This window comes from Gossypium hirsutum, chromosome D11, assembly GCF_007990345.1.
Source record: "Gossypium hirsutum isolate 1008001.06 chromosome D11, Gossypium_hirsutum_v2.1, whole genome shotgun sequence".
Classification (NCBI taxonomy): Eukaryota; Viridiplantae; Streptophyta; class Magnoliopsida; order Malvales; family Malvaceae; genus Gossypium; species Gossypium hirsutum.
Window position 1 is genome coordinate 8405834 of NC_053447.1, and position 144179 is coordinate 8550012.

A 144179-nucleotide genomic window follows, 5' to 3' on the forward strand; every position below is an offset into this window, starting at 1 on the left:
GAAAGGTAGAGAAAAAGAATATCCGACACTTAATATCTCAACAACTTCCTACTAACATTTACTTTATTTATCTATTTTAATGTTGGTAAGTAAATTATAGAAAATCTAATTATGCAACCGACAAGCAATGTCTCTCTTTCCAATTTTTGATTAGTGAGTAAACCCCGCTGTGACCCTAATCACTTCGATATTTAGAAATTTTCATAGTTTTTTAAATTTTCCATTCAGCTTCAAACATTAAAAAAAGCCATTAAAATTGAAGCCGCAGCTAATTTGACAAAACATAGCAACATTATGCTTAGTTGCTTCACAAATCCTAGCCACGTTCTATTTACAATAATATTACGTTATTATCCCCCCCCCCTTTTGTATTTGACAAGAACAACTAATAAAAACATTTTAAGAAAAACATAAAATACTCAAAACTTATTTTTGGGGGTTTTTTTCCTTACCTTGAAAATAGAGGCAAAATAAAAGGAGTGCAGTAAAAGGACGGAACATATTTAATCAAAGTTTCATTGCATTCGATGTTTCTCCGATCATTTGTCTAGTCTATTCTTCCCTCTTTTCTGCTTAGTTCCTTCCATTTTAACTAGCTTTCTGACTAATAAGTGTGCCTGAACTAGTGACATTTGACAACGTGAGGACGCCATGCAACTCAAATGCAGATCATCAAACAAAAATATTACAATGAAATGAAATAATTCAAACCCAGTTCTTAATATTATGACATCCCTATCACTCTTCCTTTTTGTCAGCTGCATCAATTGCCGCCAATCTTTCAACAAGAGGAGGATGAGAATAGTGATAAGCTGAGTACCACGGATCTGTATTCATAGCCGACAGATTTTCTTCCTGAAAAAATTGCACCAACAACTCCTCATTAACATGTAACTAGTATTTTATTTCAACTTCATTAACCTTTCTTTTTTTTCACTTAATATAAGCTACATGCAGATATTACCATTGGATGGACTTTGCATGAAGGTAACAACAATGAAGCAGACTTCATATTTGAAACGATATAGTAGATTCCGATTTAAACAACAAAGGAAAGCAAAATGACTAGAAATTCACCTGTAGCTTCACTAGACCGGCACGTAAAGCAGATCCATACCCAAGCTTCTTAGCAAAGGCATCAGCCTACATAAAACAATAAATACCATACATTATTAAATCCAAAGATTGATGAGAAGGAGATGGAAATGAGCAAGGATGTAAATTTTGTTAATTTAATGGTTAAGCTACATAGTAGGAAAGTGGTTATGAATCTAAATTCTTTTAATTAACAAATTTTCCATCCTCACTCATTTCTACCCTTCATGCCAGTCAAAGCCTATGAGAAAAGCACCAAAACTCAAAATCAGCATTTGCTGCAAAAAAGAAGTTACCTGAAATTCAAATGATCTGCTTACAAGATTGAGACCAAAGCTTACAAGGTGTTGGAGTGGTATTACAGTATGCTGCATATGATAAGGTCAGAGAATGGTTAGTATGGCAACTGATTCTCTTTCCATTCCATCATAATGAGCAATGATTCATAACCTTCAATCCTATCTATACGCAAACAAATTAAACAATGTCTCTGCTGCCCTGTTAAGAGCTTAGTTATGCTTATAGAGTACATCTCATTATTAGGCTAGGTATCTCAACTATGAGTACATTGTTTAGGTATTTTTGTACCTGAAATATAATAAGACCAATTAGTACCGGCTGTGTGTCAAACCCAAAGCTTCGGAAAAGATCAGTTGAGTTCCTGACCAGTGTATAACCTCCAAATTGCAAAAAAGTAAGAATCTGCATTTGGAAGGAAGGGAAAAACAAACAAACATCAAAACAAAGGAATGGAACTAGTTGCTGGAGCAAGAAATTATAGATATATCCACATACACCTTGACAAATCTAGCAAGCATAGTATAAAGACATAAACAGCTCATGTTCTAAATATTAAGCAGAAAAAATTGCTATTTTTTTACAGCATAGGCACTTGACTTGTGTGGCTCATTAACATGCTTTTGGTTTATCTAACTCATAATATTTTGTAGTGCCAGATGGAGGATATGGGATTATCTTGCTGCATGAACACTATCATAAGGTGTGACTGCCCTAAGAATTATATTGCTAAGCAGGCAAATCACCTCAATGAACAATTATTTTCTGATCATTTTTAACAGCATCACTGCTATTCCACCAAAACATAAATGAAGAGTCATGAACCATAATATAGTCATAACATGGTGCTCATTTATCCAAGGATAAAGAAAACGGGAGTGAGTTTTTTTTTCTTCAGAGAAAAAAAGAAGATTGCAAGAGAACAACCACAGCATACCTGCACAGCAATAAATGAGTACATGGTATGGTTTAGCTTCCAATGCCCCAGTTCATGAGCAATAACAGCAACAATTTCCTCGTCATTTTTGCACTGCAAAAAGAATCTAAATAAATAAGATCTTTCCCGACTGTTAAGGCAGCCTTCACTACACAGACAATGACGAGATCATTTAATCATTCTTTCCAACTTCTTCCATAAACTGGAAAAAGAAAAAATCATGTATTCGGCAATTTTCACTTTAAGTCAAAGTGCATCCTCAGAATCAAGATAAATTGAGTGGACTTACATATAAGTTCCTATATAAGAAATAAGATTGTTTGCTAGGAGAGAAATCTACTGGCATAAAATTAGACTATATTTGCCACAAACTCAAGTCTCCTGAGATTGGCAGACAATGTTCCCAGTTTTCAAGTAAATGTACTTAACAGCCAATATGCTGAACAGTAGGAAATAAGGTTGAAGGAAAAAAATATATTGAGTCTGAATTAAATATTAGAAGACTGGAATTTCCATTCACTTTATAATTACTCAGAATAGCTTCAACAAAAAATCATCATCACTAGGTTTAAAATGAAGACCTAAGACATTTTACTGGAAGGTCCTGTATGCCTCACAATGAAGGAAGATGATCCTAGCACACAAGTGATAATATTAACCCCTCTACTGAAGAACAACACAGGCATTTTGCACCTATCCTTTGCTCAATACAAAAATCTTAAGATACGAAAGGGCAGACATAAGAGGCAAAGAAACTTTTACTTAGTATTAGATCCATACCTGCTGAATCAATGTGTCATAAAGGACAATACGCTTGTTCTTAAAGAAACCATACATATAGGCCTGCATGACGTTGAAAACATTGAACCATAAGTGGGATGAAAAAGCACTTCTGCAATCAATCTCTTTGTGAATAAGGGACAAATATTTATCAAATTGAAATAGAATTAGTTTTCTGGCCAAAAGAAAAAGAAATAGACTTAGTTTGCTTTTCCTCAATGCCATCCACTGCATCACACAGTTCATGACAATAATGCCCCTAGAGTGTGTAAATAATATATTTAGCAGCCACAAGTCTATAAAGTAAGATGATTGAAGTAATCACTATTAGACTATCAGTTCAAACTTTTACATAAATGGTTTTACAAAAGAAAGACATAGTGTTGCCTTAAATGATAGAATATTAAAAAACTACAAATGATAATACTTACATTGCTATGACTTGATCTTGTGGATCCATCAACAACAAATAGTTTCTTCAAAGGAAATTTGAGGGAGGAAGCAAGTTTCTCAATCTTAAGTCTGAGCTCTCCTTCAGGAAGCTATTTCCCACAGTGCCATCCAAGGCAAAACAAAAGTAATTAGACTTAGGGGAAACGAGGAAGCTTGAATGAAACTATGACACAATGGTTAAGAAATACTCACAGGGGTGAACTTATTAAAAAGTGGAGCTATCAGAACAGGGTAAATTGTCATCATTACAAGAGAAAGGACAAACATAAATGCCCAAAGATAGATAGCCAGATATGGACCTCCATTCTGCAATCACAAAATTAAGATTCACCATAGTCAGAGAAGGATAACAATAATAGCAAAAAGACTACAGGGTAATTAAGACCATAAAATCTTGTTGTTAAGCTAACAATTGCCTGATTATAATAGAAAGGACTGAGACCAAATGCTAGAAATGTACACAATTTTACCTGTACTATGACAATAATAGCAGAAACAATTGGTGGACCAAGTACAATAGCAAGACATATTCCTTTGATAAGGTCCCTAAAGAATAACCATATTGTTTGCTGCCAAACATATGAGAAAATAATTAGGAACAGCAAGATAAGTGTGATCTTAAAATTAAAAAAAAAAGTTCCAAAAATAGCAGTAAACAAAGAAACAAGAAAGAGATTTAGCAATTAAGAATACGAACTTGATTGAAACCATGGCGGGCCTCGATTACAAAAGTTGAATAAAGAGAAAAGGATAGGTCAGTGATCTGCAATATAAAACCACAAATAAATGGTCTGTGTTACCTTACACAAAATGATAATTGTATTAAGGGATGCAGAAGACAAAGAAAAGATCATGAACTCACTTGTGACCATATCATAACACCAGCCAAAAATGAAAGGGTGTGCAATATTTCATTCTCTTCATTTAGACCAAGTAAAGGCAAGAAAGTTCCTGATTTCTGCAATAAATAACAATTAATTTACAAGATAGTGACAATCAACAAAAGGGAGGATCCATTTATTAAACAGCAATTAACTCTCACCTTCCAAAACCAAGGCAATATACCAAAGAACAAAATTGCAGAATCTATCAGGATCGTCACAAACTCATGAACAAAATGGAAGTGGCTGCGAATAAGAGAGATGCATCAAGGACTATGTCAAATCAAGTTAAAAGGAAGCTTGATTATTCCCTAATGTACCAATGTAATCTAATAAATGATCAATAGAAACAACAAACCAACCTCTTATCGAGGCTATAGGCTCGAGACTTTTCAAATTTCTCTTGGCTGATTACTCCTTCCAATGTTTTTGGAAGAGTTGGCAATTTGAGAGCAGCATGTTGCCGTAAGTCCAGATAAGTTTCAAATAAGTACATTAATATCATAAAACCTGTAAATAATAGAGGGTAAGTTGGGAGAGAAAAAGAACAGAGCACTTACAAACTCATAAACAACCATCAAAAACAAACTTCTTTAAGAACATAAGTAACCGAGTGATTAACAAGTCCCACAATCTGTGTCATGTACTTTGCACAACACATTCCTTAATAAACAGAAAAAAGCTAAAAGCCAAAGAGGTTGAAATGCAAAAGATAAAACCTATAAACAGGCTAAAATTATCTTACAAATCATTGGACCCCCAAAACCAATAAGGTATATTCAGTTCAATCAACAGTTTACAGCAACAAGGACTGTCTAAATATTTGGAATTGTCCTTTTACTTCTGTTCCCAGAGTTTTTTTAGCAACCAACAGGAAGATAAACCCCAAAGAACTAGATACAAACCATTTAAGCATGATGAAACATACTTATGCGATCATCTCTGAAAGTATCCACATGGGCAAAAACACAAAACATAAAACGTCTCAACGTGGCATAAATGCAAGTACATGTTTTGGTTCTTTCGAGTGAAAAGTTTCATTATCATGATTGCCCAATTTCCTGCAACTTGTAAGCTACTTAATTAGTAGATCAACCCCCGTCACCTTCCGACAATCACTAAACAGAACACTTGAAGAAACTACTAACATAATTTAGCTCATTTCCGCGTATTTCTTTATATTTCATTGATATAAGAAGGAAAAAAAAGACTCGAAATATGCTTGAAAGCTAACTCCAAAACCTAGAATTTCCAATCACTAGCAATCAAAGAAAATATATTCATATGCATGAATACAAATTGAAACTAGGGAAAAAAATATATTCCAACTAATCTACGAAAATTTAAAAAGGAAAGAAAAAAAAAAGAGAGAGAGAGAGAAGCGCTTCGTATTTCATTTCAGGAACCACAGTGGAAACTAATAAATAGGAACGGACAAGAAAATAAAAGGAACAAAAAAAGTCCCGATGAAAACGTAAAAAGATTTTAATAATTTCAATCCGAACCAGATTTAAAAATAAACAAATAAATAAAATCGTGAGAAATAGGGTGGAAAAATCAACATGTGTGAGCAAGGAAAGACAAGAATAAATCTGGAAAGTGAAGAGATTCAAGCTAAAACAATACGAAGAAATGAAAGAAGAGAAGAGCGTACCAACAACAGCTTCCATGTACGGAAACTCCATGTCGTATCGATGAAGGATTCAGAATCCAGACAGCGAAATCGAGAGAGAAAAAGATAGAAGGTGTTTCACTACGGCCCTAGTCTCTTCGATATTTAAATGGTCTTAGACGGGTACGGTTTTTAAAACCCGCGTTCGACCCGACTACGATTATCCGTTTTATGATCTCAAAAAATAAGTATACCCCAACCATGCTCCTTCAACTATCAATAAGTTACATTTAAGTCATCTAATTATATAAAATTACAATTTCATCACTCAACTCTTCAATTTGTTCATTTAAATCATCCCTCTTTTAACTTAATAACTTAATAATACAAAATACATCAAAAAGGGAAAAAAATGATGTCAATAATTTAGACTGTGAATTGATATTTACAAACAATTCTCAAACATGGATAAATTGCGGAGTAAATTGTAGCAGTTAATAAAATAATTCAAATTTTTAGACTTTTTTAAAATTTAGGCAATTTGGTTTTTTTATAATTTTACAAATATTTTTTTAGAAAATTTATATGATTATAATTTTTTATAATTCCAGAAAAATAAATTATGAATTTTTAGATTTTAAGTTTTTTTATTTGTTTTGATTTTAACATTGAAAAGATCTAAAAGCATCAAATTGATGTTTTAACTATAAGTTAAGGACTAAATTAGTTATTACACCTATGAGTTAATGTGCCACATATTGAGTCCATTATTGAAGTAACGGGCGACTAAAACATTATAAATCAATAATATCGGTAATCATTAATAACTTTTCATAGTTGTGTGGTCAAAACGAAAACTTATTAGTAGTGGATAACTAATGGTATATTCGAGGTCAATAAAAACTTAATTATCCACATTGGCATTCATTAGCAAATTAATAAAAAGAATGATTTAATTGATAAATATAGAATAATTAAATGATCAAATTATAATTTTTCATAATTGAGGGTGAATTCCAATTATATTTTCCCTGACAGAATTTATATAAAATAAATTATTAATGGATCAACATTTATATAAATCATTTTAAATATAATTGTAACATAAAATAATGAATCCATTCCTTGTTTTCTGGTTATGGGTCATAATCCAGTTTTTCCAATATTGGATTAAAATGGACCGAATCTACTCCGGCAGACATGCCTTTTAAGCATAACAGCACTAGCTGCCACCCAACCTTCTTAATCGTTGCATGTAGAGTAGATTCAAAGCTCGCACAATTATTGCAACAACATAAACCGATCATTAACGAACCCTAATGTTTGGACTTTTACCCCCCCCCCCAAAAAAACATAACAATCAACAATGTCAATATTGCATAATATGCATGCTCCAACCAGGCTTCTTGTCTTCTTTCCCTTGTCTTATTACACGAATGAAAGAAAAGGAAAAGTGCAATAATGGTCGAGTTACTTAGTTTGCCTGTCCAAATACCTTGAATATTATTAGTGTACAATAGCAGATTTTGCATATCAAGTCCAAAATAAGCTTTTTCTAGGGTATTTTATAAAAATAATACAAAATAATATCAAAATAATATATAAAAAAGTTTATTTACCAAAATGGTAAATACAACAGTTAAAAAAAACCTGAAAGAAGGGTCTGCCACAGGCGGCACCTTTGGTGCCTGTGGCAGAGGCGGCACCAATTGTTCGTATTTCGGCTCTTTATTCGTATTTTTTTCTCGAATTTTATTACTTTTAAAAAATATACTATTTTGTAATTTTATTATTTTACATTATTTTAGTACATTGTGTTTGAAATGTATTAATTTAGTGTGTTTTTTAAATAAATTAAAAAAAAATCTTATTTCAGCTCTTTGTTCGTATTTTTTTCCTAGGATTTTATTTCTTTTAAAAAATATACTATTTTCTAATTTTATTATTTTACATTATTTTAGTACATTATGTTTGAAATGTATTTATTTAGTGTGTCTTTTATTTAAATTTTTAAAAAAACTCTTATTTCGGCCATTTGTTCATTTTTTTCCGAATTTTATTACTTTTAATAAAAATATATTATTTTTGTATTTTATTATTTTACATTATTTTAGTACATTATGTTTGAAATGTATTAATTTACTGTGTTTTTTAAATAAATTTTTAAAAAACCCTTATTTCGGCCATTTGTTCGTATTTTTTTCCCAGATTTTATTACTTTCAATAAGAATATATTATTTTCTAATTTTATTATTTTACATTATTTTAGTACATTATGCTTGAAATGTATTAATTTACTGTGTTTTTTAAATAAATTTAGTAAAAAACCCTTATTTCGGCCCTTTGTTCATATTTTTTTTCCAGATTTTATTACTTTAAAAAATATAATATTTTCTAAATTTTATTATTTTACATTATTTTAGTACATTATATTTGAAATGTATTCATTTAGTGTGTTTTTTAAATAAATTTAAAAAAAAACTATTATTTCGGCCATTTGTTCGCATTTTTTTACCGGATTTTATTACTTTCAATAAAAAACACACTAAATGAATACATTTCAAACATAATGTACTAAAATAATGTAAAATAATAAATTAAAAAATAGTATGTTTTTAAAAGTAATAAAATCTGGGGAAAAAAATACGAACAAATGGCTGAAATAGGAACATGTTAGTGCTGCCTCTGCCACAGGCACCATTGGTGCCGCTGTGGCAGGCCCTTCATTCAGCTGTTTTTTTTGGTACCATCACTACACCAAAACAGGCTTTTAGCGGCGCTTTTTGTGGCGTTTGGATAAAAAACGCCGTTAAAAATCGAGCATTAGCGGCGCTTTACAAAAAACGCCGCCAAAGATCAAGCATTAGCGGCGCTACTAAAAATAAGAATTAGCGTCGTTTTTTGAGAAAACGCCGCAAAAAACCTAAGCGACCTTTCGGGGCTTTAGCGGCATTTTTAGAGAAGCGCCGCTAATGCTCTGGTCTTTAACGGTGTTTTTGGAGAAGCGCCGCTAATGCTTCGGGCTTTAGCGGCGTTTTTGGAGAAGCGCCGCTAGTGCTCAGGGATTTAGCGGCGTTTTTAAAAAAGCGCCGCAAAAGCATTTTATCTGTCTAATTACTATTTAAATTGTTTATTTATATTAATTAAAATTCAAATTATTTTTAATTGAATATTTGTTAAAAATGGATAAATTTGAAATAATGACACGTATATAAATAAATTGAAATAAAAAACATAGAAAATATTTGTTAAAAATGGAAAAATTAAAATATTATTATTTAAATAATTTTAAATTTGTTTTGGTACATGACTGATTGATTTTTAATTTATATATTAAATAATTTCATATATAATTGTAAATGATACGATAGTATTAATTTTAAAATATTTAATTAATTATCATTATAGTTTAGGGTTTAATATATATGGTTTAGGGTATATGGTTAATTTAGAATTTAAGGTCGGTTTAGGAGTTACAATTTTAAGGTTTATATATTATGGAATTGGGGATTATGGATTAGGGGTTCTGGTTTAAGGGTTGTGATTTAGGGGTTAGGGTTAGAGATTACGAGTTAGAGATTTAGGGTTTATGGATTCGGTGTTAGGTTATGATTTAGGGTTTAGATTAATTAGTGTGCTTTAATTTATATTAAATAAGGTTCAGGGTTAGGGGTAAGGATTTGAGTTAGGGTTTATGGTTTAGATTAATTAGTGTTTTTTAATTTATATATTAAATAAGGTTCAGGGGTTAGTAGTTAGGGGTTAGGGGTTTGTGGTTAGGGCTTAGGGCTTAGGGCTTAGAGGTTAAGAGTTAGTAATTTAGGGTTTAGAGATTCGAGGTTGGGTTAAGGTTTTGTTTAGATTAATTAGTATTTTTTAAATTATATATTAATTAAGTTCTTATATAATTGTAAAAGAGGGGTTAGGGGTTTTAGGGTTTATGTTGTATGACTTAGGGCTTAAAAGATAGGGGTTAAAGGTTTAGGGTTTAGATTAATCGGTATTTTTTAATTTATATATTAAATAATTTCTTATATAATTATAAAAAATAATATTAATTTTAATATATTAAAATTATGATTATAGTTTAAATTATTTAAGATATAATAGATCAATTATATATATTAAATGGTTTAGGATTTAAGGTTTACTTTAGATTTGTTAAATGATGAAATTTTATACAATTAATTAATGTTTTTATATTTAAAAATATTTAATCTAAATTTAGATTAAATGGTTTAAACCATTTGATATATTTAAATATTAGATTTAAAAAATTAATAAATAAATAAATTCATGTAACAGATTGATCATATGGATAGGTAAGTATCTATTTTGGATAGGACGAACTTATAACAAATAAAAATGAAATACAAAAACTAAATCATTCCACATTGAACATGTAGCAAAATAGCTATATTTTAGTTAGCAAAATAAAATATTTTTACTAGAGCAAAACAACGTTGTTTTGTTCAAAATAAAATAATTTTTTGTAGCGTTTTTATAAAAAAAATGCGCAAAAATCATTTTACTTTGAGAAATCGCGCCACTTTACAAAAAATTTCCCCCGTGAAATCCCTAATCTTCCCATGGCCAACAATGTTTTGAACTTCTTTTGATACCCGTTCCCTTTCCATTCACCAAGTCCTTTCTCCTATTACCCTTTCCCCTCTCATTTTCTCTCTTTCCTCTTCACCTGACCCTATCAAAGGAACTCAGCTTTCCATCTCGCTACCAGACGACGATGTTTTAAACTCCTTCTTCATCGTTTTCTCTACTTCCCCTTCTTCTTCTGCTCTCCAATGGCTAACCGACAAATACAAGTCCCCACCAATTCCACCAAACATGTTTATCTTGTCTTTCAGAACAAAAAAAACAACACCACCAGCCTAAGCCTAAACAGATCCAAGCTTTCTATTTTGGCTAAACCAAGACTATAGCTTGTTCTATACTGTTGGTGGGTCTGTTTGTTTCCAAAGATAACTTCACTGCATTTTCTTTGCTTTTTCCCAATGGATGTTTTCTAGCTTCTTTCTTTTGGAGGTTAGTTAGCTTCTTTTCTAGGTTTTTATTTCTATTTGGGGTTCTTTTCTTTTGGGGTTCTTTTCTGGGTTTAAATTTGAAACTTAGATTGCTTTTCTGGATCTGCTACTTCTTTTATTTCTTATTCCATTCTTCAGGCATATATGTTTGATTATGTGTTAAGGCATGATACATTGAGACCTGATATATGTATATGTATGTATTATTCACCTCATTACCTTTGCAAGGATTAAAGATTGTTGAAATTGATATTGGAAATATAAATTCTCTAAGTGGGAATTTGCAGTCAAATAGGTAGAACGAACACCTGACCAAGGTATTAAAGAATGATTTCTTACAAGTTTTTAATAACCTGGAAAGACAGGTGATAAACTGTGTGGTTTAGGACAACTTGCTGTCTGAAACTTGAAAGTTTTCGCCTTTTTTGTTGTTTAAAATATACTTTTGATTTCAATCATTTCATACAGAATTCCACCATACATGTTCAGTTTTTGATACTATCTTATATCGTTAATTCGTAGTTAACATAATAGTTAATACAGTACGGTGGAAGTGAGTGAGGCCCTTATAATCGATTTACAGAATGGAACTGTGCTTCGGTTGGTTCTTATTTGTGTCTTCGATTCCTGTGATTTTTGCTCAAGATATTAGTCATGGATCAATTGTAGTTGATGGAACTATGACTGTTGCTCAAGATGTTAGGCACATACATAATTTTTCATTCACTCTATGTCATATTCATGTTAGGCACATACATACAATCATCATTTTTGATGCAGTCAGTTGGTTCAAGGAAATCAAGGAAGTGTAACTGTAGCATTGCAACAAATTCAGGCATTGATTCTACTAACTTTTTTTTGCTAGTTGGAAAAAGTTCTTTCTGTATTTGCTGCAACATTTTGCAATCAATCTCTTTCTGTTTCTTGAACTAATATATATATAATCCTTGCAAGACATTAAAGGTGACGTGAATTTGGGCGGTCCACAGAGAGCCATGCCCATGGATCCCTCAATTTATGGACAGGGAATCATGCTCTAACAGCTCGTTTTTGGGTCAAGTTAGAATAGTGATTTTGAGACCACAAATCTAATGTTAAAATATTAATTTTATTATTATATTAAATTTTACAGCATGATAGAATTATTATGTGAAAGTTTCGTAAAGAAATTTTACTGTATGAATATTTAATTCGGTAAAAAGGACTAAATCACGTAAAGCGTAAAAGTTGTGTTCTATAAGCTAAAGGTGCCTAATACCTATAGAACATTAAAGTAAAGGTCCTTAAGTGGTAAATGGGCCATTTATGAGTTAGTGGATGATAGTGGAGTGGCATTTGGTGTAATTACTAATGTTTTTAAAGCATATTTTGGTAATTAGTTAATTAAAAAAAAGAAAAAAAAACAATTTTAAGCTTATTTTCTCATCTCTTCCACGGAAATAAAAAAAAAATTGTTGAGTTCTGCCTACTTTCTTGGCTGTTCGAATGGAGAGGGAAGAAGAGGGCTGCTGCATGTTTAATTTTTGAGCTCATTTAGGAGTTGGTTCCTTAAGAAACTGATCAATAGTAGGTTCAGCTGCTGTTCGGTAAGTCCCTGCAATGAAACTTTGAAAATGTTTCCATGTTTATTATGTGTTTAATACATGCAAGTAAAATGCAGATTTAAGGATTGTTAAGCAAAGTTATAGTAGTTAAAATACATGTTATTTGTTACCAAAATAATGATGTTAGAAGTGAAGAAGAGTAGATAAATAAATGTATAGTTGGTGTTGAAACCTACTGTTGAATGTTGATAGTTTCAACATGTAATTGCTGTATTTTATAGTGCAATAAATCTTGGTGTAATTGATCTGTTGCTGTTCTAATTAAAGTAAAATGGTGGTTGATAAATGTCCTGTTTTGTGGTAATAAACAAAATATAAAGATGGTTGAAATTGACATGCATTACTGTTCGATTTATGTTTGAAAAGTTATTAAATTTTGGAGCTTAAAACAGTTTAAATTAGGATTTACATTTCCAAATTTCAGTTTTAGTAATGTCCCATTATTATTGGTTGAAGCTAAGGAACCAAGCATTTGTTGAAAGGATGTAGGGAGCTAAATTGTCTGAAAATTATTTTTGTCAGCTAGTGAAAATTTAATGTTCAAATGTATTGATTTTTTTAGTGTCCGAATGCATGCTAGAATTCAATATGTCCAAATTCACGCTGAAAATTAAAACACTAGAGTGTTTTGTTTAGGTAGGTTGAATGTGTATGATGTTCAAACCCGTCTATACACTAGAGTCATTGTTGTACCGTTTCAAACCGGACAAGAAGCCATGTACGTAAAATTGAGCTATCGTGTTGCATGATCTTGTATGGTAAATTAAATGAAAATATATCAAATTTTAATACAAAATATAGGTAAGTATTGGGTATATGAAATGATAAAAATATTTAAATTATGATGCATGATTTATGTGTATAGAAATGAAATATTTTTCGTGAGAACTCGATTATGTTTATTTGTGAGCATGCCTTTCCCCTTGTTAAGATCCAAAAACGAAGCATGACGTTCAAGGCTCGTGTAGCCTCGAACATAATAAGTGCTTGTTGATACTTGCGCAAAATATAGTTGCCATTGATGAGCTTATGTATTCTTTGATGTTTAATGGTAAAATATGAATATTTGATGTTAGATTTTCATATTTTATGAAGTAATTTTTGATGAAAATGCAAATTAGAGATTAAATTGTGAAATATTGAAATTATGTGGTTAAAAGTGTAATTTTTGCCAAAATGTGTAAATTATGTTAAATTGAATGAATTAATGATTAAATAAGAAAATTTTATTATTATATAGATTGAGAAAAAAATGAGATTCGGATCTAGAACGGGGAAAGCAAATATCGGATTAGTCGACCTAATTGGTCGTTACAGCGAACGAGGTAAGTTCGTATGGTAATAACGTATTTAAATTTTTTTATAAATGCTTAATTATTATTAAATTGAATTGAATGATGAATGGTCATGAAAACGAACCGAAATTGGCAGAGTTACGACGTCCAAAAGTCCCGTATGAACCTAAAGAATAGAATAAGATACAAATGTCATAACATTAAGGTTACCAAGATTTGATAACATGTAAGACCATGTTTGGGACATTGGCATTGTACTGTGATTACGTATAAGACTATGTCTGGGACATTGGCATCGTTATATAATTTCGCATAAGACTCTGTCTGGGACAGTGGCATCGATATGTGATAACATGTAAGACCATGTTTGGGATATTGGCATTGTAATGTGATTACGTATAAGACCCTGTCTGGGACGGTGGCATCGATATGTGATAACATGTAAGATCATGTCTGGGACATTGGCATTGTACTGTGATTACGTATAAGACCATGTCTGAGACATTGGCATCGTTATTTGATTTCGTATAAGACCCTGTCTGGGACAGTGGCATCGATATGTGATAACATGTAAGACCATGTTTGGGACATTGGCATTGTACTGTGATTACGTATAAGACCATGTTTGGGACATTGACATCGTTATATGATTTCGTATAAGACCCTGTCTGGGACAGTGGCATCGATATGTAATAACATGTAAGAACATATTTGGGATATCACATTATACAAGCTATTATGATTTCTGAGTATCCTTAACGATTCTGAATGATTCAACGGGCAAAGTCAAGATGAGAATGAAAGTACAATTGAATTAAGTGATACAGATACGTATAGAACCTAAGTGAGAATCATATGAAGGTAATTTGGTAATTTCTTAGTGTATCATGCATATGAAATGAGAAAGATTATGTATAAATATGATTCATGCCAAAATGTGTTTATTTGACTATAATGAGGTATGAATTAAATGATATGTGAGATATGAGTTATAGTTGTGTTAACTAAATATACATATGGCACATGGTGTGCGAAATATTGTTATTTGATGATAATTTACTTGGCTAAAGAAAAGGTGATGATATTGAATAATAAAGTATATTTATATAATTATTTACGCATATGAAAATGTGAATGAAATGATGAGAAGTATTCAAACTATACGTGTTTTGAATGAATAAACTCATGAAAATTTGGATTAATTATGTGCATGAATTTGAAATAGAATGGTGCAATCATATGTATTATATCATATTTTGAATAATTCTTTTAAATACGGTTAGTTAATAACATGAGTTTATTTCTATACGAGCTTACTAAGTCTTAGAGTTTTTTTTTTATAGAGTTTCAGAGGCTTGCTCGGTTTGGAAGTCGTCGGAGATGTCATCACACTATCCAGTTATGGTTTGACATTTATAAGCTTTGTGATTTTGGTTATATTGCATGTATAGGCTTGAGTCTTTTTAATAAAGGTTTTTGGTGATGGTTCAAGATGACCATTTGATCATTTGGTATATGATGAGTATTTATTTATGAAAAGCATGTTTTAAATAGGTTTGAATGTGAAAATGTGTTGGTTTCCATATTGATTGTAAATTGTCCAATAGGTCCGGTAATGCTCCATAACCCTATTCCAGTAACGGATACGGGTTAGAGGTGTTACACATGCAGTCAAAACTTGGAATAGGAAATACAGGTACTCTTTGTAACTACTGGTTTTATATTCACTTTGCACCATTCACCTTGCTACATACTAATGAGTTTCATTTCCATAACCTAACTTCTAATTATCTTGTCATGGATTTATTGATTTACTATAACATTATGTCATTTCCATTCAGCCTCTACAAAAAAAAATTATATTTGGTTTCATCACAGTCCATCTTATCTTTCTTACCTTATTCAACTCACATGCTTCTAAATTTGGCCAATATGATCCCAAATATTTCAAAAGGAAAGCTAGTAGATTAGGTGTTTGCTTGTGGGCTACTGTAAAATATGCTTAGTGCGCTGTAACTTAAGAGAACTGGGTGATTCTCTAGTTTGGCACTGTCGTTTGCTAAATCTAGCTACTCTAAAAAAATACTGCATGAAGTTGTTGTTTTTATTTTGTTTGGTTCATTTCTCTTTTAAAATGAAGGCACCATATATAATAACCTTTGGTTCTGTAGTTTATTAAATCGAGGCATTCTTGTATATATTCTTATACTTCCATGCTTACTTTTCTTCTGAACCTTGGAGTTGGTAGCCTTCCGTTGAAGGGTTGGCCATTAACCGTAAGCTTTAAACTAGACTTGTGTCCTTAATTTTTATTTTCCATATCTGGGTTATTGTCCTTAACCGACTCTAGGTGATAAAAAATAAAACAATGGAAGAGGAGGAAATGTTTAACGTGTATGCCCATTTATGATTTTCTTAGTTTGGTTTGAAAATAAGGAATTTGGTTGGAAAATCATAAAGTTGATTTATTTCTTTATATGCATTTATATATATTAATAGGAATTCATTATATCCATATAAAATTGTCAGGTTTGTCTACATTATTCATCTTTTAAACTTTTTTTATTTTATATGTTAATATTTTTTTTGAGTTTTAATTTGTACTATTTTAATCAAATAAATATAATTTTGAATGTAAAAAAACATTAAAGAAAATAAAAATCACCATCGTTATTATGCTAATATTTTTAAAATAAAATCATGGTACAAAAGAGAAAAGATCAGCTGTTCTCAAGTTAATAATTTATATTATGTCTATTACTTTTGGTTCTTCGATTGTCAGTTCTCTATAAACTGTAGAGGAAATGTAATTTATTTTCTTGGTTACAGGTTGCTTTTTACCCCTGCTATGTCATAATGTTTTATAAATTGGATATAAGTAAGTGACTATTTAATCTTTGCATTTTAAGGAGGAACTTATCTGTTATTTATTTTAGAATTGTTTTTCTTCAGCTGAAATAACCCTTGACAAATGTGACATTGAATTCCTCACTTGTATTAGATTCGATGAACTGGAGACAGCATTGATGGAGATGGTTAAGCAGGACAATCGGCGCCAATTATGTGCTAGGGTAAACTGGAATATGTTATTCAATTTGCCAAAATCTACAGTCAATTTCTGACTTGTTTTTAAAGATAATTATAAAACTATGTAATTCCTGTCATGCAAATCATTTTGCTTGCTTTTACCTGGCACCTTAGGCTTCTTCATGAAATTTAATGTCAATATGCATTACCAAAACTTGCTAAAAAACCCGTGTTTCTGGTTTTCATGAATCATGAATTGGAAGTTGCTAGTTTTCTTAGCAGTTTGAATATTATTTTCTTCTATCGATATGTATGTCTTTATGATAATGATGTTTGTTAAATATTTCATAGATCTTAATGCGATTTGAGCAAGATCAAAAGGAAACAGAAGATGCTTGTAGATTTGCCGAACAAAATGTAGCTGCACAGAGATATTTTGTTGAAGTGCTTCAGGTACTCATCATGTTCAAGTTTCTTGTTTTTTTTTGTTTATAAAATTTCCCCTCAAACATACCTTATTGAGGCACTTGAATTCTCGAATCTGTTATTTATGCATACTTTTATGTCTGCAAGTAGAAGTATAGACATTTTGATAATACAGTGGTGTCATATGCCTTTTGTGTTAGAATTTGAATTGTTCCCCCTAAACAATTTTCTCTATGTACAGGTTTGATTGTGGCATGTTTATGTATTCTATATATCAACTTCTATAGCAGAGGCTTAAGTCTTTGTTTTGAGCAGGTAAGTCCATGGAACAATTTTTTATCCTTGTAGTTCATGTTTTATTTTGATTTTTCTGTAATTAAACTCTAGTACTCAGGGCAGTAGTTGTTGGGATGTAAAATCTATTGTCTATCTGCCTAAATATATGACAAAAGGCAGAAGTATATATTGGAGATACTCTCACATGCACATTCATTCGTTTGAAACACGATATCTAGTTATTTGTCTTTGAACTGAGTTGGATTTTTCCATGCTTATGTAGGAACACATGCCCTATGCCTTATTTTCGTTTAAGGACCGCCAAGGAAATTTTGAAACTGAAAGCTGATTGATCGGATGTGTATGCCGGCTTTCATCAACTACTTTCGAAGGCCTTACTAGGAATTGAAATGGTGTGCAAAGAGATTGCTTCTTCTGATCTGATTTTTCGATATAAATACTGGACAAAGTATGGATATTTTACTGCTGTTAGTAAAATAGGATTCTCTTCTTAGGATCTTAGTTTGTTCACTTGTATTAGACTCAACAATGGCTTGCATTGCATTGATATTGTTTTTACTTAAATTTCGAGGTTTACAATTTTTAATTTTTATTAATTATTTACGTTTTCTCACTTTTATTAATTATTATTATTTAAGCTTCCTTTATTTGCCTTATTTTATCATTTTCATAGAAAATTTAATTTAAATAATATTTTTTTATTTATCCTTAAAAGTATATTTAAAGTTCAAATTTTAAAAATAAAATAAAATATAATATTTATCATAAAAATAAATATTATTTGATTAAAATAATTTTTTTGCATGACATGTTTTTAGCGGCGTTTTTACGAGAAGCGTCGCTAAAGGTTTGTTCTATAGCGGCGTTTATGATAAAAAGCGCCGCTAAAGGTCATGTTCTTTAGCGGCGGCGTTTGTGACAAAAGTGCCGCTAAAAGTCATGGTCTATAGCGGCGTTTGTGGGAAAAGCGCCGCTAAAGGTCATGGTCTTTAGCGGCGTTTATGGAAAAAGCGCCGCTAAAAATCTTGGTCTATAGCGGCGTTTGTTTCTAAAAGCGCCGCAAAAGTTAGCGACACGTTCAACAACGGCGTTTTTTGCGGCGCTTGTCAAAACTAAATATCCACATCCAACTGGACAAATCTAGCAGAATAGTATGAAGACAAACAGATCATGTTCTAAATATTAAGCATAATAAATTGCTGTTTTTTTTACCGCATAAGCACTTTGACTTGTGTGGCTTGTTAAAGATGGAGGATATGGATTATCTTGCTGCATGAAAACTATTATAAGGTTTGACTGCTCTAAGAACTATACAACTAAACAGGCAAAACACTTCAGTGACTTCTCTTTCAGACTTAAAAAACCATAATTATTGTTTACCAACCATTTTATAATTTTTTATAGTTAGATGACAAAAAAAGAAAAGAAAAGTCAATGTAATTTACCCTTAAAAAATATATAAGCATGTGTAGTTTTTCTCTCTTCTTCTCCCCATTAAAGTTTTATCAAAAACTAATCAAAACACATTTGAGATGAAAAGATCACAAAACGTAACACAGCAAAACCATAGGTTATTAAAAAACATGTGCATGCATATTCATCATGTAATAAGCAATATACCTCTTGAAACTACATTGTATGGCCTAGATATGTAAGAAAGTAAGGACAAGGTAAATCTATCTTAAGATTCTTATAACTTTCCTTATTTTAAGATGTATTCATAACCAATCTAAAATCAATCAACCAAATCAAAAAAAAATTTGAGATTATCCCATATCATTAATCTTAATTTTCTCACTAATTAACTAAATATTAAATGCATTAACATATATTCAATTATATGTCTTCCTCATATATAGAGAAAACATTTTAAAACATAAATAAAGACTATTAAAGCTCAAAATAAAACAAAGTACTAATGGACATCGACAATTTATATTCAAGAAGATATATAGTTTAAAAGTTACCCATCATTTTTTAATTGTCTAAAGCATCCAAAGCAATGCATTTTACTTCTCAGTATTCTAATACACGACAATCACTTGAATTTTTGTACCTAAATTGAGTATTTGAAGACTAGTTGCAGCGTCTCTTGTTTCTTTAGAAACCCATACATTTTTAATTTTAAACGAAGTTCTTTTATTGGGATAAGTATATGTTGTGTGACCATGATAATAACAATGTGCGGGGGTGTAGTTAGGTCCAGCCACCTTAAAATGATTTTTTTTATTTAGGCTATTTAAATTTTTTTAAATTTTAAATTAATAAAAGTAAAATTACACTTTGATCCCTTAAAAATAACAAAAATTTAATTTAATACTTTAAAAATTATAAAGATATAGACTATTAAAATAATAAAATTATATTTTTATTATTGTAATTTCCTACCCTAAAAAAATTCAAATTAACTTTTTTGTTTAAAAAAAAGAAAAAAATGATCTCATTTTACTACCTTTAGAATTCATCATCTCAAAATTTTAAAACTAACACATCAAATGCATATTTTTCACTAAAGGTAGATGATACCTTAAAGTCTTCAAAAGCTAGGAAGCAAATGTTGTGAAAGGCTCCATTCCAAGCAATTATAGTAATTTTCTTCTTGACTTGTATACTTCATATTTGATATGATTTGGTTTTTTGCCAATGCGACATGCAATTTTTTTAACTTAACCCTTTAAAACTTGACGAGGCTATTGAATTTCTTGACAAATATGATGATATCAATGTCCTCCTCATTCTCATCATTATTACCATGCTTACTTAATAGCAACTCATTGTTATTTTTTAAAATATTTAATATTTTTATTAAAATTCTAAACATATTATTTAATATTTATATTGTACTCTGTTTTTCAAATTATCCCGTTCAACATTTTTATCCCAGCTTTCCCCAGAAATTGTTTCGGAGGCGAGATATTGTGTTATTACTGTTTCGCCAAATAAATTAGTTTCGTAATAATTATTATTATTATTTTGATAATATGGTAAAAAAACCAAAAAACACGCAAATTGCGTTCTCTAGTTCTTTTTCTATCCCATCGATCCATTGAAAATAAGAAAAACAGAAAGAAAGGAAGCTAAAAGAATAGTTCCAGATCGAAACCTTCTCTCTCTCTCACACACTTCCTTCGATCGAGGTAGCTCGTTTTCAATTTGATTTCTCCATGTCCAGAACAAAACCCTAGTTTTCTCCCTGAACTTCCCCAGCTTAGCACAAAACCCTAGAAATTCTCATTTCGATTTTAATTAGGATCTTTTATTTGGTTCAATATTCGGAACGATATATATTTACATATGCTGATTTTTGTGTAAATATCCTTTTGGTCCAGATCGAAAAAAAAAATGTTCGTGTTTGGTTTATGAGATTCCCGGAGAGAAGTTCTGGTGGCCGTAATATTTGGTTAGTCTTTTGGGTTTTATTGTAGATTTTATCTTGATTAAAGAATGGAGTAGCCTAATATCGGCTCTATCATCATTTAAGGATTTGTGAATTAGCTTTAGATTTGGGGTTAATCGATGATGGCGACACCTTGATTAGGGAGCATTTGGGAACTTGGATTGTGATAAGATACAAGTGAATTGGCTTAGCAGATTCAAAATTTTGAGTTCTTGAGTAGTGAATTTGGCGGGGAGCCAACTAGAGTTAAAACTGTTGAAGAGTATTTCGAATATTCTCAAATTTAAATTTGTGTAGAAATGAGCTTAGAAAATGAAGAACAGCATTCCTTAGATCAGCCTGATATCAGTAAGGAATCTCAAAAGTAAGCATTTCTTTCGGCTGAATAATTAATTTTTTTAATGGTTTGTATATGTTTTTGGCTGAGCAATGCTAATAACCGATTGTTTTTAAATGATTCAGGAAATCGAGAATTTCATACACCAGAGAATTTTTGCTGTCATTGAGTGAACTGGATATTTGCAAAAAGTTACCCGAGGGTTTTGATCAATCAATTTTCGGGTGAGATTATTTTTTATGGTCATGGAGTATTTACTTAGTAAAATTATGAAGAAGGCAAACTTAGATCTTTTTGTTAATCATTGGTATGTGGTTGGAGCAGTGAACTTGAGGATGCATCACAAGATCGTCAGAGAATTCCTGGCACCTTGTCAGGTTATAGGCGCAATGAATATAGTTCATCACCACCTACTAGAGGGGACTATTCGCGGGGCATTCATGGACGGTGGGACAGTCGTTCTAGTGGAAAGAGTGATAGAGACAGTGATTCCCAATCTGATTGGGACTCTGGTAATGTTTATAGTTCTTTGGTTCTATCAAATAGTATGATCTATGTTTAAAATTTTTATGGACTAATTAGTGTTAAATTAAATGATTCTAATGATACATAGATCATGGAAGACGCCATGGTAATCAATCTCGGCGGTCTTGGCAAGGTCCTGAGCATGATGGTCTTTTGGGGAGTGGTTCTTTTCCTCGACCATCTGGATATACAGCAGGAGCTTCTGCTTCAAAGCTTCGAGCTAATGAACAGTGCCATCTAAATAGAAGCAATGAGCCATACCATCCACCCCGTCCTTATAAGGTACTTGTTTGCTTTTAGTTGTCATTTGCAGATAATTTTGGGACCAGTATCACGATACCTGTCTGTTTAATTTAGCTTAAAAATATAAGTATTCTACTTAAATTGTATCTGCCTGGAATTGTAAGATTATCCAGTAGCAATTCTAGTACTCTTTTAATAGATGTTATTTTTTTCCAGGCTGTACCTCATTCAAGGAGGGAAACTAATGACTCATACAATGATGAAACGTTCGGTTCCACTGAGTGCACTAGTGACGATAGAGCGGAAGAGGAAAGAAAGAGAAGAGGTTGGTTCTCTTTTGTGGATAACTCTCTGCTGATTGTAGTTTATTTTGTACATGTTTTATCTTCTTTCTCTACTATGTCATAGTTTTCCAATAATAAAAACTGAAGCATGATGACTTTCCCTCTTAGCTTCCTTTGAGTCATGGAGGAAGGAACAACAGAAAGCATTCCAGGAGAAGAAGATTAATCCTGAAAGGCGTAAAGATAACTTCGATATTTCTGAATTGATAGAGGACTCTAAAGTTGACAAAGGACTTGCAAATAGAAACAAGGAATCAGATGAACCTATTCCAGCATCAAATATTGTTTCTGACAGAACTTCTCTTCCCTCACAAACTCCTGCATCTAGACCACTTGTACCTCCTGGTTTTGCGAGCACAGTTTTGGAGAGGAATGTTGGAACCAAAACTTCAATGCACTCCCATTCTTCACAGGTAAGTATCACATAGGTCTTCAGAATTTAGAACACCCATTATGATCTCTGTTGTACCTTTTGGTATCTAATTTTAATTGTAAGTGTCAGTAACCAGTTCGAGTATTATTCCTTTTTGCTATCACATGATCTTTAATCGCAACAAACTGTTCATGTATTGGTTGCTTTCAAATTTTGTTCTCTACCAACTTTGCTGTTAAAATTATGCTGCTTCTTAATATATAATACAACAGGAATGAAGTATGAATTAGTCAAAATGAGGCAATTTTGAATTTTCCATTATTTTGGTCGGAATGGGGAGAGGAGCAAGTTTATCACTTAAAACCAGTGTGTGAAATTGGTTATCCCTATATAACTGAAATGCAGTGGGAAGTTTTTAACCGAGGACTTCCTTTTTCCTCCTTAATTTGGATTTGACTGAAAAAAAATCCCTGTTGTTTTATAGTAGATGTCTGTATATGACACCAATAGTACACATGCAGAATTGAGACTCAACGAAGATGATATATTTTTGCAAGTGACTTAATGGAAGTATAGTTTTGACAAAGGTTACGTGGCGCTCTGCTCTAGCATGTTATTGCTCTGTTCCTTGTTTTGGCCAATATGCTATTCTTCTTATATTGTAACTTAGGAGATGATCCCATTAGGAAAAAGCGTGTTCCAATTATATAGAATGATGTTGTGTCTCATATTTTTCTCATAAATTGTTTGCTGTTACACCCAATTAGTAATTTATCTTCTGTTATGCTTCTATAGGTTGGTAATTCTGAAATTGACAGCAACCTTTCAGAGTCCAAAGGCAGCCTTCTTTCTAATGGGATTTCTGATGATCTTGCGGGCAAGCCTTCTAAACCGAACGAAGAGGAAACTTTGAGTGAGCGGAGGCTTGGAATTAAAAACATTCACCCTTTGGACAATAATAAGAGTGTGAAGGCTCCAACATTCTCATCAGCTTTAGATAAACTTAATGACACAATAAGCAAGGATTCTCAAATATACAATAGCTCCAGTCTTTCGGAAGCCTTTATGGCCCCAGGGAACAATGAAGTTACTGAACTTGATTCCAAAAAGCTGGTTGCTGATAAAATTGTGACTGAAACCAACCAGGATGGTTCAATTTCAATTCTAGACAAGCTTTTTGGAAATGCTTTAACAGCAAATGAAGGTGGCTCCACTAATTACACTGAGGTATTATTATGGTTATGAGACATTGCTTTCAAATTCAAAATCATATATTGAATACATCTGCACTAATTGACTTAGTTAAATGCTCCTTTTTAATTGCCCTGCTTAATGTAATTAAAACCTGGTTGATCATTGAACTATACATCTTATCTACGTGTAGTTTATTTAGGTATTTTATTTTAATCATTTTACTCCCTGTTTTCCTTGAAGTGATTAACAACCTTTAATATCTCTTGTTCTTCAGCCTAATGACAGCAATGCAGATGAGACATGGGCCCCTGACGCTTTCCATTCTTCTAAGTTTGCTCATTTGTTTCTTGATGAAGGTTTGTTGGTGCTTGTTACAAGTAATCTGGTTTTAAGTGAATCTGCTTAGTTTTTAAGTAAGAAGTATGATCTAATAATCTTCTTTTCATCTTGTCATCGCAGAGAAGAAAACTATAGATGATCTCTCCCTTGGCAGGCCAAAAGACTTGCTCTCATTTATTCAGGGTGGCGAGAAAGGTGGTTCCCATGATAGACTAGCTACTAAGCATGGGGAGTTGAACTTTCCATTTCTAAACTCTGAACTTGCGGACAAGCATGTTAGATCAAATTTGCTGTCTCCTAGAATTGAAAACTCTGAGCAATCATGGAATATTAAGGATGTTAATAAATCAGCTGCAGTTCCAACTGTCCTCACATGTGAGGATCTTGAAAAGTCAATTCTATCAGAAAGCACTGAAAATGATCCAAGGTTGCCTCCTGCTATTGAAGGATGTAAAATTCCTGATGCCAAATGTGAGAAGCAAGAAGTTATTGTCGACAATCATGCATCCCAGCACCTTCTTTCATTGTTACAAAATAAAACAAGTATGAAAAATATAGTATCATTGGCCAATCTTGACATCGGGTCTTCAGAAAGGGTACACACTATTGAAACAACAAGTGCTGATGCGGCTAGTTGTGATTCAATAGACACAAATGCAGAAAATGCTTCCAGTTCAGGGAAGAGTCTAACTCTTGAAGCACTTTTTGGAAGTGCTTTCATGAAGGAACTACAATCAGTTGGAGCACCAGCATCTGTTCAGAGGGGCTCAATAGAGTCTGCACGAGTTGATGTATTCAAATCTAACAGGCTTCCCCATCATGTTACAGATGATAGTCTTCTTCCTTCCTCAGGTCACGTTGGGTCAAACAGGACTAATTTTGAAAAAAATATTTCACCATTTACCCAGAGAGAGCAAATGAAATCCGATGGCATTGAAGAGCATTTGTTAGGCTATAATGATGCTCCATCCGCAGCAGATTCATCACATATCCGAGCTGGATTAGGATCTAAACTTGGTGGTTTTGATGGATCTGCTAAAATTGGGCTTCCTGAAGAGGATAGTTTGCTTGGTGTCAGTAATCCTTTGAAACTCCAGAATTTCATGGCTGGTGGTGTAAAAGCAGAGCTATCGCCCTCCCAAGAGACACCAATTGATGTTGCTGAGAAGCTAGCAGCTTTGAAGGCCGTTTTCCAGGATGAAAGACCTGTTGTAGGAGGGAAAGAAGTTCCAGTTTTTCTTCCCGGTCCCTATGACTTGAGGGAGCCAGATATTCCATTACATAACCAAAACGTCCAAGCATCTTCTCCTCAGCTTAATCCTCAATTGAATCATGGAGGTCCTTTGTTTCATTCGTTAGATTCTCATCATTCTAGTATCGGTTCTCAGGTGAAGTTCATGGGTCCAGAAGGCTTGGTCTATCATGATGCCCCACCAAATCATCAATTATCTGCAAATATGCTTCGTCCTCTCCATCATCCTAGCAGTGGACTAACTGGATTTGATTCTCCAATTCATCATCCTATGTTACAACAAATGCATATGCCTGGAAACTTTCCTTCACCCCACTTGCAACGACGGATTCCTGGTGTTGCACCGCCAGCACCTCATTCAAATAATCAGATGACTGGGTTACAGGAAATGAATCCAATGCATGGTTTTCAATTGGGGCATGGTCAACGGCAGCCTCAACCCAACTTTGCTGGTCTTGGAATGCCTCCAGGTAAAGTATTTAATACATGTCTTGTTTCTTTCTCATCCTTGCCAATTTCAACTTTGGAAAACCTGCCCGCCCATTTCATTCTTGGAAATGCCTACAGTTAGACTTAGTGTTACAGATTGTTTTAAGGCTTAAAGTGATTTAAGAAGAATGATAATTACCATGCCAAAACCTTATTGCATGTAACTGCAAACTGTTTACTTCATCCAGGACCCCCCAATTCTGCTGGAAAAATGAAAAGAAAATTTCCGGCAATCTGTTGTCGGTTGTCTTGTATGTGAACTGCTGTTACCATAATGATTACATTTCATGTTCTATTTGCGAATACCATGTACATTATTATTTGTTTTATGTTTCAGGTCATGACGTTGGCAGTGGGAGCCATCATCCAGAGGCATTGCAGAGGCTTATTGAGATGGAGCTCAGGTCAAAGTCGAAGCAGCTGAGCCCTTTCGGTGCACCCAGCCATGGTCAAGGCCAAGGGATGTATGGCCACGAGCTAGACATGGGTTTTCAGTATAGATAATGACATTTGGTTGTAGTTTTGCCCTATCCCTACTAGATTGTTTCTCTCCGAGAATTGAGGATAGGTTTGATGTTCTTAATTCACGAGGGATTATTGTGGCTCACTGTAACTAAAATGATCATTATCATACTTGCTATTGGCTGTTGGTTGCAATTTGCCCTTTTGTGCTTTGTGTAGTGTGTTTTTCTTTCCTTTAAGGGTTAAATCACATTTTAGGTTTGAACTCGGCAACTATTTTCATATTGGGGCCTGAATATCTTTTTGGTTCCAAGTTAGGTCCTGAATTTGATAATTGTTTTTACATTGGAGTCTGAATTTTTTTTTAGTTCAAGTTAGACCTTGAACTTGGCAAATGTTCTAACATTGGGATTTCAATTTTTTATTATCTAAATTTGTTTTTGAAAACTTTAAAGTTTAAGTCTCAACTTGGGAATAATTGTCAGTTTAAGCTTCAAAATGAGAATAATTATTAAGTTTAAGGTTTAACTTGGACAAAAACAAATTTAAAAGTTCAGATATCAATATGAGAAAAAGTATCAAGTTCAGGTTTAAAAAAGTAATTTAACTTTTTGGATATTATTTTAAGCGAAAAATTCTTAACGAACTGAAAAAGATTGATCCAACCTTACAATTTAAATCTTTATTATTCGCATATAGAACCTTCTAATGTAATTATCCAGCTGATCTCTTGCATATGAATTAAGCTAAGACATCCAAAATTCTCCTGTAATCAGATCTTTGATGAAAGAGATGAAACACGGCCATGGAATCAGGTTTTCTCATATGTCTATTTGTGCATGCATTCTGGATTCTTCTCTGCACTATGGATATCTTATCATCAAATACAAACAGCACCTGACCCACCTTAAAATTTTGGTGCTTCTTCACTTCAGCCCGCTTTTTGTCCTTTTCTTTCTCGGCCTTGCAGTTCAGTTCACTGATTTGTTGCCCAGTATCTGAGGTGATAAGCTTTGGGTGCATAGTTTTCTCAGCATCCGCTATGGGGTACATTTGAAATGAGAAAGATCTTACGAAAGAACGTTAGAGTTAACCGAGTCGTATCGAGGCTTACCTGTTCTGAAAGTCTGATTAAATCGCATATACAGATTCGTTCCACAACACTAACAATTAAATTCACATAAGAGGAAGTATAAATTCATTACAAATAAAAGGACCAAGTAGCTAGTATTTCACCAAGGATAACCTCAGCTCGACATCATTGCTTATATTCTTCAAAACACATTTGGCTACTACCAAAACATAGAAAAAAAGCAGAAATGAATGTACTCACATGTAATTGCAGGATCTTCGTGGTATGATCAACAAGCAGGGTATCAGAGTATTCTCTAATCTCAGCCAACTTTTTCTGCAAAGGAATTTTCAGTTGAATCCCTCTTTCTCCTTCATGCATAACCTTTCTAGATGTTTTTATTTGGAACTCGGCTCGACCAACAGCGGTGATGTTAGAGAAGGTACCTGATACCCTTTTCCTTTTACTGTAGGGAAGGGAACCCCAACCCCATTAAAACGTTTGAAAAATGATGTGCAAAATGGTTAATCCCAAAGTTGGATCAAATAGCCTCTAATCCCTGTTTTAGTAGACCATTGATGATCATGCTCAGGAGTCAGGATCTCATAAAACAACGAGAGTAATTGTTTAACCTTGCCAGAAGTAGTGATAATAACGTATAGTATCATTTAAGCCTCTAAAAAATGATAATATTGTAAAGGTTAAAAATATGTCAACACTCCCTGTAAATTTATACTTTAGTTTCTATACTTTTTACTTTTAAAAATTTAGTTCTTTTACTTTTCAAGATTCAAAATTCAAGTATAACTGTTAACAAAGTTAAAATTATTTTGTTAGATTCAAATTTATTACAAGATTATTTTTTCAATTATATTATATGGTTATAAAATTAATTTTTTTTAAATTTTAAAATATCATTTTAATAAATTAAAAAAATTTACAATATTAATCATTAAATCTGAATTTTAAAATTTTAAAATTTAAAAAATAAAAATTTAAATTCTAAATTTTTGGGATTTATTGCATATTTTAATCTGAAAATTAGAGGAGGCATTTGTTAATTTTTTTACGCTTGTAAATTTCAAGTTTTAGGTTTATGCACCCACGCGCGCGCAAGAGGAGTAAAGGAGCCAATGAAATTGGAGCGTGTAGAAAACGAGACGCAACTTCCACGTTAATTATTGTTTCTTTGTTTGTTTAGCGTAGGGAAAGGTGGAGAACGTCGTTCTGAAAGAGTAAATTGGCGCAGGCAGAGAGAGAGAGGCATTGCCAGTCGCTGTCTCTCTCAAAGGTCAAAACTTTCTCTCTCCAACCCCAAAAACACGCTACTTGCTTTCTCTCTCTATCCCATCGATTCAATTTCTTTGAAAAAAAAAAAGCTTACAGATCGAAACCTTAACTTTCGATCTCTCTCACACAATTCCTTCGATCGAGGTAGCTCGTTTTCAATTTGATTTCTCTATGTCAAGAACAAAACCCTAGTTTTCTCTCTGAATTTCCGCAGTTTAGCACAAAACCTTAGAAATTCTCATTTCGATTTAATTAGTGCTTTTATTTGATTCAATACTCGGAATGATATATATGTTTAGGAGATGCTGATTTTTCTTGTAAATATCCTTTTGGTTCAGATCGGGAAAAATTGATCGTGTTTGGTTTAGGGGATTCCCGGATAGAAGTTCTGGTGGCCGCAATAGTGTAATATTTTGTTAGTCATTTGGGTTTTATTGTAGATTTTATCTTGATAAAAGAATGGAGTAGCCTCATATCAGCTGTATCTTCATTTAGGGATCTTTGGATTTGGAGTTAATTGATGATGGCGACGCCTTAATCTGGGAGAATTTGGGAAATCTTATTGGAATAAGATATATGGGAATTGGCTTAGCAGATTCAAAAATTTGAGTTCTTGAGTAGTGAATTTTGCGGGGAGCTAAATAGAGTTAAAACTGTTAAAGAGTATTTAGTATATTCTCATCTTTGAATTTCTGTAGAAATGAGCTTAGAAAATGAAGGACAGCATTCCTTAGATCAGCCTGCGGATACCAGTAAGGAACCTCAAAAGTAATCACTTCGTACGGATGAATAATTAATTTTTCAATGTTTTGCATATGTTTTTTGTTGAGTGACGCTGATGCCAATTTGTTTTTAATGACTCAGGAAACCAAGAATTTCATACACCAGAGACTTTTTATTGTCATTGAGTGAACTGGATGTTTGCAAAAATTTACCCCTGGGTTTTGATCATTCAATTTTGAGGTGAGATTCTTTTTATGTTCTTGGAGTGTGTACTTAATAAAATTGTGAAGAAGGCAAACTTAGATCTTTTTGGTATTCATTGGTATGTGGTTGGAGCAGTGACTTTGAGGATACATCACAAGATCGGCAAAGAATTCCTGGCACCTTGTCAGGTTATAGACGTAATGAATATAGTTCTTCACCACCTACAAGAGGAGACTATTCCCGGGGCATTCATGGACGATGGGACAGCCGTTCTAGTGGAAAGAATGATAGAGACAGTGATACCCAATCTGATTGGGACTCTGGTAATGTTTATAGTTCTATTGTTCTATTCATGGTATGATTTATGTTTACTGTTTATACGGACTAGTATGTATTGTGCTTTTTGTTAACACGTGTGGTAATTCACTTCATTGCCTCAACCTCCATGATGCTTGCTAAAGCCATTCTTGTAGTTGGGGCTTTTGTCCACTTCATTTATGTGCTGCATACAGCATCTAAAAATTGTATTATGTTGGAAATTGAATGATTCTAATGCTACATAGATCATGGAAGACGCCATGGTAATCAATCCCGGCGGTCTTGGCAAGGTCCTGATCATGATGGGCTTTTGGGGAGTGGTTCTTTTCCTAGACCGTCTGGATATATGGCAGGAGCTTCTGGTCCAAAGGTTCGAGCTAATGACCAATACCATCTTAATAGAAGTAATGAGCCATACCATCCCCCTCGCCCTTATAAGGTACTCATTTGCTTTTAGTTGTCATTTGCAGACAATATTGGGACTAGCATCATGATAGCTGTTTTATCCATTTTAGCATAAAAGTATTAATTATTCTGCTTAAATTATATCTGTCTGGAATTGTAAGATGATCCAGTAGCAATTGAAATGCTGCTTTAATAGGTGTTATTCTTTTCAGGCTGTACCTCATTCAAGGAGGGAAACTAACGACTCATATAATGATGAAACATTTGGTTCCACTGAGTTCACTAGTGAAGATAGAGCAGAAGAGGAAAGAAAGAGAAGAGGTAGGTTCTCTTTTGTAGATAACTCTGCTGATTGTAGTTTATCTTGTATTTGTTCTATCTTCTTTTCTACTCTGGCTTTCTTTTCGAATAATAAAAACTGAAGCATGATCACTTTCCCTCTTAGCTTCCTTTGAGTCATGGAGGAAGGAACAACATAAAGCTTTCCAGGAGAAGAAGATTAATCCTGAACGGCGTAAAGATGACTTCGATTTTTCTGAATTGCTAAAGGACTCCAAAGGTGATAAAGGAGTTGCAAATAGAAACAAGGAATCGGATGAACCTATTCCAGCATCAAATATTTTTTCTGACAAAACTTCTCTTCACTCACAAACTCCTGCATCTAGGCCACTTGTACCACCTGGTTTTACGAGCACAGTTTTGGAAAGGAATGTTGGAACCAAAAGTTCAATGCACTCCCATTCTTCACAGGTAGGTACTAAAATAGTTTTCAGGATTTAAAACACTCATCATGTTTTCTCTTGTACCTTCTGGTATCTAATTTTGCCATCATAAGTTTGTAAGTTCTCATCCTTTTTGCCATTGTGATCTTAAATTGCAACCAACTGTTTACTCTTCATGTACCTGTTACTTCTAAGTTTTTTGTTCTCTAGCAACGTTTCCATTAAAATTGTGTTGCTTCCCAATTTATAAAGGTAATTTTGAATTTCCCATTATCTTTTTTGGAATAGGGAGGAGCAAGTTTATCATTTAAAATTAGTGTGTGAAAATGGCCATCTGTTATTGAAGATGATATATATATTTTAAGTTATTTAATGGAAGTACAGATTTGACAGAGGTTACATTGCACTGTGACGTGTGTTTTTTCCTGTTCCTTGTTTTAGCCAATCTGTTATTTTTCTGTTTGGAGAGCTGAAATATGGGGTATTGTTACCTGGTGGTTGTTGCTTGCATGTAGTTTTCATTCAGTGGTTGTACTTTTGTTATGTTGTAACTTAGAGCTGATGCCATTCAGACAAAGCATGTTTCAATTATATTGACAGATGTTGCTTCTCATATTTCACATACACTATTTGCCGTTACACTTTATTAGGTATTGATCTTCTGGTATGCTTCTATAGGTTGGGAGTTCTGAAATTGATGGCAACCCTTCAGAGTCCAAAGGCAGCCTTCTTTTAAATGGGATTTCTGATGATCTTTTGGGCAAACATTCTAAACAGTGTGAAGAGGAAACTTTGAGTGAGCAGAGGCTTGAAAGTAAAAACATTCACCTTTTAGACAATATTAGGAGTGTGAAGGCTCCAAATACCCCATCAGCTTTAGATAAATTTAATGACACAATAAGCAAGGATTCCCAAATATACAAGAGTTCTAGTCTTTCAGAAGCCTTTATAGCCCCTGGGAACGGTGAAGTTACTGAACTTGATTCCAAGAAGCTGGTTGCTGATAAAATTGTGACTGAAACCAACCAGGATGGTTCAATTTCAATTCTAGACAAGCTTTTTGGAACTGCTGTAACATCAAATGGAGGTGGCTCCACTAATATCACTGCGGTATTATTTTGGTTTCAAGACATTGCTTTCAAATTCAAAAACATATGTCAAATACATATGCTCCGTATGACTTAGATGTTCATTTTTAATTCCCCTGCTTAAAGAAATTAAAACCTGGTTGATCAATAAACCTTACATCTTATCTACGTATAGTTTATTTAAGTATTTTATATTTATCCTTTTACTCCCTGTTTTCCTTGAAGAAATGATTAACAGCCTTTAATATCTCTTTTTCTTCAGCCTAATGACAGCAACACAGATGAGACATGGGCCTCTGACACTTCGCATTCTTCTAAGTTTGCTCATTTGTTTCTTGATGAAGGTTTGTTGGCTCTTGTTCATCAAGTAATCTGGCTTTAAGTGAATCTGCTTCGTTCTCAAGTAAAAAGTATGATCTAATATTCTTTTCATCTTGTCATCGCAGAGAAGAAGCCTACAGATGATTTCTCCCTTGGCAGGCCAAAAGACTTGCTCTCTTTTATTCAGGGTGGTGAAAAAGGTGGTTCCCATGATAGGATAGCTAATAAGCATGTAGAGGCAAACTTTCCATTTGAAAACTCTGAACTTGTGGACAGGCATGCTATATCAAATTTGATGTCTCCTAGAATTGAAAACTCTGAGCAATCATGGAATATTAAGGATGTCAATAAATCAGCAGCAGTTCCAACTGTCCTCACATGCGAGGATCTTGAAAAGTCAATTCTGTCCGAAGGCACTGAAAATGATCCGAGGTTGCCTCCTGCTATTGAAGGACGGAAAATTACTCATGCCAAATGTGAAAAGCAAGAAGTTATTGACAATCATGCATCCCAGCACCTTCTTTCATTGTTACAAAATAAAACAAGTGTGAAAAACATAGTATTACCTTCCAATCTCGACGTCGGGTCTTCAGAAAGGGTACACACTGTTGAAACAGCAAGGGTTGATATGGAACCTTGTGATTCAATAGACACAGATGCAGAAAATGCTTCCAGTTCAGGGAAGAGTCTAACTCTTGAAACACTTTTTGGAAGTGCTTTCATGAAAGAACTACAATCAGTTGGAGCACCAGCTTCTGTTCAAAGGGGCTCAATGGATTCTGCAAGAGTCGATGTATCCAAATCTAACTGGCTTCCCCCACATGTTACAGATGACAGTCTTCTTCCTTCTGCAGGTCACATTGTGTCAAACAGGACTAATTTTGAAAAAAATATTTTACCTTTTACCCAGAGAGAGCGAATGAAATCTGATGGCATTGAAGAGCATTTGTTAGGCTATAATGATGCTCCATCCGTAGCGGATTCATCACATATACGAGCTGGATTAGGATCTAAACTTGGTGGTTTTGATGGATCTGCTGAAATTGGACTTCCTGAAGAGGATAGTTTGCTTGGTGTCAGTTATCCTGTGAAACTCCAGAATTTCATGGCTGGTAGTGCAAAATCAGAGTTACTGCCCTCCCAAGAGACACCGATTGATGTTGCTGAGAAGCTAGCAGGTTTAAAGGCCATCTTCCAGGATGAAAGACCTGTGGTAGGAGGGAAAGAAGGTCCCATTTTTCTTCCTGGTCCCTATGACATGAGGGATCCAGATATTCCATCACAAAATGTCCAACCATCTTCTCCACTGCTTCGTCCTCAATTGAATCATGGAGGTTCTATGTTTCATCCATTAGATTCTCATCATTCTAACATCGGTTCTCAGGTGAAGTTCATGGCTCCAGAAGGCATGATCCATCATGATGCACCACCAAATCATCATTTACCTGCAAATATGCTTCATCCTCTCCATCATCCTAGCAGTGGACTAACTGGATTTGATCCTCCGATTCATCATCCTATGTTACAACAAATGCATATACCCAGAAACTTTCCTCCTCCAATCATGCAATGTGGAATTCCCGGTGTTCCACTGCTGGCACCTCATTCAACTAATCAGATGGCTGGTTTGCTACCTGAATTGAATCCAATGCATGGTTTTCCATTGGGGCATGGTCACCGGCAGCCCCAACCCAACTTTGCTGGTCTTGGAATGCCTCCAGGTAAAGTATATAATACATGTCTTGTCTCTTTCTCATCTTTGCCAATTTCAAATTTGGAAAACCTACCCGCCCATTTCATTCTTGGAAATGCCTACAATTAATGTTATGGACTGTTTTTATGCTTAAGGTGATTTAAGAAGGATGATAATGACCATGCCAAAACTTTTTGCACATAATTGCAAAATGATTACTTCATCTGGGATCCCCCAATTCTGCTGGAAAAAATGAAAAGAAAATTTCCTGCAGTCTGTTGTGGGTTGTCTTGTATTTGAACTACTGTTACCATGATGATTACATTTCGCGTTCTATTTGCGAATATTATCCACATTAGTATTTGTTTGATATTTCAGGTAATGATGTCGGCAGTGGGAGCCATCATCCGGAGGCATTGCAGAGGCTTATTGAGATGGAACTCAGGTCAAAGTCGAAGCAGATGGGCCCTTTTGGTGCACCTGGCCATAGTCAAGGCCAAGGTATGTATGGTCTTGAGCCAGACATGGGTTTTCAGTATCGATAATGGCATTGGATGAGTTTTGCCCTATCCTCAATGGATTGTTTCTCCTAGAATTGAGGATAGGTTTGATGTTCTTAATTCAGGAGGGATTTCTCTGGCTCACTGTAATTAAAATGGTCATTATCATATTTGAAATTGGCATTTGGTTGCAATTGCCCCGTTGTTCCTTTTGTCGTTTCTGGTGTTATTCTGAGCTTTAAGTTTTTACCAGAGTGAAAATGATTGAACCTAACCTCACAATATCATTGGTTTTTTGCATATAGAACCTTCTAACGTAATTATCCAGCTGTAATATCAAATTCTGCAGATGAATTAAGCTAAGACAACAGAAATTCTCCTGTGATCAAGAACCCTGATTAAACACAAGTATAGTATAGCCTAAATCCCTAAACTTAAACCGCAGCCAGGGATTGAATTCTCTCGTACAGGCGATAAATCAGTTTTGTTCTATGCAATAGGGCTCCTTTTCCAGAACAGCAAATAGTTCGAGCTACTCTGGTTTGAGGGACGACCCCTTGGTCCTGACTGAATTTTCTAGTTGGGGAGTAAAAACTAAAAAAGCAATTGCCCCTTGGTTCTTGGTCCTGTTGAAACAATAGCAGAGTAGAAACTAAAAAAGCAATATATAGGGAGCAACATGTTGCATAGGGTAGGACTTGATATAATTAAGGGGAAGGGAACAGACCTCAGACCAGGAAAAATATCGTTATATTACAACATAAATAAGTTTGGGCAATTACAATGAGTGGATTCCTTTCGGAAAAATATTCGGAAAAATATAAGCGAGGTTCCATTCAGGCTCTTGATTGTCCTTTGTGCTTAATTTCATATGTTGAGGAAGACTTATGGTTCAAATCTTTACCTGCTTCAGAACTGGCTTTTTCATCCTTCCCCATTTCCCCACTCGCACATCTCTGCCAGGCTTGTTCGGCCGTTAGCTGCCGTTTTGATATATCATCTCCCTCAACAGTAGCACGTACAGCAGACGTCCTCTTTCATCCGGACTGTATCCAAGAATTAGTAACTTAATGTAAATACTTGGTAAAGGGATGGTGCTTAGCAAATTCCATGGCATGATTGCTGCCGTTTTGATATATCATCTCCCCCCATTTGGCCACTACCAACAACATATAGAAAGTAGATACCAATAAAAGGATCAACATAGCTTATATAAAAAAGGCAGAAATAAATGTACACATAGAGAAACTAGATATCATCAATAAAGGGGTCAACGTTAAAATAGAATGTCAAAATTTGGTGAAGTTCCCTATTTGGAAATCTGACCCTTATTTGAAATAAATAAATGAAATCTGCATGCGACAGAGGTGACCGTCAAATATCATTGAGTTGATAAATGCCAATGTCAGAGAAGGCCCCGAATACCATTTTCCTTCTACTGCGGGAATCCCGTTAAAATGTGTACAAAATGGTTAATCTTAAAGATGGACCGAATATCCTTTAGTTTCGGTTATAGTAGACCACTGACAATCATTCTCAGGATTTGTGATGAAGCAAGAGGTTCAAGTGGTTTCTTGTGGCCAACAGAAGGCTTTTGTGGAGGTCTCCTTGCATTGACATCAGCAGCTGGAGAGATAACTGATGGATTCTGTGAACTCAACTAATAAAAAATAAAAAGGAAAATTGTTTTACACCAGTTGTCTGATGGTTTCCCGTTTGAGAAACCTGACCGGCAATTTGGCCTGTCAATTGAGTTCCTCGGGAGCATTCGTTGGCTGCCGTTGCAGATATGAGAAATTTTAGATCTAAGGTTGCTAGTAAAGATACTTAAGCATAATCATCACACAATTGGAACAAGTTTAATAGAGCTTCAAATTCTTTGTAGTAATCATCCACAGTATTAGTGTGCTTCAAGCTAACAAACTCAAAAATAGGATCTGTGATTCATTCTTACAAAACCTAACTCATGTCTCAGAATCATATTGAGTCCAATGTACTCCAGGTGCATCATTCATGCGTACCTTGTCCATCTCCCAGCTTAGATAATTTTGTCTACAATCTTGGAGCTCCAGAGGTATTAGTGTCGCCAATAGTTTTGGGTAACAGCTCAGGAGTTTTACCCAACATTGATTTTGCTTTCAAATAAAATGAACCACCTTCACTCAACCCACTGCATTTGTTTGTTTGTTTTGTAACATCATTTTTTCAAACATGCCTGTAAGAATTTTCACGTAAAAATGAAAAATGTTGATGCTAACACCATTGTTGGGGATAGTTTTCCCGAGTTTACGTGGAAATTCTTTCAAACAGTTGAAAAATGTCGGAAGTTTCTATACATGGCCTTTGTGACCCGACCTGAAAAAGTATGTGCCGATAGTCTGAACCCTGATGAGCCTATTTTTATTTTCTTTAAAAAAATTGGTATATATGCACAGGAAATTTTTTCCAACTGAAACATTCAGTTATACTGGGTTTGGTTTCATGTTTTTTAAAGGAAGCTTTGCATGCGTGCATTTTCTAATTGATGCTAACATGAAATCAAAATAAGAGTATTAGACCATGTTTCATGGCTTCGAATTCACCAACACCATCCATGCTAAAGTTAATTGTCTGCAAAGAACATTATAAGGTCATAATTTAGTAACATTAGCACAGTTGACAATTGATATATATTTTTACAAATGGTGGATTTCAGCTATGTAAATGTAATCCAATTAGGTAATTTGAAGGAGTAAAAGAATTACACTGGGTATAGAAATTGTACCAGGTAAAAATTGATTCTAATAAGCACGGCACAGCACTGGGAAATGAGTCAATGACGGTAATGCAAACCCTAATTTTATTAGTCCTGAGAATATTTACAGTGGAAAACTCAACGGCTCTTTTTATACATGATATTAGCCTCTAACCAACGACTTTTGTATGATATACACAGTGCATAAAAAAAGAATGCAGTCTATTTGACAAGCTCCCAGGTCCTCCAAAGATCATATCTACACCTCACATATGTACATACGTACATATATAAATACATTACATACATGTGTACATATGTACATGCACATCTGACCTCTACGTCTTGTTTGCAAGTTAACCGGCTGCATCCGTTTTTCTTGCAGCCTGGTGCTCATGCCTTCAAACGAGCAATGAGCTGACAAAGAAAGGATGGTTCCAAAACTTTCAAGTAACTTATTATGCTGTTGTAACAGCAGTAGCTGGTTTATGATGGTGAATGACATTGTAGGAGCTACCAAATTTAACCTCCTCTGGACTCTGCATCATACGTTGACAGCAACCTTCTCTGCATTCGTTTTATTATTAGTCAGTAAAAAATGAAATCTCTATTCCTAATAGATGAAAAATGAAAAACAATTGTGTTTAATCTTTTGGCATTAACCAGTTTTCATTCTCTTTTGCAAAGAAGAAATTATAAAACAAAATCACAGGATGACATTTATACAAGACAAATGATGGTAAGGAGGTAAGAGTGATCAGTTCATATTCAACTTGAATGTGGTTTCAGTTTTATAAGAGCAGATAATGTTTCGGGCCTAAAAACTGAATCATAAAATTAGACATATACAGTGTGAGTGCCAACATTGAATCTAAATGCATGTCAATAAGAGGAGAAAGAACTTACTTGATCCTCAAACTCGGGGCTTTTCAAATTGGTAGCAAGATTTCTCATCAACACCACCACCTGCAAAGGGCAAAACAACACCCCTTCAGCTAACCATAAGATTCTAAGATACAATGAAATCTCTACCTCGACACACACAGCCAACTGAAAAACATTCAGAATATGAACATCATTCAGGGTGACATACTGTTTCCACATTTATTGGGTCCATCAGCTTCAATATCTGCAAGTGCCCACTTGCACCGGGGTCAAAGACACTGCCAAGGAAAGTGTACACCTGAGAAAAATCTGGCACAACTGCATCAAATAAAAGCAGAGTTTTTGAGTTATCGCCAAAAGGGCAAAGGAAAATTCATGACAGGAAAGCATCAAAAAGATTTTTCTTTATATGGTTTTCCTAAAAGTCAAGTGTTTGAATGACAGCAACAAAACCAAGTAAATAGTTACCATTGAAGCTTTTTCTCTGGAGTGAACTAAGCAAAAATTTGAAGTCCACAAAAATATATTAACATGGTCCATTGATGCCAGTATCAAGCTCAAAGTAGAAATAAAAATACTAACCTCTAGATTGCTTCCTATGATCCCCTTGGGCAATTGTTTCACCAAATGACCAGATTCTGGGAGTGCTTTCCTTACTACTACTGTAACAGCAGTTGGGCGCAATATTTGGTCCAGCAAATGTTGCATCATCTAAAACATACAATATCAGTATGTTACTATAGTATTGAGACTCAAGAGGAAGAGAAAAAGGTCATAAAAAGGTGCAGGAATAATTAAAAACCTTTAGTCCGTTGAGAAACAGTGACAGGTGGGACAGAGTCGTAACTCCTGGAAGACCAAGCTCCCTTAGCAATTGGATTTTCAAGCACTGATGATGAATCTGGTCTGTAGGTATAACCAGATTCAAGCAAGGCAGATGAAGATTGAAACGGTCCAACTACTTGGGGTACAACAGCAGCTGCAACAAGTAAATGAGGGTCAATTTAAGATCAAGAATTGCCTAAAAAGAATACGAATGTGGTGGCCCCACTGACCATTTTTGGGAGCTTTTTGTGGGTACGGATGAGCTGCTTTCCTTTTTGGCCGAGGGGGAGGTACATGTTCAGTTGCCCCATTTTTTTGAGCCTTTAGGAAATACTTTTGTGCATGGCTACGGATCTGCCAAGAGCATCCATTGAGGCGTTCAGTAAAACATATCGAAAACAACATATAGCCTAGTAGTTAGTGAAGAAATCATAATATATATATTTAATTACCTGGATTACTGTCTTGGACCCAACAAATGCTTCAATCTTCTTCCAATCACGATCAAATCTACAATAATAAATTGATGAAGGAACTACATCAGCACCATGAGCCAGGACATGTGCATCTAAAGCGTAAACAACAGAATTGCTATCTTGGAGGCTAATGCAAATTCTATGCATTGAATGAACTTAAGTTAAACACTTGGAGTTAATATCAGTACGTTAATCCAGTAACTCACCAAACAAACAACGCCATTTATGTGGAGTAAAAACCAAACTAGAAAAAGAAAAAGGAATTGACTTTGCCTCTTACTTCACTCAATCCAATTTTCCAACAAACAAAACAGTAGCTAAAATCAGAAAAAAAAAATCTTAATGAATTTACTGACAATTGAAGAGCTTCGAGAAACTTATCGCGCTCCTGATCAGTCCAGCTTTCTCTGGACTTGGTAATAGTGTAAGGCTTCCGGATCTTCTTACTCGGATCCTCCAAATACGGCGAACCGGCAGTAGGAGGAGGAGGAGGCGCCACCGCGTTGGCAGGCGGCAGATAACTAAGACCAGGAAGACCGATATTCATGGGATCGAAAAAGTAAAACCCAGGAGCCGGGTTGGGGCTCACGGACACCATAAGCTTAAGGCTTCGGTTTTGCTTTCCTTTCTCTTGTTATATATAATTTAGCGTACACGTGGATAACTTTAGATCATTAGATTGATGTGGACGACAGTAGCTAATGTATTTTCTTTTTTTTTGGAAAGGACGACACTGACAATCAAATAACATTTGCTTAATTATTTTAAGTAATATTTATAAAAGATTCAACTTAAATTAATTTATTTATGAGTAACATTGCCTTCTTTCATTGTTTCCACTCTTCAACTAAGATTTTGGTTAAATGTGCTATCGCCAATTTTAATTTTTATATATATTTTTTTAAATTTCCCTCACTCGCAATATTCCAATAAATAAAAACAAACTATTTTTTTCTCTCTCTAACTCACGAAGATTTTTTTCCCCACCTAGTACTACTTACTGAAAAAAAAAGTAATCTTTCTCTGATAAACAATTTAAATTTCAAAAGGTAAAGTGGATGCACGTGTGTAACATCAAACCAAAATTCTAGACTCATAGGAGGCAAATGTGTGTTTATCTAAGCTTTCCAGGATTTTATAAAAAACCAGTGAACTTAATCATAAAAACATCGGCAATTTAGACAATAACAAGTGGTTCGTGTAATATTTCGCTCGAATTATTTTATTTACAAGGTTATACCGTCAAAATCAGCAGCGGAGGAAGATGTTGGAAACAGAGTGTTTGTACTTCATACCATTGCCGGAAAAAAGCAGTTTGTGGGTGGATAGTTGGCTAAACAACGGTGTACTATGCAGACTATTAAAATAATTATTTTTGTTTATATCAAATTATTTATGTTTGAAATGTTATGTTTTAATCTTAATGTTATCATTTTGTTACAAAATAATCATTTTACCGTTAAGATCGTTACCTCCCAAACGGTAATCCGACGTAGCAGTTAAAATAAGTTTTAAATGTGGATGTCCAGTGAAGTAAATTAATTGATTTTTTAATTAAATAAATTAAATAAAAATGTTAATTTGGTTTTCCGAAATAATCAAAACTAATGCATTAGATTAATCGTTAAACTAGAAAAAAGAACCATTGGTCTCATTTTTCTTTTAGTTTTTGTTTTCATTTTGACAAAAAAAAACCATCCATTTTCATAATTATCAAAATAGTAAAAATCAAATTGAGTACTCAATCAATCGGTTGGATTTTTTATTCAAAATGGAAGAATAAAAAGTTTAGTCAATAGAAGATCTTGGCATGGATTACAATAAGTAATAGTTTTTTTTTTATTCTTTATTTGAGTTTTGAGTTCAAATATTATAATTTTTTTTTGTAAAAAAGTTATTCATCTTTTCATACTTTTCTGTATATGTGACAAACAAAAATGACGTACTTCACCTTTGTTTATTTGTGTATCGTGGACAACTACGGTAGCAAGCAGGTATAGAAGTTGGCGCGCCCATTTCTTCCTCTTATTTCTATCATTTTGTTATTCTTTGACGGTAACAAAAAAAACTCAACTATTGTTTCTTTTTAAATTGGAAAAAAATTAGATTTTAATGCAAAAATTTGTATTTTATTTTCATAAAAGAATTTTTAACTTTTCTCATCCAACTTGACATCCACCTTGACATTTAAATATAAATGACTAAAACGTAACATTTTAAACATAAATAACTAAAATGTAACATGAGACAAATAAAAATAATTATTTTAATAGTTTAACCGGTAATATATGTCGTAATCGAAAACGAAATTATTAGTTAAGCATGCTAGCGTCAGTTGCTTGGCTAGAGGACGGAGGGTGGGGTCCGACTCAACATGTCACGTGAGCTATGTACCGCTAACGATATGACAACGAGTCACAATTGCACATTATTTGCTCAATCAGAGAAGTTAAACCACCTTTGGATCCTCCCCCTCCCTTTTAGCTCATCTGTACTTTCAATGCTCATAATGCTTCCCCCACCCAAAAAAAAACAAAATAAAGAACAAACAAAAATTAGTAAAGAAAGATTTACAAACCGTTCTGGCGATTTCATTTGGAAATACAAACTCGGAAGAATTTTAAAATAAAAAATAAAAGTAGGCTATAGAAAAGTTAGCCGCTAAATCCGTTGACAACCTAATCAAGCCACCGAGTTACCCCATCATCCTCCCCTACAGCTGCCAGAATCTCTATGCGTACATCCAAAATTGCCTGCCATTTCAAGTAATCGAAGCACATGACAATGAGAGAAGGTAACACCGCAAAGGAGAAAAGGGAGAACAATCTACGGAGAGACACTTATCTGAGCTATGCACTTTTTATTTTCTTTAAAGTATCCATGCCGGGATACTTGTATCGCAAACATAATCCAATATAAAATATGGAGGTAAAATCTTTCAAATATATGGAATTGCTTCTTTTTATTCTTAAATAGTTGATACATTGTGTCGAGTCTATGTCCACACTCGCTTTCATATCCGGGTAATATAACCTAGAATTAAGGCGTTCGTACACTATATAGTCAGTACAAAGAGGATTACATTAATGATGGGAACTTACCGAAGGATTTCTGCAATTGACCAGCCTACATTCCTCCAAAGGACCTTGCAATGTCCAACTTTCCCAAATATCAAAACTGTGACTCGCAAATACAAATTCCATTCTTCTATTAATCTGCCACGAGAATATAGACCATTAAAATCTGACTTAATCACAAAGCAGAAACTAAGAATGGATTAAAACATAAGACAACAAAAGATTTCTCAATACCCCAATTGTCTATACTAGCATTCTTATTTAGTATCTTAAATATGCAACATTGTTTGAGATACTGTCACTGAAAATCTCTCCCCCTTTGAAATGTCTATTTACTCAGTGTAAGCTGAATTTCAACATATTTAAAGGGAAGTGCAACAGCAAAACAAGTGTGCTCTTTTGGGACCAAAAAGCCATCATTGTATCTAGGCTGATAATGTCATAAAAATTGCAATATTCTAATGATAAGGTACAACATAACTACTCTCGTATATAGGTGACAAAATTAGAGGTATTACCCAGAGAGAAAGATTACTTTGCTCTAATTCAAAGAAAACATTAATCAATTACAATAGCATAATTTAGAATTTCACCCAAAAACTTTTAATTGCACAGGTCCTTTAAAATTTTAAAAGACTATTTCACAACAAATTTCTGGTACCGATTCACAGTGAGATTTTTGAGCTAAGAATCGATCAAAAGATGGAACAAGTTTTTTAATGAAGTCATGCTTAGCAAGAGATTCCCTAATAATTTGTAAAATGTAAAGTTACCTGCAGCAACTTCCCACCAGCAGCAAAAGAACGCAGACCAATTGTGTCCTGGAAAAATGCATAAAATTTTCAACTACAATTGCCACAAGCCCCAGAACTATAGTTCAAACAAAGCCGACCAAAAAAATTTCAAGTAAAGGCAGTGCAGAAAGTAAGGACTGCAAAAGTCATAAATTCCTGTCAACAAACCTTGCTTCTGCAGACAACAAGGAACTGGGCTGCAGGATCTCTTTTAGTTACATTTGACATGCTATCTAGGAACCAACCACCACCTTTAACTCTTTGTCTGGACAGGTGGAGTGCAGGTCGATCTCTTGCATACATAGCTATAACATATCCCTCCTTCAGCAAATCCCCAGACTGTCCACTTAGGTTCCTGCTCATCTTAAGAAGTTGGTCAGAAGTTGACCCTTGTGTTAATTCTTTAGGTGTTTTCCTACTTCTTGAGTCTAAGGGAGAACGAGAACCAGAACTTAATGCTTGATCTGTGCCACTCATAGCAGTGTCATCTTCTCTTTGTGAAGTACTTTCTTTCTCTAATATTAAGGGCTCATCCGATTTTTGTAGGTTATTTCGGCGGGCATGCCTCTTTTTGGCTTTTTTACCTGATCTGCTGCGTTTAGCATCTGATTTAGTTGGAGTACCAGAAGACATACCATAATGCTGATTCTGATTAGGATAATCCTTAGCTTGGTTGGTATCCTTTTTAACGGAACTTTCAGGACTAAGTTGAATATCATCAGTAAATTGTTCACCACTGGATCCCCGCAAAGCACTTTCTTTCTCTTGTATGCTAAACTGTTCTTTTTCATCAACTATTTCACTTTCTTCCTCATCCTCATCAGAAGTAGCATCCTTTGGAATAACCCCATCACAAAAGAATGTTTGCAACATAGAGATAGCCTTCTCCCTAATCTCCATCCACACTTCTTCACTATAATCAGCACTTCGAGGAAGTATCAATACATTGGGCATCTCCTTCACCTGAAGCAAAGTATGTGAGGATAATTTGATTAGTTAAATCTTCAGTAATCTTAGTTATGGAAAACAAAATGGCAATATACTACCTCCACACAGTCGAAACTGACTCTTTCTATCACAAGCTGAAAAGTACTATTTTATCTTAGATGAAGATGATGGAGGAGAGAAAGATATGCAGAATTATAAAATTTTGACCTCAGCATGCTTGAAATTTGCATGTACTGGAACAGAATTCTACTAAAATCACAGATTATGGCAAATGGAAGGAATCTGGTATGTCATGGAACAGAAACAAGAATGTAACATATTGCGAAGATGAACTCATTTAGATGGCTGATATTGTAACCTGACTACAGACCCAGAGACCTTTTTGCTGTTTCAAAACACAGAAAGAACCAATTCTGTCTAGACACACACAATTTTAAAGATAATCACTATCTTCCTATATAAACAGCATAGCACAGTAAAACCTGAACTCATAGCATAAGAAAATTCATCATACCCACGCTTCCATCCACTGTGGTCCTTCAGCTCCATCCAGCGCACAACCAGCTAAAGTGCCATCAATGAGAAGCTGCTTCAATGCACAATCATCCAAGAGCTGGCTGCTACCCGTATTTACAAGAAAAGCCCCTAAAGGGAAATACCCCGAAAAATAAACAGACTCATACAAAAGAAGGAGAAGAAATCATAAATTTCTTGGAAAAACAAATGAAAGCAAATGTACCAGGTTTTATATGCTGCAAACATTCAGCATTTATAATCTGAATGGTTTCATCTGTTAAAGCGCAATGAAGTGATATAAGGTCACTTGCAGCTAGTAAATCATTAAGTGTATCCATTCTACGGGCAGCTGGTGGGAATGTTATAGACGACCTACTTACTTTTCCATTTTCCTGTAAAAACATGATTCAGAGGAAATTTTATTCCAATGGAAAATTGATCCAACAGCATGAGAAATAAAAATAAATTGTTAACTACTAAAATCCAAACAGTGAGAATCTGAATTAACGGACCATGTAAACAACATAAAACAATCATATATACACCACTAAAAACCAAGCTCATTTTTAATTTAAATGCAATTTGCAGTATATCTGTAATTCCTTTTCAGTTTACCTAAGAAGATATAACTGAATAACATGTTAGAAGAGACTATATCTTTAAGATCTTTACACCAGGTCAAAATGCCTATAGCAATTTCAGATAGTGTTGATTTTGACAAAATCTGTGACACTTTTGACAAAGCATCCGCCCAAAGTAAATAAGAGAGTACCTTATTAGTACTTGCTAAATTTCATAAACAAGCAAGTACAGAAATGCTAAGTTCGAAGTTAAATTGGTGAAGGAAATAAGAAGTCAATTTTAAGTAGCAATATAACGGAGTTAAAGAAAGTTAAGAGTGTCTAGTGCAGTCGGAAGTCAACCTAATTGACCATTAATTCTCGAGACTAGCCGATCTTTTACCTCCACAATATCATAATACAGCACACTCATTTTGAAGGCTAAGCTTCTAGAGGCCAGAGATCGGGCCGATGCAGATCTACCAACAATTCCCAACACTAGTCCTCGGCACCGCCTCATTCCCCGACAAAGCGGCTGAACTGATCCAAGCCAACCGGAAGCCGAAAGCGCGTGGCGAGAGAGCAAGTGCGTGCGACGGAGCAAGCCCAGAAACAGCGCCATGACAGTGTCTGCGATCTCCTCAGCTCGCGAGGCGTCGACATGGACAAGACGTAGTCCGAGGTCAGCGGCTAAGGCGGAGTCGACGGCGCGGTCAGAGGAGCCGAGGCAGAGGATGAGCTGGTAAGGACGGAGGCGACGCTGGGCAGCTCGAGGGAGGTAGGAAAGGGAGTGGAGAAGAACGGCGGCGGCCCCCTCGATCTTCCCGTCGCCTAAGCTGCTGAGAGGGACGTGGTGGACCACTGCGACGCTGGCTAAGGATTCTTGCTCGAGGGCGCAATCTTCGATGCAGTTGAGGGAAATAACCAAAGGGAGAGGCGTAGGGTTGTCACGGTGACGCATTCCGGAAGAGGATCTGAGCATAGGCGACGTCGTGGAGTTGGAGGCGACGTTCATCCTCGGATCGTGCACTCACTATTGTGACGAGGTTAAAAGAGACTTCGGGTGGGAATTAGAGGTTACTGGTACTGGATATGGTTGATGAGTATAACTTTGGGCATTTTGCGGGGCTAAAGTTTCGCCAAGGGTACTTGCTTGCCTAAGTAAAACCGTGCTTACGCGTTTTGTCTTATCCTTGTTTCTTGATGTAGCTCCTCAGCTTCGGGAGGAATTTTAAAGGAATGAAATGTGTCCCCTTGTTTTTGGGCAACTGACCATTAACTTCAAAATTCCAATTATGTCCCAGTTTTTGGCAAATAAACGCCCTGCGCTGCGTTCAGACTATTGGCATGAGATTTTTGTTTTTTGAAGCTCTGTCTACCACATTCTATATAGTAGGCTAGGCTATGAATTGTGATATTACATGCATATATGATACAAAAACTCCGTCCAAATATATAGTATACGAAACATCCCCTTCTTTCTTTCATTAAAGAACGCGAGGATTAGTTCATTAGGAATCATAAGGGAGCATGTGTCATCCAATCTGCAACTTTGTTGTAACTTGACGTTGGCGCACGTAGTCAGTCATGGATGATCACATTATTTAGCACCATTGATCAGTCCAAAGTTGTTACATTCCACAATTCTTGATTCTTAATGATATCATATCAGAGTCAAACCTCAAAGCTTTTGGTTTTAAGCATAAATGCTGATGGACAATAAATGTCACACGTAATAATGGTTCCCTGGCAATGAAATGCCTACCACTCTTTTCAGCAGACCAAAGGTTGCATCGATGTTAAGTTTGACACCATCAAATGATGGAGGATGCTATTCATGAGACTGATCTCTTTTCTACACTGAGTGGAGTAAGAAATATGGATTCATGATTTCATTATGATTGGACCAAAACAATTCCCAAACATGTTTTGATCCCCACGAACACAAATTCATTACACGCTTTTCGAATGCACCAACAAATCCATGCAGCAAGGATGCCTTCCAAACAGCTAAGGCAAATGGATATTAAAACAAAGTGTGTACAGAAAATTCAATTTTACAGTACAAAATTTAATTTAAATTACACTTTTAATTATGAAAAGCTCTTTTTTAATGATCGGTAATCGGTAAAAAAGAGTTATCGATAAGTTTTTACCATTAATTTTTGAAACAATAATCAAATAATAATATCACGATCTATTATCTAAGTGAATTCTTCTAATTATAGTACATGTAATGTACTGCCTAATATTATAACCAGTTCCGTCTAATTTGATCCACACAAAGCAATAATCATAGAGTAGAATATAGCTCCTCAGTACTTTCAAATATTCTTTTGTGCATTTATTAGCAGGAGAATTAAGGAATAAGAAGTAGGAATTAGTAGCAAATAGCCCCTACTGACTGAAGCACTGAGTCTCCAAGAACTCACTAAAGGCGTCAACCTACAATTACCTGACTCAGTACCTTGTATCATGAACGATGTTTTTAAACAGGATACCTGTATAATAAGCTAAAAATTAAAAGCGGAGACTTTTTATTTAGTTTTGACAAAGCAGCAGACGGCTCACAACCTTGCAACTCAATTTGAATGGAAGAATTTCCCAAAGTTTGATACAGAACATAAAACTTTTACATTACCTACCAAAACAACAAACATATGATCTTCTCACAGACCATACAAATCAAAATTTCTACAGGATATAGAAAACTAGATATGTTTTTGTGGAAGACTACTCTCAAGCCTCACACCAAACCAACAGCTGAACAAGTCCGTAATATCAACAGGCTCAAGGTGTAATTTAAAGAAACAATATATTTACAATCCATAGTCTACTAAGCTATTGAGTGGATCGTAGAGGCACTTACTATAGCAGTTAGCAGATTCTCCAGAGCAATTTCATATCTTAAACATGCTAAGCAAACAAGTTCCACCCACCTACCAGAACCCAAAAGGACCTTGCATTTATAAGTTTGAGTTGCTGTCCTGTGCTTTTCATTTATTTCTGGCCTGAAACCCTGATATCTTCCAGATTGCCATCAAAACCCTGAAAGATATCCTTCTCCTTTATGATTAGAACAAAAAACGAAACTGATAGGTGAAGAGATCTATCTTAGAAAAACCTCCTCCTGATATTCCGGGTAGTTGCTTGATATGATCGCATAAGCAGTCCAACTCCGACTCCAACCCCAAGGCACACTCCGAGGCCAATTCCAACACCAACTCTAACACCGGCGTTAAACCATGAAAGTTGGCCATCTTCGCCAGCATACATTTCTTCAGCATAGTGACTAAGTCCAATTTTACCATCAGAGTCGTAATCTTCGACTTCGGCATCTGTAACCTGTACACCACCACAACAATCATTCCATTGTAGTAAAATGTGATGACAAGAAAACCATTTATGGACAAATTGAATTGCAAGAAAGAAAAAATAGAAGCTGAGAATCTACTTCAATGCACAAAACAAGCACATTTTGGATATTCCCATTGTTATTTTGAAGCTCGTAGTTACACACAAGGGGTAAAGAAACAAACTTATATATACATCTGCATAAAAAGAAAAAAAGAAACTCAAAGCAGCACTCATCCTATGTTGGTTTATGATGTAGCTATGCCATCATAACAGGCAGCTGTTGCTCTTATTCCTCCAGAACGCAGACATATTATATTTGCACCCTAAAAGTGAATCCAGGAGACAAATTTGGGTGGGAAAATATAGAAAACAGATTACTCAGAGTAGCTGACAATACCCTAAACAATTCGGATTAGATGCCCCCCCCCCAAAGTGCTTGGAGGTGCAAATGAACGACCTAATCATCATAATTACGACAAAGAAAACGGCAACCCTTTATCAAGAAACAGGTAGAACGCAATTATATCCCTAGAAGTATCGTCATACATAAATCCTTGGTGCCTACCATCTGACAAAAAAATAACCCTCCCATCATATATAGTCTACCATGCTTGAATGATTGCATCTACATCAACATAATGAATATTGATCAGATATTGAAAAAACTGACAATAAAACCAGTTACATTTTACCTGCAATTTCCGGTGTCTGATAAACCCATTGCCACCCTTATCATTCCCTTTCCCGAATTCCTCGTCCTCAGGAATTGCATCCAACATCCATTTAAGCCTCGATGCTCCTTTCCTCTTAGGGCTCCCAAGTATTGTCTTGGTCAATATCACGGGCGTGCCAGCACAACACCCGGCAATATAAACTTCAATACTCGGCGCTGAAACACCCATCTTGGGCTTAAAAAAAGCTGAATTTCCAGGTTCCTTAGCCGCTGCCGCCAGATAACAGTCCATGCTCCACTCTCCTTCCATCCTTTCCAACGAGCCACACAACAATACCTTCTTTTCATCCTCGTAAACCTCGAATTCAAACCCTCCCGTGACACGGACGCTATCGGTGCTTAAATAAGTGACCTCGGATGATTCCCGGTTGAGACGGTCGCAGCGAAGGGTAAGGACGGCCGAATCAGAAGCCGGGACACGAGAGCCATTGATTTCGAGAGAGACACCGATTTCGCGGCGGAGGTGGCAGAGCGTTAGGTGGTCGGGAACGTTGTCGACCACGCAGGGCGCAATTCGAACATAAAAGAGACGGATTTCGAGCCATACCGAGGAATGGTTTATGAGATCGTAGGAATTCGAGGTTTTCTGGGCTAGAATTGACGAACGATCATGCAGTTGATGGTCCATGGCATACAAATTAGAGAGGTGGGGGAATGATTGGGATATCAAAAGTGGGAAATTTTGGGGATAACCATGAATGACCGAAATGGGAAGGAAAAAAGAAATGGGATTTAGTTGGGGGGGTAAATTTTAGGGTTTAGGAAGATTGAGGGGCTGGGAATGAACACTCTCAAGGATGGTTTTTGTTGTTGTTTGTTTGCTTGTTTTTGGGAGGTTTGTTGTGAATTTGAAGTTAATAATTCGGCAATGGCAGTGGCCAAGAGCAAAACAAGGGCCGAGTCAAAGACAAGAACCTATGCGGCTCTGCCTCAGGGAGCTTAGATGGCGAGGTGAGATATTAATGGTTAAAGACACGCGTCGCTTTCATATTTTGCTGGCTTGGGCCCAGGATCTTGGTGTGAGTGTAGAATCATATCATAGGCCCTGCCACACCTCTGCTCTGCCCCTCATCCACTCACTCTCACCATGCTCACTTCAATTATTTTAATGTAGCATGATTTATGATGCGACTGAAAAATAAATTTATGTAAAAAATGTTTTAATATATATTCATAATTAGTTTCTTTCCCGTGCCATGAAAAATTTAATTATTTGTATTAATTAAAATATAATTTGTTTTAATTTAATATTAAAAATTTTAAAAGAATTAATAATGCTTAAGAATTTGAAAGTAAGAATATAAAAATATGTTTAAAATGAAGATATTAAAATATTATTTTTTTTAAATAATTTTATACAATAGTTATATAATTTTTTCTAAAAATTTTTAAAATTTATATATATAGTTATATTAAATTTAAATAATACATATTTCTTTTTTTTTAAACTTAGTGAAATAAATAAATAAAATTTTAAATTTAATGATAATGATAATGATAATGATAATTTTTAAAAAAATCTAATGATAAAAAATTTAAATAATATTTTCATAAATAATATTATATTTATGGAATACTATTCATCTTTGTGTTAATTTTATATTCTTTTTACATAAAATTTTACTTAGTGTTGTCAAAATTTACAAACATTTTCAAATTTCACTTAAGATTTTAAATAATAATGATCCACTGAATTAAGTAAGTTGTCTGTATCTTTAGATCTTATACCTTATAATATATAATATAACATATATGATATATGATTGAGATTTTGGTTTTGATTTTGGTTTTAGTTTTCGATTGAACTTTAACTTGGATGACACCATTATTGTTGTAACAACAAATAAGACAAGAGTTTAAGCATATTTAAAAGATTTTCCGATTTCTAGGGTTGGAGGATAAATGGTAGACCTATATTTTATTAGAACCTTAAACACTCTGATAAAAAACTTAAGAAACTATAATTTGTTATGACAAATCATTAATAACAAAAATTAGATGTGAAAGATGTAAACTTCCACACCCGACCCGATCACATATCCGAATGCATAATGTCAACATTACATTGTGAGAGCAATTCAAACTATCTCAACCCATTTCATTTATAACTATACATGCATACGAGGATTGCTAATAAAATTCGTATTATGCAAATGAAAATGTATTAATCCATAATCAAATGGACACATACAAAGAGGCTCGAGTTATGTCAGATCAAATATAAAATTAAGGTACGAATCCTAACTCAATCAACAAATTCCGAACTGATGTTTGTGACAATAAAAGTAGGTCTCAAGACTTGCTTCCCTTGATTTTTTATTTTTGTTCCGATATTGAAATGTCTTAAGACATTGGGGTTCATGTCTCAAGATTTGGCCTCTTATGTTTCAAGACACAACTCTCTTGTTTCAGACCTTTAACTTCGATGTTTGCAAGTCTCAAGATAAGAAACTTCAAGTCTCGAGACTTAAACCCAAAAATGCACCAAATGATCATTTTTGTTTTGAGATCTTGAGACATACTCTTGATATCTTGAGACACTAATACAAACTAGCCTAAAATGAGCCTTTAAAAGCATACAAATGACTACCATTTCATATCTAACATAAACTAACTTATCACCAAATCATAATAAACCAATTTAACATGTGAACACACAACCAAAACATTTGAAACCATGGCACACAATGCATCATATCATAACCTAATTAAATGACCAACAAGAAACACTAAAACATATATGCATAGATATAAATCTAGTGATCAAATTCAAAAAATGAACCCAAACCATGCCTAAAATATAACCAAATGGCCAAAATAACATATTTGACACATAATTCAACCTAGTAACTTAGGTAGGTGCCATTTATAGCTAGGTTCAAAACGAGAATAACCAACATTTGCTGAGCTTGGAGTATGAATTTTTGAATGCTCTCAATTCTCGTGATCAAATCACGACTTGTCGATACCTACATACAAAAACAACAAATTCGCACGTTGAGTATGAAAATTCAATAGTGCTAACATATTTGAAATAAACACATAATAGTATTAAATAATAAAACATAATACAATGGCATTATAAAACATTATATCCAAGTTTAAATTCAACATCAATAATCACCTTATCTCATGTCATTTTATCATTAAACCTTTAGGATATTCATGTCTCGGTTATCAATTTTTACTAACAGGATCATTTTCAATATCAATGTATCATTTCACTTACCACGTAATAGAATATCAATGCACCCTAAAGTATTTACATATCGTTTTATTATATTGCAATCAGTATTCAATGCTATCACATTATTCACATCATTATCAAATCTAATACACAATTTATACACATTTCGGCCCCTATAAACTGATTTGGACTTAAGCACAGATACATGTATCAATCCACTAACATATTAGAGTACACACATAAGTGTTGACCGGGCATAAATGCACCGATACTTACAACTAGACTAGTATATACTCGTACCCCAAGGTTTTTGAACTAATGATACGTTTTTATCCCTCATGGTATTAGAGAGCTATCAAATAATAATCCGTGCTCAACGCCAAAACCCCCTCTGACATTACAAACCCTATGGTATGCTAATTATACTCGTAACTCTGTCCAAAACCACTGATAGGGCAATTTTCATTACCAATAATTATGAAACGCGTTTTCCAACATAACTAGTATCATAATATAATTATCTCAAACACACACATATATAAACATTAAACTTATACAAATTCATCTCAAATAGAACAAATATAGACATACCTCTCAAATCATTTCTTGTCAACACTAACTTTATAAATTTAACTACGTAATAGGCTATGTATTGAAAACAATTTATGAAAATACAAACCGAAAATGCTACTTATTGACGACTTTTGCTTTTTTTTTGTCTTTTGACGTCTCGGCGTCGTTTTTAACTACGTACGACAATACAATTACGGAAACAATATCAATTACACAATCAAACATAGAAACAATCAAAACTCAAATATGAATATGCATTTTCTCAATTTAACCCACTAGGGCTTTAATATTTAGTTCCCCTGTAACTATCGGTTCTCCCATTTGATTCTATCCGATTTTATAAATACATTACAGGGACTTCAAACTATTAAAAAACTATAATTATTTGTAGGAGTTCTCATAATTATCTCACTAAACTCTAATCATTCAACAATAAAACTTAATTAAAATCTCAACAATTTTATGATTCAATGGTTGAGATATATTAATCTACCATATTAAGCTATATTTAACAAATTTCATTGATGTTGTGATAAGCGTGATCTTTGTAAGATAATTTGTAGTACCAAAAGGAATAATGAAAATGATGTGAGTTGAATCTTTATATAGGTACTGAATAGTTGTACATCAATATGAATGTCACTTGGTATTTAGCCAAGTGCAAGTTTCCCATGTTGAATACTTAATTTTAGTTTTGCACTTAAATAAAAGTATGTTATAATTACCAATTGAGTTTTAGTTCGATTGATATAAGTTTTGTTGTCAATGCAAGAGGATGTGAGTTCAAGTGTGTTGAAACGCTTTATCTTCTTATTTATGAGTAGTTTTAGGCATTGTGTCAAAAAGAGCAAATATGACCAAAACCTATAATGATCTTAATGTTGTTATTATACATATTTTTTAACTGCCATGTCAATTTGTCGTTTGTGGTTTTAACGGAAGTGACTAAAATGATTGAATTATATAACATGAGTGCTTAAATTGTATTTTTTTTATTTTAAGTGCCTGAAATGAAATTTTTTTATTGTTAAATGACTATCTATGTAGTTTACTCTTTCAATTAAGAACTTAATTTATTACAATTTTTTTATTAAAGGCTTAATTTACTTTTTAAATTATTTTACAAATTTTTTATTTAAGAGATAATTATATTTGGAAAAAGAATAAATATTTTTTTTTAAATGGGTGGTTATTTTAAGAAGTAGTTGTATAGTAAAACTTAAAACTCTTAAATACCATTAATCATCTCTTATTGTAAGGGATAATAATTTTTTGGGATTTTTTTATCTATAACTTTTAAATTTTAGTTAAATTGATCCTTTTAGATAGAAAAGTTGATTGACGTGTTAAAAATTTAACAATAGTGATGTGATAATTCATATGATAATCTACGTATGTTTTATAAAAATTCAAAAAATATTAAAACAAACTCATAAATTTTTTTTAAAAAATATCCATATTGACAATAAATTACACGTAAATTACCTACAGACTACTACTTTAGTACCATTAAAATTTTAAAATTTCAGTCTGTCTCTTCCGAATAAAGCAATTTAAATAAATTTTAAAGGTTATAAGTCAAAATGATCTAAAAAGAAATGAGTTAATGTAACAGCCTAATTTTTAGTAGTGTCAGAAATAGTGATTTGGGATCACTAAATCCGACAAGTAAGCTTGAAAATTTAATAAATTAATAATTATGGGTCAAGTGTGAATTTAGAAGAATTTTTGAATTAGTGAATTTTATGATTTAAAAAGAATTTAATAGGTAAATTGGGTCTAAAACGAGGTATCGAGACCTTGAATTCATAAGTTGAGCCATAAAATCATTGAGTTAGTATTAAAGTTTCGTTACAAAATTTTAACGTTGGGATAGTCAATTAATTAAAAAGGACTAAATTGAAAATAGTGTAAAATTTGTTAAATTGTGATTAAATAGCTTAAGTGACTAATAAGGAGGGATTTAAAAGGCAATTAGGCCCAAATTATATGGACCGGGCGGTTTGGGCAAGAAAATCAGCAAGAAAATAAGGAGAAACAAGGGCAAAATTGGAAATTTTGCAAATTAAACATATAAAACATAGACAAAATTGAAAAATCTAGAGATTTCATCATTTTTCTTCAGCCAAAACGCCATAGGAGAAAGTTTTCAAGCTGGTTTTTCATATTTTTCATCATGTAAGTTCAATTTTTTACTTTTTAATTTTTCATGTTTTGTGACTTTTACAATTAAGTCTAACAATTGAATTAATTTATTTTTGATTCTATGAATGATTTTGAAAGTTATCATGAGTGTGTACTGGAAGTTTATGATGAATTATCATAGATTTGAAGCTTTAATTTCATTATATTATGATTTTATTAAGTGATTTTAGTAGAAAATGATTTTTAGGACCTAATTGTGAAAAAGTTAGGAATTGGGGTTTTATACTAAAATTTTGAATATCAAAGGCTGTATAATGGCCTAAAAATTATATTATAGATTGGGAATCCGAAGATAAACGAGGAAAAGAGAATATCAAACTAGTCCCTAAATTTTTACAAATTCTATTGATTGGCCCAGGTAAGTTCATATGACTAAATTTAATGAATTGTTATGAAAATTTCATGAATGCTATGGTATGTTATTGTATATGAATGTTATTAAACTGAGATAATTGTGAAAATATGAATGTTTGAATAAAAGTTCTAATTTAGTGGAACATTGGATTGAATACTTTCGTTCAGTGACTCATACGCATTGACGGAAAAGACCATGGTTGGATCATGACAATATGTGATATGTGATTTCCGTATAAGACCATAGTTGGGCTATGACATCAGTGTGATATGTGCTTCTGTGTAAGAACATGGTTGGGCTATGGCTTTGGTGTGTGATATGTGATTATATGCAAGACCATAGTTATACTATGATATTGTGAAAACGAAGTACTCAATTCCGTAACCGTTCCCTAAATTGATTAAGAAAAGTAAGCGACAAATGGACCCAAAAAATTGAAATTGATTATTATTTGATATTGAGCTTAATTAAGTAAATATTGAGGTAAGTAAATTTATTGAATTGAATGAGAAATATGTGTTAGTATTGAATTATGTTATATGTGTTATTAAAAGTAAAATATATTGATACATGAAATTTTGTGCTGAGGACTAAATTACAAAATATATAAAAGTGATATGTGAAATACATGATAAGGATTATTAGTGAATTATGGATGAATAATGAATTTAGAAATATATTACATGTATTAAAGATAGTGAAGATATAAGTATACAGATTATCGGTGCAAGGATTAAATTGTAAAGTATATAGAAGCATTATGCGAAAAGTGTAAAAGTGATATATGTGCATAATATAATTTGCCCAAGTAGACGAGATTAGAACTACTAGGATATTAATGGCATGCCATTAAGAAACCTTAGCGCGCTCTCTGATTATTAGCAGATCAGTGCTCTCTGATTATTAACACGTTAGTGCTCTCCGATTAGCACATCTGTGCTCTCTGTATAACACTTTAGTGCTCTCTGTTCATTAGTGCATAATAATGCACCTCTGTATTTGTTCCATATATCCGGTGTGTTCTATAAAGTATACTTTGGACTAAGAATATGAAATAGTGAATTGAAAATAGAATGTGAAATATGTTGCAAATATATGGAATATATGAGTTATATACTCATGAAATGACTATGGAATGGATATTGCAATTGTATAATGAAATTTGAAATAAATTGTGAAAAGCTATTTTTATATAGCAAGCATGAGAATTGAGATATTTGTGAAACAAATGAAATATGATATGGTTCTTGTAATAAACTCAGTTGTGACATGTCGAGAAAATAAGTTTATCAAAGTTGAATTTATATAATATATGTGCAAGTACACTAACCAGTGTGGTTGCTTGATACATAGGCAAGTGCTAAACCATTGGTGGAATGGTATTATGATTATTTATATAATGCATTGAATTGATAAGTATTTAAGTGAAAATATGCTAGTGCTCATGAAAAAGTGGCAAGGTTTAAATTATGCAATTTTTTTATGAAATGACTTATTATGCGATCAATTCAAAAAAAAAGGCTTTGGTTAAATGCACTAGCTTGTGACCATGGTTGAATGATATGATTATGACTTGTGTGTTAGGCACATGGGATAAATGTGGAAAGTAAAGAAATGCAAATAAAAATAAAGAAATTTAGAAGAGTTAAAGTTATATATAAAATCTTACTAAGCTTACATAGGCTTACTCCTGTGTGTTTAATGTTCTTTGTAGATTGATGTGAAATTGGTGGATTGGATCAACACATCAGGGCACACTATCCAGATTACTTCTGTGAATTTTATTGTGCATCTTAAGGTTTATATGGCATGTATAGGGTTTAATTGAAAGGAAGTGAAGGTGTTATAAACTTAGTTATCAACATTTTTCACTAAAACAGTTTTGGACAGCAGCATTAGTCCGAATTTGAAAATTCACCAAAAATTGTGGAAATCGAATTAGAGGTTTAATGAAATATGAATTTAAAGCTTATCGAGTCTAGTTTTACATAGAAGAAACAGTGTAAGTAAAAAAAATTATATTATGAGATATTTAAATTTTTATGAGATAGGGTCAGAGTGATTTCAGAATCCCCTATTCTGACTTTGGAAAATCATTAAAAATTGTATAAAAATAATTATGGATTAGGATTTATATGTTTAAAATTCTTAATGAGTTTATTTTCAATAGAAACATATAGAAACATCATCCGGATCCCGTACGAGGAGATAATTAATTTTTAGTGAAGAAGGGTCGAAACTGTCAGACAGCAGAACAGTAATGACTTTAAAGAATAAACTGTACTTATTGGTTAAACCATAAATTTTGAAAATTTTATGGTAAGAAGATATGTGAGTCTAGTTTCAAAGAAATTTAGTGAATCTTAATTCGGAGTTTCGTGGCTCAAGATATAGATAAATTAATGACGATGACTTGAGTGGACATCTTTGATATGATCATAAATAAATAGTGGAATTATGTGTAATTATTTTGTAAACTCTGGTAACATTTTGTAACCCTGTTCTGGCAAAAGATGTGGATTAGGGGTGTTACAGTTAAAGTGACAAAATAAATAAACACTAAGTACTATTTTTTTTGAACTATCTCATTCTAGGTTCTGATTATATTTGTTCTTTTTTTTGACACAATGCTTAGAATTACTTAAAGCATCTCCCTAACCCATAAATAGGAGAATAATGCGCTTCAGCGCACTCGAACCCATATTCTTTTGCATTAACAACAATGTCCATACCAATTGAGTTAAAATTTAAATGCTAAATTTATCATTATATCTTATTATAATAATTTTACTTTGGACCAGCTTAGTTAAATTGGGTGAGTTAACGTGGATAAAGATTGTTGGGTCAAGACCTGTTGACTATATACCCAATACAGTAGATCCAACCGAATTCGAGTTGGATGTTTAACACTAGTTTTAAAATGTTAGCCCAATTTATTATTTGTGTATTTATTTCCTTTTCAGCTGGGCTTGAAAAAGGAATTACTTTGTCTTTCTTCTTAAAGTATCTTTGGGTTTGCAAATCTAATAGCAACTGATTCCTCTGCCAATAAAATTTCTAGAAAGTTTTAATAATTTGTGTAATTGGATAATATTTTATGTAATTCATTTCAACAATTGAATTATGTTGTGTAGTCGGATAATGTTATTTGGTACATTAATTGTATACCTTTTTAATTTTATTATTATTATACTTTATTTGTGCTGATTGAGTCTTAATTTGATTGACATGGACATTATTATCAATATAGGAAGATGTAGCTTCGAGTGTTTAAAGTGCATTATCCTCCTATTTATGAGTTGGGGAGGGACTATGAATAAACTTGTGGAATTTTTAAATTTAATATTTTATCATATATAAAGTATTTATATAATTTATATAATTCACTGATTTTTTTTTTTGCACTTCAAATTAATAGAAAACTTGGTGACCCTAAATCTTCTCCTTTGCTACCGCAAGTCCTTGAATTTTATCCTTTACTGTACTGCAAACTGTGCTCTTTTTGAATCTTCTTCTTTCTCCTACGACAAGCAAAATAAAATTCCACCTTTGAATTTGAATATCAATGTCAGAGGGAATCCCAGCTGAAAATTAATCAATGAAGTTAGCTCATCACACATTTAACAAATTCTCATTTGAAGATCGCCTCGTCTGCCTGCCTTTCATGAATTTAAGGGTCCGACTTTACTAGTCAAGCTTTCCAGGTTTCTGTTATTCTTTCTCATTATTCGGAGTTTAATGAACTACTATTAGCAGGTGTAGCTTCATTTAAGTCATGCATATATATATATATATATATATATTCAAAATAAACTAATCAACTCTTTGAATAAATTAATTTTGCAAAAGCAAAAAGAAACAGATATAGCTGCTGTAATGCAACATTCCAGATGAAGATCAAGCCCTGGATGGACTTCTTGTATTCAAGTTTATTAAAGTTGATAACCAACGTGACCCGTTGCATTATTTGTATCTGATAAATATTCGGCGTGCACTTTTTCATCTTAAACAACACGTGAATCATAATTCATTTAAAAAACAGACGAATACACAGTGCATGGGTTTTTTACAAAATTATTATAAAAAAATAAAAAATAACCAAAATATTATAACTTTTTTTTATTTACCAAAATATTATAACTTTTTTTTATTTACCAAAATATATAAAAAAAAAACAAAAAATAGAAAAAAAAACTTGACAACAGCCTGATCAGGCCAATCACATTGGCGGCACCAAAGGTGCCAAAGAGATTGGCGGCACCAATGGTGCCAATGTGATTGGTGGCACCAATGGTGCCAAAGGACTAAAATGTTAGTTAATGGTAGTTTAAAGGACCTGACATGAAATTTACCATTTTAAATTTTGAAAGTTAATTGCTGCTGTGTGCACTAAAATTGAAATATGGCTAATTACCTTCTAAGCCCTCCTTATTTATTATTTTCTTTTTATTCCCCTTCAACTCACTTTTTTATTTAATAACTCTATTTTAATTTATTAAATTTAATAGTTTTTGTTTATAGATAAAATAGTTTATGTTTCCATTATTTTTTTCCTTTTGATTTAATATTAGTTAAGGGAATATATTAAATTTATAAAATTAAAATAGTTTAATTTAATAACTCTATTTTAATGTAATAAACTATTCTTATTTAATAACTCTATTTTAATTTAAAAAAATTAAATTAAACTATTTTAATTTTATAAATTTAATATATTCCCTTAACTAATATTAAATCAAAAGGAAAAAAAATAATAGAAACATAAACTATTTTATCTATTTACAAATTTAATATATTCTTAATAGACTTATAACATAAACATGTTAGACTATTTTAATTAAAATAGTCTCTTAAGATATTATGAAGCTACAAATTTTATATTTCAGTAAATTTTATATTTTAAATGAAAATAGAGTTATTAAATGAGAATAGTTTATTAAATTAAAATATGAGTTATTAAATGAGAATAGTTTATTAAATTAAAATAGAGTTATTACTTAATTAGAATTCTAAGTATCTTAATTATCACTTAACTAATATTAGATTTAATTAAAAAAATTAATAGAAATACCAGGCATGCCTTATTGAAAAACCAGAAGTAATAATAAAACTGATTACCCATAAATGTAACCCAAATAGAAAAAATAAATTATAATTATATTATATACTCTTAATAACTCTATTTAGTAAATTTTTTAAATAAACTATTCTCATCAAATTATCAAAATAATACATAAAATGCTAATTAGTTTATACTTTTTTAAATAGCTTTATTTTAGGTAAAATATATTTACTTTAATAATAAAATAAAGGGCTTTTATGAGTAAAAATCATAGATTAAGAGCTTATTTAACTACAAAAATAAGTTGAGGGCTTCTTAAATAAAAAAGTGAGTTGAAGGGGAATAAAAAGAAAATAATAAATAAGGAGGGCTTAGAAGGCAATTAGCCACATTTCAATTTTAGTGCGCCCACACGCAGAGCACCATCAATTCACTTTCAAAATTTAACATGGTAAATTTGTATGTCAGGTCCTTGAAACTACCCTTAACTAACATTTTAGTCCTTTCGCACCATTGGTGCTGCCAATCACATTGGCACCATTGGTGCCGCCAATCTCTTTGGCACCTTTGGTGCCGCCAATGTGATTGGCCTGATCAGGCTGTTGTCAGGTTTTTTTTCTTCTGTTTTTATTTTTTTAGTATATTTTGGTAAATAAAAAAATTATAATATTTTGGTAAATAAAAAAAGTTATAATATTTTGGTTATTTTTTATTTTTTTTATAATAATTTTGTAAAAAACCCCACAGTGCATCCAATGTGCCAGATTGAAAGAAAAAAAATGCTTTATGCTACCTTCTCACTCAACTCTTCAACTTAATCCAATTTGGCAAGCTTGTAGCAAAGAATGTCTTGGCCAAAAATAGAAATCACCTACCTTCAACTTGTTGATGTCTAATAATGTTATGTTTAGTACATTTATTTAAGCCGTATGTGACAAACGTGATGGAATTTTAGTTCCTTCAAATTGTATTCCTAAACATGTGAATGAGAATGATTTGCAGGCTAAAATAATTTGTTAATTGAAAGGATGGAAATCTCACTCGAATATAATTTTAAATAAACCTAGATTCATTGTACATAAAAAATACAAAAGCTATCGAAGCAGAAAATAAGAACTTCACCGTCTTACTGTGCTCACCTTCACCAATAGTTGAATACGATCAATAATGGAGCTGACAGAAATCCCAAGTCCACAACTATGGTCATAATCTTATTTACTATCATCAATAAGTTCTGTTATGTAATAAAACACTTTTCATAAACAATTTTTCCAACACTTTAGTGCATATGAAATGAAAAAAAATTAAGAACGTAAATCACTATAGACTAAGACGATTACAGTTGATTTCTTATTATTTTGATAAACAATCCTAATAAATATGCTATTTTGATAATGAATTTTTGTATGTAAAAAAACTATATCAACAAAATATTCGACTAATTGCTATACACATTGTGTAATAATAATAGTAATTTTGTCCATAATTGAAATTAAGAATATTCATATGACGGAAATAGTACAAGGGGAAGGATTTTCAAGAAAAGGCACGAGGCCGCAGCTCGTTTAATGGCAAAGGAAATAGCCCAGCATTGTTGGAGACTTAGAGACGTGCACTTGCCGAAGAGTGAATGGAAAAATAAAAAATTTAAAGCAGTCCACGACGTGCTCTTTTTCTTCGTCGAAAGGACGAGTTGAGGTCAGCTCATTTAACGCACATAATCAACTCCAATCGCATGCCTGCTTCTTTTGACCTCTTTACTTGTCTATACGTATAAAATTCTCCTGCATCCTCACTTCAATTGATGAAAAACTTTAGTTGACTTTAGGACAGTGTTCGAATTTTTCAACACATGCCATATGAAATTGGACTAAGAGAAAAAGAAAAAAAAGGAAGTTAGATAAAGCATCCACATCCACATTTAAAATACGTATTAACACGAATTATATATTATCAAATTTCATTGATGTTATCTTGAACGTGATTTTTGTTAGATAACTTGTCGTACAAAAAAGAATCATGAAATTGATTTATATGCATACTAAATGCTGGTACATTAATATATATGTCTACATACTTTATCGCATAAATTATGTTTTTGATAAAAATAAAATAATTATAATTATTTTGAAAATTTAAAAAATAATAATTAGAAATATTAAGCTTAACCATAAACTTAATAACTAAACTCACATACTTATAATTCAATTACACAAAGCATATGTATCTCGTTACAACATAAAATTGTTAACATTACAGGCTATTAACCATCATACCAAAAAAATAAATTTATCATAACCAACTTACGAGTTGGCTGGTGCGGGGAAACAATTTATTATTACATTGACTAGGATTACATATATAGATACTTGGCAAGAGATATTCAGCCAAGTGCAGGTTTCCCATGTTGAATACTTAATTTTAGTTTTGCACTAAAACAAAAATATGTTATAACTGCGGATTAAGTGTTAGTTCAATTAGTACGGACATTATTATTAATGTAAGAGGATATGAATTTGAGTGTGCTGAAGTGCATTATCCTCCTATTTATGGATTGAGAAAGGGCTACGGGTAATTCTAAACATTGTATAAAAAAGAACAAATATACCCAAAACCTACAATAAAATTATTTTAAAAAAAGTTATAATTAAGTGAACTTTGCTTACTGTTATGTAATATCTTAAATTCGATTTCTAAACTTTCATTTTTCTATCCTTAAAAAAAAATTAACATATACATATCTTCACGATTTTAGAAGATCACATTTAAGGTGAGGAAGAAAGAGATAGATAAAAATAATTAATATAAACATATCCTCACGATTCTAGAAGATTACATTTAAGGTGTGTGGAGAAGCCTTGGACGGTGAACAAAGGAGTAATGGATTTAGCTAACATAGCCAAAATGTCGCCCCTTGATTAATTTGTACAGATATAAAAGCATTTAAAGCTGGGTGGTCGGTTCTGGACTCTGCTGATGGGGCAATCAACTGCAGAATAGAGTACGAACATATTGTTGGTGGTGGGGGCAGGATGTTTCATCCCCTTTGAGAAATGACTTCAATTTTACGTTTCCATGTTGGTGCACAAATTCACTATGCTCAACCTTCACTAACGTGGATCCAATTACCATCTGCCACCACACTGTCCCAAACTTGCAATTTACTGACCTGTCTTTTTTCTCTTAGTTTGCACTACTGCTATATATATATATCGTAATCATCAGGCTTTCATGTTATATATTCTCGTATCTATACGTGTCACATTTTTGCATACAAAGATACATCTACCATAGTAGAGTGATCTTATCGTTGAACTGAGCATTCAATTGACGTTGATATTAATATCTAAAGTTGGTATTTCGTGTATTATCTGAATTTTAAATTTTGTATTTCAATAATAATCCAAAAAGTGACTTATTTTTCTTCTGTCTTACATTACTTTTTTTTTTAATATTTCGCTAACAATAATTAGGTTTTTTCCCTCTAACTCATGATCCTCTCCTGTATGTAACATCTGGACCTAATTTTAGATTTTTTTTGGATAGTGGTAGGTAAGTAAATAACAAAGATGAAACAAATTGTATTAGTTGAATTTTTGAACAACTATCTTTTATCTAAAAAGGAAAAATAATTTATATTGCATGTTGTGAATTTTAAATAAATAATAATATATATCAATAATTAAAATCTATATATTATGAATAATTAACGTATGAAACTTTATGTAAATATATAAATCTTGGCTAAACTATATAAATGGCCACTCATTATGTCTGTATTTTTGTTTTGGTCACCTAACGTTTGAATTCGTTCTTATTTTGGTCACCCACCATTAAATTGATAACAAAAAGCCTTTTTCTAACTGGTATAATAACACATTTAGTCATCAATAATTACATATTCTATAAATTAGATCCTACTGTTAAATAATTTAATAAATTTAACCCTTCAAATTTACAAATTCTATCAATTTGATCCTCAAACTTCCTAACCAAAGCTTTCAGTTTTAAAACAGAGTCATTCCACATCTATAAATTTGTCAACCCCCCCCCCCAAAAAAAACTTCTCTAATAAAACAAATGGTAAGCGCTCTAAATTGGTATCAAAGTGACCCAAGAAAACTTTTTCTTTTTCTAATTTACAATACTTGAACTTAAAATTTTAGATATTAAAATTTTTATCACTTAACCCAATAAGTATATGATTTGTAAGCAATACAAGGGACATTCAAAGAAAACAAAAACACCTTTTTATATCTAGTGCAACAAAATATACTTGTGCAATGCATTGGCTAGATGTGTGTATCAATTAAAATATATTTAATCATTTTGTAATCTATAGATGTGGGTTTCTGAGTGTTCTTTTAAACTACATTGGTAGTCATCCAACTATTAGTAAATTTAAAATAATTTAATTTTTTAAGTAGCATATTTGAATTTAAAATTTTAAATTTTAAACTATGTAAACAAAATATTTTCAAAATAGATTAATAAAAATTAATCTATGTAAACAATCAAAATAAACTTTACATGAAGAAAAGGTTGTTTCGTTTCACTTATGTTTTGGGTACTACTATGAATGATCACATCACCCATTTTAATCAATTAGTCACTAATTTGGTAAATATGGATAAGACTTACAAATATGAATATTTGACTTTGATGTTGTTGGGGTCACTGCCTGAGGAGTTTGATTCCTCGAAACTATTCTACTTCATGGGAAGATTGATGTATCTCTTAGTGACGTGTATACAACTTTATACAATAATGAAATGAGAAAGAAGGAAAAGCATGAAAACTCAACTAGAGATGCAAAAGCTTTGGTAGTCTAGGGTCATTCACATACCTGAATTATAGAAAGTGAGATCCAAGTTAATGGGGAAATAAGTAAATATGAGTGTGCTTTCTATAGAGAGAAAGGACATTGGAAGAAAGATTGCCCAAAGTTGAAAAATAAGGGTAAACTTGATAAAGGAAAAGCTGCAACATAATCAAATGTAGCTGAGGGTGATGATGAAGATTCAAATCTTTCACTTGTTACATAAGTAACTAGCCATTCTAATGTATGGATGTTGGATTCAGTTTGTAGCTATTATATCTGTCCTCATTTGGAATGGTTCTTTGATTTTAAAGAACTAAAGGGTAAAGATATCTATACAACAAATAATACTCCACTTACCACATATGGGATTGATTTCGTCCAATTGAGAAATCATGATGAATCAATCATAATTTTACATGATGTTCGTTATGTGTCAGAGAAGAATCTCATTTAAGTGGAAACATTGTAATCAAAAGGTTTTGAAGTGAGAGATAAAAATGATGTGATGAAGATTATGTGCGCATGTGGTAATGAAGGGGTTCTACCAAAATAATAACCTGTATCATTATTTGGGTAGTATAGTTAATAGGATAGTTGCTACGACATCAACTGAAAATCAGAAGTTAAAATCACTTAAGCTATGACATATATGCTTGGGGCATATAGGGGAAAAATCCTTGAACTTACTCATAAATCAAGGGTTATTAAAAGTAGTGTTCTTAGGGTTATTATAAATTAAGGGATTTCACCTATGGTGTCCAGAAACAATACTCATAAGCAGGTGGAGTTTGAAAGAGTGGTGATACCAACAAATAAAAAAGTTAATGATTCTTCTATGGTAGAATGAGACTCTAGTAGGGAGGATCCAGTGGAAGAAAGAGGCTCCAGTGAATAGGAGGTTCAAACCCAAAAACTTCCACAACAACTTAAATCAATTGCAACTGATAAGCCAAGGAGAATAATTAGAAAACATGTTCGTTTTGCTGATATGGTGGCTTATACATTCCCAGTTGTAGCTAATAACATCTCTACCACTTTTAATGAAGCAATTCAGAGTTCAAAAGAAGAAAAATAGAGGATTGCCATTAATTAACAAATGCAGTCCCTTCATAAGAATCGGACTTGGAAACTAGTTAGTCTGCCGAAGGGAAAGAAGATAATTGGATGTATGTGAGTGTTTGCAAAGAATGCAAACCCTTCATAAGAATTAGACTTACAAAGTTAGATTGGTGGTGAAAGGCTATGCTCAAAAGGAGAAAATTGATTACAATGAGGTATTTTCTCTAGTTGTGAAGTATTTCTCCATTTGAATTTTATTGATTTTGATGGCATAATTGAGTCTGGAACTAGTTTAGTTGGATGTAAAAGCTCTTTTTTTACACGGAGACTTAAAAGAGGAAACCTATATAACTCAGCCAGAAGGATTCAAGATTGCTGAAAAAGAAAATTTAGAGTGAAAACTTGAAAATTTGTTGTACGGTTTAAAGCAATCCCCAGTGTAGTGGTACAAGCAATTTGACAAATTTATGATAGAACAAAAGTACACAAGAAGCAAATATGATCATTGTGTGTGTTTTCACAAGCTTTAAGACTGTAACACCCCTAACCCAAATCCGTTACCGGAGTTTACAGAACAAATAGACAGAAATTTCAAACATTTCATATCATATAGCATTCATGTCAAAAACCAATTAAAATAATACATATTGTCCTTTACACAAGCCCTTAAGGCCCAAATTAGGCATTAGAAATAAATCGGGACTATATCGGAAACTCAGAGAATTTTTTAAAAAATATCAAATTTTTTTTCTTTCAAAGGTGCAAGGGACACATGCCCGTATAGCTAGGCCGTGTGTCTCACACGATCAAAAGACACGCTCGTGTCTCAGGCCTTCTGGGCATTCGAAATAGGGACACACGGTCATGTATCAGCCCGTGTCCAAAATTATGAGCTCTCTGACTTGGGTCACACAGCCAAACCACACGCCTGCGTGCCAGGCCTTGTGAATATATTGACTTGTACTCTTTAAAAGACACAGGAGACATACGACCGTGTCATCTGGCCATGTGTCACACACGGCTGAGACACAAGCCTGTGTCTCTGCCCATGTGGACGGAAATAGGCTATTTTATAAGCCATTTTTCTCACCCAACAAGGCATGTACCTATAGTTATCATCATACATACAAACAAGCCATATTATGACATCCAAAAGAAGTAAAAATCAAGCCTTAAATATATAATATCTTAACATACAACCAATATTCCTTTGGACACCTCAGATGACAGATTATAACATGTGTGTTCATGTATTCAATATAGTCATATGTACAACTAACGCATATGCATAATTGTACCCAAAGTTTACCAAACTAATTTGCATGATTTCAAACCAAGTCACTTACCTACCAAAACATACCATCTGGTGTCAAAATGTATCTTAAATACTAATATATTTAAATATATTTATACCTTATATATTAAGGTACTGATTCCTGATCAATTCATCACATCCCAAAACACATGTATATAAATGCACTTTTAGCTAACATTTTATCTTTTACCATACAATCATAAACCAAATCACACATCAATCATTTAAGGCAAATATGCACCAAACCAAAATGTGCCTAAACACAAGCCAAATAAGTGACTAATTTTATCAAAACACATATAGACCAACTTTAACCAGAATACCTATACATGTCATTATAACCGAAATCAAAACATTCAAAAGTACCGATAGAACCGATGGATAGTGTGATATATCTCCGACAAGCTTCCAACTCGATCGAGCTTTCGATAATCTAGAAAGTAAATGAAAACAACTACGTAAGCAATGAATGCTTAGTAAGCTCATATAAACTTTAATCATATCAATTCATTTCAAATATGAAATTTATACATATCAAGAATAATCCAATATTGACACCGCAATACTCGTGAAGTCATGTTCAATAACTCACAAGGTGAATAAATCCACAACATCACTTATACATATTATTCCTAGTATAGTAGGATTTTAAACAACTTTAACTCTTCTAAATTTCTTTATTTTCATTTGCATTTCTTTACTTTCCATACTCATTTCATATGCATAACACACCAGTCATAAACATATCATTCAACCATAGCCACAAGCTAGTGCATTTAAACATAGCCTTTTTGGAATTAATCACATGACAAGTCATTTCATATGAAATTGCAGAACTTAAACCTTTCCACTCTTTCATGAGCACCAACATATTTTCTCTTGAGTTCTTACCATTTCATTGCATCATATAAATAACATATTACCATTCAACCAATAGCTTGACACTTGCCTAAGCATCATCAACAACATTGGTTAGTGTACTTGCACATATTTCATATAAATTCAACATTGATAAAGTTATTTTCTTGACATGTCACACTTGAGTTTATTACTAGTCTCAACTTGCATATTTTCCTTGTATCGTCATATAAAAAATATTCATATATGTACATGTCATGATACATATCATTCTGTTACATTTTTTTTATAAACATATCTCATTCATTTCATTATATCAATATATCATATAACATCATTTCCATGTATTTCGTATAAATATCAAGAAACATGTATGAGCTCAATAGCAATCAAATTTACATATACATATACTTTCCACATTACGTGTCCAAATAACATGTACAAATCATATCCATATATTTTAAATTTATTTCCGTAATAATTCGTCTCGAATTCAGATTATCTCATACCAGAACTTTGCCCGTTGAATTGTTCATTAGTCGATGGATACACGGGTAGTACACACGAAGTGTACAATTCTGTAAACCATCAATTCATATACAGGTATGCCTATACGAGCATATAATTGGGAAGCTCTTTTGATCCATATAAAGGGAAGCTCATGTTAGCCATGTAACGGGAAGCTCTAGAGAGCCATTAATGGGAGGTTCAAGCGAGCCGATATCGAGAAGCTCCGAAAAGCCATTAACGGAAAGCTCATAAAAGCCATTGATTGGGAAGCTCTGAAGACCCAAATATCGAGAAGCTCCGAAGAGCAATAAATGAGAAGCTCAAAAAAAGCCATCAATTAGGAAGCTCGCAAGAATCATTTAACAGAAAGCTCGTGAGAGCCAAATATCGGGACACTCGTAAGAGTTGTGGTATGTCCGCAACGTATACAGGATCACAACCAATCGAGAACCCTGTATTCCATCGAATTTTATTTGTTCAAACGAGACTTAATACTTGTCGGACATTATCAGATATGTGATTGATTTTCGTACATGACAATTACACAATTCACATACATAACATTCAATTCAAACATATAAATATACAAATTTAGTTACACGGACTTACCTGGCTAAATTGCAACAATACTAAAGTTTAGGGGCATTTTGGTAATTTTTTTAATTTTTTTTGATTTTCCACCCAATCTTGATCTAAATTAATAATTTCATTCAATATATTAATTTAGACGATAAAACCATTCATTTCATGCAATTTAGTCATTTTTAAAATTTTTACAAAGTTTCCCCTAAAGTTTAACTTTTATTCAATTTTATCCTTAAACTCAAAACATGCAAATTAACCATTTTTCTAGACCTAGTTGTAACGATCTCAAAAACATAAAAATTATTAAAAAAGAGGATAAATTGAACTTACCTGCAGCAAAAATATGAAAAACAGCTTAAAGCTCACCCTCCATGTCGGTTTAAGCAGAAGGTAGAAGATGAATTGCATAGAAACATTAAAATTTAATTTGTTTGTTTTAATTTCAAAAAATTTACCATTTTGCCATTAAATCCTTTTATTTTATTATTTTCCATGCTTATGCCGTCTTATCATTTTAGTTTAGGTATATTTGCCTCTTAAGTCCTTCCTCATTTATTAATCAAGCCATTTAATTAGCAAGTTTTGCACATTTTTCAATTTAGTCCCTTTTAATTAATTAACTATCGAAACGTTAAAGTTTTTCAAAGAAACTTTAATACCACCTTCTTGACACTCTATAAATATTTATAAAAATATTTACGGTTCGGTTTATAGAAACGAGGTCTCGATACCTCATTTTTCAAAACCACTTGAGCTTGGGTTTTATCATTCGAATCTAATAATTCATTATAAGACATAAATTATTAATTCAAAAATATTTTGAAAACCATATTTGACTGGTAAATATTAAATAGTAAAATTTACGAGCTTACTCGTCAGATTTGGTGGTCTCAAACCACTATTTCCGACACTACTAAAAAACGGGCTGTTACAAAGACGGTTTTCTCATATATGTTTTGCTTTATGTTGATGATATGTTGATATCTTCCAAAAGTAAAATAGAGATTTAGAAGCTAAAGACATAGATGAAAAAGGAGTTTGAGATTAAGGTTTTAGGAGAAGCAAAGAAGATTCTTAGCATGGAGATAACTCGAGATAGAAGCTTGAAAAGACTTTGTTTGACTCAAAAACAATATCTGAGAAAATTACTAAAATGTTTTGGCATGAATAAAAAGTCAAAATATGTTAGCACTCTCATTACTCCTCATTTCAAGCTTAATGCCTCTATGTCGCAAAAGAATGATGCTGAACGAGAATATATATCAAAGATACCATATGAAAATGTTATTGGTAGCTTAATGTATTCTATGGTATGTATTAGACCTAGTACTTCACTAATAGTTGGGGTCGTGAGTAGGTATATGCATGATCCAGGAAAGGAGCATTAACAAGTTGTAAAATGGATTTTGTAATATATCCATAATACAATGGATATTGGATTGATTTTTTAGCAAGAAGATAACCGAGGTGTGGTCGGATATTGTGATCCAGGCTATGCTAGTGATCTGGACAAACGACGATAAACTACTAGTTATGTTTTTACTCTTACAAAGGCAGTAGTTAGTTGGAAGTCTACTTTACAGTCAACGATTCCTTATCCACTACAAAAGCTGAGTATATGGCAACCATAAAAGCTATAAAAAAGACAATTTGGCTTCAAGGATTGCTTGGTGAACTAGAAATTAAGCAAAAGTATGTCAAAGTACATTTTGATAGTCATAGTGCTTATTTAGTTAGCAAAGAATCAAGTTTATTATGCAAGGATGAAGCACATTGATGTCCAATATAATTTTGTATGAGAGATTTTGGAATAAGGTGGAGTAAAGATCCAAAAAATTTCAACCATTGAGAATTATGTCGAGTATGATGACTAAGGTTGTGACTGCGGTCAAGTTCCAACTATGTTTGGACTTGATCAATGTTAAAACTTGAAGGTTGAAATTTGAAGACACTATCAAATGTTTTGTAAGGAGATTGAAGATGGGAAAATTTGCTAAGGTGTAGATTTGTTGACATAGCACAATCCTACATCTAAAAAATACAAGGTTGTGGAGAGTTTGTACTACAATAAATTGGTTGTTTTTCCACCTTTGAATCATCCCAAAATTTGTCATTTTCTTCATAGGGAAAATTTTCCCTCTTATTATTTTGTAATTTTTCACTTATATTTTTTGCAATGAAATATATTTGGTAGTGTCTGAGGATGTAGGCATAATTTGCCGAACCTCGTTAAATTTCTAGTGTTCTTTATTGTTTTTATTTATCTTTCAATATTTTGTAAGGTGTAATTGTAGTGATATATTGTGCTATTAAATTACATTGTGTAGAGACTATGTCTAGGAGGTTGGACTTTAAACGAGATTGTTTGTGATCCCTCCAATCTTTCTTGACAATTAAATCTAGTGTGATTTTCTAGTACAATAATATTCTTTTTTACCCTATTCGCACAATAAAATATTAGTACTAAAATTAAAAATTTTAAAATTAAGTGACTAAAATAAAAATACACACATAATTAAATTAACATTTACCATAAATCTCATATATAATTATCACATACAAAATAAACAAGTTAATCATTGATTTCACCGATTTCTGCTAATCTTATATATATTCCTAATTAGTCTACATCAGCAAACCTAAAACAAGACAAGAAAGCTTAATTCTCTAATATTTCACTCAAACCGCATTAATGAAGATATTTTCGGAAATTATTTCGTAGGTTAACAGTATACCTGTTTCAGTTCACCATGGAATACTTGGCTTTCTAGATATCAGTCGAAACCTGGTCAATTTAATAGAGTGCTTGGGACAAATCCAGCATATAATATATATCTCATTGGTAGTGCACATATCATGATCACAGCGTGTTCCGTACCATTGAGTTTTTGTCAGAAGTGTTCTATTTATATATTTTCACCACCAAAGCAAATTTAAGACATGGAGAACGTTATCTATAAAATTGAGCTTCCATCTAGTTTATAATATAAAAAACAATAATAAAAGTGAATTTATAAAATAAATTAGAAGTTCAAGGCACTTATTTTATCATTATTATTGAAATAATCAAACAGGTACAAATTAAGACTAGCAGTACAGTACATAGTGATCTCCCACAAAAACAATAATTAATAGCATAGGCTTTAATGTGGGAAAAAATGAAGAGAAAGAAAGAATAGTATTCACTATGTTTCAAATGAATACGCTTCAACCAATCTGAGCCCTACCAATCTCCTAAAATTCAATTAGGATCACTAGTTAAAAGGTGAAGTAAAAAAAACAAAAAAAACCATTACTAGGCATGCATGCCATGCCATGCCACGTTACGTAGGTTATGAATATTGGGTTTTTTTTCTTTTTAAGTCCTGGCTCGAACGAGGGGCGAGTGAGGAATTGGGGAGTGAGGGGAAATCATGTGCGGAGACATGAGGCTCTCGTCGTATAACCTAGACGAAGAGAAGCTGAGGCGTAGATTTTGCTTTCGCCATCGCTGAGCCCGAGCTTGAGACTTGTCTGCTTCATGATTGTTTTCCTCCTTGCCTTGAAGAACGAATTCTCGGATTCTGTCAAGTGCTACTTCAACAGTTTTGTCGTCCATGTTTGCAAAGCAGATCCTGAACCAGCCAGGTTCCGAGCAGAGGAAAGAAGAGCCTGGGGAGACATTGAGTTTCACTTTATTGATAATCACACGCCACAGTTCTGTTTCGGCCTTGGTAGTTTGTTCTTTAAGGAGTGGTCGCATGTCCATCCAGAAAAACAAACCGGCATTGCTTTTTATAGTGGAAATCCCGACTTCTTCCAGTCCCTTTGTGAAAACATGGTGTCTTTTGGCTAACCTCTTTGAACTCTCCCTTAAGAAGTTCCCCACAAATTCATCATCAGACAGCATCGAAGCCAGTAAAAATTGTGTCTGAGAGGAAACCAACCCGAAACTCGACATCTTTCGGGCACAATTCGTAACATCATCGTTGAAGGAGTAAACAATGCCGACCCGGAAACCAGGGAACCCCATGTCCTTGGATAAGCTGTAAACAATGTGAATCAAATCACGGTTGCAGTCCATGTCCTGCATGACCTCGGCGACGCTAATGAATCTGGGAGAGCTGAAGACTGTGGCTGCATAGATTTCATCGGAAACGAGGTGGATTTTCTTGTCGGTGACGAAGCTCACTAAGCTTCTCAGCGTCTCTTTGTCGAGGACCGTGCCTAAAGGGTTCGAAGGGTTGGTTATGATGACGCCTTTGATATTGATATTCGATCTCTGAGCTTTTTCATAGGCTTCTTCCAGGGCAGCTCTTGTTATGCGAAAATTGTTTGAGCTTTTGCAGTGAACAGGAACTATTTCCACCCCAGTACGCCACCTTAGATCCCGGGCAAATCTGCATGGTTTAAAATTTTTTTTAAAAAAAATTAACGACAGAATTTAATGTTTAGGATATGGGAAAATGTCATAAATAGAAGAAGTATGAAGGAATATGTGAAGGTGAAACCAAGTCATAAGAGGAGAAGTACGTTTTAAACACTCTTAAATAAAGCAGAAAATGTGTAAAGAATAATGGAAATTGTCCAAACAGTTGGCTACCTATAAGCTATATCATAAAGTTTTAGTTGAATTTGAGGAATTGGAGTCAACATAATGGTCTACTTTTTAGAATTTTCTGGAAGCCATAGGTCAAAGACAACAGTCCAGATGTTTTAAGTTAATTAATTAATCTAATAATCATAGTTTATATATATGTAGGAAATGAGTTAATTAAGATGGTATTTTCTTATTCACGTGAGCTTGACCTAACTTATATTTAATAAAATTATTATCAAACCATTTTGAAAAGTTGGTGTTGACTAGAAACCAATTCTAAGAAATTGCCTCCTATCTCACAGCATTATATTTACAACTCAATTTGATATCAAAAACGCTGGGTGAACCCATATTGAATTTTGAAGGTAAATTATGAATATTCCACCTACCCTGCATAATAAGGTGAAGGCACAAGAAAAGCGTCGCCAGGGTCGGCCAAGCAAAAAATGGCGGTCTCGTTTGCTCCGGTGGCTCCGCCGCTCATAACTATACGGTTCGGATCAAATGTGACCCTGTTTCCGCCTACTCTTCCCATAAACTTGGCTACAGCCTGAAGAAGAAGAAGAAGTAATAATTTATCAGAGGTGCCGCCATTAATCACTTTTTCTTTCATCGTTGCCTTAGAAAGTAATAAACGTTGCGAGAGTATTTTGTTCATATATATATATACCTCTCTGAACTCCCTGAGGCCGTGATAATCCTGATAAATGGCTATATCTTTGAACTTATCGAGTCCTTCAGCGGTGCAGATGGAAGCATCAGGGTTTTCCCGGATCCACTTTTCAATCAAATCAAAGCAAAGCTGAAAAAAAATATAAAAAAGAGTAAGATAATTGGGGTGAGAATCAGGGTTTGGAAGGCAAATAAAGGAAAGTGATGAAAGGATGGAAAAGGAAAAAGCAAACCAACCGGATTCTCGGCAAGCCCCATTTGGATGACACCATCAGGATTGTGAATAGGGTGAAAAGGGTTGCTGTCGTAGGCTTTCCACCCATCAAAATAAGGTGAATTCTCTCCATGTCGGTCGTTAGTGGCTATCCTAGACAGAAGCTGTCGATTCTTTCTCGTAAACTCCATTTGGGTATTAGTGGGGGCAGCCAAACAGTGTAAGGAATATTATTGTTATAGTGATGTAGGAAGTTTTGTGGTAGCAAACATTTGATAGATTTCTAGTATTATTTATAGGAGAGCGGAATACGACTGAAGGAGGCTATTGCCGAGGAATGTACAAACCAAGAATCGAAAAGTCTAATATTATTCTTTTGAATATAAGAAAAAAATAAAGTCTATTATTCAAAGCCTTTGATTTGGACACAACAAAATTAAGCCAACTCAGCCGAGGAGTTGGTTCAAGGTCCAAAGTTCTTAATAGCTTGCGTCTCAAGATGTGATATCATGCACGTGCAAACCAAGTTTTTCTCTCAAAACTTTTTTCTTTTTATTACATAAATATTTATACATCTTTTATTTTATTTTAAAAATTCATTTTAATTATTTGAAACCATCACTTTTCTTCACTTTCTGCCTCCTCATTTGATCATAGATTACCCTCGTTTGAAATCCCAACTTTTGATGTTAATATTCTCCTTATTCTTAAGTATGATTGCTTTTGTATTTCAAAAAAGGTGGAGTTTAATATTTCTGCTTAATTACCCTCTATTGGAAATTTATTCTTTTGGGTTGATACTTAATACCCCACGGGTACAAAAGCAAATAGATAAAAGAGCAAATTTTCAGAAATGCGTGCTTCAAATTTTCAACTCATGAAATTTCCCAGAAACGCCATTAAGGAAATCCACCATCCACATGGCTTCAAACTAATTGAGTCTTTTAACTTAAATCACATTATTATTGTATTATCCTTGAATTTAAAAGAAAAATTAGTATATGTTTTAATTTTAGGTGCCGAAAATAAACAATTTTTGGGATTAATATTTATTAAGGAATCTACCTAGGCAAGTTTACTAGTTCTTAATGCTTACTGTAGTTAAAAGTTAGTTAATTGAGTCTATTATCATTCATAATGAATCATATTGTCCCTTAATTTAGCTCTCGAGGTCCAAAATATGCATTAGAAATAAGTAGGGACTAAATCGAGTACTCAGAAAATTTTTCGCGAAATTTCAAAATTTTTCCTAGGTGCAGGAGACACACGCCCGTGTGGTCAGGCTATGTGAGCCACACGGCCAAGTGACACGCCTGTGTCTCAGGTCGTGTCGGCATTCAAAATAGAGCACACGGCCATGTCCTAGTCCGTGTCCTTACCTGTGTAACTCTTTGACTTAGGTCACATGGCCAAGTCACACGTCCGTGTGCTAGGCTGTGAGAACATGAAAATTTGCATTAAATAGGTGCAGGGGTTACACGGCCAAGCCACACGCCCGTGTGCCAGGCCGTGTGAAAAATATTAAGCATTCTGTTTTGAATTTTAATGATGCAAAGGACACACGGCCAAACCACACGCCCATATGTTAGGCCGTGTGTCACACACAGCTGAGACACACGCCCGTGTCTTTACCCGTGTGGACGAAATAAGGCCATTTCCTAGCCATATTTCTCACCCAAATATACCTTCCACCTACATAAACACTTAAACACATTCACGATCCAATACAAGACATTTAAATCAAGCCAAAACCAAGTTTTATACATAACATTTCATCATATATGACCAAGTATTTATCTTACCAATTTACCAATTACATATTTAGACATATGTATACCAAATATACTAATTAACCTATGCCTCAATATATCCATTGGTTAACCATCATTCAATGATACCAAAACACACATATCAACCATAAATAAGTTATATACTTTCTTATCAAGATATACCAATCATAAGCCATACCAATGGCTAGTTACAACCAAAATACAAACTTGCTAACAATGACCCAATTTAACCTATACATGCCATTATACCAAAATTTAGTTTGTTACATACACCGAAATGAGCCGAAGGATAGTGTGATGTAGCTCCGGCCAGGTTTCAACCTTTACGAGCTTCTGAATACTATACAACAAGATAAATAAAATAGAGTAAGCATTTAATGCTTAGTAAATTCGTATAACATGAAATTTAACTTGCCATTTAATCACAATTAAGGTAAGCATATAAAGCGTACTCAAGCAAGATGGCCAAAATCCCTAGCACATATCCTCATCAACCATGTTAGACATATATTTCATATAAATGTCAAGGAACATGTATGAGCTCAACAATATCAAGTTTCCATGTTCATAACTTCCCACTTTTTGTATTCATAAATCAATTGCATATACTTCATGTATATATGGGTGATGATTCAGTTTGAATTCATTTATTTTCTCATATTAGGATTTTATCCATTAAATTATTTAAAATATCAATAGATACCCGGGTAGTACACTTGAAATGTACAAATCTATAACTCGTCAATTCATATTCAGGAATGCTCATGTGAGCACATAAACGGGAAGCTCTCTCTTGAGCCATATAACAGGAAGCTCATATGAGCCATGTAACGGGAAGCTTATCCGGGCTGTATAACGGGAAGCTCATAAGAGCCATAATCAGGAAGCTCATGCTAGCCAATAACAAGTAGCTTCGAAGAGCCATTAATCGAGAAACTTTGAATAGCCATATATCGAGAAGTTCATGCGAGCCATATCAGAAGCTCCGGAGAGCCAATAATCAGGAAGCTCACAAAGAGCCTTTAATTGGGAAACTCACGAAGAGCCATATATCAGAACACTCATAAGAGCTGCGGTGTGTCCACAACATATGCAGGATCACAACCGACCAGGATGCTCCAAAGAGCTATTAACAGGAAGCTCGAGAGGGCCTTATATCGGGATGCTCTTGAGAGCTAGTAATGGGGCGTTCTTTCGAGTATGGTGTGTCCACAATATATGCAAGACCACAACAAATTCGGGAACCCTATATCCATCGAAATTTCATCTATTCAAACAGAACTTAACATTTATCGGGTTTTGTTAGATATGTAATCAATTTCATTTAAATAGCAATTTCACAATTCACATATGCAACATTCAATTCAAACATATAAATATACACAATTTAGTTACACGAACTTACCTTGACAAGTGTTCGTTGATTTGTTGTCTACTAGTCCGACACTTTCTCTTTTCCTCGATCTAATTCCGTATTTTGTCTATCTGGATCTATACGAGTAAATTTCACTCAATTTAATACAACTCATATTCAATTCAATTTAATTCACATCTTAGGCAAAAAAACCATTTTGCCTCTATACTTTTATTTAATTCTGATTTTGTCCTTGGGCTCAGAAAATAAAATTCATACAAGTTAATCATTATTCCAAGCCTAGTCGATCTTTACTATCACAATAGCAACCCATGCATTTCATAAAATTCAAAAATTTCCATGAATTTTACAACTTTTCAATTTAGCCCCTAAATCATAATTTCATCAAAATTCCCTTTACAAAAGTTGTTTATCTATCAACAACCTTTCTTTTTCTACCATAAAACTTCATAATTCATACATACTCATCCATGGAAAAAATTTAATACTTTGATAACTTTGCAAATTAATACCCGAGATGGCTAGATTAAGCTATTACGATATCAAAAATATAAAAATTATTAAAAACGGGATAAGAAAACATACCTGATTAAGCCAAAATAGCTTGCTTGAGTTCAATACCCATAACTAGGGTTTCCATGTCTTTAAATTAGGAAAGATGATATAAAATGATGATATTTCTTATTTAATTAAAATATCATCTTTTATTATTTCATCTTTCCAATTTAGTCCCGTTCTTTATTTAATTTTCCATGGATGAATCATCATACTTATCTACTAACTCCTCTTAATGATCTATTTTCAATATAAGGACCTCAAATTTTGAATTCCATAACTATTTAATCCTTATAGTGACTAGAACTCAACTTTTACATTTCATGCAATTTGGTCCTTTTATCAATTAAACATGTAATCGGTAAAATTTTCTTAACGAAATTTTTATATGATATTCCTATCATACAGTAAACCATAAAATAATTTTTCTTACGAACTCGGATTTGTGGTCTTGAAACTACTATTTTACTTTCACTGAAAACGGGTTGTTACATGTTTCTCTATTCTAACATGGTATCAAAGCTATGGTTTCTCGCTACGAGATGTGATTTTTTAGTGTTGTTGAAGGTTTGCTAGTTTTGTTATGGCTCTAGAGGTAGTTCTAAGAAATTAGGAGAGACAACAACATTCCTCAAGTGCTGGTAACTAGGTGAATCCTCATCAAACTGAATCAGGATCAGTTTCTTTTACCAGCATCAGAAAAATTTAGCATTTTCCAAAATATGATACTGTCAAACTTGGTGAGAATAATTTTTTTGGAAATACCAAATTCTCTTAATTCTTGAAGGATGTGATCTGTAATAGTATGTTTTGGGCTCTCCTCAATTCTTGGTAGATAAAGATAGTCATATGGTTAAAAATCTGGACTTTTTAATGCATAGACAACAGGACAAGTTTTTAGCTTCTTGGCTATTATCCACTATAAGGGATGAAGTGTCGATGTATCTGACTAGTGCACATTCTAGCTTTGATGTTTGGGCAACCATTGAAAGAAGATTTATTGTTAAGTCTAGTGTCAAGATTTCTAGTCTAAGACATGTTTGTATTCTAAAAAAAAGGGTCAACTCACTGTCAAAGAATATCTCTTCAAGATTAAGAATATGTGTGATAGCTTAATTACTGCTGGTAGTATGATATCTGACCTAGAATAGGTCAACATTATCTTGGCAAGTCTTTTAATTAAATATGAGCCAGTGCAAGTTCCGGCATCAGTAACTCGAGTACCTTTTGATTTGCTCACTGAAACGCTTCTTGATTTTGAAGCAAGATAATTGGATTTTGTATTTGATGTCCTAATGCAAGCCAATTCGGTGAGTCAGCAGAAAGGCAATGATGACACTCAGTCTAAGCAAGCTGTTTTGAATGGCTTTAACAGGACCTGCCTTCAGGGATATAAACAATTAGATCATCGGTAAGCCCTATATCGCAGCAAAAAAAAAATTATTCTAGTGATCATCAACCATGGACCAATGTATGAGGAACGAATCAGGTTGAACCAAAGGTCGAAAATAAACCTTTTTATTTTTCTGATCCCTTTGCGCAATGTCAAACTCAAGCCACAAAAATAATGTCTTGACCTCTATGTAATCCACCCAGTCAAGCACGAACATCAAAACTGTAACACCCCTAAATCTTATCCATCACCAGAATAGGGTTACGAGACATTACCAAACCTTACAGAATAAATACGAACATTTTATAACATTTAATAAACATATCAAAACCCAATCATAATATACCCATATTGACCTTTGTATGAGCCCTCGAGGCCCAATATACGCCTTAGAAGTGAATCGGGATTAAACCAAATACTTAGGGAATTTTTCGCAAAATGTCAAAAATTTTCTTAAGTGCAGGAGACACATGCCCGTGTCTTAGGCCGTGTGGGCATACGATGTGAGGCACAGGGTCGTGTCACATCCCGTGTCTATAGCTGTGTAACTCTCTAACTTGGGTCACACGGCCAAGCCATATGCCCGTGTACTAGGCCGTGTGCAAAAACTTGGGTATTCTCTTTCGAAATTTTAAGATGTAGGGGACACACGGCCAAACCACACGCCCATGTGCTAGGCCGTGTGTCACACACGACTGACACACACCCCCGTGTCTCTGCCCGTATGGACGAAAATAGGCCCTTTTAGGGCCACTTTCTCACTTAATCTTGATATTAACCTATGCACAACCATTTCCACACTCACAAATCACAAGACCTTCAATTCAAGCCAATATAAAGTTTTTATAACTAACATATCATCACATATATTCAAATATCTTAACTTACCAAATTAACTACTTACACCTATGTGCATATTTTACTAAATCCAATAGTTCAAATCATGTCTATTATTCCCATTAATTAACCATCATCTAAACATTTCAAGTATACTTTATGCATGATTAGTCCATACTCATATAAGTTGATTTGAAATATTAACAAAGTATAATTCTTAATATTTATACAAACCAACTTTACTTAAAACCATTACAACCCTATACATGTCATATAAACCAAAATATACATTGCAAAAACTACCGAATAAAGTTGGATAAACACAACATAATTCGATAAACACACTTCCTTCAAATCAGTATCAATAATATTATTAAATTTCCAACATTAATTTCATATGTCACTTGTCAAATCTTACCGAATCGGAAAACGACTTACAGATATGAGTACATCATATTCAGAAGACCAAAAGTTGCACTGAAGCACATAAGTGCTAACAAAAACCCATAAAGGGTTGAACGGAAGCTCATAGGAGCTGAACGGAAACCTATAAGGGTTAAACAGTAACTCATATGAGTTAATAGAAGCTCGTGAGAGCTAAACGGAAAGTAAACACGAAAGTTCACAACAAATGCTGAACCTTAGTTTACTTGGGTACATTTGCCGTCAATTCCTCATTTGTATTTTACCGTCAATTCATCATTTGCCACAGAACGATTGTACTCAATCCCGTGTTCCACTCGTTTTGAACATTCAATTCAATTTCTTATTTTCAACAATAGATATGAATAAATAAATAATATCATTCATTAATTTAATAAATAAACATTAAAGTTTAAATATACGAACTTACCTGGGTTGAATTGTAGGATTTGTAATAGTTTAGGGACTATTCTGCTAATTTCCCTTTTTTAGGATTATCTACAGGCTCTTGATCTAAAATATAAATTTATCCATTAATTAGAATATATTTCAGTTCAATTCATTTCAAAATTAATACCCCTCAATTTTTGAAATTACACAATTTCCCTAACTTTCACCACTTTTACAATTTAGTCCCTCACTAATTAGTCTACCAAATGAGCTAATTTTTCTCAATTGATAATTTATCTAAATATTCTAGGCTATTATACAGCTCTTGATATTCAAAATTCCAATACCAAAACCTAATATTTAATCTTTTCATAATTTGGTCCTAAAATCAATATTTATCAAAATCACTTGATAAAATCATCATATAACTAAATTAAAGCTTCAATTCCATGTTATTTCATGAAAAATATCCAGCACCCATCAATGATAACTTTCAAATTTTCCAATAAAATCAAAAACTAATCAAATAGATAGTTGGACCTAATTGTAAAAGTCTTAAAAATACCAAAATTTCAAGAAAATAGCAAGAATTGAACTCACATGATGAAAAAAATATAAAAACCAGCTTCAAGGTTCTCCTATGGAGTTTTTGGACTGAAAATTGGTGAAGAAATGTCTAGAATTCAATTTGGTCATTGTTTTATTTTACTAATTTTCACCAAATGACCATTTTACCCTTAACTCATCTTATTTTGTTTCTTTCCCGTGCTTATGCTGCCTCAGCCATCCTCTTGGGCTAAATTTCTCTTTAAGTCCTCCTTATTTATCTTTTAAGCCATTTAATCACCTTTTCTTTAGTTAGCAAGTTTTGTACCTTTTTTAATTTAGTTCTTTTTATTTAATTAACTATCAAAACATTAAAATTTTCTAACGAAGCTTTAATACTAACTTAATGACACATCGTAAATATTTATAAAAATATTTACGGCTCGAGTTACAGAATTACATTTGACTCGTAAATTACATTTGACTATTTCAAAAGTCTTTCTAAAATTACATTTAACTCGTAAATACTAAATAACAAAATTTACGAGCTTACTTGTCAGATTTGGTGGTCATGAACCACTGTTTTCGACGCCACTAAAAATCAGACTGTTACAAAAACTCTCTTTAACTTTTTCATAGAGAATTTCAAAAAGGCCGCTAGACCTCGTTTTATTTTTCTGGTAATATCACCCTATTAGGAAGGTATTAAAATGTTATATTCTTTTCAAAAGAATATTAACTTTCATAAATATTTTATCTTTAACCGATATTATTACAACTATTTATTTTAATAATTTCAGTAAAAAATATTCAATTAATATTTTATATGAATCAAATTCATATATTATTTTAACTATATTCTCTATTTGTGTACAAAAAGTTTGTACATATAATGTGTTCAATATCTAAATGTCAAATTAAATTAATTCAATAATTAATTTAATTCATGTGACAGCTAAACACAATATCAATTGTGTTTGGATTCTGTTCGCTTTAACCATATGGTGTGACCCTGTAGGCTTTTGCAGTCAATAAAGTCTATCGGTTCATGCATAAGCCCTTTGATCAACACTTTGAAGCTGTGAAACGAAATCTAAGATACTTGCAAAATACTTTAGAGCATGATCTCATGTTTACCACAGCCTCTCAACTGTCCCTAGAAGGTTATTCAGATGCTAACTGGGGAATTGATATAGATGATCGAAGATCGACCACATGGTTCTATGTGTATCTGAGAGGTAATCTTGTTTTGTGGAGCTCTAGAAAACAATAATTTGTTTTTCAGTCCACTACTGAAGCAAAATATAGAAGTTCGACCCATGCTACTGTAAATGAGATATGGTTGCAGTCCTTGTTAACTAAATTACATGTAAAAATCAACAATAGAGCAGTGATGTGGTGTGACAATTCAGGAGTTGTTGTTGTTGCAGCAAATCCAATCTTACGTTCCAAATTCAAACATGTGAAGTCTGTTTTTTGCCAGAGAAAAGGTTGCAATAGGGACACTACTTGTTGGTCATGTTACAACTTAGGATCAGGTGGCTGATGTTCTCACCAAGCCTTTATTTGCTGGGTTTTTTCACAAAGTTCAAAGTTAAACTCGGAGTTACTAGCAGGTGTGACAGACAGGGAGAATATTAAGGAATGTACCTAGGCAAGTCTACTAGTTGTTAATGCTTCTGCAATGTAGTTTAGTTATTGTAGTTAAAAGTTAGTTAAGCCTGTTATTTGTTGTAACTGTTCCTATTTACAACTGATAAGCAGTTGAAGATCAATTAGGAGAGTTGTTAGCATTGATCTCAACTTGTTGTTAGCTTAATATTATATAAAGAGCAGACTCGATCCTTATTTAGGGTATTAAAGTCTTTATCAATGAAATGAGTAGACCCTTTAATCTTTGGTTGTTATTTTCCTGTTTTAACTGTTAGGGATTAACCCGATTAAGCAACAAGTAACAAAAATAGTGGAATAAATTGAGAAATTAAACAGACAAATTTAACGTGGAAAAACCCCTCCAAAGATGATAAAAAACCACGGGCAAAGATAATTTTACTATAATGGCAAAAGAACGAAGAGTACAAAGATGGAGATAAAACTAAACCCCAAACCCCGAAGACAAAGAACCCTCAAAATGTAAACACAAATTTCTCTAAATGTGTTATGAGTTCTAATCTCTAATGGGTTATTTTTTCTAAGGTTAAAAAGCCTATTTATAGGCTAAATTCATATGTCAAATAATAATAAAATAATCTAAACTAATCAGTGTTTGATTAAAACAAATAAACAGAGTTTAACTAGAAGATTATTTCTCAAATTTGACTGAAAATAGGAGTCATACTCAACAAATCTCCACCTTAACTCATATTTCTTCAATGCCATCTTTGCGAAAGTCCGCCACGAGCCTACCTTGAACTATGTAGGGATTTAACTGAGTCGAATCTGTGCTTAGAAACTGGAAGACTTCTAGCCTTTGACTTGTACCAAATCAAAACTAACTCGGGTCTGATTTTCACGAACACAGTGTCCTAACTTTTCAAAACCTGCATCCAAAAGAGAACCTCTCTTCAACGAAACGGTCATACATTTTTCCCTCCTATGACCAAGTTTCCTCTGCTCCAAACGAGTTGACTTTGACTTTGTAACGAACGAGAGATGTCCGATTTCACCGATTACTTTACAACCTTCTAGAATATAAAGACTACCAGTTCTTTTACCTTTTAACAAAATAAGAGCTCCACGAGATACTTTAATGCCACTTGACTCGATGTTGATTCTGTATCCTTTCAAGTCTAAAATACTCAAGGAGATAAGATTCTTTCATAAATCAGGTACATACCTAACACTGGGAGTGTCCTAATCGTCCCATCGTGTATCCTAATTTTAACAGAACTATATGTGGAAAACCATTCTCTATTGGGACACATGTGGAAAGAACATCCCGAATCTAGGATCTACTCGGACGTGAACTTGGAGTAATCGCTCATTGACACTAACAATAAATTATCACCGCTTTCATCGATCAAATTAGCACCAGCTACATCTTCCTCGTTACTCTTAGCAACTCTTTTATTTCACAGTTTATAACAATCTGCTTTGACGTGACCTAACTTTTTACAATAGCGACACCTTTTGTGTCGTTTCTTTGATGCCATCAAAACGGAAGCTTGCCTATCTGCCCTGCTATCCAAATGAAGCTCATTGTCGAGTTTGTCTCTACTCAACAAACAACCCTTCACATCTTCGAACGAGAGTTTGTATTTGCCATAAATCAGAGTTTCCCTGAAAGACTTGTATGAGGGGGGTAAAGAGCACAATAATAGCATAGTTTCATCTTCATCATCAATATGAACCTCAACGTTCTTTAAATCATTTAAAAGAGTAATGAATTGATTGATGTGATCTCTAAGAAGCTCACCTTCGTTCATGCGAAACGTAAATAGACGTTGTTTCAACACTAAACGATTAACCAGAGACTTAGTCGCATAAAGAGTTTCTAACCTTTTCCACAATGAGAATGAGGTCTTCTCCATCAATACCTCCTGCAATACTGTATTCATGAGGCATAACTGGATTGCAGACAAGACCTTTTCATCAAGCTCTTCTCATTTTGTTTTATTTAGATTCTCAGGCTTTTTCCCGGTAACAACCTTTTTCAAACCGGATTGAACTAGAATTTCCATCATCTGAACTTGCCACATATTGAAATTTGTCTCACCATCGAACTTCTTAATTTCAAACCTTGTTGTTGCCATATTTGAATGGGCTGATCTATGAAAATTGAACTAGCTCTGATACCACTTGTTAGGGATCGACCCGATTAAGCAACAAGTAACAAAATTAGCGGAATAAATTGAGAAATTGAACACACAAATTTAACCTGGAAAAACACTCCAAAGAGGATAAAAAATCACGTGAAAAGATAATTTTACTATAATGACAAAAGAACAAAGAGTCCAAAAGATGGAGATAAAACTAAACCCCAAACCCCGAAGACAAAGAACCCTCAAAACATAAACACAAAATTCTCTAAATATGTTATGAGTTCTAATCTCTAATTGGTTATTTTTTCTAAGGTTGTAAAAGAGCCTATTTATAGGCTAAATTCATATGTCAAATAATAAAAAAAATAATCTAAACTAATCAGTGTTTGATTAAAATAAATAAACAGAGTTTAACTAGAAGATTATTTCTCAAATTTAACTAAAAATATGAGTCATACTTAACACTAACAATATATGATACACTCTTCATCAAATATTTCTAACTCCACAAACAAATTTAAATAATAAATACTTAAATGTTTTTAACTACATATTAAGTAACACATGACTTTCCACCTATTGGTCGGTTATCAAACTCATCGCCCAATCATTTCATTACAACTCACATAAAGAAATGTGTCACAGTTGGCACATTTTTCAACTTCGACAAGTGGCACCAAAAGAAAAATGATGACACGCACATGTTTATTGGGATCACTAAAATTTGCATGTATCAGGTTCCCAATTTTCTGGGCTTACTGCTTTGATTCAGCTAACTGGTCTTTCTTATGCTTCCTTTAAAATGGCAAAAACTTATCCACTTGTGCTTTCATGACTGAAAACAAGCCGATGCATTTCTCATAAGGTTAGACCATTGACCCAAATTTAAAACAAAAATAGGAACCCTTGTTTAGCTGGCATTGGAATTTAAACCCAAAAGAAAAACAGCTTCCATTTTGGCTAATTAATTGCACGAACCTGCCGTCCACGCTTATCGTGCTTGATTGCGCATTAAATTAAACTTTGTTAAGAGGAGTGAGCCATGTAAAACGTGTTTGTATCAATGTCCATGGTGATACAAATATATTGACTTCAACAAGCCATTGCCACGCAAAACTTGGATCCATCCAACAGTACTGTCACTGTTGTTATAATTGAATTAAACTAGAACTCCTATTGTTAATGTGTACTCGTGGGCATTGTTATTCAATGATTGTGGAAAATAATTAAATGTTTGATTGACGTTGATTTAGTTACACATTTTATGATTAGTAGAGATGATAAATTTACGTTATGGAGAAATTTTTTTTAAAAAAAACCAACCAATATAGTTTAGAGTAAAGTATTTATGCCTTTTAATAACTTAAATAAAATCTTTAAAGTAAAAATTATTTGTAACAAACTACATAGAAACTATTTTATAAAAAAAAATTTAAGAAATACTTTACTCTAAAAAACTACCCTTCTTTTATAATATTATCTTTAATTTAAAAATAAATATATCTTTGTCGGTTGAGTCTTAGCTCGAGTGATATGAACATTATTGAAAATGCAAGAGGATGTGAGTTCGAATACACTGGAACACATTGTCCTCCTATTTATGGGTTCGGGAGGGATTATGGATAACTCTAAGCATTGTGTCAAAAAGAGCCCATAATAAAATTTTAGTTACTTTTTATGCCAAAAAAAACTTATAATTACTTTATTCAATTCATAAAACATAACTCACAGAATATTTTTAGAAAAATATACAAATTAATAAACAAATCACATTCTAAAAAGCAAGGATGATAAATATATTTAGTTATTGAATTTTATAATTTTTTCCCTATTTTTTCGCAATTCAAAAGATTTAAGGACTAAATGTTGTTGTCAACATTTAAAAAAAATCAATCAAACCGTTAGTTTTGTAGCAAAGAGTATTGAAGAATGAATGATATAATGTCTCATATAATAGTAATTGAGGTGTTGTATTTCATATATTTTGAACATCTCTCAAAAGATAATGTCATTTTTATTTTCATCTTATCATTACCCTTACGTTTATATCCAAATATTTTACTATTGATTTTAATATGATTATTATAATAATTAATCTCATATGTGAAAGGTGTGAAACCTAAAATCCCTTCAAGTCAAACCAACAACATTCAATTCTTCTTTAAAAAAAAAAAATCAAAGATGATTGAATTTCCATTGGTGAGATGGCTAAACAATGAAGTGTCCAGCTTGACAAGTTTTGTGTTTGGTAAAATGTGTTGGCTTCCTCCACTCAAAATTTATCAGCAATATTGGTTATAATAAATAAACTATAATTAACGTATCACTTTTTTTTTTGACATATTAAGTACTTAATATTAAATGTGTTATTTGATTATTAGTGATAGGAATAAAATAAAGAATAATTAATATAAACATAAATAAGTAAGAAGTGCGATCTCGTTTTATTTGGTATCCAGTTTCAGATCTATGCTACTTTTTACATATTTCGACATTGATTCGATGTAATTAATTAAAAAGTTGATAAAATAAGTGGAAAGTCTACAATTTATTAATGTTTATAGATATAGTTTGACTTTGGTTTAGGAATTAATTGGAAGTAGTCAACATTTCTTGGGAGAGGAGTAAAGCCGACAACTATTCAAACTTCAAACCCATTGACTCTGAGTCAGTCTGTCCAAACGTAATCCATGGGCTTTGCTTATGGATAATACCAACCCTCATTACATATTTCACACCCAAACATTATCACGTTTTACTCTACATTTTCCTTTTCTTTCTTTTTACCTAACAAACTGTAGAAATTTTATAAAATGAATTATAAGATTTTACACATTTGTTTTTGTTAGGATCGACCCAATTAAAAAATTAAACACACAAATTTAACGTGGAAAAACCCCTCCAAAGAGGATAAAAAATCCACGAGCAAAGATAATTTTACTATAATGGCAAAAAAACGAATAGTACAAAAAAAACTAAACCCCGAAAAACTCAAAAACGAAGAACCCTCAAAACGTAAACAAAAAATTCTCTAAATTTGCTATGAGTTCTAATCTCTAATGGGTATATTTTCTAAGATTGTAAAATAACTTATTTATAGGCTAAATTAGTAAGTCAAATAAACTATGTTAATAAATGTTAAATATATTATACTAATAAATACTAAATCTTCTAGAAAGAAAATATATTTTGTTTAACTTTACTTGCAAGTAATCTCTTAGAATTTGGGTCACACAACTCTAACAATCTCCACATTGACACGAATTCTTACAACGCTATCTTTACTAAAGCTTGCCATGGCCTATCTTGAACTATGCAAGGAATTAACTAAGTCAAATTTGTGCTTAGAACTGGAAGACTTCTAGCCTTCGACTTGTGCACTGCCAAATCAAAACTAACTCGAGTCTGATTTTCACGAACAAAATGCCCTAACTTTTTAAAACCTGCATCCAAAAGAGAACCTCTCTTCAACAAAATGATCATATCTATTTCCCTCCTATGACTAAGTTGCCTTCGCTCCAAACGAGTTGACTTCGACTCCGTAACGGATGAGGGACGTCCGATTTCACCGGTCATTATAGAACCTTCCAGAATATAAAGATCGTCGGTTCTTTTACCTTTTAACAAAACAAGAGCTCTATGAGATGCTTTAATATTGCTCGACTCGATGTTGATTCTGCATCCTTTCAAGTCTAAAATACTCAATGAGATGAGATTCTTTCATAAATCAAGTACATACCTGACATCTGAGAGTGTCATAATCGTCCTATCGTATTACTAATTTTAACAGTACCAATACCAATTACCTTACTAAATGAATCGTCTCCTATACGCACAACTTCACCTTCAACCGAACTGTATGTAAAGAACCATTCTTTTTTGGGACAAATGTGGAAAGAACATCCCGAATCTAAGAACCACTCGGACGTGAGCTTAGAGTTATCGCTTGTTGACACTAACAAGAAATCATCACCGCTTTCGTCGGACAAATTAGCATCAGCTACATCTTCCTCGTTACTCTCAGCAGCTCTTTTATTTCGTAGTTTATAACAATCTGCTTCGACGTGACCTAACTTTTTACAATAGTTACACATTTTGTCTTGTTTCTTTGATGCTAACAAAATGGAAGCTTGCCTATCTACCTTGCTATCCAAACCAAACTCATTGTTGAGTTTGTCTCTACTCAACAAATGACCCTTCACATATTCGAAGGAGTGTTTGTCTCTGCCATAAATCAAGGTCTCCCTTAAAGACTTGTATGAAGGGGTAAATAGCACAATAATAGCATAGCCTAATCTTCATCGTCAATATGAACCTCAACATTCTTTAAATCATTTAAAAGAGTAATGAATTGACTGATGTGATCTCTAAGAAGCTCACATTCGTTCCTGCGAAACATAAATAGACGTTGTTTCAACACTAAACAAAGACTTACTCGCATAAAAAGTTTCTAACATTTTCCACAAGGCAGATGAGGTCTTCTCCATCAATATCTCATGCAATACTATATTCACGAAGCACAACTGGATTAAAGACAAGGCCTTTTCATCAAGCTCTTTCCATTCTATTTGATTTAAATTCTCAAGATTTTTCCCGATAACAACCTTTTCCAAGCCAGTTTGAACTAGAATTGTCATCATCTGAACTTACCATAAATTGAAATTTGTCTTACCATCAAACTTCTCAATTTCAAACCTTGTTGTTGTCATCTCTGAACAGACTGATCTATGAAAATTAAATTAGCTCTGATATCACTTGTTAGGATCGACCGGATAAAACAAGCAACAAAAAATAACAGAATAAATTAAGAAATTGAACACACAAACGAATAGTACAAAAGATAGAGATAAAAAACTAAACCCCAGAAAACTCAAAAATAAAGAACTCTCAAAACGTAAACACAAAATTCTCTAAATGTGTTATGAGTTCTAATCTCTAATGGGTGTATTTTCTAATATTGTAAAAGAACCTATTTATAGGCTAAATTAGTAAGTAAAATAAACTATACTAATAAATGTTAAATATATTATACTAATAAATACTAAATCTTCTAGAAAAAAAAATATATTTTGTTTAACTTGACTTCCAAGCAATCTCTTAGAATTTGAGTCACACAACTCTAACAATCTCCACATTGACACGAATTCTTACAACGCCATCTTTGCTAAAGCCCGTCGCGGGCCTATATTAAACTATGCAAGGAAGTAACTGAGTCAAATCTGTGCTTAGAAGCTGAAAGACTTCTAGCCTTCGACTTGTGCACTGCTAAATCAAAACTAACTCAAGTCTAATTTTCACAAACACAGTGCCCTAACTTTTCAAAACCTACATCCAAAAGAGAACATCTCTTCAACGCAATGGTCATACATTTTTCCCTCCTATTACCATATTGCCTCCGCTCCAAATGAGTTGACTTTGACTCCGTAACGGACGAGGGACGTCTGATTTCACCAGTCACTATAGAACCTTCCAGAATATAAAGACTGCTGGTTCTTTTACCTTTTAACAAAACGAGAGCTCTACGAGATACTTTAATGTCGCTCGACTCGATGTTGATTCTGCATCATTTCAAATCTAAAATACTCAAGGAAATGAGATTCTTTCGTAACTCAAGTACATACTTGGCATCTGAGAGTGTCATAATCGTCCCATCGTGTTCTTAATTTTAATAGTACCAATATCAATTACCTTACTAGATGAATCGTTTCCCATAAGCACAACTTCACCTTCAACCGAACTGTATGTGGAGAACCATTCTCTATTGGGACACATGTGGAAAGAACATCACGAATCTAGAATCCACTCAGATGTGAACTTGGAGTTATCGCTCATTGACACTAACAAAAAATCATTACCACTTTCATCGGCCAAATTAGCACCAGCTACATCTTCCTCGTTACTCTCAGCAACTCTTTTATTTCGCAGTTTATAACAATCTGCTTTGACGTGACCTAACTTTTTACAATAGCGACACATTTTGTCTCGTTTCTTTGATGCCATCAAAACGGAAGCTTGTCTATCTACCTTGCTATCCAAATGAAGCTCATTGTAGAGTTTGTCTCTACTCAACAAGCGACCCTTCACATCTTCGAACGAGAGTTTGTCTCTGCCATAAATCAGGGTCTCCCTAAAAGACTTGTATGAAGGGGTAAAGAGCACAATAATAGCATAGCCTGATCTTCATCATCAATATGAACCTTAACGTTTTTAAATCATTTAAATGAGTAATGAATTAACTGATGTGATCCCTAAGAAGCTCACATTCGTTCTTGCAAAACGTAAATAGACATTGTTTCAACACTAAATGGTTAGCCAAAGACTTACTCGCATAAAGAGTTTCTAACCTTTTCCACAAGGCAAATGAGGTCTTCTCCATCAATACCTCCTGCAAAACTGTATTCATGAGGCACAACTGGATTGCAGACAAGGCATTTTCATCAAGCTCTTCTCATTCTGTTTGATTTAGATTCTTAGGATTATTCCCGGTAATAACCTTTTTCAAGCCAATTTGAACTCGAATTGCCATCATCCGAACTTACCACAGATTGAAATTTGTCTCACCATCAAACTTCTCAATTTCAAACCTTGTTGTTGTCATCTCTGAACGGATTGATCTATGAAAATTGAACTAGCTCTAATACCACTTGTTAGGATCGACCCGATTAAGCAACAAGTAGCAAAAAATAGCGGAATAAATTGAGAAATTGAACACACAAATGAATAGTACAAAACATGGAGATAAAAAGCTAAACCTAGAAAAACCCAAAAACAAAGAACCCTTAAAACGTAAACACAAAATTCTCTAAATGTGTTATGAGTTCTAATATCTAACGGGTGTATTTTTTAATATTGTAAAAGAACCTATTTATAGGCTTAATTAGTAAGTCAAATAAACTATGCTAATAAATGCTAAAAATATTATACTAATAAATACTAAATCTTCTAGAAAGAAAATATATTTTGTTTAACTTTACTTGTAAGTAATCTCTTAGAATTTGGGTCACACAACTCTAACAATCTCTACCTTGACACGAATTATTACAACGCCATCTTTGATAAAGCCCATTACGGGCCTATCTTAAACTATGTAGGGAATTAACTGAGTCGAATCTGTGCTTAGAAGTTGAAAAACTTCTAGTCTTCGACTTGTGCACTGCCAAATCAAAACTAACCCGAGTCTGATTTTCACGAACATAGTGCCCTAACTTTTCAAAACATGTATCCAAAAAAGAACCTCTTTTCAACAAAATGGTCATACATTTTTCCCTCCTATGACCAAGTTGTCTTTGCTCCAAACGAGTTGACTTCGACTCCGTAACGGACGAGGGACGTTTGATTTCACCGGTCACTATAAAACCTTCCAGAATATAAAGATTGTCGGTTCTTTTACCTTTTAACAAAACGAGAGCTGTACGAGATACTTTAATGTCGCTCGACTCGATGTTGATTCTGCATCCTTTCAAGTCTAAAATACTTAAGGAGATGAGATTCTTTTGTAAATCAAGTACATACCTAGCATCTGAGAGTGTCATAATCGTCTCATCGTGTATCCTAATTTTAACAGTACCAATACCAATTACCTTACTAGATGAACCGTTTCCCATGTGCACAACTTCACCTTCAACCGAACTATGTGTGGAGAACCATTCTTTATTAGGGCATATGTGGAAAGAACATCCCGAATCTAAGAACCACTCGGACGTGAGCTTAGAGTTATCGCTCGTTAACACTAATAAGAAATTATCACCGCTTTCATCAGCCAAATTAGCACCAGCTATATCTTCCTCGTTACTCTCAGTAGCTCTTTTATTTCGCAGTTTATAACAATCTTCTTCGACGTGACCTAACTTTTTACAATAGCGACACATTTTGTCTTGTTTATTCGATGCTAACAAAACGGAAGCTTGCCTATCTTCCTTGCTATCCAAACCAAACTCATTTTCGAGTTTGTCTCTACTGAACAAATGACCCTTCACATTTGCGAACGAGAGTTTGTCTTTACCATAAATCATGGTCTCCCTGAAAGACTTGTTTGAAGAGGTAAAGAGCACAAAAATAGCATAGCCTAATCTTCATCGTCAATATGAACTCAACATTTTTTAAATCATTTAAAAGAGTAATGAATTAGCTGATGTGATCTTTAAGAATTTCACATTCGTTCCTACGAAATGTAAATAAACGTTGTTTTAACACTAAACGGTTAGCTAAAGACTTACTCGCATAAAGAGTTTCTAACCTTTTCCACAAGGCACATGAGGTCTTCTCCATTAATACCTTCTGCAATACCATATTCACGAGACACAATTAGATTGCAGATAAGGCATTTTTATCAAGCTCTTCCTATTCTGTTTGATTTAGATTCTCAAGCTTTTCCCGGTAACAACCTTTTTCAAGCCTGTTTAAACTAAAATTGCCATTATCCGAATTTGCCACAGAAATAAATTTATCTCACCATCGAACTTCTCAATTTCAAACCTTGTTGCTGCCATCTCTGAACGGATTGATCTATGAAAATTGAATTGGCTTTAATACCACTTGTTAGGATCGACCCGATTAAGCAATAAGTAACAAAAAATAGCAGAATAAATTGAGAAATTGAACACACAAATTTAACGTGAAAAAATCCCTCCAAATGGGATAAAAAAACCACAGACAAAGATAATTTTACTATAATGGCAAAAGAACGAAGAGTACAAAAGATGGAGATAAAAAACTAAACCCCGAAAAACTCAAAAACAAAGAACCCTCAAAATGTAAACACAAAATTCTCTAAATGTGTTATGAGTTCTAATCTCTTATGGGTGTATTTTCTAAGGTTGTAAAATAACCTATTTATAGGCTAAATTAGTAAGTCAAGTAAACTATGCTAATAAATGCTAAATATATTATACTAATAAATACTAAATCTTCTAAAAAGAAAATATATTTTGTTTAACTTGACTTGCAAGCAATCTCTTAAAATTTGGGTCATACAACTCTAATAGTTTTATAAGATAATAATATATGTAGTGTTGAGTAGGCAGAACTTTGGGCAATTAATGATGCTTGGCTTGAGATGCTAAATGGGATAATATTATTGTTGACACGGATTGTGCCTAAACCCTTACAATAATCTTAGACAAATCTCGTGGTAAATCGAACAAGAATTTAGTGATAAGAATAAATGAACTTTGTAGCAGGAAGTGGAAGGTGATTTTACAAAGGTCCCAAGAGAAGCTAATACTACAACTCACATATTGGCTAATGCAATGCAAAAGATCCGGTATGGCTCTATCAAGTTCAAGGAAATCCCAACAGAAATCATTGAGCAAGTTCGGTTGGATGAGAACCCAATTTGTAGTACAAATGCTTTGTCTTTGTGATTGATTTATATTCTATTACCCAAAAAAAAAAAGAAACTTTTTGACTAGTTAATATATTGTTTGTTATATTATTATTTTATCATTTTCAAATTTTTATTATTTATAAGAATTCTAATTTTATTTATCACTATAATATGGCAACAAATTTACACTTTAACCTTATTTTAAATTGATTATATTATTTAATTAATTATAGATCATAAGTATATAAAATAATGTATATAGCATATAATATTAACATAAACAATTAAATTTCCTAACAAAAAATAAATAAATAAATTTCATTATACGGGAAAAGAACATATATTCTTTTCATTATTATATAACAAAAATTAGTACTACAAATACGGTTATTATACATACGCTTTCGTTTTCTTGCAGCGTTGAATTGATTAAACTCTACAAGTATCTACTATTGACAGATAACAAAATTTTGACTACATATTTAATTTTTCAATAATTTTTTTGTCTTTTTTCATTCCCTACCAATTTTATACAATATATATCTTCTATAAACCTAGCTACAATCATTAACATTACCTAACAATTATAGATTATAATAAATTAAAATGTATTAAATAATGTTATTTTAAAATATGAAGAATAAACTTGATAAAACAATTACTATTACAATATCAAGCGTTTTACGGTTTTTTTATTTTATTAACTGTCTAATTTTATAGTTGTTTTATTATTATTATTTATTAAAAACAAATAAAAAAATAAAAGCACAAAAGAAACAAAATCTAAAATGAATCTTTTCTCTAACAATGGTCAACTAATTAGGTTGTTGTTGACTTTCAAATTTCAATGCAAGCGTAAGTGTATCCGAAAAAAATTGTTTTTGCTTTTTAGCTGTCCACTTAGACCCGCCTGTCCGGTTGCCCTCCATTTCTTTTCAATACAAGAAAAAAAAAAAGTCAGTTCAGCTATTCAAGTCATCAGAGAATGACACGCGTACGGCAGTCTGTGAGACGACAAGAAGCAGTCGAACTTCCCTTCAAAATTTTATATTTCTCATTAGATTAAAATATAGGAATCAAATAAATTATTAACAAAAACTCAGAAGACCAAGCACCGTCTCGAAAAATATATTAGTACATAAAAATGGGCATATTGGTGCAGAGGTAAAGAATCCAGAAGACCAAAAACAGGCGTAAATCTGGGGGCAGCCATTAGTATATTGATTGAACAGCGTAAAACGACTTTAGAACTCCAGAAATAATCTTTATTCCAAGTAATTTTATTTTTATTATTATTTTGAAGAGAATAAGTGGTGTCATAATCTTCTACATTCTTCAGCTTATTTTCTCAACAAACTATATCTCTATCAAGTAAAAACATTTCTTCATTCTTTTTTAAGCAAAGGCGCTGGCTTTTGTTCTGGAATCGTCAATCGTCTTATAACAAGATGTGGTCTCTTAACTAATCTCAATATCGTATCTAATTAGCAACAGAACCAATTCCGATGGCCGAATCTAGAGAAAATCAGCACCACGTGTTATAATGAAATTTCAAACCCAGCATGCAAACACAGCAAACCGACATGTTTCAACGTAAGACCACCAGTTTTGTTAGAAAACGTTTGCTGCAAAAGCCATCGAGATTCTTGCACAAAGAAAAACATTAATACTCCCCCCCCCCGATGTGCGTATTTCATGTTTCAATGTAATATATCGACCCCATCCAACCCTGATTCGTGTCAAACTTGAGAGGCAAATTACAATTCGGAAGCGAAAGAAAGGGACAGCATTAAATAACCTTTTATATGATGTAGGGCAGTTATTAACATCAAATAAGCTAGAAATAAATATTAAAATTATACATGAATTTTAATTTAATATGCAATCATATATATGAAATTATATATATGAAATTCTAATTGTGTTTCAAATGTATATTTAAAATTTTAATTTTAATTTAATCATACATATTTATTGAAATAAATACATCAATTTACTTTTATATTAGATAAATATAATTATTTGTGTGAAATATATATAAATATAACATAATATTACATCAATAATTGTGTTAATAATTTACAAAAATTAGATCAAATTAAAATTTTATATATAAATTATACAAAATCAAAATTCATATATAAAATTGTAGATTAAACCATAATTTATATATAGTTTTGAGATTTATCTCACAAATATATAATATAACTTACTATTCAAGCGGCATCAAGCCTACGTCATCATACACTGATGACATAAGCAAATTTGCTTCGGCCTTGTTTCATTATTCCCCGGTACAAGTTCAAGCTGCATTAAAACATAACAAAATGAGATTTTGTAAGTTTTCCACGCCAATATATTTTTCAGGCTCCTTAGATGAAATTACTTAAAGGGTTCCTAAAATTATCAATTTAATATTTATATTATTAGCAAAATCAAATAAAACTAAATTTTAACAAAGAACATAAAATTTATTATTATTTATAATTCAATTCAAAAAGATTTCATTTGCAATGCTAACTATCATAAAATTTGATCTTATTTAATTCTTTATAATAATACAAAAATTAAATTAATCCATTTGATGGTAAAGGGACTAAATTGATAAGGTCACTATTATAGAGGGGCCTGTCAAGTACCTGCTCCTAAAATCTAATGTACGACTTCTGTCAACCTTATTATGATATTGTTTATGTAGAAAAATAGGGACAGTTTAAGCTGATTAATTGTTTACCTTGTGAAGCTATCAGAATTAACAAGAATTAAAACACAACAGAAGACAATTTCACGAATGAAACTCTTAACCCGGTCAGTCAATCAACCAATATAAATTCATAAGCTTAATTTTCTCAAGGTTTAAATGGTAGCGATGAATTAGCAAACCCTTATCATGTGTATACCACTAGAATCCTAGATACCAAGTTACTAGACACCCTTTTTTATATTGAAGATTGGTGTGAACTACAACCTGTCTGCCGTCTAGTTAGATTCTAGATGGCAGGTTAACCTAAAATGTCTATGGCGAACACCATAATGTTAATGTCAACTAACAATGTTACAATATAATTGCTGTTCTCGTTGGTCAAAAAAATTGAAAAGGGGCCTTCAAGGACATACCATGTGCTGAGTCTTCAACTTTCAATCAGTAATGGGTCTTTCCAAAGAAGTGCTCTATTTGCAAGCATCCTCGAGATGGTAAACTATTTTGTTTAGCTCCACATTTTAATCTCTTTGCACCAACTGAATTCTCCTTATCACCCTGCATTGATGGATAAAATCAATAGTTATGTACAGTAGGAAAATAGGTAAAGACATTTATCAAATTTATTACAATGTTCTATCAAGACATTTTCTTTTGCTTTATCAAGGTACAATACTAAGTATTGCCAAAGATAAAATGTGCTCATTAAGTTGATCTATAACTTTGGGCTGGCCAAAAACTGATATTATGATCAACTGCTGAAACGAAAATTTTCAACTAAATATAGTGAATTAAAACTACTCTTGAACCCACCATTGAAGATTGATTCGTAGATCGCATAACCTTAATTCTACCACCTCTCCCATCAGCACCAACAGCAATTAAATCACCACTATTTTTAGTTGAACCTTGTTCAGGCGTTGATCCAAGCAGTTTGCCACGCTTGCACCATTTCCCTAAATGCCGTTTAGTTCCATCCGGACCTAGCAGCCCACCAGAAAAACAAATATTCCCTGTAGGAATGCAAATGTTCCAAAAAAAATATGTAAGAATACCAAATGTAAATTCTGTTAAGAAATGACGTGGAAGGTAGTCCCAAGTTCAACATATAAGATCAATGCACTTGTTATGCTTTGGCTTTAGGAACACACTGAGAAACCTACTTATGAAACTTGAATTACCACGATAACAAGATACCTTGTTCAGAAAGTGGAAGTGAAGGAGTATCCATTTTAATGTTGAACATGGGCTTTATGGGAGCAGCTTCTGTAGCATTATCAATATTTGAACTAGTTCTCGACCCTGAAAATCCAGCCACAGTTGCAGCTTCCATATTAACATCAGACACTGCCTTTGGCAGTGATGTAGCAGACTCTTGAATAATATTCTCACCATTTCGACATTTCAAATCAGGACTTGAAATTATGTATACATCCTCACCCATGTTTCCCTCATCGTCTATAACCACAGTACTTGAGCATCCCTCTCTACCATAATTGGCAGCCTTAGGACTATCTAGAGGGGTGTTTTCCTTCTTTGAACTTGGTAAAGGTTTAAGTGATATTCCACTCAATTCCAAGTTAGATTGTTGCATCTGCTGTTCTTTTGAAGAATTTTTGGCATTTGAATAATCAGAATTGTCACCCATTTTACTATCAGTCTTCTTCAAAGCTTTAAGAGCCCTCAAGACTTCATTATCTTTCACTTCAATCAGTGTCTCCATTTCCTGGACTCTTTTCTGATGAAATCATAAAACAGAATAACTTTCAGTAACATTACAGCACTCGTGGAACAAGATATTCATAATGCTTCATAGCAGACTCACTTTTAATTTGTCTATCTTTGATTTTGCTTTCTCAAGTTTCTTCTGCAAACGAGCTTCACCTCTACCAAGAAGATTGCACTTGGCCATCAATTCTTTGTAACTCCTGTATAAGTTTGAGATGGATTGCAACCATCAGTAATGGAAAATGAAATGGAAAAGATAATTGCAGCAATTTGAATTATTAATAAAATATATATTAAAGAAAAACAATGCCCAATATCACAACAAAGAAAGAACATCAGGACAACACAATCTTTTTTTTTCTTTGCTCGTTTTTCAATCTTTGCATTTGGAATTAGACGACATGAGCAAGATGAGCAGATATGTTAATCTTAATTCCCGTTTTCTTTTTCTTTTTTCAATCACTAGCCTACCACCATCCAATGACCCAATATATATTTGAGCGTTCGAAATGGATAGGGTGTTCCCCCACTACAAGGAGTTAAAATTAAATCACCCAGCACTTATTACATGCTCAACTGTAACAACTGTGCATCAATGACGAGCAGTATTAAAGTTCCAAAATGTATTGCTAAATCCTAGTAAGCAAGTTAGCCAAGCCACTTAATACATGCTCAACTGTAATAACTGAGCATCAGTGACGAGCAGTATTAAACTTCCAAAATGTATTGATAAATCTTAGTAAGTTAGCCAAGCCAAAACTAATTGAACTTATAAAAATTCATTATCTAGAAAACACAGCTAGACTTGTACAATGTAGCTTGAAGAAGGTAAGCAGATGGACTATGCAGAGGTGGTAACCAACTTACTTTTTATGACAGGATAGTGACCTAATCAGATTATCTACTACATCTTGGCTATTCCCTTCATTACCCAGTGAGGCCAACTTTAAAATCTCGCCTTGCTCCAGGTCAAAATCTGACACCCTATCATAAACCATAGAGAAACAAGTAACAAACATCATTAATTAGAACGTAGTATGAAGAAAGATGTAAAGAGGGTCGTAGGATTGCAAGGTACACACTCCACAGGGCTAAAGGAGAGATCCCATGGATGTGTATATCTAAAGGTTCAGTTCTAGAGTGTCAAAGATAGAACAAAAGTGCTAATAGATCGGTTTAGGTACGTATTTGATTTGGGTTTGGCTATTGAGTTTTGATTGATTTATATGTTTGAGATTGGGTTGTGAGTTGACTGTAAGTGTTTGATTTGTTTAATTGTTAACATAATTGGAACTGGCATTTTGACATAATAAGAGTAGAAAAACGAATAAAAAACTCACAGTTTTAGTACAGCAAGTTCCTTGGCTAGTGCCAAATTCCTTTGTTCCAGCCTTGAACATTCCAGAACTGATTTACTAAGCTCCTAGATTACAATCGCCCAAAAAAAATTCAAAATCATTTAAATGAAACTCTAAAAGAAAATAATTTTTCCCCGATGGCATACAATAGTCACCTCAGATTTAGAACTGAGCTTTTGTTGAATAGATGCCTTTTCTCTTAGGGCCTCGTTTTTCAAGGTCATTTCCTTCCTCGCCTGATCTCTGAAATTACACAGCTAAAACTCCAGAAGACACATGATTTGAGAAATTGAAAGTAGAGAAATTTAAATTTTCAATTCAAATTCCATTTTTACTCCATATAACTACAGCGTTTTCTGCATTTCTTCAGAACGAAATAATTGAATCAAAAAGTACCTGCTCGTTTATCTCATCGTGTTTCTCTTCATGACGTTTTAAGGATTCGCTAAGCCCCGATACTTTGAACTGCAACTTCTTCACTTCAAAGCGTAACGACTCCGCATCTTCCTCACGATCAATCAACTTTTGGGAGCAAACCGACTGGGTCTGGTCTCCAACTGATTGGAAATAAAGACGAGTCGCATTGTGCCCAACACAAGTTTGCTTGCATACAGGACAATTGTACTTCTTCGTAGAACTCGAAGAGTACTCAAACCACTGTTGTAAACTGTACGGTTCCAAAAGAAAATAATAAAAAACGTCGTTTAGATATATATATTTTTTGAATATTAACTAAGAAATGAATGTGTAAATACTGACCAGAGCTCGTGGAAGACATGGCCGCAAATGGAGATGCACTGGAGATCTTCTACGATCGGTTTAAGATCTTCGTAGCAGATAGAACATATGGTTTTGGAAAAGGAGCTCTCGTTGATCATTGCTCCGGCTACTTCGATGCTCTCGTTTTTTGTTTTTTTTTTTTTTGCTAATTTTTCTTTTGGGGTTCTCACTCCTTTTCTATTTTTCTCGGGAAAAAAATGGAGCGGGATTTGAAAAATAAAATTGTAAAGGCGCCACGAAAGCTGCTAGGCGGGAAAATAGCTCAGCTCACGTGTGGCACGTGCACTTTTTAATCAGAAAGAGAAAAATAACCCCATTGATTTGGTGACGGTAACGATGAACTGGAACACGAAAATAACCCCCGTTGATCAAAAGCAATTTCCGGATTCACTGTGTAAGTTCGTCTCATTACAATAATCAGAAGAGCAATACAGAAGAAAATTATTTAAAAATTGCCAAAACAAAATGAATTGTAAGAAGGAATATTTATATATAAAAATAAAGAAGACGAAGGTGAATGAAAACTAATCGACATTCGAGAAATTATGTGGGTTAGGGTTTAGGAAAGGCAGCTACATTTCCATTGACAACAAGTACTCCGATCGTTTCATTTCCAGGATATGAAAGAATCAAAAGGGGAGAAAATGATATGAAACTCCCTCTTCTTTTTCTTTTTCCCCCTTAAGATTTGAGAAAAATAAAATATATTCTATAATGGCTGGTTTCGGCTTTTATCTTTGCCAAAGTTTTATGGGCCATTGGATGTGTAGAACTCTAATGGTGTCAAGGAAGAGAAAAATAAAGCAAAGAAAATAACGTTTTTTTTTTTCTTCTTTAGATTAAAATTTCACCTTAAAATTTGAGTTTTTTTTTCTTGAAACACCATTTGTTGTTAAAAATTAAGATAATCCCTCTGATATTAAATTAATAAAACACTATTAAGATAAATTTTAATTTTAATTTAATATTAAATCATTAAAATAATATCATTTTTATAATAATTAATCTGAAATCAAATTTTCTGGTAGAATTCCAGTAGGAATGTAATTTTTTCACTGTTCAACCACCAACAACCAAACTTTGTTAGCCACCGGGATGCCACCGTCACAGCCATCGGCACCACTATGTCCGGGGATGTAGGTGCGACACCCTTACGGCATCCCAAGCTGGTTCAGTCTGGGTCAATGACGACCCAACCGGTTCGGTTTAGCCACCGGTTGGACTGTCAGCTCGGTTTGTAATGGCCTAAATTCAAGGTTATCAGAATAGTGGTTTCGTAGCCACAAATCCGATTTAAAGATAAATTTATTTTAATTTTTTTGCATGAATACTGATATGATAGGAAAATCGTATGAAAATATAGATAGAAGAATTTTACCGATTTAGTGGTTAGTTAGAAAAAGAAATTATTGAAGAAATTGGGTAAAAAACAAGGTATTAAGACATCGATCTCGTAAAACCGAGTCAAAAATATTTTTATAAATATTTATGAAATGTTAGTAATATGGTATTAAAATTTCGTTAGAAAATTTTAATGTTTGGGTAGTCAATTAAGTAAAAAGGACTAAATTGAAAAAGGTGTAAAAGTTACTAGAAGGATTAAATAGCTCAATTGTTAAATGAGGAGGGACATAAATTGGAAATAACTCAAAAGGAGATTTTTTTTGATAAAAAAAAGGAGATATTTTGGGCGGCATAAGCTGAGAAAAATCAGGAGAATTGGTGAAATAAGGGTAAAATGAGAAAATAACAAATTTTACTAACATAAAAATAGGACCAAATTGGAATATCTAGATTCTATTCATATTTTCTTTATTATCATCAGCCAAAAAACGTCCTAGGGTTTTATTCAAGCTGGTACTTCATAATTTTTGCACCAAGTGAGTTAATCCTTGCCTTTTTCTTGTAATTTTTGTGTTGCTAAGACTTTTACAACTAGGTCCTATTACTAAATTCATTAGTTTTTGATTTTATGAATGAAATTGAAAGTTTCTATGAATATGTGCTGGAATTTTATGATGAAATAGCATGAAATTGAAGCTTTAATTTGTTTATGAGATGATTTTATTAGGTAATTTCAATAGAAATTGATTTGTAGAACCTAATTGTGAAAAAGTTTGGAATTAAAGTCTAGTGCTAAAATTCTGATTTCCAAAGGTTATAAAGTAGTTTAAAGTGATAGATTAAAGTGTTAATTTAGAAAAATAAGCTCAACTGAAGGGTTAATTAAGTAGGGATGAAATTATCATTTATTGAAAGCTTAGGGGAAAAATGGTAATTAACATCATGCACTAAAACAGTTTTAGACAGCAGCAGTAGTCTAACTTTGAAAAATCACCAAAAATTGTATAGATCGAATTATAGGATGAATAAAATATGAAATTAAATCTTATTAAGTCTAGTTTCTTATAAAAGAAACGGTGTAAGTAATGGAATTGTAAATCATGAGATATAATAGATTTTGTGAGACAATGTCAGAATGAATTTGGGTTCCCCTGTTCTGAATTTGGAAAATCATAAAAAATTGGAGAAAAATAATTAGGGGCTTAAATTTGTATGTTTAAAATCCTTAATGAGTCTATTTCAAAAGAAACAAACGAGAACATCATCTGAATTCTGTACAATGAGATAATTAATTTTTAGTGAAGAGGGGTCGGAACTGTCGAACAGTGAAACAGAGGGAACTTTAAAGAATAAACTGTACTTATTGGCTAAACCAAAAATTCTGAAAATTTTATGGTAAGATATAAATAATTAGTGACTATGACTCAATGAGACAGCTTTGAATACACTATTAATAATAATGGAATTATAGAGAATGTTACATATGAACATGAAATGTATTAGATTAATGATTAAATTTATTTATTTAGATCTAGAAAATTCAAATACGAAGCTAGATCAAGAAAAAGAAAAAGTTCGGGATTAGTAGATTTTTGTTTACGAACAAATATCGAGGTAAGTTCGTGTAACTTGAATTATATTCTTAAATGCTTGAAATGTTTGTTATTGATGTGAATATGATTTGAATGTTCATTGTATGAAAATTGATGAAACATTGATATATTTGATAAAAAGGGGAAGAAATCCTAGTTGAATGGAAGAAAAATTCAATGGATCTTTGAAAAGGAATTGACGGTAAAAAGGATCTAGCCCCGACTGGAGATCCTATCATGAAATAGCCTTCTCGAAGAATATGTGGAAAATGGATTTAGCCTAGACGGGTAATCCGAATTAGGGTCTGAATTTAGCCTGGACTGGTAATTCAGATCCAAGCTCATTAGAGTAATTGTCATTGCATTGCAGGGGATTTAGCCTGGACTGATAATCCCGACAATACTCTATGAGTTTATATTACAGGGGATTTAGCCTGGACTGGTAATCCCGCTGTAAGGATGAGGCTCGCGGGAGTGTGCTATCTGAAATGGAAATGTGCACACATGAATATGAATTGATGGACCTGGATTTGTACACTAAAGTGTACCCCTGAAAATCCATCAAAATTCTGAGAAATTCAACGGGATAAATATGGAAAAATAATAAGGAAATGGAAATCATGGTATTGATAAGCTCATCAATCATGGTATATATTATTGGTACATGGGAATTATTGGACTAATTTGAATGTTGAGTTTGTGCATGATAAGGGAATAATGTATTGAATGGGTGTATGAATGTTTATTGCATTAGATGGAAAATATTAGGTAAGTATAATTCTTGTTACATGAACTTACTAAGCACAAAGTGCTTACCCTGTTTCTTTTTCCCCTGTTTTGTAGTGTTAAGAGCTCGGAGGTCGAATTCGGTCAGAGACGTATCACACTATCAACCTCAAGATCTCAATATATAAAGAAACTTTATTTTGAAAATCAATGGCATGTATAAGCTAGTAAAGTAAATGATAATGTGAAATGAATGTATGGTTAGCCATTGGTATGGCTAACAAATTTTGGTTTTGGTATGTGATGAGGTTATCTTATGAATACGTTAAATCTATCTTGAAAATATGTTGAAATAGATTGGTTGTGTTGGATTGGTCTCGGTTTAAAATTGCAGGGAAGATTAGATATTTATAAAGGGGTTATATTGAGTTCAAAAAAAAACTTTGGAATTTTGCGAAAAATTTCTTATGGTTTCGATTTAATCTCGGTTTGGTCCCGATGTATGTTTTGGGCTTCGGAGGCCCATCCAAGGGACGTCATGACATGTTTCGATAAATGAATAATATTTAACTCGTAATAACGAAAAATTTATTTAGTAAAATCTGGTAATGCCTCATACCTTATTTCGGCGACAAATACGGGTAGGGGGTATTACACGGTTTCACATATCGAGCTCAGTTCGACCAGTTTTTGGGTATTGGTCTCGGTTTTGGGTTCTCGAGCCTAATTTACGATCTCATATCCAATTTTCAAGTTCAATTACCCATTGGGCCAATTGTCTGACTTGAAAATTAACTTCCAAAAATATCATATTAATTTTAATTGATTTGATTAATTTAATTTTACTTTATCAAAATTAATTTTTCCAAAAATCATTTAGATTTTCTAAATTAAATTTTCAAGAAAATTCTTTAATCAAATTCTCTAATTGAACAATTCTTGCGACCACCTAATTTAATTTCACATCGAATAAATCAACTCAATTAAATTATTCTCAAATTCATAGAATTTTCTTCTGATTCAAATATAGCCGATCGAGTTTTTGTTGAGTTAGCGAATGGACCAATCGAACATATACAATTAGGCTCTAGTGATTGCAATTATATCTAGAAGCATCATTCCGATAATTTGCAATTACTTAATCATAGAGTCAGTCCACAACAAGTATCATGATCGAAAACTTCTTATTGTAGACTCTTTAAAAAAGCAATCCATCCAACTGTTTTGTCCAATGACCTCGTCATGTGTGTTACCCTCATATGATATCCTTAATCCCTTTAAGTTAAATCCGTTTACTCAATACAATCTTATTTTATCTCATTGTCACCATTGTGTCTTCTTAATGATTAATATGATCATTGTCAACAAATAACAGTGATAAATTGCTCGTTCGAGAACTAGCAACCCGTGGCCACATTCCATATTTATCAATACACACAATGCTAATGAGAGGATATCATTAACTCTTTAATTGAGCTATGAATTCCACTGTTGTTAGTAGATCATGACATACACAAGTCATGTACTCAACATATCGGCTATGGGCTCGATCATCTTTAGAGCATAACTCTTCAATTATATCAAAGCACATGAGTTGCATACGCATGGTCAGTGACTAACTTAAGATTTAGGTAAATCGCACCATGAACGTCACAAGTGAATTAATTCACAAACGAATTCAGAATGAATTCATCTTGGGTCCAGTCCAATATATCATTTTACTAATGAATACATCTATGTCTCTACTCATGGTGTCAACTGCTCAAGACTAGCCATCTCCCTAATTGAAATTGTAGACGACATAATAATCCTTCTCAATATTTGAATCAAATGCTCACTTTGATTCTTTTACAAGATTACCGACTTATTTAGATTATCTACTGAAGTAAGTTATCTTTCTAGCAACGTAAACGTTCTTACAATGCTACTTATCTTCAGTTTGAACTTAGAGAATCAATGAGCTAATATTTGATTGCCACAATTTTGCTATGCATGTAAAATATAAAAGACATAAATAAAAAAGACATAATAGTGAAATGAGGAATTAACTTTATTTATTTATTCATCGTTCAAGTAAATAAAAAATAATTACATGTTTACTACAATATAGACACATTTTCCAACACTGACTTTATTTCCCGAAACACTTAAATCACTTAAGCTTATTATACTTTTTATAAGATCAACTATCATTTCAACATATCTTATCACATTACATTTACTTAATTACTCTTATCACATTACATTTACTTAATTACTTTTCCTTGCTCATTTTCAACAAATAAAACCTTTAACTCATGTCATTGTTGATTAGATACTATTCATAGCCTCGATTTACATAGTATGTATCACACTTTCAACTTTGAATCAACATTTATGAAATATATACACATTCAACAAACATATAGCTTGATGAAAGTAACACTCAACACCAATGCATTCATGGGCTATAATACTTAATTATCAATGAATAAGAACAAATCATGCAAATTTTGGTACTTTCATATACTCTTCAGATTACGACTCTTTTAACGATTTTTAACATTATATATCATCCACAAAAGACTAATCATCAATCATATCTCATCCACAAGAGATCAATCATCAATTATATCCCGTCCACAAGGGGCTAATTATCATTATATTTATACTAGCATTTCAATATATATAAACAATTTAACAAGTAAACTCGACATTCAAATCCCAGCTAAGACTCGACACTTAAATGGCATGTACCTCTAAACTCAATATGGGGTTTGATTTAATCTAAGATTCGGCTAACCATGTAGCTCTAATATCACTAAATATGACACTCCACACTCAACCCAATCATCGGATCCAAATGCGTGGCATCACTTTACGTTGCCAAAGCAACTCAGACTGTCTTAATATATTCATCAAATAATATGGCATTCAATCATAATAGTTTTCATAAATTCACAACTAATCAGCATAAACATGATTGATTAATATTAAAATGTCTCATTTAAAGGGTTTTAGAGTTAAACATAGTCAAATAGGAAGTTAGGATTTAAATCCAAACTCAATCATTCGAAATACTACAGTGTGTCTCAAGACATTGACTACTATGTCTCAAGAAATGCTTCCCTTGTTTTCCTATTTTTACTTCGATGATTAGATGTCTCAAAACAAGAACAAGACTTGAAATAGGGAAATTTTGTTTTAGATTTAATGTTTAATTAGCTTGAGACAAAAGATTATTTGTCTCGAGACGTGGCAATGTATGTCTTGAGACATGTTCAACGTGTCTTGAAACTATTACCTAGAAATGTATGAAATGATCATTATTGTTCATAGTGTCTCGAAACATGACCATTGTGTCTTGAGACCAGCATATCAAATGTCCCAAAATATAATATTTCAAATAGGAAAATGATGCTTAAATGCCACCTATTTCACACCAAGGTTAAACCAAACCAATGCACACTTATTTGACATTTAAAAACATATTCAAAAAAATCTTAAAACAAGACACTCAATATATCATAACTTAACCTAACTGAGCCAATTATCTACTTATGCAAAACTAATCATTTGACCATAAGACAAGCAGTACCAAAATCACCCAAAATATCCAATTGATGCAACATTAGATAACTACAACTCAAAATAGCATAAGAACTTCAGATTACTTCCTATTGATCTAGGTACATGCCATATATAACTTAACATTATAAGGACATTACAACCGTTAGCTGAGCTGAGAATTGATGTCTTGGATGCTCACAAACTTACAACCACTTCGACTAATTAAATAAAGCTTGGGCACAAAAATAAATTAATTCGTACATTGAGTATTGAATACTCATCGTTATTAACATAATTTGAATTTAAAGCATAAAATCATTAAATTAATAAGCATGCATTTGATATGGTACATCAAACTCATCATATAACAGCCTAATTTTCAGTGGTGTCAGAAATAGTGATTCGAGATCACTAAATCAGACCAGTGAGTTTTAAAATTTAATAAATAAATACATATGAGTCAAGTGTGATTATAGAAGAATTTTGGATTAGTGAATTTTGTGATTTAAAAAGAAATTAATAAGTAAATTGGGTCTAAAACGAGGTATCGAAACCTAAAACTCATAAACCGAGCCATAAATATTTTTAGAAATATTTATAGAGTTTCATTGAGTTTTTATTAAAGTTTCATTAGAAAATTCTAACGTTTGGATGGTCAATTAATTAAAAAGGACCAAATTGAGAATAGTGCAAAATTTGTTAAATTATGATTAAATAGCTTAAGTGACTAATAAGGAGGGGTTTAAAAGGAAATTAGGCCCAAATTATATGGGTTGGACGGTTTGGGCAAGAAAATCAGCAAGAAAATAATGAGAAATAAGGGCAAAATTGGAAATTTTGCAAATTAAACATATAAAACAAAGACAAAATTAAAAAATCTAGAAGTTTCTTCATAATTCATCAGCAAAAACGCCATAGGAGGTCTTAAACAAGCTGGTTTCTCATATTTTTATACCATGTGAGTTCAATTCTTGCTTTTTCTTTGAAATTTTTATGTTTTGTGACTTTTACAACTAGGTCTAACTATTGAATTCATTAGTTTTTGATTCCATGGGTGATTTTTTATGTTACCATGTATAAGTGATGGAATTTTATGATGAATTATCATATATTTGAAGTTTTAATTTCATTATATTATGATTTTATTAAGTGATTTTAGTAGAAAATGATTTTTAGGACCTAATTGTGAAAAAGCTAGGAATTGGGGTTTTGTACTAAAATTATGAATATAAAAGGCTGTATAATAGCCTAAAATGATTATATAAAGCTTTATTTGAGGAATAATTAGTTCAATTAAAGTATTAATTGAGTAGGGACTAAATTGTAAAAACTATAAATTTTAGGGTAAAAGTGTAATTTAAAAAATTGAAGGGAATAAATTACGAAGTGAATTAGTATCTAGATGCTAATGAATGGAAAAATTTATATTATAGATCGGGAATCTGAAGATAAACGCAGAAAAGAGAAAATATCAAACCAGTCCCTAAACTTTTACAACTCCTACAAATTGGCCCAGGTAAGTTCATACAGCTAAAATTTTATGATTAATTGTTAATTTGGGAATGATTTAATGTATTAATTTGTGTATTGTTGTTGAATTATGATTATTGTAAAAATGTGAAAATCAAATTGTAAGTTCAAATTTAGGGATACGCAGAATTGAGTACGTACGTTCAGTAACGAGTGATGAATTAACGAATAAGTCCATGGTGGATCCATGACAAAGTGTGGAATGTAGGTACGGTAATTCAGTAAAGAAAACCATACTGAGTTATGGAACGTAGGTATGGTGTTTCAGTGAAGAAAACTATACTGAGTTGTGAAACGTAGGTATGGTATTTCAGTAACAAAAGTCATACTGAGTTGTGAAAAGTAGGTATGATATTTCAGTGAAGAAAACCATACTGAGTTATAGCATTGCAAAGGATTCAAACAAATCGTGGCACCGGGCAAACGATGTACTCAAAGCCGTAAGACGATCCTTAATTTGACAAGTATTTGTAAGTGCAATTGAAGCTAAATGTTGGAATATAAGTTGATATCTAATATTGAGCTCGATTGAGTAAATTCATTGTGTTAGATTGTGGTTGACAGGAAATGTTGTATTATACTTGTTTATTATAATTGTTAATGAAATTTTGGTGAGATTTTATTATGAGTATATGAACTTACTAAGCTTTCTGTAAGCTTACTTGTATGTGTTTATTCTTTCTTTTAGATTGACGTATATATATGTTTGGAGGATCGAATCTACATCAAGGATTACACTATCCAGATTTACTCCGGTAGATTTTGTTAAACATCTTTTTGATTTATATGGCATGTATAGGGGTTGAAGTAATAAAGTAATAGTATGAATGATTAAGTATGCAAAGTAAATTTGAATGTGATGGTTGTGGTAGATATTGAAATATACATGTTTTAGCTTGAAATGGTTGATTGTGTTTAAGTCCGATAATGCCTCGTACCCTGTTCTGGCGTCAGACACGGGTAAGGGGTGTTACACATCAAATCATCAAAACAATTCAACCAACTAGTATTTCATTAATAACGTGTTATCATAATCCATACCATCATCAACTATTTCATATTACCATTTTATTTTTTTCAATCTCAGTATCAAAATCATTTTATAATCATTATTGGTACGATCATTATTACATATCATTTTCAAAATCAAGATGATGTTTAATTATTAATATCAAAATGACTTATCATTATTTACTTTTAACCCCTATTAACTATATGTAGACACTAGTGTAGGTATACAAATCAATCCCCTAACACTCTACAGAATGAATTGCACCTAAGTGCTAAAATAAATTGCATCGAAGTGCTAGAACGAATCGCATTGAAGTGCTAAAATGCTCCCACCAACAACATATAAAAATCCTATGGCATGCCAACTATACTTTGACTATGTCAGCATCGCTTAATAAGACAATTCTCATTATCGTTTGTCATCAACATATAATAAAATTAAATCAATCCTTTCATTGTAATTCTAAAACCACCAAACGTTATGAAAATATCACCTCATCAATATGATCAAGTCTTTAAGCTTATCTCTATAGCATTATATCTTATATTTCACATTATATCTACTTCAATTACTATTATTGTATTATAATTCATGTTGAGCCTTATACCAATCTCATCCACATAAAAATATGCATATACATATGATTTCAACAAATATTATCTAAGTTATCAAGCTTATCTCAACATCAATATAGTTCATATCGTAGCCTTATATCAAATCATAAAACCAAGCATAGAAATTTAGCGTCCAATTTCAACTACATCAATTTACATTAGGTATAGTTACTTACCTTGTTCATTAGTCAAGCTTGGAGATCACCACTTGATATTTACACTATCATTTAAATATTAATCACAACATAAAACAACATACTTTGAAACTTATAGCTACCACTAACTTAAGTTACTTAATCACCAATTAAAAACATGGATTAAAACATATTAAGTTAGCACAAACCAATTTTATTATCTATCGCCTATTTCGCCTTTGTCCATCAACATTTCAACCTCGTCGTTAGCTACATACATTAATTCGTTTACAAAATAACATTAGTTCATAACAACAAAGGGATTACCGACAACCAAGTATAACTGTACTTTTTTACAATTAAGTCCCATTTTAATCTTAATGTCTAAAATGCTCATATCTCGTTATTTACCCGATCGAATCAAAATTTGATTTCGTATTTATTCTCCAAGGACCTCAAACTATCAATTCATAACATTTACTTCTAACAACTTTCATTTTTTACAATTTAGTCCCTAATAACTCATAATTAACCATTTGACCTAAGTTCAATTCAAGCTTATTCAACATTTCCCACTATGAATCTAACAAAATCATAACATAATATAAGCTTAATATTCATCAACTCTTCACTTTCAAGCTTTCATTTCATCAAGAATTCAACCATAACAATTTAAATGTAGTGTGACAGTTGAAAAATCTAACACCTGAGTCATGTATAACCACCATCATAAACTAAGAATTTACCGAGGATTTAAAGAAAAATCATCCTAATCTTGGTTGGATGAGATTCGACAACGGAGGAAGAATAAATGGAAAATTTCTCTACTCTTTCTTTGGTTGCCATTCGCAAGAATGAAGAAATAAAAATATTCCTTTCATCTTTCATTTTTATCATATATAAATAAGTTAATATTTCTTTTAATATAATGATCCACTGGCCATTATCACTACATGAAATGCTAATGACCTTGATCAAGTTCATCCACTATCTCCAACATAGCTATGGTTAAATAGCTTCCAAAGGCTTAAATTATTTCCTTAATCACACTCCTCTAGTTTGAATCACTTTCAATTAAATCGTTATATCCTTTACCAAATAAATTATTCAATTAATCACCTTAATCTTTTAACCAAAAAATAATCATAGTCTAATAGCAATTTAAATCCTTGGTTAATTCCTTGTTCAAATATCCCAATTTAACTCACATATCAATTTAGTCTCTATACTATAATTAACACTTTTCTAATTTAACCACTTAATAAATCAATACTTCAATTTCATATTTCTCATGACAACTTCTTGATTAATAATCTAATTAACTTGTTTGACAAAAATCGATTTCGAAATCGTATTTTCTTGACACTGATTAAAATTGAGTCGTTACAATGTAGTTTCTATGAAGGAGATTCATACAACTACTTTTTATAGGGAGGGATTACAAGCTCTGGGCCCTGACGAGATCCAACCAATCTTTTATAGAAGATTTTGGGAAATGGTGAAAATTTCTTTATTTGGGTTTGTTAACGAGGCGTTGTGTCGAGGTTATTTTGATGGTAACTTGACAAGAGTTCATCTTGTTTTAACTCCGAAAGGTCCAAATCCTAATAAGATTAATTTGTTCCGCCCCATCAATTGTTTTAACACTTCGTACAAGATTTTGTCAAAGGTTCTCGTGCTTCATATGAAACCAATCTTACAGCAAGTGGTCGGTCTTTATCAGAATAGTTCTTAGCGAGAAAGAGCGGGCCATATACCATTTTAATCACTTAGGAAGTGGTCATGATGAATATGAAAGGTAAGGAAGGGGTGTTGATTTTAAAAACTTGATTTGCTGAAAGGATACGACAATGTGGGTATGAATTTCTTGGAAGCAATACCGGTGGATTTTGCTTTTTTGAGAAGCTTCATTAACTTGGTTATGTTTTGCGTAAAATCAAATAAGCTGTCAATTTTGTGGAATGGACAAGGTTTACCAAATTTCTCTCCTCAACAAGGGTGTTCCTTTATCACCTTATTTATTCATTCTTGTTATGGAGATGATTTTGGAGTGAATTACGAACCATCAATGGAGGCCCATTAAATTGTGAGACGGTCTGTCGAGCGAAACGTTTTGGTGGTCTGGGGTTGAGGAAATCTAGGAAGAACAATTTAGTTTTACTTGCCAAACATGGTTAGAAACTGCATACAAGGGCCGACGCACTTTGGTGTGATGTGTTTTACAAAAAATACCTGCATTCTACTCAGTTTATTGACAGTACGGGGACTGCACATGCGTTTTCTACTTGGAGGGGATTACTAACTACCCAAGAATTCATCAAAAATGGGATTAATGGTGAATTAGTGATAGCATGACAGTGAGCTTTTGGCAAGATTGGTGGGTTGGAGAGAAATCGTTAATTCACTCGTCCTTATTGGATTCTAATCAAGCTGACTGGAAGGTTGAGCATTACTAATCTGATTCGAAGACGTGGAGGCTCCATGAGGTTCAAAACTTGATGCCTGCTAATATAGTAGAGGAAATAAAAGCGGTTATTATTTATTTTTTAAGAACCGAGAGATAAATATTGTTTGGGTTTGACAAAGGATGATCAGTTCTCAGTCTCCTCTGCTTATAATACGCTATGTAATAGATAGGAGGAGGGTGATTCTAGAGAGAATTTGATGTGGATTTGGAAGCTTAAATGTCCGGAATGAGTGAGGTTCTTCATCTGGCTTATCATCTTTAACAAAATTAATACTAATCAAGTAAGATATAGAAAGAATATAGTGGCAGTCCCGACTTGTCAATGGTGTGGTGATCTAATCGAATCTATAGATCATATTCTTAGAGATTTTTTAGTGGCCAAAGAAGTCTGGAGTGCGATTCAAGCTCTCTCACAAGAACCGAGTTTCTTCAATATGGATTTGAAGCACCTGATAAAAAACAACAGTAAGTCTGAACAACTAACAAGTTTGTTGCTTCCTTGGGGGATCTTTTTTGTGACCATTATATGTGGACTATGGAAGGGAAGAAACATAGAGATTTTCCAAGGACAAAGTCAATCTAACGTGCAAGTGTCACGGGCCAAAGTGCAAAGCCCGTGACCATGCCACAAGAAGCGCCCCATGGAGGTCTATCGATTAGATGGGGAACATTTAGCCCACGAGAACTGGCGCGATTCAGAGAACTATTGAAAAAGCCTGTCAGATTGAAGCCTGGTTGGCCCGATGATGAAGACATGGCAACTTAGGCTAATTTTAGTAACTAATCTTAGAAGATAGAGAGAATCATATCTTGTAAAGATTAGATTAGATTTGATGTGGCAAATCTTGTAAATCCCTAAAATCAAGGGATATTGTGAATCTCGTCCGTCGATGTAAATGTATCATGACCGTCAATTTTGGGGGAGCTCAACTATAAATAGAGAGCCTCCCCTCATTTGTACTCATCCATTGTAAGCTGAATTCTTAAGACTAATAGAATTCTTGAGCATTTACTCAAACACTTTGCGTGCATTCTTTCTTTGACTTTCTGTTGTTCTTTTGTAGCTTCTTTTGGCACAATCGCTTCCGCTATACAAATTGGTGCCTTGAAGGAGTTCTAAAGAATCCTCACTTTTGGGTGTAAAGGCTGACTTAGGCGAGTTTGGGGCGAACGGGTCGCCTAGGGCCGCACGGATTGCGAGACGAAAGGTCTAGTCCCGTGACACAAGTGGTGGGTTATTTTAAAAGGCTCGCCTTGGACGTTTATAATGTTTGGAAGAAATCTATTACATGCTTTGTTACTGTTGTGCAATGGGTTAGCTGGAGGAGACCACCTTTCAAGTCCATGTGGGAAAAAAGAAGAAACGGAGCGTGGTAGGGCCGGAGGAGTATATGGTTTTGGCTAATCTTTTTGGTTACCCAAGGTGTCTACTAGTTATAAATTAATCATTTTCGTGCCACAAAACTAAAAACAAGATTATTCCAATAATTACTTCGACCTCTTTAAGTGCTAAAACGTAGGGTTGATAGACAGAAGCCACATATTAGGTATGGTTGCCAAGTCTTGTAATCATCGATATGGTGTCAAGTCTCCATCGAATTACAATACATCATTCTAGTTCAACTGGGAAAATCTCTCTGCAAGTCGTGTCACAATATTCCCATGCCTAACCTAGAGATTGTAACCCAAAGTATGGTTTATGTTTGACTAAGCTGCTATCAACATCTCTTGGTTTGGCACCAACCAAACCCTATCTTTAAAAGGAATTTTCTTTCTGCAATTCCGAATCTATGGATATCATCATGATACATTCAATAAAAGCAAAGGACTGATGGTTATCGGCTAGCTGAAAATACAGTTTGCCAAGTCGGCAGCTTAATTTATTGGTGTACACGAAATAAACCCAATGTGAAATTTGCATCATTATTATCATTGCCACATTCACGGAATCACGATGTGGAAACCTATGCAAATTGATACACTTGTTTTGCTGATCCGAAAAAGGAATATTAGTATTAAGGATCCATCAACTTGATTGCTTTTTATTAGGTATACTAATTAATAGTAAAATTATAATAATAAAAGAACACTATTACAAGCGGATTTAAAAATTATTATGTCTTTTTTATTTTTTATTATTTTTTAATACAATTTAAAGATATTTGGTAATTTTAAAATCACACTTATAATATTTATTTTACTTTATACCATGAAAAAAAACCCTTTTTTAACACTATAATAGATTTGATAAATATGATTTATATGAATGATTATTAAATTCAACGGTTAAATTGTTAAAATATTAATCATATAAAATAATACGAAATAGTATAAAATTAACATATCTATCTCCTTATTATTATTTGTAACATGGGCAAATTACGGAGTAAAGTTACTAAGCCAAAGCAACTTGTCTACAATGAGGAAGTCCATTGATGTCTTTGAACAGGACTGGTCGAACTTTTGCTGGTGGAGATCCAAAATTTGGAGTCAAGGTTCTTTGTCCAAAAGAAATTTAGCCATAAAATTAACCGCTCCATTTGCCATCTCGATAAATGCGGGTTAATCCTACTTCCATAGGATAAAGCCTATGTTGTTGTTGCTTGACTTGTTTGCGGTGAGGAACTTATCACAAATTGACCACATTTTAGCTTGCAAGGCTGAGCAAATGCCCAAGCTCCTGGTGTAACCTTTCATGCAATCACAACACGGCCGAAAGCCATTCCAACAACCTTATATCCGTTAAGTGTCACTAATTAGCCTTCTTCCAGCTAGTACCTCAACTTCTTGGAGGTCAATTGCACGAACTGTTGGTTTGTATGGAAATCTAAATTAGAGATAAAATCAAAACTCAACTTCAATAAAGACATGTTCTGATCAAACAATTTTCTCAATGCTAAGCCCCCTTATTAAGCTGTTGGCAAATTATTTCCCAGCTTACTTTCATTATTCCAACTCCAAATGAATTCACGAATAAATCTCTCAATCTAATTGTAGATGTCTTTGAAAATCATATTAAAAATGATGATGATCACATATTTTGTAAGTTTCACTCTTGGTGCTAAAAAGAAAACACTTACATTTCATGCAATCTCAAATAAGTACCCAAGTCCTTCACCCTCCTAAACCCGAGCTTGGCACTAATTTCTATGGCAACAATCTCATTGACACTTGAAGAAAAATAATTTGCATTTTCTCAACATTTACCCAATTAACTTTGGGAAAAGAGACTTCAATCGATTCACAATTAATATTTTTAATTTTGGTTTTAATAATTTATTATTTTAAGTATAATCATATATCACTTATTAACAAATTCAACAACCAAATTAAACAAAATACATATAAGCAACCTGAATATAAAAAAAAATTGGCCTATATTTAATGAGATTTGAAAATGGTTGATGAAGTGGAGGCCGCATCCACAGTTCTAACTTTAATTCGTTTTTAATATAACTATATGCAAGGTGGGATAACTTAGATACCTTAAAAAATGATTAATTATAATTTAATCTCAGCACGATTTATTGAAGTTAGGTCTAAAACAAAAATATCTACTTCACCATTAATTGTATTTAGATTAAAAGAAAACATAAGATTAATTATTTGAAACGTGTATGTCATTATTAAAGCAATTTTTTATTATTTTTTTTAAGTAAGTCATGTTGGATTTATAGTATTAGGATGATATTGGTGTGTTTAATAAATCATTAAAAATTTTCATTTTATTCAAAATTAATTTTTTTAAATGTCTTTCATAATCTTAATAAATATTCATTTAAATCAAAATTTTTATAAAAAAAACTGTTGAATATTAAATAGTATTGTTGGAGGTGACAACCTTGAATATGAACGGTAAAACCGACATGAAAAATACAAAAAAAATGTTAAACTTATATTTTTTAAATTAAAAATATTATATATATTCTTATATGTCATTTAATTAATTTAGTTATATTAATTTTAAAACTGTTTTAAAATAAATGTTTGGTTAGGAAAAATATGTTTTTAAAAAAATTTAGTTTTGATTGACTTGAATGTAGGATGCTTAAAACTATTATTAGACACTCCTTTAACAAGAATTTGAATTGTATTATCCAACCTCTAATATTATATTTAAAAAACATTCATTTAACATATGCTCTTAAAATATCAACTAAAAAATAGTTTTTAATTATTAAATATAATTACTCTTATGAGAGTACCAACAATGCAATTAAGTTACATAATTGCTAATGTTTCTCCCACTTAAATTTAAGGTTTTCAGAATTAGATTGGTGGTCAAATTGGTCAGATCACTGATTTAATGGGTGATCAGTATGATTAAAAGATCATAAAAATAAAAAAGAGAAAAAACCGATTCAATCGGTCCATACCAGTTGGAGGGTCAACCAATCCAACCTCTTATTCTAAACCGGTATCTCGATTGATTCTTGATTGTGCTGATACGATTGGCCAATCCTGTAAACGTGAGTAAGTCTATTTGGACAATACAGAGTAATTGAATGAAAATGTAATTATCAGGGTAATAATTACACTCTTTTATAATTACAAGGAATTGTAATTTCTTATACGTGTTTGGCTGGCATATTGTAATTACATCATAATTTCCTATATCATGTTTGGTAATACAAATTGTAATTACACAATTACATAATTTACAATTTTAAAAAATATTAATTACTATAAAGATTATTAGTAAGAAAAAAAAAACAAGTAACAAGAATTAAAATCAAACTATCATATATATTGTGTCAGTCTAAAAAAGTAGTTGATAATATAATTACTAAAACATAACAATAAAAAATAAATTTTGTATTCAATTTTAACACATGCTCTTATCATTATATGTTGGTTTTTGGCCAAGTTCATCATCATTTGAATTTGTATCTGCATAATTAAGATTATCAAGATCCATACTTCGAAAATCTCCTTCTTCGATGTACTATTCACACTATGGATCATCTCAATTCTACCTATGATTGAAGTTATGAAATATGCAACATGTTAGTACAATCTAACATTGTTTTTTTATGTTATACTAAGGTGATGTTGTTAAAATGAGAAGTATTTTTTTAGAACAACAAATGTCTTCTCAATCACATTTTGAAGCATTGAATATTTCAAATTAAAGAGTTTGCAAGCTGTCTATTGTGCTTCTATCTAGCACTATTCTTTTAAATAATATCATACCTCATGATATGACGTAAGAAAATATTTTTCTATTTGGATAATTAGCATGGACCTTAAAATATTTGGGTTCACAATCCAAATAGTCTGTAGCTTTAATTATAAAAAAACTTATATAAACTTAATTTGAAGAAAGACTTATGTAATAATTCGTTTTTTAGTGGTGTCGGAAACAATAGTTTTGGAACCCCATTTTCGACGAATGAGTCTGTAAATATTATTATTTAATATTTATGAGATTAGTATAAAGTTTTAATTAAAGTTTGATCCTTTAGTTTTTCCAAATAGATAGTTAATTAAGGTATAAGAATTAAATCATAAAAGTGATAAAAGTTATATCATTATGAATTTTTATTTAATTTAGGGACCAATTGAATAATTAAACTATTTTTAGTTGTGAATGGTGGATGGTGATGTCATCATCCACTTAGTTTAGTTTAACGATGATTAGATTAAGATTAATTAAGGTTTTTTAGTTTTAATCAAAGTATAAAAGGAAATTATAAAGAAAATAAAACCTATTTCTATCATCTTTTTCATTCGAACCATTTCTAAAGGAAGAAGAAAACCCTTCCATCGTCCAAACTTTGTTTTTCAAAATTGGTAAACCGTTTTAAGTTTGTGTCTTATAATTTTTATGTTTTTGAGATCCTGAAAGCTTGATTAGCTAGCTTAGAGATTAATTTGTGAAACCGTTACAGTTTACAAAAGTTACCATTGATGTTTTCTTGAAGTTTTTGATGTTATTTGGTTAGATTTTAAGCTTAGTAATGAAAAAAAAGTTTAATTTGTAGAAGGATGAAATTGAAATCGATTTCAAAATCGATGCTCAAATTTGAAAGTTATGGCAATTTCGGTTTTAGGAACTAAATTGAATTAAATGTGAAATTTTAGAGAACTTTTGTAAAATAAAATTAAAATGTCATATGCATATATTTGGATGTTATATGATAATTGGAATTGATAAATTAAAATTAAATTATCGTATAGATCAAGATTTGAATCAAGTCAAGGATAACAGGGGGAAAGGGAAAATTGTTGAATAGTCTCTACGATTCAACTTGTTTTGTTGAGTTTTGTTAGGTAAGTTTATATGCTATAGATATATTTAATTGTTATATATACTTGAATTATAATCTTTGTGTATGCGTGTATGTAACTTGAGTTATTTACAAAATGGTTTAAAAAGGTGAGACAGGGACTGAATTGTAAAGAGATGGTTAAACGAGTTTATTGTGCCCGAGTGAATGTATTAAAGGATAGAATACGATTGGCATGCCAATAGGGTTAGTTGCAAACTTGTATAGGTTTGCACTTTGGTGTCTCTAGTGTGGTGTAGTTACCCGTGTATCCAAATTTATTTATTATAGTTCATCGGGCTATTAAATTAAATTTTAAAAGGGAAATGACGTAATAATGTTACGAGGTTGTGCTTAAATATCTATATGTAAATGGAATGATGTAAATGATGTATATGTTCGATGATTCTGATGGATGGCACTGAATTTGTATTATACAGATTGAAATGTTATACGATTCATATTTGATGATCTCATATTATTGTTGTGAAATGTGAAGATTAGAAAGTTGTTTAGTTAGCTAATTTGTTATGTTATTTGTGAATTGAGGTAAGTTTATTGTTTTAAAACCTATGAACTTACTAAGCATTCGAAATGCTTACTCTATTGTTGTTTTATTTTTTATAGTTGTCCATTTGGGGAATCCTGTCAGTTGGATCATCTCGGAGCTCATACTATCCAGTCGTCGAATCAGTAGCTTTTGGAACGTTCTGTGTCAAGTTATGTGGCATGTATTTAAATGTTATTATATGTGTTTAATTGGATGGATAAATTGGTTTGATATGTTTAATGTTTGAAGTGTGGAATGACTAAATGCATAGTATAATAGTAATGCTTTGGTAACATGTAGTAATGCTTGATTTATCATCCAATTGATACTTTGAATATGTTTTGATATGGTATGGTTAAAAGTGATAAGAATGCATTGGTAATGTGTTATGTTATAATGAACATTATTTGAATGGTATTTTGAGTGTGATAAGGCATAGTAAAATGGATGATTTTGGATGATTATGAACCAAGGACTTGGTTGATTGAATTGGTATGGTTAGATTGATTTGTTGTTGCCAATTTTATGAAAATGTTGGAATTGAAGTTTAGAAATAATCAAATGAATGGTTAAACATGTTTTTGGATTGATTTTGTGCAGGATATAAGTGTGTACTATGCACCAATTGAGCTAATGGTTTGGCTCGGCATGGAATATGTACCAACTGGCCTAAAATGTGCCAAAATAGAGTCCACGTCGAGATGAGAAACTCCCCACGCCGCAACATTAGACAACAGTTTGTGACGTCCTGACGCTGAGTGGTCGGACGTCACAACATGACAAATTGTTTGGCGACGTCACGACGTCATTCCTGGATTTTTTAAATTTTGCAATTTGATCCTAATTCATGCTCGTGTTAACAAAAGAGCTTTCGTAAGTTCAATTAAGGCTCATATTTAGCTGTGAATTGTATTATGAATGTGCTTAAGTTATAAATGTTTATTTGATTGATATAATTACTGTATTTTTATCGGTAGTTACTCTGACAATGATTGTAGCATCTTGTAACTCAGACCCGATGACCAGGTCGGGCGAGGGTGTTACAACTTATGTTAGGTTATATCCTTTTTTTATAACACAAAAATCAAGTAAAAAATAATACAAAATTGCTCAAAACTTTCATAACACTTCTTATAAATAATATAATTTTTGTCACAATTTTAGAAAATTATTTTTATAAATAAGTAATGATAAAATACTATAACATTTTTATGGATAAGTATATATATATTTTATAATATATAGCATGTATACATAAATTAGTTATGTTCATACTTCTTGGCCGCAACATTTTATAAATAAATATACTATAGCACTTTTATAACATGAAAATAATTTTTTATAAAAAACATTTTTACCATAGCTTAAAAAAAACAAGATTTAAATAATATTGTTCTTTTATAACTTTATAAAAAATACACATTATTTTTATAATATAATATTTTAAGATTTATAATATAATAATTATTTTATGATAATCATCCTAAATACTGATACATGTTTATGCTTATAATATAATTTTTATAACTTGTATAAAAATATTTTTTTAAAATTGAATTTAGGTGAAATTAATTGTATAATTACTCTAATTCTTACTCTCTCCCTAAAAATTGAAAAGTATAATTGTAGCTCTGATTACACCAAATTCAATTAAACCCATAAATTGCGATAATTATCCAAACATATCATGATTATATAATTACAGGAAATAATACTCAAACTCAATTATTACATTACAATCCAAACACTACCTTTTAACATTCAATTGTCTACAGCATAAATTTCGAATACTCCTGACAGCCCCTCTTTGTAACACCATATAAAAGTTGTGTGGCTTGCAAACTATCACTTTCCACCTTCACATCATTAGGTGTGATGAATTTGTTTTTTTGATAATTAGAGATAGGGGTGACGTCGTTAATGTAACATATTACCCTTTTATCACCAAGTTCAAATTAAAAAGTTAAGACTCAAAAAGTTGTTTGGTATAAGTGAGTAGGTGAGATAAATTATCCTAAAATCACGAGCCACTCCATGCCAGTTGTAAGGATTACCATTTTACCATTAAAGGCCTATTTCTAATTTTATTTATGGAAATGGCTAATTTTTTATTATTTACTTAAAATGGTCGATTTTAGCAAAATGCGTCCACGTAGGAGTATTTTTGGGGGAAATTTCAGTAAAACGCGTCCCTGGGGGAGTGATTTTGCCATGTTAGCACAAAACGCACCCACGTGGACGCGCTTTGCTGATGTGGCAAAATCGCTTCCCCAGAGAAGCGTTTTAGCCCGTGTTTTTTAGGGTTAGGGCTTTTTGCATGTTTAGTCCCTAGAGTTTTTTGGTTTAGAGTTTTGTTAAAATAATTTAGGGGTTTTGGTAGGTTTAAGGTTTAGGGTTTTTTTTAAAAAAAATTAATTAAATTAGATTTTTAAGGTTTTAAATAAATTAATTAAATTAGGGTTTAGGATTTTAAAAAAAATAATTAAATTATGGTTTAGTTTTTTTTTTAAATTTGTGTTTAGGGCTTAGGGAAATTTTGACAATATAAAAACTTTTGTTTTTTTCTACCGTAGTTTTTGAAAAAGTAATTTTAAGAATACGGTTTTGAAAGGATAATGTAAAAAATGCTTCAAGCAGGATGCACTGCAGCAAAATTACTGAAAAAAGCTCCCACGTGGGCGCTCTTTTTCTACAGTAGTTCCTGAAAAAATGATTTTGAGAAGACGATTCTAAACAAATAGTGTAAAAAATGCTTCAAGCAGGATGCACTGTTAGCAAAATTACTGAAAAAAGTTCCTACGTGGATGATGTTTTTTTTACAGTAGTTCTTGAAAAAATAATTTTGAGAAGACGATTCTAAAAAAATAGTATCAAAAACGCTTCAAGCAGGATGCACTGTCAGCAAAATTACTGAAAAAAGCTCCTACGTGGACGCACTTTTTCTACAATAGTTCTTGTTTGGCCTTAGACTATAAATGAGCCAAATTTCATTCTCAGGTTGCATAAGTTATAGCAAGAAAAATTGAGGCTAAGTAGAATAAAAATTGAAGATGAGTGAACGTATTAGTGTTACTATTTACTATGATGGTTAGGTCCGTGACATCGAGAACGGAGTTGTTGTTTATCGGAGAATACAACGCGACTGATTTTTAACTAGAACATAGATTTGACAGAACTTCGTAAAATAATTAGGCGTAAAATCTTCAGAATGATGCCAATGAGAGTTCCGTCTATGAAGTATCAATTTTGTGCTTCAATTAATCCCGTGACATGACTCATTTGATATCAAAAGTAGTCGTAGCTTGGAAGCGATGGTGCAGACTCATTTCGCTAGTGAATCACCCTATCTTGAGTTATATGTACAATTTTTATCGCCAAATGAAGCATTTGTAACTTCAACATTTACTGATGTTCAAGAGGAATACACGACCCCTACCCGACACTCCGTTAGTGGGAGGAAAAACATGAAGTCCTGTGTTTGGTAGCAATATGAAATACACAACCCCTGCATGACACTCGGTTAGTGGATGAGACATGCACCTCAGTGGGTCGATGTTTGATGCTGGAAATACGTATTGAGAATGACATCAACTTTTAGCGGTTGGCAACCCACATCTGATTGGGAATGTTATGGAACATCCATAAGAATGGATGATGTACTCCCTACAACGTTCACCAGCAAGGGGACCTCATACATTGCAGATGATGGTGGGTTGGATGATGAGTCCGATGTGGATCCACATTGAGAGTCTGGACTCGATGGTGCAGAAGTTACGTTATTTTCTAAATCAGAGCCTAGTTCAACCGAACCTGAAGATGTTGAAGGGGGTTCAAATGTCAATCTATTGGCAGATGATACGTTAGAGTGTCCAGATCTACCACACAGAGGGCGTGACCGTACAAGTTCGTCATTGGATTCGAGTGAATTGGAAGTTGATAAGGAGTTTTCTAATAAAGATAGTTTTCTTGGTGCATTAAAACAACATAGCATCATGAACGAGGTTAACAACAACGTGGTTAAATCCAAATCTAAGAAGTTTGAGGCCAAGTGTGCAGTGCAAGACGATACATTTTCATGAAAATCATAGCTTCGGTTAAGAAAAAGATAGGCTTGTAGGAGATAAAAAAAAAGTAAAAAGGTCCACATACATGTGTTGTCGGTACAGTATCACTGGGTGTTTAGGATTTTTGAATAATACTGTTATTACGTAATGTTGCATTATTTAATGTACTTCGTTAACAGGTGTTTCCCAAGATCATCCCAAGATGGATTCAGATATGTTAGCTAGCTTAATACTACCGACGGTGAAGGCGGATCCTAGGACTTTAGTGTCGTTCTTAATTGCCAATATTCATAGCCAATTGAGGTACACGCCCTCTTACCGCAAAGCTTGGATAGTTAAGCAGAAGGTGTTAGAAAATATGCATAGTAGGTGGGACGCTTCATATAATGAGGTGTGGCAGTGGTGTCAGGTGCTGGAGAGGTACGTCCCAGGTTGCATAACAGACTTTAAAACGATACCTGTGTACTATAACAACCGATTGCTCCGTGGATGCCAAGTGTTCAAGCATTTATTCTGGAGCTTTAAGCAATGTTGGGACGCATTTGTGTATTGCAAGTCATTGGTGTAAATTGACGGTATCTTTATGTATGGTAGATGTATGCATCGGCTATTGCTAGCTGTAGCACAAGATGGTAGTGGGAGAATCCTTCTAATTACGTTTGCAATAACACCAGGGGAGTCAGGTGATGATTGGGATTTCTTTCTTTTTATGTTAACGAGGCATGTCCGCCCCCAACCTGATATCTGCGTTATATCAGATCGGGGCACTAGAATTCTAGCCGCAATTGAGTGACAGAGAATCCTATGAGATCACACACACTATTGATATTGCCTAAGGCACGTTGCGTCCAACTACTACGGGCAATATCGGTCTACCACTGAATGACGGCAAGTGACCAACATGGGTATTTAATCTCTATTAATATAATTTCATTTGTAATATTCAATTTATTTTGAATGGAAGAGTGGTATGTAATTTTCACTATCAACTTATATTAGAAGGGTACGAGATCAATAAGGATCATTTTTATGAGATGTTGGTGATTTTTCGTTCAGTTAACGAACAAGACGCAGACTACCTCTGTAACATACCTTTCAAACAGTAGACACAAACATACGACGGCGGCCTACAATATGGTCATATGACCTCAAACCTAGTTGAATGCATAAATTATGTTCTAAAAGGAACGCGTCATTTACCGATAACCTCGGTTGTGTGAGAGACATTTTTGTTTAATGGTACTATTTCCAAAGTGAGCAGCAAGTTATAAAGGTCAAACGTAAGGAGGTCATGTATGGTGTCGGAAGGTATTGCAAAAAATTAACAAGACGAAGGCGCGGGCCAACACCATACATACGGTGTGTCACGATCATGACAACCTTTGGTTTCGTGTGACGAAGTTTGATAGATCGAACCAAGGTATTACAGGCGGGCAATATTGTGTACACCTGAGAAATAGGATTTACGACTGTGAGACGTTTGACGCACTTCATTATCCATACGCTCATGCAATTGCAACATGTCAGAATCTCCATTTGGATCCTATGATATATGTCGACGAAGTGTACAAAATAGAATACATGTATAATGTGTGGAGACACGTATTCTCACCGGCCCCAGATAAACGTAAGTAGTCATCTGTACCGCTTGCTCCGTTTAAGTTGTTACCAGATAGAGAATTGCATTGCAAACCAAAAGGTCGACCTTGCTCAAGTAGAATATGGATATTTGGGAAAGAACAAGCCAACATAAGTTATGCGGATGGTGTAGGAGCTCAGGTCATACAATTCAATCATATCTAAATCAAAATAGTTGATAGTTACTGTAATAAAACTATGTTGCATTATTTCTATTTTATTAAAAATAAAAATATTAAAAATATTACCTTATTTAAAAGAACTTCTATTTTATTAAAAATATAAAAATAAATTAGTATTAAAATATTAAAAACAACTTTTATTTCTTTAAATGAAATAATATAAAAATAATTTGTATAAATATATTAAATAAAATCAATGTTGGTGCTAGTCGGAATCAGTGCTACATGGGGGTCGTCGACGGTTGCGCACTGGATTCCTCCTTGGTTTAGTTTCTAGCGGGGGTTGTGGAGTGGTTACTCCGGTGGGGGTTATGGTTGTGGATATTGGGAGGATGGCCCACCTTGATAGAAAAAAGAATGCAAAGGTGTTTGCATCACCCACAGCGGAGATGTTTGAATCTCATAAGGCGAAAGGGATTGGTAATGAGAAGAGCTCCCTGACGGTGCCTCATGCAATCCCTCCTATGATAGCGGCCTATATATCGATGGTTGAGTTAGAGTTATCAGGAAAGAATATGCACCGGGCCATGCATTCCAACATGGCATAGGACTGGGAAAAGAAACATATAAGGGTTAGGAAACATATAAGGGTTAGGATACATATAAGGGCTAGGATACGCACCTGGCATAATCTGAAGAGGCAATGATGTGGGTGTCATCGGTTGAGGCGTTGGGCCTGGTGATTGTGTGGGCACTGTTGATGGGCCCATGCCGTCATCCATTCTTTTTGGATTTAAAGGGCTCCGCCGTTCCCTTTCAACACGAATTTACCGATTTTTTGCACTTTTGATAGTAAATATGGCTTGCCATGAATCCTAAACCATGGCATGTAATCCGGTATGCACGCTAATTCTGAAATGATAATCGATTTTTGAATAGGTATATGATCATACTGAATTTCCCATATTTCAATACATTCCGACCAGAATACTGGCCAATTCATATTTGACTGCCGTAAGTTAATTTTGTGCTCATCATCGAGCACCTCAGGTGCCACGGGAATCGGTTGTCAAAATCTAAATTGCTGTAACACTCTATTCGTCTGGTGCATCTCTACGGTAGTATAGTTGACATATGAGACCTTCACATGCCAAATATTCAGATTTTGAAAGAATTTATCTAGAATTATTGCCCGAATTTTCGGATCCTCGTATGATATCCATTGAAACTATATGAACATAATAAAAATATTAGTTATATACATAATATTAAATACTAAATGTGAAACAACTACTTTATGTATATATATTTTATTTAATACTTACTTGTGCTTCCGACCGTTAGTCTAATAGAAGCCGTATATCTTCAAGAGCGGTAGGTGTTCCAACATAACTCGCCGAATGGTTCCACCTAATTAAATAAAATTTTAGCATACAATTATATTTTAAATCTATGTAATAATTGTAAAATCTAATATAAATTTTACCTTGTTATGAGTGAAAATGTATATGGGTGGTCCATTTGAAAACGTAAAAATAGAAAGCGAAACTGAGCCAATAATTGTAGTAGTGATAGGCAACCTTCGATTTTGGCTTTAGTTGGTGGCGTCGCCCCGCACATCTCCTGGTACAATGTTGCCAACAAGGTAGGCCCCCAACTAAATTTGTCAACTGCTCTAAAATCAACGAGTTTCAGCAGCCACCTCAAATGTATGAGGTTTCGTGATAAGTCTGGCATCAGATAATCCAATCATCTTAAGAATGTATATCCGAGCATATCGTATTCTTTCTACTTCAGTCGAATCATTTTCCGACTCTGAAAATGTGTCTCGTAACCAGCTCATCTCGATCTGACCTCCGTAAATATTATCTGGAATCACACCTAAAAGATCGTAACATACACTCCCCAATCAGCAGATTGAACGGACCTGGCGGGTGCGGACTTATCCACCGGCAATCTCAATTGTAACTACACGTCCTCCAAAGTGATGGTACACTCTCCGCATAGAAGATGGAATGTGTACGTCTCGGGTCTCCACCTCTCTATCAACGCGCTGATGAGTTTCGGGTCCAACTTGCACCCCCGGACTATAATGGCCACGTGCCAAAAACCCGCTTCCCGTAAGTAATTCTCTATCAATGGTGATGGAATACCAGACATATAACGAATATGGCATTGTAACACCCGATCTACAGACTGTTATAAAAAATTATAAAATGAAAATTAATAAAAATTACATAAATGAAAAAAAGATTAAATAATATTGAAAAATTAAAATTAACCCTTACCATTTTCATTTGCTTGACGGAGATATATTTATGATCGAGACGAATTAATTCCCCGACCATTGCTAACACGATCAAATATTTTTTAAATTATAAAAAAATACTAATTCAGAAAAAAAAATTAAAGAGAGCTTGAGAAATATAGAGAGAAATTTGAAGAAATACTGTGTGAAAAAATCGGATGGGGGTTTTATAGGGTTCTTTTACTGTTGGACCCCCCAACGGTCAAAAAATCAAATAGCTGTTGGGGAAAAAATACGGGCTAAAACGCGTCCCTGGGGGAGCAATTTTGCCACATCAGCAAAGCGCATCCACGTGGGCGCGCTTTGTGCTGACATGGCAAAATCGTTCATCTAGGAAACATATAAGGGTTAGGATACATATAAGGGCTAGGATACGCACCTGGCATAATCTGAAGAGGCTGTGATGTGGGTGTCATCGGTTGAGGCGTTGGGCCTGGTGATTGTGTGGGTACTGTTGATGGGCCCATGCCGTTATCCCTTCTTTTTGGATTTAAAGGGCTCCGCTGTTCCCTTTCAACACGAATTTACTGACATTTTTTGCACTTTCGATAGTAAATATGGCTTGCCATGAATCCTAAACCATGGCATGTAATCTGGTATGCACGCTAATTCTGAAACGATAATCAATTTTTGAGTAGGTATATGATCATACCAAATTTCCCATATTTCAATATATTCCGACCAGAATACTGGCCAATTCATATTCGACTGCCGTAAGTCAATTTTGTACTCATCATCGAGCACCTCAGGTGCCACGGGAATCGGTTGTCGAAATTTAAATTGCTGTAACACTCTATCCGTCTGGTACATCTCTACGGTAGTATAGTTGACATATGAGACCTTCACATGCCAAATATTCAGATTTTGAAAGAATTTATCTAGAATTATTGCCCGAATTTCTGGATCCTCGTATGATATCCATTGAAACTATATGAACATAATTAAAATATTAGTTATATACATAATACTAAATACTAAATGTGAAACAACTATTTTATGCATATATATTTTATTTAATACTTACGCTTCCGACCGTTAGTCTAATAGAAGCCGTATATCTTCAAGAGCGGTAGGTGTTCCAACATAACTCGCCTAATGGTTCCACCTAATTAAATAAAATTTTAGCATACAATTATATTTTAAATCTATGTAATAATTGTAAAATCTAATATAAATTTTACCTCGTTATGAGTGAAAATGTATATGGGCGGTCCATTTGAAGACGTAAAAAATAGAAAGCGAAACTAAGCCAATGATTGTAGTTGTGATAGGCAACTTCCGATTTTGGCATTAGTTGGTGGCGTCGCCCCGCACATCTCCTGGTACAATGTTGCCAACAAGGTAGGCCCCCAACTAAATTCGCCAACTGCTCTAAAATCAACGAGTTTCAACAGCCACCTCAAATGTATGAGGTTTCGTGATAAGTCTGGCATCAGATAATCCAATCATCTTAAGAATGTATATCCGAGCATATCGTATTCTTTCTACTTCAGTCGAATCATTCTTCGGCTCTGAAAATGTGTCTCGTAACCAGCCCATCTTGATCTGACCTCCGTAAATACTATCTGGAATTACACCTAAAAGATCATAACATACGACTCCCCAATCAGCAGATTGAACGGACCTGGTGGGTGCGGACTTATCCACCGGCAATTTCAATTGTAACTGCTCGTCCTCCAAAGTGATGGTACACTCTCCGCATAGAAGATGGAATGTGTACGTCTCGGGTCTCCACCTCTCTATCAATGCGCTGATGAGTTTCAGGTCCAACTTGCACCCCCACCTATAATGGCCACGTGCCAAAAACCCACTTACCGTAAGTAATTCTCTATCAACGGTGATGGAATACCAGACATATAACGAATATGGCATTGTAACACCCGATTTACAGACTGTTATAAAAAATTATAAAATAAAAATTAATAAAAATTACATAAATGAAAAAAAAAGATTAAATAATATTGAAAATTTAAAATTAACCCTTACCATTTTCATTTGTTCAACGGAGATATGTTTATGATCGAGACGAATTAATTCCCCGACCATTGTTAACATGATTAAATATTTTTGAAATTATAAAAAAAATACTATTCAGAAAAAAAAATTAAAGAGAGCTTTGAGAAATTTGAGAGAAATTTGAAGAAATACTGTGTGAAAAAATAGGATGGGGGTTTTATAGGGTTTTTTTTACTGTTGGACCCCCAAACGGTCAAAAAATCAAATAGCTATTGGGGAAAAAAACACGGGCTAAAACACGTCCTTGGGGGAGCGATTTTGCCACGTAAGCAAAGCGCATCCACGTGGGCGCGCTTTGTGCTGACATGGCAAAATCACTCCTCTAGGGAAGCGTTTTGCTGAAATTTCCCCAAAAAATGCTCCTATGTAAACGCGTTTTGCTAAAATCGGTCATTTTCAATTAATAATGAAAAAATTGGCCCATTTTCGTAAATAAAGTTAAAAATGAGACTTTAATGGTAAAATGGTTTGTAACGATAAAAGAGAAAAATAAGAAAAGATGGAAATAGAATATGGGCCCACAAAATTTCAGAGCTCTTATTTGCCGATGCCAACTCACCTTATCTTGTTTCACCGTCAGGTACTAATCTGGATCTCGTGAACAATCCAGCTTCCACTTTCAACCGTCGATGAAAATGATTGGTCAAATTGCAATCGTTTCGAGTATGCAAAGCATTGATAAACTCGCTCATCCAACAAACACGTGGATACCCGAAAACTTGTTGTCGGTTTCTCATTTGTTTTAGCTAAGTCCAGAAGAATCTACCGAAAGGAATGGAATATCGGGGTGCAGAAATTAATTTCTTCTTTCTTTCTTTATTTTCACAAAAGAATAAAAAACACAATAGTGATACTCTGCACGTGTCAGTCACGAGCGGAGCGAGGGCTATCCCACGTGCAAAGCTGTGAAAATAATTTGGGTAAATTACACGAGTAGTCACAAAATATGGGTATGTTTTCATTTTGGTCAAATTAACTATAAAAGTTACAATTTAGTTTCTGAATTATTCAAAAGTTCTTATTTAAATCATTGGATTGTTAAAATTGATACTATATATGGCTTTCTTTGTTTGCACTATCTACACTAATCAAAAGCTTTATGTCCCTTTCTCTTCTACATTTCAACTTTTTTTTTCATGTCAAAAGTTTTTTTTTAAGTCACCGAAGTGTTAAAATCGATGTTGTATGCCTTTCCTTTTTTGCACTGTCTGCACCAATTAAAAACTTTCCTTCCCTTTTTCTTCTACATTTTCATTTTTTTTTCATGAAACAACTTTGACGTCACAAATTTGCAAACAAAAATACAAACAAATTTTTTTTTGGTCTTCAACACTGACTATCAGATCAACTTAGATCTAAGGTATGCTATTCTATTCGTAAATGGGTACTGATCCACCATACCAATCGTCGAATTGTTGCTTGGAGCTCACTAGTGATTTTTTTTTAAATAACTGCCTAGTGACTTAAACAAAAATTTTTAAATAGTTCAGTGACTCAAATAAAAACATTTGAATAGTTTAGTGACCAAATTGTAACCTTTTTAGTTAAGTGGTCAAAACAAAAACTTACCATAATAGTGACTAATGGTGTAATTTACCCAAATATTTTTCAACATATTTTTGAAATTAAATGGCTAATATATATTAATAAACCCTTAAATATTATTACTATTTGTTTAAATAAACTCTTAAAAATAATTTTTAATTTTTTAATTTAATGAATTATTCTCATTGAATTCACATTATTAAATGTAAATTAATTTTAAATTTTAAAAATATTTTTTATTTTAATATTAAAATCAAATTTTTATTGGTAAAAAATCTTAAGTTAGGAGTTTATGTAAGTACAAAATTTGTTTTAGGATTTTTTTTAATAAAGCGTAATAGTTTAAGGGTTTTTAAAAATAAATTAGTCAAATTAAAATATTTAAATACAACTCTCTGAATTTTGTTTTTGTGATTTTAATTTAAATTTTCAAGTAATCTTATTAATGAGTTGGTGTCTAGGCTCGGGTAGTTTTTATTATTTTATTAAGTAATTTAATATATCAAAATAGAAGTATATAAATAGATTTTTTTTGTTTAAATATAAAATATAAATTAGTAGTTATTTTTAGCCATTATTTATTTATTTAAAACTAAAGGACTTAGATAGCTTTCATTTTATTTTATTTTAAGAAAATTATTTTGTACACTAATAAAGTGCCTAAAGATAGGATTTTTGTCAAATACAATAAAATTTTAAAATTAAGTTGTAAAGAAAGTTTATAAGTACAAAAAAATGGGCAAAAAAATAGGAAAATATTTGAACAAAAATTTATCTTCGATAACAAAAAGTAAAAACAATACAAAAAAAAAAAAACTCAAATCTTTATCAGATAGGATTTTTATTTTGGAGAGTAAAAGGGAGAGGATGGAAAGCACTCTGTATGTGGTGCGAGTGTCGGTCGGCGACGCAGATTTATATAGATTATTGATGTGGGCACCCAAATTAACTGGCACCCACTTTTATTCATTTTTTGTCGTTAATTCACGAGCCTCTCCACGAAGGAAAAAAAGAGACGACATGCCGTTTTGACATTCTCTCCTCTTTGACAATGTCACAAAGTCAACTCCAAAACCGGAAGTGGTTTCTAATGTAGTTAAAAACAAAGGAAAATGACAGCCTTGAGATTCCCAATTTTGCTCACCCAAAATACCACTCTTTGTCTCTCTCATCCATCCCTTCCATTCGCTTCTTAATTATTATATATAATTGCGAAACCCCACTCTGACACAATCTCCATATTTTTATATTTTTTTGCTTTCTCTCTTGCAGCCATTAGAAAGTCAGCGCCTTGTTTTGTCGTCTTCTCTCTGTTTTCTAACAGTTTCTTGCCATAGGAGTCAGCTCAGCTGCAGATTTCAGAGGCTTTTTGTTTTTATTATATTTTTTTGAAACAGAGAGGAAGCGATACTGGTCTCATGGAAGTTGATTGGGATTTGCATGCGGTGGTCAGAGGTTGCGCCACTGTTACAGCAACCGGTAACGGTGGTGTTGGAAGCGGTTATTCCATGGCGGATTTGCACCCTCCTCAGTCTGGTGTTTCTTCGTTTGGAAGTGAAGAAGCTTTTGAGGGTCATGCTTTGTCTTCCCCAAATCAGTTGGAAGAATTGCATGAGCTTTACAAGCCTTTCTTCCCCAAATCTCAGCCACTTTCCCCACAGAGCACGCCTTTATCTTCACTTTCTTCTATCAGCTTCTCTAAAGAAGCGCGGATAGAAGAGCAACAGCAGCAATCTAAGCTGTCTCTCGCTGCCTCTGTTACCACTGCTATTACTGCACCTACTAACAATTCTGCGACTTCCACTTCTCATAATTCTCGATCTAAAAGAAGGTGAAATTTTTTTTTAGTTTACTTGTAATTAAAAAAAGTAGATATCTTCAGAAACCCATAAAGATTGTCTCCTTTTTCTTTTTGAGTTTATTAAAATTATTTAATTTCCCTATTAACAGGAAGAACCAGCTAAAAAAGGTTTGCCAAGTCCCAACAGAAGGGATCTCTTCAGACGTGTGGGCATGGAGAAAATATGGACAAAAGCCTATCAAAGGCTCCCCTTATCCAAGGTAAACTATTTTACAGAGAGGTGTAATTTGTCTATTTTTCATGTTGGATTATAATTTATAGTAACTTATGATTTTTGATTGCTTGTTTGATTGAAGCTTTGGTTGTTTGTTTCTTTGATGAATAACAGGGGATATTACAGATGTAGCACCTCGAAAGGATGTTTGGCCCGAAAACAAGTGGAACGGAGCAGAACCGACCCGGCTATGTTCATAGTCACATACACAGCTGAGCACAACCACCCTGCTCCGACGCACCATAATTCACTCGCGGGCAGCACCCGCCAGAAGCCTTGCACCTCACAAACACCCACCGCCGGCGACTCCGTCAAACCCTTCTCTGCCAAACCCGCCGGAAGCTCATCTCTAACTACCTCCGTGGATGAAGAGCTCATGGTTCAAAATACAAAGGCGGGGAGCAGAGAGGATTTGGTTGAAGATGAAGGGGAAGATGATTTTGGGATGTCAGACACGGCGGTGAGTGATGATTTCTTCGAGGGTTTAGAAGGAATCGCTGACATGGTCACTGGTAATTGTTTTTCTGATCGTTTTCAGCCGAGCTGTGACCTTCCCTGGATAGCCAGCAATGCAGCTACTGCCGCCGGTGGCGTTTAAGAATCGTCCTGGAACATTGCTTTTGATGCTTGTATATGCCATACATTTCAAAAGGTAGAGGGAATTGGATTGTACCCCGTTGTTAGAATCTAAGCCGAAAATGCTTTTTGTTCAGTACCTCTTTAGGATTCCATTAACGAGTCTTGTAGACAAAAATAGTTTCCTATTTCGTGTAAAGTTAGCTACAGAGTTAGGAGAAGTAATACTTTTAGGAACCTTTTTTAATTTTTTTAGTATTTTCTGATACAACTAAAGTGGGAAATTGCTCATTAATTTATCAGGTTCATGGCCATCTTCGATTACCTTCCTTGTATAGGTTTTTGATTCAATTGAATTGACCTGAATATGTATATTTGATGCCGGGGAGTGGGGACATAAGGGCAACATCTATATGCCATTTGCCTGCCCGCCTGCCCTCAAATTATCGTGGCAACGGTGTTTACAGAGTGGTTTAATAAGCCCTTGGGTTTCTCAGTTATAGACAAAATAATATAAATGACTAAATTAATAACGATGAAACATCCAATGGTACAAGAACTTGCACGGGCAACATCCATTGGAGTATGTAAGTCTCCCCTTGGGCTGTTCCAATGAAAGCTGATGAAGCCTTTCCGAACCAATGATAGATATAACTGCAGGTTCAGTCGGCTCACTCAACTACAATTTTAGGTCAAGCTCTGCCGCTGGCCATCATAGACTGAACAAAAAACAGCAATTTTCTCATTTCTTTCATGCCCCGATGATGGCCAAGTCATCACATTATGCCACACAATAATCCAAAAACCTTCATATTGCAACCATTCTATGCAATCGAGGTAGAAACCTTGTTTCTTTGAACGAAGCTTTTCAATTTTTCCAGTTCACCAACAGCAGAAAGCCATTCTGTTGGAATCTGCATGTTTATAGAGTCTGGATGGCAAGCGTGCTGAATCTTACTGTCCATCTATATTAAGCCATCTTCCAACATATTCTTCTCTTTCAGGCCTTTAAACAATGCATTGTAAGTGGTCGTATGAGGCTTCACCCCATTTGCTTGCATATCTTCCATCAGAGATAGAGCGACTTTGACTTCGTTATTCTTGCACAAAGATTCTATTAGAATGTTGTATGTTATAGTGTTTGGTGGAATCATTGATATGGAACTCATGTCAGTGAAAAGCTTCATGGCTCCCTTTGTTTTTCCATTTAAGCAGCACGCATGTAGAAGCGCTCTATATGTGGCAGTAGTAGCACAAGACCGTCCTTAATCGTCCGTTTCATCACCCTAAGAGCAAGTGCCAAATCCCCACTTTTGCAAAAATAAGCGATCAATGTGTTACAGGTGACACTATCAGGCTTCATTCCCACTTCCTCCATTTCCTTGATGATTTCATAAGCTTTTCTTACATAACCCATTGACAAGAGCATTATAGCATTTGATGTCAGGGAGGAAACCGGCTTGTTTAAACTTCGACAAAACATCATTGGCATCTCCCATCCTTCCAGCTTTGCAAAAACCGTAGATCAAGCTATAGCAAACAGTAGTATCTGCAGAGCATCCACTTCTCAACATTTGATCAAACAGATCAACCGCCTTAGGAAATCGTCAACATCACATAAAGCAGTAATTAGAGTAGCATACGTAGCTGCATTGCCCTTCGGTCCTTTCCCCCGCGTATCGTTGAAGAACACAATTGCACTATTGATCCTCCCATGTCTGCACATACCAACCACCAATGCATTAAGAGATACAACATTAGGTGAAACCCCTTCTTCATTCATCTGATCAAATAGCTCCTTCCCTATAACTTTAGAAAACCCATCAACCAAGCAATTATAAGTAACTGTATTAGGTGCCAAACCCTTCGTGGACTTCATCCGTTCCATCAAATGCAACCCTTCTTCAAGCCTCCCTGCCTTACAAAGGCCATCAACCATAGTATTATATATAACAACATCAGCTTCAATTGAAAGACCATCACTCTCGTTTTCTTCACCTATTTTGTCGAACACTTCCATCGCCTCATCAACCCTCCCTAACTTACATAACTGATTAACAAGAATCCCCAGAGTTCCAACTTCCGGCATAATATCACTCTTCTCCATCTCAGCCAAAACTGTAGTCATTCCCTTAACATCCCCACGCCTCCCTAATTCGGCTAAAAGTGCATTGAAAGGAGGAGCTTCAAGAGGCGCTCGCAGTCTCCCCATTTCATGCAACACATTCCAAGCTTGATCGCTTGATACGAGTAGTGTAGTGTTAATTTTGCTTCGTTGATATGCCAAACTTCGAATGTTTACAAGGTAATTAAAATAGAGATATTTTACGAAGTTGTAATTATTTTGGCGCGTTTCTTGCACGCATGTTGAGTTTCCCATGCATCACGTGTAAGATCTGAATCTGAAGTGAATGTCGGCATCCAACGACTAAGGTTTTTGCAAGTCTAAATCAACACGCTAAAACTCAAATCTACGTGTCCTTCCTTATCTGTTAAAAATTCTATGCATCGCGGACTTCACTATTCCGAAAATGTTGAAAAATCACGCGCCACCTAACTTGATAAAGCCTCTCCTTTCGTTTGACTTGTCCTTTTTATCATCTATCTCTGCTACTCTTTCGCCACTCCAATCCGCCAGACTCCACCGCTTTCGTCTTCGTCGGACTTCAATTCGTGCAGTAGTCGCCATGTCCATCCCCAAATTCGACTCCACTGGCCAGTCAATGCCGGAGCACGTCGCCGGGAATTGGTACTCGGTACCGGGCCTCCGACTCCGGGACCACCGATTTATGGTCCCTCTGGATTATAAAAATCAGGAAGCTTCTTCTAAGATATCCATTTTCGCTCGCGAAATCGTTGCTGGTAATCCGACTAGTTTCCCTTAAACTATAATTTAGGAAAACTTGTTTAATTAATTTATTTTTTTGAATAAATCACTGTTTGATTAATGTCTGATTCATTTTCGCTTGGGTTTCAAGAAACAATGTTGAAACCAGATTGATTCTAAGTTATTGAATAATGTTTAATGCTGAATTGGATTTCAGTTGGGAAAGAAGAGCAGCCAATGCCATATCTTTTATACCTTCAAGGAGGGCCTGGTTTTGAGTGCCCTAGACCAACTGAAGCCAGTGGGTGGATACTTAAAGCATGCGAAGAATTTCGGGTTGTATTAATGGATCAGGCATGGTCTCTTTGAAAATGTTTATATTGAAATTCACTGCCTCTTTATGCTTTGAATCCTTGATGTCTTCCTCTTTCTATTGCAGCGAGGAACAGGTTTATCAACCCCTTTGACTCCATCATCTATGCAGCAAATAAAGTCTGCCCAAAAACTGGCTGATTACTTGACACATTTTCGAGCTGACAGTATCGTGAACGATGCTGAATTCGTCCGTGTTCGTCTTGTTCCCGAAGCTAGGCCTTGGACTGTTCTGGGTCAGGTATAGCAGTTTATACTCTGTTCTTGATGATTGTGCTTGTGTACAATTGTAATTTGCATATCACCGTGCCGTTATCTTATCCCTTGTTTTCTTGGTTGTATAGAGTTATGGTGGTTTTTGTGGTGTTACTTATCTGAGTTTTGCACCCCAAGGTTTGAAACAAGTGCTTTTAACAGGAGGGATACCTCCGATTGGAGATGGATGTACTGCAGATTCTGTTTATAGAGCTTGCTTTGAGCAGATTATTCATCAGAATGAAAAATACTATAAGAGGTTCCCTCAAGATATTGAAATTGTCCAAGATATTGTTACCTTTTTGGCAGAATCCGAAGCAGGCGGGGTGATGATCTTCCTCATTTGATCTTGTTGTTCTACCAAAATGCTAGAATTGTACCTCAAATCTTTTTCAAATTTCCTTGTTCTTCAGGTACCTCTTCCATCTGGGGGAATCTTAACCCCCAGGGGGCTGCAATTTCTTGGTCTATCTGGTTTAGGATCCAGCGCTGGTTTTGAACGCTTGCATTATATGTAAGACATTAGAATTCATACTTTCTAATTCCATCCTTTAGAACTTATGACTTAATGTTGTGCAATATATATTATTTTTTAGTTTTCATCTTTCACTAACAACTACAGGTTTGAGAGGGCCTGGGATCCAATTTTAGTTCCTGGAGCACCAAAGCAAATCAGTTCGTATTTTTTAAATACAGTAAGAAAACACAGATTTTTTCCCCCTTATTGATCACAAATTGAGGTTTTACTAGTGGATCTATCTAATGTCATTTACCTGCAGTACGAAAATTGGGTGTCCTTTGATACAAATCCACTTTATGCTATTCTCCATGAGTCAATATACTGTCAGGTAAGCTTCCATGCTTTTTAGAATGTTGCTTTCTTGAGTTTCATGGTATAGTTTGTAATATTGCACACGATCTCTAATGATGGAAAAGAATGTAACAACGTATTTGGTTTCTGGTTAAACAATCTTCACCTAGCAAGGTCTTGACACGTATGTTATTTGAACTTGATATTAACTACATTGTGTTCTAAAGGGTGCTTCTTCGCGGTGGTCTGCTCACAGAGTGAGGGCTGATCACGAGAGCAAATTTGATGCAATCAAGGCTGCAAAAGAAGGGCGTCCTGTGCTTTTTACAGGGGAGGTAATACTATTGTGTTTTAGAGATGACTACTATTACTACTACAAATTTGCATTGGATTGTCCAAGTTTATTCGTGATTTGGTTTCAAATAAGTTAAAGGCATGGCAACTTCTCAGAGACATTGAAGATATTTTATATAGCTTCCTGTCATCTACATAGAGTGAGACTTCATTGCTTGCTTTCTTGGTCAGATTGCGACTAGCACTGACATATAGGATCTCATGACTCCCAAGATATTTTGTAAGCCCAAATAGCTATTGAGGTAAATATATATAGTGCAAGTCTTTCTTACTTGTATATAATGCCATACATTCAAACCTTGTCAAAGTGGACGTGTACCATGGCATCCCCTTGCATTTTGAGGAGCCAGAGTGGTGACGATTTTATTCAACTGAACCTTCATCTTGAAGGTGAATCTTCTTGTCAGTAATGTATGCTTAGGAATTTGATACTTTTCAGGAAAGAGTTTCGTCTACAATTATTATGGCTTCAGACATTTAAGTGTAGTTTGTGGCCTACAAATCGCTTTCCTGATTTTAGTTCTCTGCCATGGTTTTAGCATTTTTCTTTTTGGTTCATAATACAAACTGGGGGAGAGGGTGACAATAGCAAGGTCTGAACCCTGACTTTTGGGGTGCCAACAAAAGGCTTAACCATTGCTCGCTTATGCTGTTTGGTGCTGTGGTTTTATCATGATGTTTATACTGCTAGTTAATGCACGTGGTTTTAAAACTATGCAGATGATATTTCCATGGATGTTTGATGAAGTTAAAGCTTTGAGGCCTTTCAAAGAGGCCACTCAATTATTGGCTGAGAAGGAAGATTGGCCTCCACTGTATGATGGCACTGCATTGAAAAATAACAAGGTATGAAGATTAGTATCCACATTTTCTTTTTTACGAAAATTTCAATTCGGCCTAGTACTTTATTAATTTATCTAAAATGCTAGCAGGTACCGGTAGCAGCTGCCGTATACTATGAGGATATGTATGTTAACTTCAAGCTGGTCAAGGAAACAGCGTCTCAGATAGCAGGAATAAGGTTATGGATAACCAATGAATACATGCATTCCGGGCTTCGGGATGGAGGTGGGCAAGTTTTTGATCACTTGATGGGGATGCTAAACGGGAAGAAGCCTTTGTTCTGAAATCAAAATTAGGGTATTGCCTGTGTACATAATGAGGAACCAAACTTTGTTCGGCACCAAGCTTGTATTTGATACGATTGTTGAGTTTCTTTATCATAATCAGCCGCACTGGAAGTGTCTTTGTCTTATGATTGAATCCATTTGCATGTTGTGCACTTAAGTTTTAGTTACAAAACAAGTGAAAGCATTGAGAGTAGCAAGTCTTTGACGGTAAGGGAAACTGATTTAGCTCACCAAAGTTAAAAAAAGAAGAAGTGTAGTTGAAGCTGACATAAGACAATAGAACATACGAGCAGTATAGTCAAATTGCGGGGAATTGACGAGTGACCAAATCGCTGAACTCTCACAATGGTTAAAGTACCGTACAAAACAAGTGAAAGAATTGTTTCCTATGGTTTACAATGCAATACAACTCACAATCATATATGGGGTCTTCCCTTATTTTCTAGAGCTGGATAGGACGCTATATCATTGTTTCAACTGTCATCAACAGTCAAAATTTTTGTACATTTATATGGATTTTGATTTGATGCATTGAAAATGTGTAAGTCTATGGATGGTCAAAAAGAATTAGATGTTGATAGATCATCAAAAAATTTTAAAACTAAGTTCATTTAGTATCATCTAGTTTACTAATAGTATATTAAGTTATACACTATTAATGCATCAACAAGGTGAGAATGCCGAAGTTAAATTGCTATAATATAGAGAAAACTAATTGACCCGGGATGTAATCTCCTTGTAAAATTAAGATTTTAGGTTATTTTCTCACTTCATACACAAAAAAGGCAAATGCAGTTGGTTGGTAAGCAGAACAAATAATCAACATGTGTAGCACTTGACTTATATGGTAACATGAAAAGAAGGAAAGAAAATGCATTTGCACATGTATAGGTTTTTTATACAAAGAAGATTGCACTATAGGTTACAAAGAGTTACTACGATGTTAAATGTAAACTAAATTCTTCAGGTTATATACGTATATGAGTTTATATATGCATGCTTTGGTGATAACGTGTCGAATATTACTTGAGGGAGGGGAGAGGGGCAGTTGAACAGAAGTAGGTGAGATGTTGTTGGGTGCTAGAGAAAGGAATTACAACTTAAAAAGACCTTAGCAATTAGCCTCCTCCCTCTCCCAAATTTAACTCTTATCAAACACTTCTCCTCTTCTGTGTTGTACTTGTAGGGTGGGGGCAGTCCAACCTCTTTACCTTCCACCATTTTCCTCTCCCTTTTAAACTTCATTTCTTAATCATTCTCAGTTCTCTCACTTTCTCACAGATGGATGGCCAAGAAAGTAACCCACCGCCGCCCTTACTATCACCCCTTAATGTTCCTTTCCTCTTCCCAACTTCACTTCCCTCCTCCTCCTTGCATCCTCCTTTACAAACTCAAAATA

At 33.4% G+C, this 144179-nt stretch overlaps 12 protein-coding genes, 1 long non-coding RNA gene and 1 pseudogene across 28 annotated transcripts in view; 6 read left to right on the top strand and 8 right to left on the bottom strand.

Moving 5' to 3' along the window:
• Positions 1-500: 500 nt before the first annotated feature.
• On the bottom strand, positions 501-6208 carry LOC107924227 (CAAX prenyl protease 1 homolog). Its single transcript, XM_016854572.2, has 14 exons — positions 6098-6208; positions 4806-4953; positions 4605-4689; positions 4425-4520; positions 4260-4325; positions 4033-4131; positions 3755-3868; positions 3541-3651; positions 3110-3172; positions 2330-2422; positions 1684-1797; positions 1392-1463; positions 1078-1143; positions 501-855 (listed from the first exon to the last, which is right to left on the bottom strand). Exons 1-14 carry the CDS (start codon positions 6126-6128, stop codon positions 739-741), a joined length of 1275 nt encoding a protein of 424 aa, XP_016710061.2. The 5' UTR covers positions 6129-6208; the 3' UTR covers positions 501-738.
• A 4409-nt stretch (positions 6209-10617) lies between these two features.
• On the top strand, positions 10618-18325 carry LOC121223707 (uncharacterized). Of its 8 annotated transcripts, XR_005921036.1 has the most exons (10): positions 10619-11098; positions 11846-12683; positions 13942-14026; positions 15340-15394; positions 15604-15692; positions 16826-16874; positions 16998-17067; positions 17375-17476; positions 17691-17764; positions 18009-18325. It is a non-coding gene; the product is annotated as an uncharacterized lncRNA (long non-coding RNA). The 8 variants fall into 8 exon arrangements; XR_005921035.1 differs by having other exon boundaries at positions 10618-11098; positions 11846-14026; XR_005921033.1 differs by lacking the exon at positions 11846-12683 and having other exon boundaries at positions 10636-11098.
• A 2285-nt stretch (positions 18326-20610) lies between these two features.
• Positions 20611-26896, top strand: LOC121223708 (uncharacterized). 2 transcript variants are annotated; one of them, XM_041105902.1, is made up of 11 exons: positions 20657-20883; positions 21076-21507; positions 21606-21704; positions 21805-21992; positions 22094-22287; positions 22465-22573; positions 22701-23005; positions 23761-24192; positions 24434-24515; positions 24619-26220; positions 26577-26896. In XM_041105902.1, the coding sequence occupies exons 2-11, from the start codon at positions 21443-21445 to the stop codon at positions 26741-26743; spliced, it is 3243 nt and encodes a 1080-aa protein (XP_040961836.1). In that variant the 5' UTR covers positions 20657-20883; positions 21076-21442; the 3' UTR covers positions 26744-26896. The 2 variants fall into 2 exon arrangements, with proteins under 2 accessions (XP_040961835.1, XP_040961836.1); XM_041105901.1 differs by having other exon boundaries at positions 20611-21507.
• A 4-nt stretch (positions 26897-26900) lies between these two features.
• On the bottom strand, positions 26901-28413 carry LOC107923862 (transcription initiation factor TFIID subunit 4b). 5 transcript variants are annotated; one of them, XM_041105904.1, is made up of 3 exons: positions 28035-28413; positions 27816-27828; positions 26901-27741 (listed from the first exon to the last, which is right to left on the bottom strand). In XM_041105904.1, exons 1-3 carry the CDS (start codon positions 28152-28154, stop codon positions 27443-27445), a joined length of 432 nt encoding a protein of 143 aa, XP_040961838.1. In that variant the 5' UTR covers positions 28155-28413; the 3' UTR covers positions 26901-27442. The 5 variants fall into 5 exon arrangements, 2 of the variants coding, with proteins under 2 accessions (XP_040961838.1, XP_040961837.1); XM_041105903.1 differs by having other exon boundaries at positions 27816-27864; XR_005921040.1 differs by lacking the exon at positions 27816-27828.
• A 567-nt stretch (positions 28414-28980) lies between these two features.
• LOC107911507 (uncharacterized) lies at positions 28981-35231 on the top strand. 2 transcript variants are annotated; one of them, XM_041105905.1, is made up of 11 exons: positions 28993-29207; positions 29762-29831; positions 29928-30026; positions 30126-30313; positions 30554-30747; positions 30926-31034; positions 31159-31463; positions 32114-32545; positions 32786-32867; positions 32970-34565; positions 34916-35231. In XM_041105905.1, exons 2-11 carry the CDS (start codon positions 29764-29766, stop codon positions 35080-35082), a joined length of 3240 nt encoding a protein of 1079 aa, XP_040961839.1. In that variant the 5' UTR covers positions 28993-29207; positions 29762-29763; the 3' UTR covers positions 35083-35231. The 2 variants fall into 2 exon arrangements, with proteins under 2 accessions (XP_040961840.1, XP_040961839.1); XM_041105906.1 differs by lacking the exon at positions 29762-29831 and having other exon boundaries at positions 28981-29207.
• Positions 35232-37859: 2628 nt separating this feature from the next.
• LOC107911506 (protein REVEILLE 5) lies at positions 37860-40572 on the bottom strand. Its single transcript, XM_016839335.2, has 8 exons — positions 40314-40572; positions 39934-39991; positions 39712-39835; positions 39459-39635; positions 39239-39367; positions 38865-38974; positions 38678-38737; positions 37860-38338 (listed from the first exon to the last, which is right to left on the bottom strand). Exons 1-8 carry the CDS (start codon positions 40553-40555, stop codon positions 38294-38296), a joined length of 945 nt encoding a protein of 314 aa, XP_016694824.1. The 5' UTR covers positions 40556-40572; the 3' UTR covers positions 37860-38293.
• A 1628-nt stretch (positions 40573-42200) lies between these two features.
• On the bottom strand, positions 42201-47103 carry LOC107911505 (C-terminal binding protein AN). The gene is made up of 8 exons (XM_016839333.2): positions 46256-47103; positions 45516-45684; positions 45291-45421; positions 43997-44791; positions 43808-43855; positions 43059-43172; positions 42636-42710; positions 42201-42469 (listed from the first exon to the last, which is right to left on the bottom strand). Exons 1-7 carry the CDS (start codon positions 46865-46867, stop codon positions 42636-42638), a joined length of 1944 nt encoding a protein of 647 aa, XP_016694822.1. The 5' UTR covers positions 46868-47103; the 3' UTR covers positions 42201-42469.
• A 1258-nt stretch (positions 47104-48361) lies between these two features.
• On the bottom strand, positions 48362-50895 carry LOC107911504 (uncharacterized protein At1g01500). The gene is made up of 2 exons (XM_016839332.2): positions 49902-50895; positions 48362-49197 (listed from the first exon to the last, which is right to left on the bottom strand). The coding sequence occupies exons 1-2, from the start codon at positions 50568-50570 to the stop codon at positions 48967-48969; spliced, it is 900 nt and encodes a 299-aa protein (XP_016694821.1). The 5' UTR covers positions 50571-50895; the 3' UTR covers positions 48362-48966.
• Positions 50896-73503: 22608 nt separating this feature from the next.
• LOC107911503 (1-aminocyclopropane-1-carboxylate synthase) lies at positions 73504-76217 on the bottom strand. The gene is made up of 4 exons (XM_016839331.2): positions 75962-76217; positions 75723-75854; positions 75442-75602; positions 73504-74852 (listed from the first exon to the last, which is right to left on the bottom strand). The coding sequence occupies exons 1-4, from the start codon at positions 76127-76129 to the stop codon at positions 73832-73834; spliced, it is 1482 nt and encodes a 493-aa protein (XP_016694820.1). The 5' UTR covers positions 76130-76217; the 3' UTR covers positions 73504-73831.
• Positions 76218-97598: 21381 nt separating this feature from the next.
• LOC107911501 (E3 ubiquitin-protein ligase TRAIP) lies at positions 97599-103603 on the bottom strand. 2 transcript variants are annotated; one of them, XM_016839330.2, is made up of 10 exons: positions 102880-103600; positions 102517-102787; positions 102276-102377; positions 102103-102185; positions 101630-101746; positions 100860-100962; positions 100232-100772; positions 99848-100047; positions 99451-99592; positions 97599-98640 (listed from the first exon to the last, which is right to left on the bottom strand). In XM_016839330.2, exons 1-9 carry the CDS (start codon positions 102996-102998, stop codon positions 99476-99478), a joined length of 1653 nt encoding a protein of 550 aa, XP_016694819.1. In that variant the 5' UTR covers positions 102999-103600; the 3' UTR covers positions 97599-98640; positions 99451-99475. The 2 variants fall into 2 exon arrangements, with proteins under 2 accessions (XP_016694819.1, XP_040961841.1); XM_041105907.1 differs by lacking the exon at positions 101630-101746 and having other exon boundaries at positions 98287-98640; positions 102880-103603.
• A 32190-nt stretch (positions 103604-135793) lies between these two features.
• LOC107911499 (WRKY transcription factor 22-like) lies at positions 135794-137065 on the top strand. The gene is given in 3 exon segments (NM_001327045.1): positions 135794-136211; positions 136331-136441; positions 136570-137065. Coding segments are annotated over 3 exon segments (1008 nt in total). The 5' UTR covers positions 135794-135798; the 3' UTR covers positions 137054-137065.
• Positions 137066-137468: 403 nt separating this feature from the next.
• LOC107911497 (pentatricopeptide repeat-containing protein At3g61520, mitochondrial-like) lies at positions 137469-139411 on the bottom strand (annotated as a pseudogene).
• Positions 139412-139511: 100 nt separating this feature from the next.
• On the top strand, positions 139512-142905 carry LOC107911498 (proline iminopeptidase). Of its 2 annotated transcripts, XR_005921042.1 has the most exons (11): positions 139532-139893; positions 140076-140212; positions 140298-140471; positions 140575-140811; positions 140899-140999; positions 141108-141180; positions 141265-141333; positions 141524-141631; positions 141822-141892; positions 142371-142496; positions 142583-142682. XR_005921042.1 is itself a non-coding variant. In XM_016839327.2 (10 exons), exons 1-10 carry the CDS (start codon positions 139563-139565, stop codon positions 142775-142777), a joined length of 1551 nt encoding a protein of 516 aa, XP_016694816.1. In that variant the 5' UTR covers positions 139512-139562; the 3' UTR covers positions 142778-142905. The 2 variants fall into 2 exon arrangements, 1 of the variants encoding a protein (XP_016694816.1); XM_016839327.2 differs by lacking the exon at positions 141822-141892 and having other exon boundaries at positions 139512-139893; positions 142583-142905.
• A 947-nt stretch (positions 142906-143852) lies between these two features.
• Positions 143853-144179, top strand: part of LOC107911500 (probable WRKY transcription factor 43) — a 2409-nt gene continuing 2082 nt past the window's right edge. Inside the window, exon 1 of the mRNA XM_016839329.2 lies at positions 143853-144179. This exon is cut by the window's right edge and continues 274 nt beyond it. Coding sequence (XP_016694818.1) covers positions 144062-144179 — 118 coding nt within the window. The 5' untranslated portion in view covers positions 143853-144061.

Coding starts and splice junctions, on each gene's coding strand:
- LOC107924227 (XM_016854572.2), bottom strand. CDS start 6,128: ATGGAGTTTCCGTACATGGAAGCTGTTGTTG. Junction 3,173..3,540: donor CAAGATCAAGTCATAGCAAT/GTAAGTATTATC, acceptor AACGTCATGCAG/GCCTATATGTATGGTTTCTT. Junction 2,423..3,109: donor ATGACACATTGATTCAGCAG/GTATGGATCTAA, acceptor TTCTTTTTGCAG/TGCAAAAATGACGAGGAAAT.
- LOC121223708 (XM_041105901.1), top strand. CDS start 21,443: ATGAGCTTAGAAAATGAAGAACAGCATTCCTTAGATCAGCCTGATATC. Junction 23,006..23,760: donor TGCACTCCCATTCTTCACAG/GTAAGTATCACA, acceptor ATGCTTCTATAG/GTTGGTAATTCTGAAATTGA. Junction 24,516..24,618: donor TCATTTGTTTCTTGATGAAG/GTTTGTTGGTGC, acceptor TTGTCATCGCAG/AGAAGAAAACTATAGATGAT.
- LOC107923862 (XM_041105903.1), bottom strand. CDS start 28,154: ATGCATGAAGGAGAAAGAGGGATTCAACTGAAAATTCCTTTGCAGAAA. Junction 27,865..28,034: donor CGAAGATCCTGCAATTACAT/GTGAGTACATTC, acceptor TTTAATTGTTAG/TGTTGTGGAACGAATCTGTA. Junction 27,742..27,815: donor TAATCAGACTTTCAGAACAG/GTAAGCCTCGAT, acceptor TGTACCCCATAG/CGGATGCTGAGAAAACTATG.
- LOC107911507 (XM_041105905.1), top strand. CDS start 29,764: ATGAGCTTAGAAAATGAAGGACAGCATTCCTTAGATCAGCCTGCGGAT. Junction 29,832..29,927: donor ACCAGTAAGGAACCTCAAAA/GTAATCACTTCG, acceptor TTAATGACTCAG/GAAACCAAGAATTTCATACA. Junction 34,566..34,915: donor TGGTCTTGGAATGCCTCCAG/GTAAAGTATATA, acceptor TTGATATTTCAG/GTAATGATGTCGGCAGTGGG.
- LOC107911506 (XM_016839335.2), bottom strand. CDS start 40,555: ATGGTGTCCGTGAGCCCCAACCCGGCTCCTGGGTTTTACTTTTTCGAT. Junction 39,368..39,458: donor TGTTTCTCAACGGACTAAAG/GTTTTTAATTAT, acceptor TGTATGTTTTAG/ATGATGCAACATTTGCTGGA. Junction 38,975..39,238: donor TCATAGGAAGCAATCTAGAG/GTTAGTATTTTT, acceptor TATTTGATGCAG/TTGTGCCAGATTTTTCTCAG.
- LOC107911505 (XM_016839333.2), bottom strand. CDS start 46,867: ATGAACGTCGCCTCCAACTCCACGACGTCGCCTATGCTCAGATCCTCT. Junction 43,173..43,807: donor CTGGTGGGAAGTTGCTGCAG/GTAACTTTACAT, acceptor TTCTCGTGGCAG/ATTAATAGAAGAATGGAATT. Junction 42,711..43,058: donor TCAATTGCAGAAATCCTTCG/GTAAGTTCCCAT, acceptor TTGAAATGGCAG/GCAATTTTGGATGTACGCAT.
- LOC107911504 (XM_016839332.2), bottom strand. CDS start 50,570: ATGGACCATCAACTGCATGATCGTTCGTCAATTCTAGCCCAGAAAACC. Junction 49,198..49,901: donor TCAGACACCGGAAATTGCAG/GTAAAATGTAAC, acceptor GGTGGTGTACAG/GTTACAGATGCCGAAGTCGA.
- LOC107911503 (XM_016839331.2), bottom strand. CDS start 76,129: ATGGAGTTTACGAGAAAGAATCGACAGCTTCTGTCTAGGATAGCCACT. Junction 75,855..75,961: donor TGGGGCTTGCCGAGAATCCG/GTTGGTTTGCTT, acceptor ATTTTTTTTCAG/CTTTGCTTTGATTTGATTGA. Junction 75,603..75,722: donor GCCTCAGGGAGTTCAGAGAG/GTATATATATAT, acceptor CTTCTTCTTCAG/GCTGTAGCCAAGTTTATGGG.
- LOC107911501 (XM_016839330.2), bottom strand. CDS start 102,998: ATGATCAACGAGAGCTCCTTTTCCAAAACCATATGTTCTATCTGCTAC. Junction 102,378..102,516: donor ACGATGAGATAAACGAGCAG/GTACTTTTTGAT, acceptor CTGGAGTTTTAG/CTGTGTAATTTCAGAGATCA. Junction 101,747..102,102: donor GAACTTGCTGTACTAAAACT/GTGAGTTTTTTA, acceptor GGTTTATGATAG/GGTGTCAGATTTTGACCTGG.
- LOC107911498 (XM_016839327.2), top strand. CDS start 139,563: ATGTTGAAAAATCACGCGCCACCTAACTTGATAAAGCCTCTCCTTTCG. Junction 140,213..140,297: donor GGGTTGTATTAATGGATCAG/GCATGGTCTCTT, acceptor TTTCTATTGCAG/CGAGGAACAGGTTTATCAAC. Junction 141,632..142,370: donor CTGTGCTTTTTACAGGGGAG/GTAATACTATTG, acceptor AAAACTATGCAG/ATGATATTTCCATGGATGTT.